At 37.4% G+C, this 135,387-nt stretch overlaps 4 protein-coding genes and 1 pseudogene across 7 annotated transcripts; all 5 read left to right on the forward strand.

The window, feature by feature from the left end:
• Nucleotides 1–4,100: 4,100 nt before the first annotated feature.
• Nucleotides 4,101–13,931, forward strand: LOC132108040 (alpha-2-macroglobulin-like). Its single transcript, XM_059514497.1, has 34 exons — nt 4,101–4,290; nt 4,578–4,758; nt 4,836–4,992; nt 5,597–5,649; nt 5,756–5,776; nt 5,974–6,139; nt 6,225–6,309; nt 6,404–6,518; nt 6,639–6,759; nt 6,862–6,971; nt 7,057–7,227; nt 7,311–7,544; nt 7,648–7,860; nt 7,961–8,110; nt 8,249–8,374; nt 8,549–8,642; nt 8,940–9,039; nt 10,154–10,379; nt 10,450–10,576; nt 10,654–10,775; nt 10,874–10,925; nt 11,004–11,087; nt 11,200–11,376; nt 11,487–11,562; nt 11,742–11,898; nt 11,998–12,072; nt 12,150–12,312; nt 12,416–12,609; nt 12,691–12,903; nt 13,017–13,138; nt 13,237–13,318; nt 13,471–13,554; nt 13,656–13,761; nt 13,856–13,931. Exons 1-34 carry the CDS (start codon nt 4,205–4,207, stop codon nt 13,894–13,896), a joined length of 4,284 nt encoding a protein of 1,427 aa, XP_059370480.1. The 5' UTR covers nt 4,101–4,204; the 3' UTR covers nt 13,897–13,931.
• A 26,023-nt stretch (nt 13,932–39,954) lies between these two features.
• Nucleotides 39,955–41,759, forward strand: LOC132107549 (insulin-like growth factor-binding protein complex acid labile subunit). The gene is made up of 2 exons (XM_059513664.1): nt 39,955–41,638; nt 41,743–41,759. Exons 1-2 carry the CDS (start codon nt 39,955–39,957, stop codon nt 41,757–41,759), a joined length of 1,701 nt encoding a protein of 566 aa, XP_059369647.1.
• Nucleotides 41,760–59,182: 17,423 nt separating this feature from the next.
• On the forward strand, nt 59,183–75,409 carry LOC132108043 (alpha-2-macroglobulin-like). Its single transcript, XM_059514501.1, has 34 exons — nt 59,183–59,289; nt 59,805–59,985; nt 60,094–60,250; nt 65,207–65,259; nt 65,350–65,370; nt 65,554–65,719; nt 65,837–65,921; nt 66,098–66,212; nt 66,320–66,440; nt 66,549–66,658; nt 66,765–66,935; nt 67,022–67,255; nt 67,365–67,577; nt 67,664–67,813; nt 67,988–68,113; nt 68,242–68,329; nt 68,770–68,917; nt 69,129–69,354; nt 69,425–69,551; nt 69,629–69,750; nt 69,850–69,901; nt 69,987–70,070; nt 70,157–70,333; nt 70,489–70,564; nt 70,733–70,889; nt 71,042–71,116; nt 71,194–71,356; nt 71,436–71,629; nt 71,711–71,923; nt 72,046–72,164; nt 72,615–72,696; nt 72,774–72,845; nt 74,949–75,054; nt 75,178–75,409. The coding sequence occupies exons 1-34, from the start codon at nt 59,204–59,206 to the stop codon at nt 75,216–75,218; spliced, it is 4,311 nt and encodes a 1,436-aa protein (XP_059370484.1). The 5' UTR covers nt 59,183–59,203; the 3' UTR covers nt 75,219–75,409.
• Nucleotides 75,410–89,212: 13,803 nt separating this feature from the next.
• Nucleotides 89,213–111,859, forward strand: LOC132108039 (alpha-2-macroglobulin-like). 4 transcript variants are annotated; one of them, XM_059514494.1, is made up of 35 exons: nt 89,213–89,363; nt 89,545–89,725; nt 95,133–95,289; nt 95,945–95,997; nt 96,120–96,140; nt 96,310–96,475; nt 96,564–96,648; nt 98,583–98,700; nt 98,805–98,925; nt 99,013–99,122; nt 99,211–99,378; nt 99,474–99,707; nt 99,817–100,029; nt 100,126–100,275; nt 101,331–101,456; nt 101,618–101,705; nt 101,891–102,014; nt 102,342–102,567; nt 102,638–102,764; nt 102,843–102,964; nt 103,063–103,114; nt 103,193–103,276; nt 103,357–103,533; nt 103,643–103,718; nt 105,701–105,857; nt 105,948–106,022; nt 106,102–106,264; nt 106,351–106,544; nt 106,626–106,838; nt 106,962–107,080; nt 107,325–107,406; nt 108,043–108,135; nt 108,226–108,331; nt 111,524–111,600; nt 111,738–111,859. In XM_059514494.1, the coding sequence occupies exons 1-34, from the start codon at nt 89,278–89,280 to the stop codon at nt 111,562–111,564; spliced, it is 4,308 nt and encodes a 1,435-aa protein (XP_059370477.1). In that variant the 5' UTR covers nt 89,213–89,277; the 3' UTR covers nt 111,565–111,600; nt 111,738–111,859. The 4 variants fall into 4 exon arrangements, with proteins under 4 accessions (XP_059370477.1, XP_059370478.1, XP_059370479.1 ...); XM_059514495.1 differs by having other exon boundaries at nt 111,788–111,858; XM_059514496.1 differs by having other exon boundaries at nt 111,524–111,596; nt 111,714–111,855.
• A 1,352-nt stretch (nt 111,860–113,211) lies between these two features.
• Nucleotides 113,212–117,039, forward strand: LOC132107610 (murinoglobulin-2-like; annotated as a pseudogene).
• Nucleotides 117,040–135,387: the final 18,348 nt, after the last annotated feature.

The raw sequence follows: 135,387 nt of genomic DNA on the forward strand, positions 1-135,387 counted from the left end.
CTAAAGTGTTACCGCAAATAATAGCCTTTGCAGATTTCCTTTCAATTCAGTGCAGTTCCAGCCACGTTTTCAACGCTACTGATGTTCTTAAACGTTACAACTCTGAGTGAACCGCTTCAGACGCTCAGCGCGTGCGGCAGGGAACTGAACGAATCATTCAAACTGATTCATGAACCAATTCACTCGTTTTCCAATTGGTTTGATCAAGCCTTTGAACAGAATTGACTCAAAAGAATGAATCATTCACGAATGGGCATCGCCCATTGCTCAGAGAAAAGTAGACGGCGCGTTTGGAATAAACTGAAGCATTTATAACATTTATTGCATTAAGATAAATTAACGAGAGGAGCGTCGCCCACAGTAACGAAGTAAAAGTAAAGATTTTTCCCAAAAAATTTACTCAAGTAAGAGTATAAATTACCCATCTTTAAATATACTTCGAAAAGTATTAGTTACCCCAAAAAATTACTCAAGTAAATGTAACTCGTTACTACCCACCTCTGCATGACAGATTAAGTAATGCTACTTAATGTAAAGATGATACATTCAAATATCATAAGACACGCATTTGCAATATCAAGCAGCAAAACAAGCTGTTTTGTACAGCTAAAAATACTTGGATGCAGTTGAGACCAAAAGCCAGACCCATTAAATGAAATTTTATTAATAAGATTTGGGAGGAGCGTGTCAGATACTTAGCCTAATCAACACAGGTGGACCATAATCAAGTAATCAATCCCATAGTAGCCTATAAATATCGCTGACTTCCCTCTATCCAATGACGGTTTATCAGCATGCTGGTTTAGGGCTGTGACGGTGGCTGATTTTTACCCCCGCGATAGTCATGGACCAACAACCGCCGGTGGCGCGGTGTTGATAAAAAAAAATAAAAAATTATAATAATAATAATATTATATATATATATATATATATATATATATATATATATATGTATATGTTTGAGTGTCAAAAGTTGTTCGTTAACGAAGGCGATAATTTTTTTCAGTTTAACGTATTCAAAATATTTAACATATAGGGGCGGAGATGGCCACCCACTCACAACTGCTGCTTCTGTCACTTTTTCTCATGACAAGAAGTGAATTTATTCAGTCGCAGAATGACTGAACAGGAGACGTTTCAGACACGCGCTCCACTCACTTTATTATCAGGTGCAAGTTAAGCAAGCGCGGACGGTCCTGTGCTCAAAGTCGCCGGTGCGTGCTTCCTTTGTGCATATCCTTTCATATCAAACTGCGAAATAAACTATGTGCAAGCAGTGTCGTGGTCAGTTAATTCATGGAATTACCAAAAAAAGGTGATTAAAGCTGACTTAAACTCTGCATGCATGTAATATTTTTTATATATATTATATACCGGATATATTTATATGTATGCACATGTCTATGAAATCAGCACTCATCAGTCTCACTCATCTAACACATCATATTTAACTCGTCAGTTCGTGTATATTTGAGCACTTCTGTCAGTAAATGCCGCCTGTAAAACACTAAAATAAATATCAAAGAAATAATGCAGTTAAACAAGAAAGTAGCCTAAATAAGAAAGTTAAATACACCCTGTCTAACGGACGCGAGCGACGAAGCGCGAGAAAATACTCATCATAATCAGTGATGCTATACTGGATGCAGCACAACACGACATGATAAATCCCCCGTCCGGTCTGTGAGGTACTGACACAGAGTTCAAATGTCCTGTATAGACACTAAACCTGTCGCAACGCGGTTGTGTTGCGTCCGGTTTACTTTTCCGCCACCAAGCGAGCTCATTAACTCCTCATCTGCACGCGCTCTCTTTGAAATAGGAATCGTTCATCTTTCATGTATCGCTGTCTCGTTTGTATTTGTCCAGTTTGGAGAAAGCCTCACCGTACCTGACCAGCCAGCGTTTGCGATCACGAGAACTTGTGCAAACACTGATGGGTGACATGAATGCAGATGACTCCAGATCGGCGATGTGGTATTTGCTTTCCTAACAAGATCCATCGCCCAACACTAAATTAATTTGCTGAATGCATAAACTGTATTTTCCAATCTAAAGGAAACTCTGTGTTTGAGGTAATTTGTTAATTACCTATTACAACTATTACAGTTATTACACTTATATACAAAACTTTGTATTATGCTTGCTATAGAGTTTGTGACGTCACGTGCACTACCGCCGGTGGCAGTAGACAACCGCGGTAGCAACCGACCACCGCGGTGATGCGGTTGTCACGGCAACCGTCACAGCCCTATGCTGGTTTGCTTCGTCTGTCACCTTACCACAGACCCAATTTTCGTACCAACGAAGAGAGCTACACAGGGGATTTATAAGACCTGCTGCTTTTGCCGGACCCGAGATCATTTCTACCCAGCCAAACAGGGCCGTTGAGCAGCATTAAGCGTCATAGTGACAGCTGCTCTCCTCGCCAAGCCACACGTCGTGGCCAATAGCCGTGCAAGCTCCGAGCTCGCCTTGCTCGACACAACGATCGTGCCGCCCGAGACCGAGCTCTCCCCGAGCGCTGGATTGCACCAGAAAGAATCCAACCAGCCTGGGCCGAACCCCAGTTCTCACCGCGGCTCAGCCTTTCACCCCGGCGTTCCGGCGAGTGGCAGTTTGAGGCCGCTTCCTCTAGCGGCGCAGACCGCGCGACGTTAACCAATACATTTTCAGGCGAAGACGCTAAAAACAGGTTCTTCTTTTACTTCATTGGATTTTTACGGCAGTTGGCATCCAAATTGTTACATCTAAAAGCAGGTTCGCGGCTAACGTTTGTTTAACGATGTCATGACGCAGTTCCGTCTTCTTCTGCTAGTGTTTTATGGCGGTTTTGGCAAACCAGCGTAAAGGTGCATTACCGCCACCTGCTGATCTGGAGTGTGGATTGCGCATAGATTTGGACTACAGATACAAACGTTCCGTCAAATGATGATGCCACTTTTAACCACGAAGCAAAGGCATTACATTCGCCTTACCGTGAACGTTTAAACCTCATGGAAATGATACAGACATAAGTTCCATGAAAACAAAATAAAAAAATGCTTGTAAGTCTCTGGATAAAAGCGTCTCTGCTAAGTCTCTGCTAAATGCTTAATTTAATTTTAAATTTTAATTTCCATGCAAGTTTTCTGGTAGGACCAAATCATTTAGGGACCTATTTCACCATTCACCGGTGTGATCACTCAAAATTCATCTAAAACGCATCTGCTCTAGTGTTTCGACGCAGGATAGCATGTGTGAGTAAAATTACTGTCGCCTTTTAATTTACAGGGATTTTTTTGTTTATTTTATTGGCTAAACAGGTCAATAAGAGTTTACTGCTACTACTTTTTTATTACACAAATGTCCCAACCCTAACAATGACTCACTTTGCCATGATATTGCAATGGTAATAGCTTTTTGGTGAACAAATTTCAGATATTAGGATGTGTACTATAGTTCCAAGTTTGTTTATTTACTGTCAAAAATGCAGGAATCTGATCTTAAATGCAGGGATGTGATCTTAACATGGCAGCATCCATGAGAGGGCAAGATCTTTAGGTTTAAAATGTGTTTACTGGAAAAGAATGCACGTTTGTATTTATTACTTGATATTGATGATGCTTTATTTTAAAAATGGTAAAAAAAAAGCTGCTCTGATTGATTTCTTACACAAACTGACCAGTAGCCCCTCTTTTACACATATGTGTGTGTACGGACTGTGTAAACAGGGACAGCAGGTCAGGGACCATGGTTTTTCACTGATTGCAACATGCATGATGATGAAACAATATTAAAAACTAAATATGAAGGTAATCTTATGTTTTTTCAAATGTTTCTATTATATTGTTTATATTTCACAGTGTAAACAAATATATATGTATTTTCCTTGGATGATGTCTGGTACTAATTACTTGTTGTTGTTTTTTTTTATTTCACAGAATTGAAATGATTCAAACTGTGCATGATGTTAGAAGGAGAGGTTATGCAATATCTTGAGACCTTTGCACAGTGGCCCAAAGCACTGACTGGGAAGACACGTTTAGTAATGATCTGATATTAGATTAATAGGATTAACAAATGGAGGTTATTCCAGAAATTAATTATTAATTTGATGATGAATGCAACTAATTTCTCAATAGCTTGTTTGGACAAGTTTCCTTTAAAATAAAGACACGACACAGTTTTGTTCATAGTGTGTTCTGCACGATCAGCCTTCATCATGGCTTTCAATGCGCTGTGTATTTGGAAAGGGCTAATTTTAGTTTCTTTCCTCTTCCTTTCTGTCCATGGACAAGCCTCAGGGCCGTAAGTACCTTTAAAAGATAAATGTTTAGTTATATCTACATATAAATATTTCGTTAAACTAAAGCGATATTTTTTGTAAATGTTGCACTTGAATAGGATCCTTAAAATGCTGAAAGTTTTCTCAACTATACAATGCAATAATTTAATTTTAAAATAAAAATACTATATAAGCAAACATGGGAACTGCTTAAACTGAAGTGCAGAAAGTTCTAGAATATGTATTGGAATACAAAAGTGGTATAACTGTGGACAAGCAAATCTCTTTATGCTATGATATCTCTCATCAGGTCTTTCATGGTGACGTTTCCTGCAGTCATCGAGTCGGGATCTGAAGCTAAATTGTGTGCAAGTCTTCTCAAACCCAATGAAAGCCTTTCCATTAACATTTATCTGGTTGATGGTGATCAGACCACTTTAATGCTGCAGGAGAAAGCTGAGGAAGAGTTTCACCGCTGCTTTAACATTCAGGTTAGCCAGAAGGAAATGTGCATTCACACATCATTGAACATTTTAGTCAAGATTTAAAATAACCTATCACCCAACAGACACCTCTGGTAGAAGCAGAATCAGTGCAGGCAGTGAAAGTGGAACTTCAGGGGAAGAACTTCAAGATGACTGAAGTGAGGAAAGTCGTGTTCAGACGTTATAACCATTTGACTTTAATCCAGACTGATAAACCCATCTATATTCCAGGACAGACAGGTGAGCTGTTCATTTTTAAGATTTAAAGTTCAGTGAATAGTGAGGCTGTTTAGTTTGTTTCACACTGCTGATGGTGTTTTAATGGGATGTCATTAGTGAAAGAGCATTAGCACTGTGCGGCACAATAGATATAGCCCACAGTAGCCACACCCCAAACCACTGGGCTGTTCCATTCTGCTTGGTTTTATTTGCATCTGATAGTACTAAGTATATAAAGCTTATTAACCAAAACTATCTTTAATTGTCAAATATATCACAAAAACTGTTTTATAAATTTACTCCTTAAATGAACAACTACTCTATATCGAAACTTTAAAATGTGTGGTCTGCTCACATGTTTACTTGTACTACATATGAGTTATTTTGGAAATGACATTGTTTTCTAGTTATACTATGTAATCTATCTGGTATTTATGGAGCAAGTACATTTAATTTAGTCAGTGTTTCTTTAGTCAAATTGAATTCATTCATTTTCAAATTTTTTAGATTGAAATTCAATTTTTTTTCCCACATTTCTTAGTTCCTCTAATTTTGCACTGCATCTCAGAAATGAAAAGTTGAGAAGTTTGTAATCTTATGTTATAACATATCACTCATTTCACAGTGAATTTCAGAGTTGTCACCATGGATAGAAATTTCGTACCCTTTGATCAGAAGGTATGTATCTACCCATATAAAAAAAAAAAAAAAAAAAAAAATATATATATATATATATATATATATATATAATAATGATTTTTTTTGTTTGTTTGTATGTTTTTAGTACAGTACAGTCGTGCTGGAGGTAAGCACATGGTACCCATCTTTTACAGCCATTGGTGTCATGCACAACAAAAATTTGATGGAATTTGCATTTCACATGTTTGTTGTACTTGCAGTTATTAAATATTCAGTAATTACAGATTATTAATAATGGTCAGGCTCTACAGTAGATGACTAAAGCTGAGCTATATCGGCACTGTGTTCTTTGGGATCAAACAGGACAATCAGAATAACAGGATTGGTCAGTGGAAAGATGTTTCCTCAACAAGGTGGATAATGCAGCTTTCTCATGAGTTGAACCCAGAGGCCCGCCAAGGCATTTATAAACTAAAGGCTTATATTGGTGAACGGGCGATCACACATTATTTTGAGGTGAAGAAGTATGGTAAGTGACAATATCACAGAACGTTTTTGCATCGTTAAATCTTACCCATAACCTTTTTAATTGATTCCATGGTATTGCTTTCCAGTTTTACCCAAGTTTGAAATGACCATGAAAGCTCCAAAAGAAATAACGTTTGGTGATAGTGAGATGAATATGGAGGTTTGTGGAAAGTAAGTGAAGGTTTTTTTCTGTTTTACTGCATTAAAATTCTAAAATACTATTAAAAAACATTTTATTTTTTATTATATATTATGTACTTTATAGATACACATTTGGTAAACCAGTGGCTGGTAAAGCAAGAGTGGAAGTTTGTCGGGAGCATTTGAGATACATTTCTCAAACAGACTTGATTTCACCATGTTTGGTTGAAACTACTGAGGTGTTTGACTGCATTATTTTATATTATACTGCATTATTTTGTTTTAAATATATGAAAACATTTTCATCATAGTTTTTGTATTGGATGTTTTTAATGGATATGTTTGTGCTCTATCTGCAGATGAATGCAATGGGTTGTGCCCCCTTTACTTTGGACACATCAATCTTTTTTAACTCTAAAAATGAGAGATTTCTAAAAGAACAACTTACTTTAAAAGTGAATGTAACAGAAGAAGGAACAGGTAAAAGATCCAAGCAGAACTTCGAAAAACTATATTTATGTTAATATTAATTTTAACAGTAATTTTAAACAATTACATTGAATTGTTTGTTTGTTTTCTCAGAAAACACCATGGACAAATCTGAAACTATAAGTCTGACATATGAATTTGGTAAAGCTATGTTTAGTGAGCTACCCAAAAGTTATGAGCATGGGTCAGTTATACAGGGAAAGGTATGTTTTATTTCTTTTTACATTAAAAGTGAGCTGTATTGAAATATAGTCTGATTTAAAAAAAAAATGTTTTCCTGTTGAACAGATCAAAATTGTGAATTTAAATGGAGCACCTCTTCAAAACAAAGATGTTTATCTTTTGGAGGGTAAACTGTGGTCCTCAAAATTGCTCTTAAATCTCACTACAGACAGTGATGGACTGGCCAGTTTCTCTCTTAATACATCTAGTCTTTCTGAAAGTGATATTAAACTAATGGTATGATAATATTCGTGCACCCAGTGTTTGATCAACTGATGTCTTTGGTAATTGAAAATAACTCAACATTCTTTGTTATTCAGGCAAGTGCATATCCAAAGTTCCAATATCAAAGCTTTAAAAAGCCTTACTTCTCTACAGAAGAAAAAACAATTCAGCTTCTCCGACCCGACACTCTATACACCCCAACATTAAGTGAACTGATTATAGAAGATATTGAGCAACCATTAAAGTGTGATGCTGAGTTTACAGTGACCATCAAGTATTATTTTGTTGGAGAGACTGTTCAAGACTTCAAAACTGACATCGTCTATATAGTGAGTACAATTGCTGCATGTCCACCGGCTATCTACAGTATTACAATGATGCTTTCCTCTGAGATTTTCAGTTTGTCATTGGAGTGTCATCTGTCTGTTTCAGGTCTTGTCCAGAGGAGTGATTGTTCATCATGGATATGAGAAGGTTGAAGTCAAGTCTTCTAATGGAGCAGCAAGTGGCACAATGTCATTCAAACTGTCTGTTGGTGCAGATCTAGCTCCTGCAGTGCAGATTCTGGCCTACTGTGTTCTGCCCAGTGAAAATGTTGTTGCTGGTAGCAGAGATTTCATGACTGAGAATTGTTTAAAAAACGAGGTACACAAAGGTTTCTTTAAACCTCATTTTAACACAACAAAATGGCTCAATTTTCATCACAGCAACACTAAAACGACTGGCTCTACTGTTGTCTTCACAGGTTTCTCTGCAGTTTTCTCCTGCTAAAGCAGTTCCTGGTGAGAAAAACACTCTCCAGCTCTCAGCTCAGCCTGGTTCACTGTGCGGCCTCAGTGCTGTAGATCAGAGCATCCTGATCCTGAAGCCAGGAAAACGTTTAGATGCTGACAAGGTTTAATTGTATACCTCACATGGCTAAAATGAAAATCTAATGTTAAAAAGCTGTCTACATTACAAAAGATTAATATTTCCAATAACAAGTTTTTAGTAATTTAATAATTGGTAAATGTTTTTTTTAATCTCATCACAGATCTTTAAACTGCTGCCAGTGCGGTCAGTTTCTGGTTATCCTTACAATGCCGTGGATACACCGGAGTGCCTGGAAGTTAGACCTCGTCGTGCTGTGTCACTAGACCGTGTTTATGACAGCTTGTTGGTAACAAACTGCTCATTAAATTGTTGACGTTACTTATAAAGAGAAGAAAGTAGGATATAATGCAAAAAAGATAAACATAGTATTACACCATTCTCAAGAAATATACATTTTAATTTACTTTGTTTTTCAATTTCCATTCAGTTTCATTTCATGTCATTTATTGCTGTTTGACAGAACGTGGGATTGAAAATGGCAACAAATTTGCATGTGAGACAACCCCATTGTCTGACACTCTATGGTGTAACTTATCGAAGAGGTTTTAACTTGGGTACGTCTACTTGAAATTTGTAATATGATTAATGTTTTGTTGTTCCATATAGACCTAAATTGGAGAAAATGTTTAAGGAATCCCGAAATCATGTCACCGGAATATCACTTTGCTGTTGTTGAAATAGCAGTTTTTTAGTGTTAGCAGCTGATGTCTAAAATGGATTCAGATGGATAAACAAACAAAAGGTTTTGTAGATGAGTAAATGCATAAATAGGGAATGATGGGGGAATTTACTAGAATCAGTTCAAACCTGTTTTTTGCACACGTGCATTAGTAATTTATTTGAATTTTCAGAGAGGACGTATTCTGTAAAGGAAAGTTCTGCTCAACCACCTGTGGAGACAGTTCGTACCTTTTTCCCAGAAACATGGATTTGGCAGCTCACTGAAGTGGGGTATGTAAATGCCATAAAGACCATATATTCAAGGATATACTTAACAGACTTTGTAAGAGGCACATTACGAGGAAAGACAGGATAAGAGAAGACTTTATTTTATACCCAAGGGAAATGTACATTACAGTAGCATAGACAATAAAACACACACACACACACACAAAATAAAATGAAGAAAAATCTAACTTAAGCATACTAAAATACATATATAAAAAACACTTAAGAAAAGTACATCAATAACGACTGAATATACAAAACAAACATCATGAATACTGCTATTCACCGAAAAGTACTGTACTTCTATATAAAAAAAAAAAAAAAAAAAAAAAAAAAACATTTTCTGAACATGGATAAATAACTGGGTAAAACGGGTCTTATTAGAGTGCCAGAACCCAGGCTCAGTGCTAAGATATGCTGAAATCATCTCTGGTAGCGCTGAGTTATCAGTTTGATACACCTTTTCTGTGATTCCACCAGTCCAGGAGACGTCAGCAAAGAAAGTTGCTGATGCAACTACATCAGCAGAATTTCACAAAAATTCCATAGTACATTACATGCCACCAAAGTTAATCAATCTCATGAACAGTTGAAGGTGACTTTGGCCCTTCCTGTAAAAAAACACTAATGTTAAATGACCAGTCCAATTTATTGTTTTTGTTAACACCCAGATACTTGTACACGTCTACCATCTCAATGTCCAGCCCCTGGAAGTTTAAGAAGTGAAGTGAGGAAGTGAAGTGACATTCAGCCAAGTATGGTGACCCATACTCAGAATTTGTGCTCTGCATTTAACCCATCAGAAATGCACACACACAGAGCAGTGAACACACACACACACTGTGAGCACACACCCGGAGCAGTGGGCAGCCATATTATGCTGCGGCGCCCGGGGAGCAGTTGGGGGTTCGATGCCTTGCTCAAGGGCACCTAAGTCGAGGTATTGAAGGTGGAGAGAGAACTGTACATGCACTCCCCCCACCCACAATTCCTGCCGGCCCGGGACTCGAACTCACAACCTTTCGATTGGGAGTCCGACTTGAATAACCATTAGGCCATGACTCCCCTTAAGTTTTCCAGTTTACTCTGCATTTTACTATACTGTGCTGCACAACAGGGACTCTGGATCAGCTCAGGTTCCTGTGACAGTTCCTGACACCATCACCTCTTGGGAGACGGAGGCCTTCTGTCTGTCCTCCAAAGGTCTGGGTCTGGCTCCTCCTGCTCAGCTGACAGTTTTCCAGCCCTTCTTCCTGGAGCTCTCTCTGCCTTACTCCATCATCCGTGGGGAGATCTTTGAGCTGAAGGCTACTGTCTTTAACTATCTGTCCAAGTGCATCATGGTGAGACTTCAGACTCAGTCTTATCCAATCATATCAAATATGCCACTAATCATGTGTGTTTGATTGACAGGTTAAAGTGACTCCAGCTCCTTCCTCAGACTACACTCTCAAAGCCTTCTCTGAGGAACAGTATTCATCCTGTCTGTGTGCTAATGGAAGAAAAACCTTTACATGGATCCTCACTCCTTCTGTTCTTGGTGAGTTTTCCAGTCTGAATCATTGTTTCTCGGTGTTTGTGTATGTTTGTATCTTCACAACATGTCTTGTGTTGTAGGAGTCTTGAATATTACAGTCAGTGCAGAGGCTGAGTCGTCCCAGACTGTGTGTGACAATGAGATTGTGAGCGTGCCAGAGAGAGGACGCATTGACACAGTCACACGAAGTCTGCTTGTACAGGTCAGCGCACGTCAAACGGCTCTCAGACGTCATTTCTTCATGATCCTAATGCTGCTCATGTCAGTATGATGTGTCGATGTTACTGTTTTATGCTGCAGGCTGAAGGAACTGAGAAGACAGAGACCTACAGCTGGTTACTGTGTCCAAAGGGTTTGTCTGCAGACAATATTTAGCATTATAGTGTTTCTCTGCTGATCACTGATGTGTTTCTGTCTCTCTGGTTCATAGGTGACAGTCTCACAGAGGAAGTGGATCTGAATCTTCCTAAAGATGTGATAGAGGGATCAGCCAGATCCTCTGTTTCAGTCATTGGTAACATTTTCATACACAGGCAGAAATTAGTAAATTGGTAAGGAAATTAGAACATATGCAAGCAGAAACTGGATTTCTAAAATGTAGTGTTACTTTTGTGTTTGGTTTTTAGGGGACATATTGGGTCGTGCACTGACAAATCTTCACGGATTACTACGAATGCCGTACGGCTGTGGAGAACAAAATATGGCTATTCTTTCTCCCAATATTTACATTCTGCAGTATCTGGAAAACACAGAGCAGCTCACTTCAGCCATCAGAGAGAGAGCCACCGGCTTCCTTAAGAGTGGTGAGAGAAATCAATCATCTCAAGAAAATACTGAGAAATGAACTCACAATACATTAGATTTCAGAAAAACTTGATGAACCCAAACATTTAATCGCTGTCAAACTCAACAGGATATCAGAGACAACTGAACTACAGACATTACAGTGGTGCATACAGCACATTTGGAAACGGAGATGAAAATACATGGTAATAAGGGTTTGCTCTTATTTTTATCAAAGCAAATAAGTTCATTTAAATTAATAAACCCAGGCATCCTGTATAAAATATTATATAGTCTGTCTTCCATATTTTTTAAATTGAGTTGATTTTGAGTTATCATTTGAGTTACATTATAGGAACTAATTATTAAATTAATACACCACCAGGTTGACTGCTTTTGTCCTGAGGTCTTTTGGCAAAGCACAGAAATACATATTTATTGATCCACAAATTATTCAGAGTGCAAAGAAATGGTTAATAAGCAGATGGGATTCAGACGGCTGTTTTATCCAACAGGGAAGACTGTTCAACAACAGAATGAAGGTGTGCTATTTGTTTCTCAATGTTTGCTGTGATCAGTACACACCAGGTCTGGTAATAAATGTAAAATTTGTCTTTATTTCTATTTAACCTCTGTTCCAGGGTGGAGTGAATGATAATGTGACCATGACGGCCTACATTACTGCATCACTTCTTGAACTAGAAACTCCAGTCACAGTAAGTTCATCTACAGGAAACACAGTATAATCTCATAGTAAAATTACTCACAGCGGCTGTTTCTCTGTTTCTTTCAGGATCCTGTCATCACTAGAGGTTTGTCATGTTGTAAGTCCGTCATTGAAGATGTCAAAAACACTTACACCACTGCTCTGCTCGCCTATGCCTTCAGTCTGGCTAATGACACACACACTCAACAGCAGCTTTTCAAGAAACTAAACGAAACTGCTATTTCAGATGGTAAGAGATTTGTTTTCAATGAATTTCTGTTGTTTTCAACAACTATACTTGTTTTTTTTTTTCATTCTCATTGGGTCCATGTCCTTTTCCATGTGTCCTAAAGGGTCTCATCTCCACTGGTCTCAGTCTGCATCTGCTGATGACTCTGATTCCCTGGCAGTGGAGATCAGCTCATATGTGCTGCTAGCTGTTCTCTCTGCTGATTCACTCACTTCAGCTGATCTGGGCTTTGCTAACAGGATTGTCAGCTGGCTTGTGAAGCAGCAGAATGCCTATGGAGGATTCTCCTCCACACAGGTGACTCAAGCTACTCAAATCAAACACTTGATTGCTGAATAATGGGTAAAAGACACATTACTGAACACATTTATTTCTCAGGACACAGTGGTGGCTCTTCAGGCTCTGTCTTTGTACGCTACCAAAGTGTTCAGCTCTGACGGCTCCAGCACAGTGACTGTACAGTCAGCAGCAGACACTCACCACTTTGATGTCAATCAGGACAATAAGTTACTGTACCAGGAGAAGCAGCTGCAGGACGTCCCAGCCAAATACAGCATTGAAGTGAATGGCTCAGCCTGTGTGTCTGTGCAGGTCTGTAGAGCGTTCAGCTTCGCTCCCTTTTTCTCTTTCCTCTCTTAGCTTTTGTGGTTATTGTAATGTGAAATGGTTTAAAATGTTTTTTTTGTTTGTGTTAAATCTATCAGGTGGCTCAGTTCTACAACATTCCCACTCATACTGAAGCTAAAACACTGAGCATTGATGCTAAGATTGAGGAAGATTGCAAGAAAACCTTTGGACAATACCTACTGTTAAATTTAACTGTGAAGTAAGATCAGTAACTTTATGCTGTAAAAAAATTATTATGGTTATGGCTATATTTTATTCAACAAACTCTGGCTATGGTTCATATTTTCCCTTTTCCAGATATAATGGTCAACAGGCAAAATCTAACATGGTCATTGTGGATATTAAACTCTTATCAGGATTCACAGCTGATACATCAATGGTGCGTTTGACTGTAAAATGATTAATTATTAGATTTGCTGTACTGATTCACTGTACCACAAATCTAATAATGGAATATATTGTCTGGTTCAGTTCTGGGTATGTGACAAATAATACATTTCTTATTTTTTTAAAATCACTTTTCCCACCAAGCTTGAACTTCAACGCCTTCCACCAACATCACTTGTGGAGCGGCTCGATTCTAAGGATGATCATGTCATTGTGTATCTTAAAGAGGTGAGAATAGAGACACATTCATATGATAATTTCAGTGATTCATTCACATTTGATCTAATGTTAAATCTTAAATATCCATGATCCTGTTTAACATCCTGCAGGTTCAACAAAATATTCCAGTAAATCTCCAGATACAATTGAAACAGATTCTTTCAGTGAGGAATCTCAAACCAGCTGTGATTAAAATCTATGATTACTACCAAACAAGTAAGATTTGATGTGCCATTTTCTCTGTTATTATTATGCAATTCAAAAGTATACATTGCTATTAAGATAATTTCTGTATCAATATTTCCCTCAGGTGATCAGTCACAGATCGAGTACTCGTCCCAGTGTGAATGAAGTGTCATGCTTCACTTCTGCAGTTGGATGACGTTTAATTCTCACTCATCTCACTCACTCTCACTCACTCATTTTTTTTTCTTATACTTTTTTTTTCTTATTGTAAAAAATACATGCAAATACTAGTACTCTCTTGTCAGCAGAATAACTGGTGTACTTTTCTTTAACATCACTGACAAAAAGACCCAGAAATAAAGATTAAAAAATATATTGATGATCTTATATTTATGTGAACATTTCTCTCATTTTATTTGCACAGATTAAGAGACAAATTAAATTTTCCTTACTCAATCAGTTAAAATAATATGATTGCTCATATCACTTTTCTTTCTTGCATGCAATACGTTTACAACACAATGAACTATACAGACTTGGGTAACCCAGTATTTCTACACTGCAACTAGCACTAGGTAAAGTAAAATGTATACTTTAATGCTTTATGAACATATTTATTTGTGTCTTCATCATACTTCACATGAACATTCAGCAGCCATAGTTATGCCAAATGTAATTGTTGTCATAAATAAGAGTTAGAAAATTAAGTATTAGGCTAGCAATGATATTGAAATAGCACATTTAATAAGTAATGGCATTTAAAAACGGGGGGGGGGGGGTAAATCAAAATAATTATAATAAAAATTATTCAAAATGTATTAATACTATTTAGAATAATAATTAAAAAAAGAGGATACATACAGTGGAATCAGTCATAGCACAGTGCTCATTCATTAAATGCATAGCTATATGCACAGATGTGTTGTGAGTCTGGATCTGAATGATCTCTTCTGGAAGCTGGATCCAGCTATGTGTGGCATAATCACTAAAAGCAAACTCCCCTTGTTTTTAGTGAACCCTTGGTATTTCTAAATGACCTGTTCCTAATGATCTAAAAATCCAAGATGGCGGCATGTATGGTCTGATGTGTGTTTGTCCTCTTATCTATACTCATTTGTTTGCTTTTATGCTCATATATGGAGTAAAAATTTTAGCAGATTCTATGATTGAGCTCTTTGGTTTTTAGATAAAATAATTTTTATTGAATTATGGACTACTTTGCTGCAGAAAAGCTTCCATCTCCAGGCTCTTCTTGGATCCTGAGGCCCTGTTAGCCTCTCTAGGCCTTAGCAGCCCAGCTACCATTTCTAGGCTCCAGGCCCTAGCAGCCTAGCTACCATCTTCCTTCTCTAGCCCAGCTCCAGCCCAGCTATCATCTCTAGGCTCCAGGCCCTAGCAGCCCAGTTTCCATCTTCAGGCTTTATTTGGATCCTGAGGCTTCGTTAGCCTCTCCAGGCCCTATAGCCCAGCTACCGTCTCTAGGCTCTGTTTGGATCCTGAGGCCCTGCTAGCCTTTCCAGGCTTTACTTGGATCTTGAGGTTCTGCTAGCTTCTCTAGGCCCTAGCAGCCCAGCTAACATCTCCAGGCTCTGCGTGGATCCTGAGGCCCTGTCAGCTCCTCCTGGTTTTGCTAACATCTTCTGCTAACATGGCTTTTCTCTTAATGCTGCTTTGTTCATTGTTTGTGCAGAATCTAAGATCAAGTGATTTATACTGGGTGAGTACATCTTACAACATTTGTGGCTCTTTGGACATAGCCTATGGATTTAACTGTTCAGCCTTCATTCCCCTCAAATGCCAAAAGAGTTGGCAGAGGACTTAAATGCAGCCTGGTTGCTACCCAGGGATATTCTTCAGCTTCAAAATCTTTTGATCTTAAATGACTATTTTGCATTTGATGGCATACATTACTGGGACTCTCATTTTAAAAACTCTACAGATTCTTCATATACTGATGGTAAACAGAGATGGTTAATATTTTTATTGCTGCTTTTATCTGGCAATGTGCAGCCAAATCCAGGCCCTGAGTTGCAGTGTATTCCATTGCCATCTGATGTGAAATCCATGTCTGGTTTGAGTGTAATTCACCTTAATGTTCGCAGTTTGTTACCCAAAATGGATCTGCTTAGAATTTGGGTGAATTTAACAGATGCAGATATTGTTGTGTCTGAAACCTGGCTGACAAAATCAATCACTGATATGGATATTGGAATGGGTGGTTATAACGTGTTTCGTGCTGACAGACCAAGGAAGGGTGGTGGGGTTGCTATTTATGTCAAATCTAAATTTAATGTGAAGTTAGTCTATTCAGAATCAATCGTTAAGCAGCTGGAATTTTTGGCAGTGAAGGTGGAGTTGGCCAAGGGCCCTTATGTTACTGTTGTTTGGTGTTATAGGCCTCCTTCTGCCCTGAGTCCTGCATTGCAGACTCTTATTCAACTCTTATCCAGATCGGACTACTCCGAAATTATTTTAGCAGGTGATCTAAACTGGGACTGGCTGAAACCTTGTTCAGATGAATTTAAGTCATTTTGGGATTCTGTCAATTTTACACAGTTAATCAATTCTCCCACTCGTTTAAATCTTAAGTGCCATGAGAAATCCACCTTAATTGATTTAATTTTGACTAATGTCCCACACAAATTTTCTGCTGTTGGTGTTTTTTGCAATGACCTAAATGACCACTGTGTTGTTGCTGCTGTAAGGAATACTAAGATGCCTAAATGTAAACCTTGCGTAATATGTAAGAGGAATCTCAAAAATTTTTATGAACAGGGCTTTTGCCATGATTTGTTTAATTGTGATTGGAGTAGAATAGAGCTGATTCCCAATGTGGAGTCAGTCTGGATCTTTTTCCGGGATAGTTTTTTGCAAGTAATAAATAGACACGCCCCACTAAAGAGATTCAGAGTTAAGGGGCGGGACAATCCCTGGTATTCCTCTGAGCTTGGAGATATTCTTCATGACCGCAATTTAGCTTGGGCCAAAGCAAGAAAAACGGGCTCTTCGTCTGATTGGCTTGTTTTTAGGCAGTTAAGAAATAAATGTTCTTCTTTTATTAAGAAAGCAAAATCTGACTTTTATCTGTCAGCCACTACTAATACCTTAAATGATCCCAGAAAATTTTGGAAGGCTATAAAATTACTTTCTTTAAACAAAGATAGTATTAATGTTCCTTCTTTTACTATGAAAGAATCTGTAGTAGTTCATGACAAGCTTGAGATATTGAACCATTTTAATGAGCATTTTATTCAGTCTGGTTCTTTGTTTGACACTGCTTGTCCTTACACTGTGACATCTTGTAGAGATGTACCAGTCTCTACAAGTGTCTTCAATCTCACTCCATTCTTAGTGGCTGACGTTCAAAAAGCCCTAAAAGGGCTGGCTCCTGAAAAACCTCCAGGACCTGATCTTATAGAGCCCTACTTCTTAAAAATAGCTGCTGATTGTGTAGCACAGCCTCTAACGTATCTTTTTAATCTTACTTTAGAGAGCAATACTATTCCCAAAATATGGAAATCTGCATTTGTTTGTCCATTATTGAAAGGGGGTGACCCGTCAAATTTAAATAATTAGAGGCCAATTTCTAATTTGTCTGTTTTGGCCAAAACGCTTGAATCCCTGGTGAGTGATCAGATGAAAGATTCCTTGCATGTACAGGACATTTTATCCCCAGTTCAGTCAGGTTTTAGAAAAAAACATAGTACTATCACAGCTGCAATGAAGGTGATAAATGACATCTCTGTTGCTCGTGACAAGAAGCAACACTGTGCATCACTTTTTATTGATTTGTCAAAAGCTTTTGACACGGTTGATCATGATGTTTTAAAGATTAGGCTTCTTAATTCGGGGTTTTCAGGGAATACTGTCTCTTGGTTCTCAAACTATCTTAGTGACAGAACCCAGTGCATTAAGTATGATGGTGTTCAATCTGGTATCTTACCAATCCTTAAAGGGGTTCCACAAGGCTCTGTGTTAGGCCCTCTTTTATTTACTATTTATATAAATAACCTTAGTCAGCATGTGTCTGATGCAAACTTTCATTTTTATGCAGATGACACAGTTATTTACTGTTGTGCACCCTCTCTTAAACAAGCCATTGCACATTTACAGAATGCCTTCACTGTGGTCCAAAACACGTTGCTACAGCTGAAACTTGTGCTCAATGCAGAAAAACCAAATGTATGCTCTTCACGGGCCCTCGGAATAGACCACTGAATGTTCCCTCAGTGATTACTCTTGACGGACGTGAAATACAGACTGTTACAACTTATAAGTATCTTGGTATTGTTATTGATGATTGCCTATCATTTAAGCCTCATGTTCACTGTCTAGTGAGAAAGTTGAGGCTAAAATTGGGTTTTTACTTTCGAAATAAGCTGTGTTTTTCTTTTAATGTTAAAAAACGGTTAGTGGCATCCACTTTTTATCTGTGCTGGACTATGGTGATATATTATATATGCATTCATCTGCTCAATGCCTTCAAATGATTGACGCAGCCTATCATGCATCGCTGAGATTTATCACTAATTGTAAAGCTCGCAGCCACCACTGTGAGCTGTACTCTCGTGTAGGGTGGTCTGCTCTGGCCACACGGAGGCTTTGTCATTGGTACACATTTATATATAAGGCTATTCTTGGTGTGCTTCCATCCTATTTATGTTCACTTCTTATGAAAAAAAGTGATGGTCATTACTCTCTCCGTTCTCAGGCTGTTGTCTTGCTTTCTGTCCCACATGTCAGTACTGAGCTGGGTAAAAAGGCCTTTGTTTATTCTGCTCCCTTTACATGGAATTTGCTGCAGAACAACTTAAAACTTAGTAAATTGATTCCTTTGAGTGTTTTTAAGTTAAGAATGAGATCTTTTGAGTTGGACTCCCTCACATGTCAATGTTTTTAATTGAGATTTCATTGTAAGTGCATAATTGGCTTTCAAACTGTTTCTATTAATTTATTTGTCTTTATTTTCATGTTTTTTGTGTGTCTTTGTACGTATGTAATGATGTGATGTAATTCAGCTGCCTATCTTGGCCAGGTCTCCCTTGCAAAAGAGATTTTTAATCTCAATGGGCTTCTCCTGGTTAAATAAAGGATAAAAAAAATAAAAATAAAAATAAAATGATCTGTCTATTGATTTATATTCAGTAACCACAACTGCAATGCAAGCCATTGAGTGATCTATAAACAAATAATACTACTTTATAATCAATCTTAAATGTAACTGGAAGCCAATGTAGAGACCTGAGGACTGGTGTGATATTCTCCAATTTTCTAATTCTAGTCAGAATGAATCTTTAGCATGTAAATATATATTAATTTCATAAGACAGTTCTACAGAACACAATTTTTTTTATTTTTGCTGTTATAGGCTAGTGCAATTCCATAGATTTGACAGAGGTTTTAAAGGGGTCATATGATGCATTTTGAAAGATCATTATTTTGTGTATTTGGTGTAACAGAATATGCTGACATGCTTTAATGTTCAAAAAACACATTATTTTTCAAATGCTCTATGCCTTGCCTCTCTCAAACACGTAGTTTTCTACAAAGTCCCTCTTTCCGACAAGTGCAATTAATAAAGTTGTCCTTGACGCTTTAATTAATTAATTTCCACATGGAATTGATGTTGATGGTGTTGAAATTATTCAGCCAAGTGATGATATCTCAGATCATTATTTAGTTCTGTGCAAAATTCATATAGCCAAAATTGTAAATTCTACTTCTTGTTACAAGTATGGAAGAACCATCACTTCTAACACAAAAGACTGCTTTTTAAGTTATCTTCCTGATGTAACCAAATTCCTTAGCATATCCAAAACCTCAGAACAACTTGATGATGTAACAGAAACTATGGACTCTCTCTTTTCTAGCACTTTAAATAAAGTTGCTCCTTTACGCTTAAGGAAGGTTAAGGAAAACAGTTTGACACCATGGTATAATGAGCATACTCGCACCCTAAAGAGAGCAGCCCGAAAAATGGAGCGCAGCTGGAGGAAAACAAAACTAGAGGTATTTCGTATTGCTTGGCGGGAAAGTAACATAACCTACAGAAAAGCATTAAAAACTGCTAGATCCGATTACTTTTCTTCTCTTTTAGAAGAAAACAAACATAACCCCAGGTATTTATTCAATACAGTGGCTAAATTAACGAAAAATAAAGCCTCAACAAGTGTTGACATTTCCCAACACCACAGCAGTAATGACTTTATGAACTACTTTACTTCTAAAATCGATACTATTAGAGATAAAATTGCAACCATTCAGCCGTCAGCTACAGTATCACATCAGACAGTGCACTATAGACCCCCTGAGGAACAGTTCCACTCATTCTCTACCAAAGGAGAGGAAGAATTGTATAAACTTGTTAAATCATCTAAACCAACAACATGTATGTTAGACCCTATACCATCTAAGCTCTAAGCTCCTAAAAGAGGTGCTTCCAGAAGTCATAGATCCTCTTCTGACTATTATTAATTCCTCATTGTCATTAGGATATGTCCCCAAAACCTTCAAACTGGCTGTTATTAAGCCTCTCATCAAAAAACCACAACTTGACCCCAAAGAACTAGTTAATTATAGACCAATCTCGAATCTCCCTTTTCTGTCCAAGATACTAGAAAAGGTGGTATCCTCTCAATTATATTCCTTCTTAGAGAAAAATGGTATATGTGAGGATTTCCAGTCAGGATTTAGACCGTATCTTAGTACTGAGACTGCTCTCCTTAGAGTTACAAATGATCTGCTCTTATCATCTGATCGTGGGTGTATCTCTCTATTAGTTTTATTGGATCTTAGTGCTGCGTTTGACACAATTGACCACAACATTCTTTTGCATAGACTTGAACACTTTGTTGGCATCAGTGGAAGTGCATTAGCATGGTTTAAATCGTACTTATATGACCGCCATCAGTTCGTAGCAGTGAATGAAGATGTATCCTATTGATCACAAGTGCAGTATGGAGTACCTCAAGGCTCAGTACTAGGGCCGCTACTCTTCACGCTTTATATGTTACCCTTGGGAGATATCATCAGGAAACATGGTGTTAGCTTTCAATGTTATGCTGATGATACTCAGCTCTATATTTCTTCGCAGCCCGGTGAAACACACCAATTTGAAAAACGAATGGATTGCATAGTCGATATAAAAAACTGGATGACGAGTAATTTTTTACTGCTAAATTCTGAAAAAACAGAGGTGTTAATTATAGGACCTAAAAACTCAGCTTGTAATAACCTAGAACACTGTCTAAGACTTGATGGTTGCTCTGTCAATTCTTCGTCATCAGTTAGGAACCTAGGTGTGCTATTTGATCGCAAATCTTTCCTTAGAAAGCCACGTTTCTAGCATTTGTAAAACTGCATTTTTCCATCTCAAAAATATATCTAAATTACGGCCTATGCTCTCAATGTCAAATGCAGAAATGTTAATCCATGCATTTATGACCTCAAGGTTAGATTATTGTAATGCTTTATTGGGTGGTTGTTCTGCATGCTTAGTAAACAAACTACAGCTAGTCCAAAATGCAGCAGCAAGAGTTCTTATTAGAACCAGGAAGTATGACCATATTAGCCCGGTCCTGTCAACACTGCACTGGCTCCCTATCAAGCATCGCATAGATTTTAAAATATTGCTTATTACTTATAAAGCCCTGAATGGTTTAGCACCTCAGTATTTGAATGAGCTCCTTTTACATTATAATCCTCTACGTCCGCTACGTTCTCAAAACTCAGGCAATTTGATAATACCTAGAATATCAAAATCAACTGCAGGCGGTAGATCCTTTTCCTATTTGGCGCCCAAACTCTGGAATAACCTACCTAACATTGTTCGGGAGGCAGACACACTCTTGCAGTTTAAATCTAGATTAAAGACCCATCTCTTTAACCTGGCATACACATAACATACTAATATGCTTTTATTATCCAAATCCGTTAAAGGATTTTTAGGCTGCATTAATTAGGTAAACCGGAACCGGAAACACTTCCCATAACACCCTATGTACTTGCTACATCATTAGAAGAATGGCATCTACGCTAATATTTGTCTGTTTCTCTCTTGTTCCGAGGTCACCGTGGCCACCAGATCCAGTCTGTGTCCAGATCAGAGGGTCACTGCAGTCACCCGGATCCAGTACGTATCCATACCAGATGCTGGATCATCACCTAGAAAGGACCTATACATCCCTGAAAGACAGCGGAGACCAGGACAACTAGAGCCCCAGATACAGATCCCCTGTAAAGACCTTGTCTCAGAGGAGCACCAGGACAAGACCACAGGAAACAGATGATTCTTCTGCACAATCTGACTTTGCTGCAGCCTGGAATTGAACTACTGGTTTCGTCTGGTCAGAGGAGAACTGGCCCCCCAACTGAGCCTGGTTTCTCCCAAGGTTTTTTTCTCCATTCTGTCACCGATGGAGTTTCGGTTCCTTGCCGCTGTCGCCTCTGGCTTGCTTAGTTGGGGACACTTCATCTACAGCGATATCGTTGACTTGATTGCAAATAAATGCACAGACACTATTTAACTGAACAGAGATGACATAACTGAATCCAATGATGAACTGCCTTTAACTATCATTTTTGCATTATTGACACTGTTTTCCTAATGAATGTTGTTCAGTTGCTTTGACGCAATGTATTTTGTTTAAAGCGCTATATAAATAAAGTTGACTTTGACTTGAAAATGTCCTTATTTTTACCATTAGTTCAAGAGTTCATGCTTACATATAATTGGCTGAGACATGGTATGCGTATTTGGCGTGCTGTCCAGAGAAGGGTGCTCCGAGCTTGGGAATGGCCCGAACCTAGAGTATCCCCCCTTCCCTGTCTATTTATAAAGTGAACTCGAAGTGAGGAGATTGGGTGGAGGAGGGATGCTGATAAACCGTCAATGGATAGAGGTAAGTCAGCGATATTTATAGTATGGTATTGATTACTTGATTGTGGTACACCTGTGTTGATTAGGCTAAGTATCTGACGCGCTTCTCCCAAATCTTGTTAATAAAACATCATTTCAAGCATGAAAGGGGAACAGAGTGGTGTGACTGACACAGCAAAGAAGCTCTTATGTGTTTGCAGTACACAAGACATGGACGGTTAAGACAGCTGACTCGATTGTGTGAACCTGTCTCTCTCTCTCGCTCTCTCTCTCTCTCTCTCTCACACACACACACACACACACACACATGACACACAAAACCCCGCATTTGAACATTCAATAGCAAATACTTAACCTAATAACAAAACATACTTGCATACACTCACCTAAAGGATTATTAGGAACAAGTTTAATTTCTCGTTTGACGTTCATTAAACGTTTACAAAGAATGCTGTGAAAAGGGAAAAACATCCAGTATGCGGCAGTCTTGTGGGCGAAAATACCTTGTTGAAGAATTTGGCGTAAACAGAATGAGAACATGGATCCATCATGCCTTGTTACCATTGTGCAGGCTGTTGGTGGTGGTGTAATGGTGTGGGGGATGTTTTCTTGGCACATTTTAGGCCCCTTAGTGCGCCGATTGGGCATCGTTTAAATGCCACGGCCTACCTGAGCATTGTGAAAGTGATGTGACATTCAGCCAAGTATGGTGACCCATACTCACAATTCGTGCTCTGCATTTAACCCATCCAAAGTGCACACACACAGCAGTGAACAGCCACCCACCCAGAGCAGTAGGTAGCCATCTATGCTGCGGCGCCCGGAGAGCAGTTGGGGGTTCAGTGCCTTGCTCAAGTGCACCAAGTCATGGTATTACCGGTCTGGGACTCGAACCCACAACAATTGCAGGTAGTTCATAAATAAGGTGTGGTATTTTGCACTCAAATTGCAAAACTGCGTATTGGATTTAAACCTTTTTGATTTAGATTTTGTCTTTGATCCTGTTTGGAATTTTTGCAAACCTCCATATACTGGTTAAATATTGATACTTTTCAATTGATCTTTCATGGTGACATTTCGTGCAGTGATCGAGTCAGGATCTGGGTCAAAACTGTGTGCAAGTCTTCTCAAGGCCTATCTATATTCCAGGACAGACAGGAGAGCTGTGAATGTTTAAAAGGTAAACCTCAAGTAAATAACGCTGGTGTCATTGACATCTAAATCCTGATGACAACTGATGTACCACATACATTAAAGGAGACCTATTATGCCACTTTTCACAATATGTAAAGTCTCTGATGTCCCCAGAGTGTGCATGTGAAGTTTTAACTCAAAATACCTTACTGATCATGTTTTTTATAGCTGCTTAAAATTGCTACTTTTAGGGAATGAAGCAAAACGTACCATTTTCATGTCTTTCCCTTTAAATGAAAAAGAGCTGCTTCTCCGGGCAAGAGGGCAGGAGCTTCAAGAGCTCAAGCTCTGGCAATATGGTGCTAGCCTTTGCAAATAAACACTTCACTATTAGTACAAGCCTGTTATCTTTACATAAAAAGCACTAGGTTTAAAAGTCAATACTGTATCTGATTGTACTGTGCATAAAAAATTCATTTTATGACTTAGACGAGAGCACGGCGTGATAAAAATCAGCATGATTAAAAAAAAAGAAAACATTGCATGCTATTACAAACTTTATAAGCCCCACTTATGATTATGAACTCGACTAATTGCAGCGGTTGACTTCATATTGCTTTTATATGCAATTTTAACTCTGACATGATCATTGTGGTAGCATGTGAAGTCACAAAGCAGTCCGGTATAATAGATTTGAGTAGACATAAACATATTTAGGTAGAGTTGATGGACCATTTTCTTCAAAAACAAAATGTATCCATCTCATCTTTAGTGGCTCAGATTTCTGGAGTAAATGGAGAGAGCTACGTGGATTCATACATCTAGCTACAGAACACCTAAAGGGTTTGGGAGACATTCTCATCAGTGCTGCAATGGCAGACTGTATACAACTCACTATGAACTCACTCAGGGTGGTTCTATGTTATAACGGCAGTGTCTGTCAACTTTTGTGGCCGGGGCTTGTGGCTAATCTGATGTCACATTAACACAACGCTGAAAAACAGGTCGATGGGAGACACTGCTTATTACTTATGGGCATTAAAAAAAGGAGTGGGTGGATTTTTAGCATTATAGGGTGTTTGTGTACAGTACACACACTGCCAACACAAATTTATGTCCAAACAACATGTGAAAGTGAATTTTGCATAATAGGTCCCCTTTAAGTATGCTAAAGCATGTTATCATTGTGCAATGAACTGATGTAGAAGCATAGGTCAATGATGACCAATGTGCAAAAACTAGCAGATGTAATTAAGTAAACAGTTCAATGGATTTGTAAACAGAAAAGAGGAGCAGACGTCAGAAAGCAGGTAGGATTTTCAGCCTAAATACTGCAATTTCAAAAAACATGATATAAATCAGTAACAATATTAGGCCTAATTATTTTAATACAATATCTAGAGGTATTGTGGATCTGTGATAAATCCTTCATGGCTGTCAGGAATTCCTGATTCTAACAGGACAATTGGGGCAAAGTGGTAAAATGACGCTCAAAGGCACGTTCACACTGAAGCAGAATACAGCTCTACTGTATATTTGAGTAATATGGTACATTCACACAGCCTACATTCAGTTATTTACGAGAGTGAGAACTGCATTCTGGCTATATTCAAGCAGCAGCAGAAAACGGTTGTCAGTCCTGTATTTGAGACCTTATACAGTTACATTCACGCACAATTTTGTTATTTATGGGCATGACAACCACATTCTGTAACCACACCCGTAATTTTTCAGGATTCACAAACGCATTCTCGGAAAGCTCATGCTGTGTAAATGGAACAGGACTGGACAGCTGGTCTGTTACATCATACAGTGCAAAAGAGCTGCTCTGCTCCACAAACGTGCATTTACATTGTGTTGTGTCTTTTTATGTTTGGTTTCAGCAACTTATAGTGAAGGAGAAATGAGCGGTGTCATCTGAAAGTTTTATATGTAGTCTACGGAGCCACAACCGTCATTTTTGAGTTCTGCACTACATACAATTAACAATATGAGGTTAAAAGATACACACAACAGTACAGGCAGTAAAGAACTAACCAAACAATATAAAGCCAATAAAATATAACAGAAAGTAAACGCATAAAATAACATAAAAGCTACCCTAAAAAAAGTACGTTTTAAGTGACAATTTAAAAACACTAAGGGATTCTGCATACCTAATCTTAGAGGGCAGGGCATTCCACTATTTAGGAGCCAGAAAAGAGAAAGCCTGATCACCCATAGTTTTTAGCCAAGTTGTTTGAACAGTTAAAAGACCAGCTTCAGAAGAGCGTAGAGCATGTATAGGGATGTAGGGGGTTAAAAGCTTGCACAAATATCGAGGAGCCAAATTATTCAAGGTCTTATAAGTAAGCATGAGAATTTTAAAATTAATACGAAAACTAACAGGAAGCCAGTGCAATTTTTCCAGGAAAGGTGTGATGTGCTCCCTTGCACACTGGTCTTAGTCAGAATTCTAGCTGCTGAATTCCAGCAAAATTATTACAATAATCAATATGAGAAAAAAACTAAAGTATTGATTAACTTTTCAGCTACAGAAAAAGTCACTCCCAGATATTTTAGTTTAGTTTGAAACCGTAAAGCAGAGCCATCCACAATTAAGGTTATGGACTCTGATTTGTGCAACTAGTGAGGTGAACCAATAAACATCACTTAAGTCTTGTCACCGTTTAGACAGAATTTTTTTTCAAACATCCATTTTTAATCTCAGTAAAACATTGAGAAAGAAAAGACAGGCATACCGACATCAGGTTTTAAATGTATGTAGATCTGAGTGTCATCAGCTTAAAAAATTAAGACCAAGAGTGCTTAAAAGTTGGCCAAATGGAAAAATGTAAATACTAAAAAGTAAAGGGCCAAAAACTGATCCCTGGGGAACACCAAAGTGCACCACACCGACCTCAGACCTTCAACCACCCATCGCAACAAACTGCTTATGATCAGAGGGGCAGGACTTAAACCACTTCAATGCAGAATCTGAAGCTCCAAAGATAGTCTCTAAACGGGTGAAAAAATAGATTGATCTATAGTGTCAAAAGCGGCACTAAGATCAAGAAGAATCAGTATAGATAGACAGCCAGAATCGCAAGCCATTAACAAGTCATGACGGCTACGTGAGAAAGGAAACCACAAGCCGTTTTTTTTTTCTTTAATGAACATCAAGGAGTTTATGGTTCACTCTGCTGAATAAACAACTTTTTAGAGGAAACAGCTTATCATTTAATGAAGCAACAGCCTATCTGCTAATCTTCAACATGTTTTACATTAAACAATAGTTTTGGATTCAACTATTTTTAGAGTTTACCATGAAAAAAATGCTGTTTTGTAAGAGTCACTGACTTTTTGCAATAGGTGGGATTCAGCTTACGGCATATCTTATTCATTCCTATGGTATCCGTAAATCATGATTGAGTGTCGCACAACTCTGACTGAAATTCACTGACATCAAGGATGCAATGGGGCTGTATAAATTAAAGATTATTCTTTATTAAAGTTAAAAAAGCTTAACAATCAAGAGCAGTGTGTGATTTCTTTGTTGTTGCTGTTTGATTAATATAAAGACTGTCACATTAAAGGGTTAGTTCACCCAGATAGCAAAATTATGTCATTAATAACTTACCCTCATGTTGTTCCAAACCCGTAAGACCTCCGTTTATCTTTGGAACACAGTTTAAGATATTTTAGATTTAGTCCGAGAGCTCTCAGTCCTCTCCATTGAAACTGTGTGTACGGTATACTGTCCATGCCCAGAAAGGTAAGAAAAACATAATCAAAGTAGTTCATGTGACATCAGAGGGTCAGCTAGAATTTTTTGAAGCATCGAAAATACATTTTGGTCCAAAAATAGCAAAAACTACGACTATTCATCATTGTCTTCTCTTCCGTGTCTGTTGTGTGAGAGAGTTCAAAACAAAGCAGTTTGTGATATCCGGTTCGCGAACGAATCATTCGATGTAACCGGATCTTTTTGAACCAGTTCACCAAATCGAACTGAATCGTTTTAAACGGTTCGCATCTCCAATACGCATTAATCCACAAATTACTTAAGCTGTTAACTTTTTTAATGTGGGTGACACTCCCTCTAAGGTTCAAACAAACCAATATCCCGGAGTTATTCATGTACTCAAACAGTACACTGACTGAACTGACTGTACAAAGGTCTTGTGCAATCTGGTTTGTCTTTCACAAAACCCCTCACTTATTTGAGAAAAGAATTGCAATGCAATAATACCCCCCCAAAAAACCTCTCTTAAATAGACCACTACTATATTCAACATGACAAACAACTAGAATTCATTCAAATATGTATATTAACAAATATCAAAACAGTTTCAAGTGTCTCAAAAAGGACTTTTTGGTTTGAGTAGGAAAAAGAAAAAGAAAAATAAGTTTACAAATTGTCTCACCACAAAGGCTACAAAAAAGAAACAAAATTAGTCCAAGTCACAAGACCAACAGTAATTCCAACAGTTTAATACATATAGTTCCCATAGTCAATAAGGGAAAAAATATATAAATACATTTCCCCGATCAAAAAACAGTCAACAAAGTATTGATAGTTGTGTAAATACTGTCATAAAAACAGTTGTCTGTAGTTTTGGTTGATTGTAATGCATTAAATGCATTCCTATCAAAGTTATGACATTATTAAGACAAATTTGTTCTGACACTGTTTAACTAAGTTCTTGTCATATTTAAAATCCATTTTAGAAACAATAGCAAATAAAACTGTAATAATGTGAGAAATGTTGAAGGTGTCTGTGGCGAGTGGGGCGGGGCCGAGGGACGTGGGAACAAGGAGTGAGGCCGGCAGTGATTGGGAAATCAGCAACACCTGCGACCCACCGCCGGTCTCGAGTCCCACGTAGGAGATGGAAGGATATAAAACTGGAGCGACGACAGTGAAGGACGAGAGAGGACCAGGCCTGGGTTTTTAGTTGTGTTTTGGTTTTATTTTGTGCGCATCAGTCGTCCGTGAGGGGCTGGTGCGCTGTTTTGTGTTTATTTTGTCATTAAAGTCTTCGTTTGATTGACCGCCGGTTCCCGCCTCTTTCTTCCCGATGATTAGCAAGGTTTAATTCATTACAGTGGTGCCGAAGCCCGGGAGAAGGAGGGACCCGCTGCTGAAGATCCCTCGCCGCTGTGGTGAATCCGCGGTGCCATAGAGCTGGCGAGGAGTGTGCCGCCATGGACGTTCGAGGCGGTGGACTGGAGCGAGTTGCCGGGGACGGGCGAGCTCGCTGCCGACCACCCGCGATCTGGAGGGACGGCTGCCGTCCGTGAGGGAGCGGAGGAGTCGGCGCCGTTCGCCAGAGAGCCGGAGCCTGCTGCCGTCCGCCTGAACGGGGAGGAGCAGGGAACGGGGGACTCCTGCCGGCTGCCCAAAAGCGGAGGAGCCGTCGCCGTCCACCGGGCGGCGGAGGAGTGTCGTGCCGTCTGCGAGGGCCGTCCAGTGCCACCGCCAGGCACCGCGGAGGAGATCACCCAGTTGGTGGAGGGCCGAGCAGCAGTGCGTCTGGGAACCGGATTTTTTTTTTTTTCCCTCTCTCCCCTCTCTCGTCTCTGTCGCTCCTCCTTCCATCTCCTTTTCTCTCGCCTCATCTGTCCTACCCCCAGGTTCCTGCAGGTCCCCGTGAGTGGTCCCCCCCAGAGGAAGGGGGGGGAGGGGGGAGTAGAGCGCAGTCTCGAGGGTACCCCCCGGCCTGCGAGGGGCGATGGGGGTATATGGCAAGTGGGGCGGGGCCGAGGGACGTGGGAACAAGGAGTGAGGCCGGCAGTGATTGGGAAATCAGCAACACCTGCGACCAACCGCCGGTCTCGAGTCCCACGTAGGAGATGGAAGGATATAAAACTGGAGCGACGACAGTGAAGGACGAGAGAGGACCAGGCCTGGGCTTTTAGTTGTGTTTTGGTTTTATTTTGTGCGCATCAGTCGTCCGTGAGGGGCTGGTGCGCTGTTTTGTGTTTATTTTGTCATTAAAGTCTTCGTTTGATTGACCACCGGTTCCCGCCTCCTTCTTCCCGATGATTAGCAAGGTTTAATTCATTACAGTGTCTGAATAAGTTTTGGTTTGATTGTATATTTCATTTTACATTGAAGACTACCCAGTGCTATTATACATTTAATTATTCGGTTTCTGTACCTGTGCCCGGTTGCATGAAACTCCTTAAGTGAGGGTTTCCCTGAGGGAGAAAAAATCCCTGAGGTAAGGGATTTCATTAAGAGCGTTGCAAGAAACCTCTTAACTGTCACCCTTACCTAAGTGTTTATACTAAGCGTTTCACAGTAGTTTCTGACAACATACGGCAAAGATCGCCGTGGTTGCTATAGTTACCACCTCTAACAGTAAACGGAACATAACGAACCACAAAGCCAAACCCTTGCTAATATCACACTTGTATTAATATTTCAAGAGTTTTATTTGTCACATACCAAATTATATATAGCATATATAATATATTTTTGCTATGGAGAGTACAAACATAACAGAAAACAAAAAAACGTAAACCAAACTGGACAGAGGAGGAAAAGGCAATTATTGTTTTCGTAAGTGGTTATAATAATAATAATAATAATAATAATAATAATAATACTTTTCAGCCTTTCATCAACCATTCATCATCTCCAAGGGATTATTACGATCATTAAAAGCACGGCTTGGTATTTCCTCCTCTTCAATTAACACTAAATCAACCATCGTATTTTGAGTTTAAGTTGACTTAAGGGAGCTGTTTTGGTCCCTTAAATTTATTAAGGTGAAATGGCCACTAAGGACTTTGTAGCAACGCTTAAGGGAACACTTAGATAATTAAGGGGAAAAACTTAATAACAGCCTTAAGCTCCTTAAGGAAACCCTTAGGGTTTTTTCTTGCAACCCAAGTTTCACTAAGGGTACCCTTAACCTTATATCTAAGGGATTTCTTAGCTTAAGGAGTTTCATGCAACCGGGCACTGGACACTTGACCAAACTTGAAAAAAACTTAAACATTGTTTAAATAGCACAAATAAATAAAAATGAACGAACATACAAATTAAACTATTTCAAACAGGGCCCACTGGTACAACCTTCACCGGGGCCCCGCAAACCCCAGCTACGGCCCTGAGTGTACTCACGACACTAAAATTGATAGTTTTTCATATGTATCATTACATTACTCAAATAAGCTACAAGCCAGTACTTGCATTTAAAGTTGTAATCGGACAAAGGATGCAGCAAACCAGTGTAACCTGGCCTCAGTCTTGGCTATGCCTGAGGTACATCACGTCCCCTCCATTATGACGTAAAACAAAAACAAAAGTGAGCAATTCTGGCTCTACCTATAGACCAATTCAGAGTAGATTCCACAGTTACGTCACTTGCAGACAAACACTGCAAGTGGACGCCATTTGAAGCCAAACACTGATGTTTAAATGGACATATTTTGGATGAAAACTGCTATGATTACTCTACTTTTAAAGCATACATTTGATTTAAATAATAGGTCTACATAATATTCACATTTGCTGTTCAATTTAAGTATTGTATTAGCCCTACAAACCTTACTATTAACATTTTTACATAAAATTTATTTTATCTAACAATTCTGACTTTTTCCTCGCAAATGCAAGTTTATATCTCCAAATTCATACTTTATAACTCGACTTAACTCAAAAATAGTGAGTTTGTCAATTCTGAGAAAAAAAAAACACTGAAGAGACGAGGGGAAGAGAGAATGACGAGTTGTTTTTACTTATTAGAATTGTGAGATATAATCTCAGAACTGCGAGAATCAAGTCAGTATTTTTTAATATAAAATCAAATTTACTTTTTTTATTTTATTCCAGTTGAAAACCGTCATTTTCTGCCACTAGATATTCTCCGCACACAAAAAAACAGCATCCCTGTTTCGGATCTGTAAGACTATCCCACTATCTAACGTCAATTTCATTGAATAACAGTGCTTAACGCTGAGTGACAAGCTCTTGAAATATGCAGAGAACATTTTGAAAATGACATCTAATCAATATAATCTGCAATCTTTTTAAACCTAACAATTTTATACTGTATCCATGTAATTCTCTATCCGTAAAGGCTATTCGCTCCTGGGTTTTCTGCAACCATTATGCGCGCACATCCTGACAGTTTACAAACCTATAATTGGTCTATACTGGCAGGATTGTCCTCTCATCAGCACTCCTCTCTCACCGCTAATCGGAAACACTTGGTGGCAGAATTAGGAATTCATGTGAAGGTGGAGCATTTCACACACTTCGGAGGCCTTGTCTTCGAAAGTCTGTGGCCTTCGAAGTGTGTACACTCAACTTTGTGACACAGCTAAGGAGTCAAGGAGCCAGGACTGAGGAGACGAGGAATTTACAAAATTAGAGTCTTTAAAGAACCAAATAAAGACATCCAAGAACCGACAAACATAAACGGAAAGGACCAGGGGCCTCATTTATAAAGCGTGCGTACGCACAAAACGGGGCTGGAAACGTACGTACGCCAGTTCCCACGCAAAGGTTGTGATCTATAAAAAACAAACTTGACGGGAGAATGTGCGCACCTTTAAGCAAACTTTGAGCCGTGCGTACGCACATTCTGGAGACAAAGGGAATTGGCGACACCGATGGTGAGGTCGTGAACTGAAGTTAGATTGTAGAAAATAAATGTGAGAAGAACGATTATAAGAATGAATGACATTTAATTTTCACTCCATTTCATACGTTATATCCACATTATCATGAAGATTAAATCCAACAGTGTTATTTGTGCCGATTGTTTTAGGCTATATACATCTAGTAAAATCCAAACGTAATTCAAAATGTATTAAAAGTAAAATAAAATAATAATCAGCGCTGCCTTACAGTCACATTGTCCACAACGGGAGCACAGGAGGACATGGCGCGATACATGTGATAGCCTACAGAATAGCATGAAATACCCTTTTATTAGAGAACTGCAGAACACAGTGTAAAAAGGAAATATTTTCCTTAATGTACATAGCCTATATCATAAAATGTCAAAGTCTGCAAATACAGTCATGAAGCACAATCGCTACTCATCATCGGTCCTAACTATTACGGTGTTCATTACAAAACCGTCAAGAAGCATGTGTTCACTATAACATTTTCGTCTTAAATTTTCGCCCACAAATTAATTAAGTGATTTTGTCAAGGTGTTAACGATCAGTCTATTTGCTAGAAACATATAAATTCTCCGGTGACCCGGGTATGTAATGCTTCATGATGGCACTCCTGGCACTGTTGGAGGATTACGCTAATGGCAGAATAAGGAGAGAACGAGTTTTCAGGGACCATGATGATTTCCTGGCCCATGATGATGACTGGCTAATAAGCCGATTTAGATTCCCTAGAGCTGTGCTCTTGGATCTATGTGCTGAATTGGGTCCAGTATTCGAGAGGGCAACACGCCGGAACCATGCCATCCCAGTCCAAATACAAGTCCTCACCACTCTGGGGTTCTTGGCAACCGGCTGTTTCCAGCGGGAATTGGCAGACAGGTAAATTAATAATATAAAAAAAACTATAAGTAATCCTCAAATTTGTCTCTAAGACCTTTTTGTATATGAAATAATTCTATTGGAATCTATCATCTCACCCTATAGGTCTGGTATATCACAGCCGTCCCTGAGTGCCATAATATCTGTCGTTTTAAATGGTATACTTAATATGGTTAGTCGATACATCAGGTTCCCCTACACTGTGCGAGAACAGGCCGAAATTAAAACGCAATTTGCAGCAATGTCTGGTTTCCCAAATGTAATCGGCGCAATTGACTGCACTCATGTTGCTATAAGGGCACCATCTGAAAATGAATTTGCTTATGTTAATAGAAAGCATGTGCATTCTATTAATGTGCAAATCATATGTGACTCCAACATGACCCTCACAAACATTGTGGCACGCTGGCCTGGTTCAACACATGATTCCTTTATCTTGACACATAGCAGTGTAGGGAACAGACTAAATGCAGGCGCAGTACGTGATGGCTGGCTTCTTGGTGAGTTTAACAATATTAAAAAGTAGAAACTGTAACAATTTTGTTTTTAATATAATTATAACCTGCAGGCGACAGTGGCTACCCCCTGAGACGCTGGCTCCTCACCCCATTTTTAAACCCGCAGAGCGCAGAGGAAACTCATTATAACGAGGTCCACTCTCGTGCCCGCGCAGTTGTGGAGCGTGCCGTCGGCATCCTGAAATGCAGATGGCGTGCTCTGGATGCCTCGGGTGGCAGACTTTTATACCATCCAGCAAAAGTGTGCAAGATTGTCAGGGCGTGTGGTGTTTTGCACAATATAGCACTGAGAAACGGTATTCCTCTCCCTCCTGATCTCCCTCTACCCCAGCATTACGACCCCGAGCCACAGCCCCCTGGCCGACAAGAGGGATATCAACGAGGTGCAAGAATCCGTGAGGATGTCATGCGGCGTTTGTAAAGAAAGACAAAACTCAAGGTTCATGTTTTAACTGCATCTTTTAATGATTGTGCAATTTCTTGCATCACTTCTCTCATCTGCCGTAGCTCATCTGCAACCCTGTTGACAGCGTTTATTGTCTCTCGCTGTAACTGCAGGACTGCGTCAGTGAGTACCCGACCACTTTTGGACGTGCCAGACGCAGAAGGGGCACTGCTTTGAGCCGGACGCTGTGCATCTGCATCTGAGAACCCCTCACCCTGAACCTCCTGTTCATTTACAGCTTCAGACTCCGGAAGGACTGGAGGACAAACAATTGGCAACATTTATCCATTTATCACCCCACACACTCAAATGTACAGCGTTAATGATTAAAAATCGGTTTAACCTTGCTCCTCTGTGGTTTCAGTCACGTCAGTGTCTCCCTCCTTTTCCGACACAATACCACACACGCTGACCTCCCCAATTATAGCCGCGATTTTGCTGTCCACTGATGTGAGATCAGCTGTACATGGGCCCCCACCAGTTGCAGCCACGCTCTGGCGGTGGGAGGACAGTTTTCTCTTTGCCTCCACCTTGAATGAATGAGAATCTTTATTTCACATATTTTGCATACTGTAAGCACATGTAAATAAAACTTTTTGAAAATCAATATTGCTATTTATATAGGTATATAGCCTAATAAAACACAAATGTAATATGTTGGTAAAAAAAAAATTTGTATACCTTCAGGTCGGACCATTTTTTCTTTAATTCTGCAACTGTCCGTTCTGTCCCACTGACACAATTGACGGCAGAAGCAATACTTTGCCACTCGCACTGCTTCTTTTTATTAGTGACCCCACTGCTGTGGCCACCAAATAACACAGTTTTCCGAGCCTCCACCTCCCCTACAAGTGTTTCAATCTCAGTATCTGAGAAATTACGTTTTTTTCCTCTTTTCTCACCTGTCGCCATTATTAAAATTAGGCTAACAGAAATGCACGTTTTCACTTTCTTGGATTAATTAATTGGCGGGTCGCATGCCAGTTTTCCAGGTATATATGGGATTCCACTCTCATTTACATGCTGATCAGCAATCATGAGGTGATTTGCATTGACTATTTATGGTTAAAAATGGGCGTGTACAGGGCGGGATATGAGGCTGGTTCACGTACGCACATCTGCGGGTGATCTGTGATTTATAAAGGGAACATTGCTTACAGGTGTGCGTACGCACGGTTTTATAAATCGGAATATTTTTTGGCGTACGCCATTTTTGGCTTTTGGGCGCACGTAAACTTTTAGTAAAGATCCTACGCATAGTTTTATAAATGAGACCCCTGGGCTTATAAAGACAGGATAATTGGGGAAACACAGGTGCATAGAATAAATAATTAACAGGGACATGGAACACATGTGGAGTGAAAACACAATATAATGAGTCCAGGGGCATTACAATTATATGCTAAATATGCTGTTAATATTCTTATATTGAATCAAAGTCAAAGTTTATTTATAAAGCCCTTTTTTAAAAACAGCAAGTGTTTATCAAAGATAAAAAAAAACAATGCTACAAATGGTCAACAATGTATAGGAAGACAATAAGACACCATAAGGACAGTAAAAGGAAGCAGCTCTCATGTAGCATAAAATGCCAGACTATAGAAATAAGTCTTTAGGCTAGATTTAAAAACAGCAAGTGTTTGAGCCTGTCTAATGTAGAGGGTCAAACTATTCCAGATTTTCAGGGCCTCCACTGCAAATGCTCGGTCACCCCTGCTCTTCAACTTTACCTGTGGGACAACTAAAAGCAAATGGTCAGCAGACCTAAGTGCTCTTAGCGTAGGGTGACCATATGAGCCATTTTCCCAGGACGTGTCCTTGCCAGGATTTCTATATTGCCTAAAACATCCAAAGTAGTTTGACCAATAACATGCAGGTTACATAATCAACCAATTGTGACTTGTAAGAATGTGAGATCTACAGAAAATGATCAAAGCAATGCAAATAAATGTACATGTTAGGTGTTTGTTTGTTCATTCAACTTGAAGCGTCGCTGTGCATCGATCATTGTATGACACCAAAGTACCAAGAGAGTGATTTGAATGCATAAGGAGCTGTCTGCTCTGCTCTCTATAGCTCTTATGAATGTCATACAATGATCGATCTGCACAGCACAAACAGCCAAAATCTTGATATTTTAGGCAATATAAAAATCCTGGCAAGGACGCGTCCCTGGAAAATGGCTCATATGGTCACCCTATCTTAGCGGATCATAGAGCTTAAACAAGTCGGAGAGATATTTAGGTGCTAAACCATTAAGAGATTTAAAAACAAATACCAATATCTTAAACTGAATCCTAAAATGGACAGGTAACCAGTGAAGAGACGCAAGAATGGGGGTGAAAAGCAGTACCCTTAATACCAACACATTGTTCTAAGCGTAAAATCAAGGTCTTATGGTCTACAGTATCAAATACAGCCGTGAGGTCTAGTAGAATTCAAATCACACAGTCCCCTGAGTCAGTAGCAAGTAACAAGTCATTAAAAACTTTCAACAGTGCAGTTTCTGTACTATGCAAAGATCTAAAACCAGATTGAAACACTTTGTGTATACAGTGTAGATCTAGAAATGAATTCAATTGTCCAAATACAACCTTCTCCAGTAGTTTGGAAAGAAACTAACGTTTTGAGATAGGTCTAAAATGAGCAAGATCTGATGAATCCAAATTAGATTTCTTAATTACTGGTTCCACAACTGCATGTTTGAAAGACTGCGGTACAACTCCCGAGGCCAGGCAACTATTAATAATTGAAAGAATGTTTGGACTAATAGTTTCAAAGGACAATATCCTTGCAACATGAAGATGATTTCATTTTAACAATGATCTCTCTCAAGAGACACCGGCTCAAAAACAGTAGAGCACTCAGTAGAAATGGATAAAAAAGTATATGGTAGAGAAATATTAGCTCTATCAACCTGAATCTCATTAGTAAAAATGTGTAAACATTTCTCACACATTTCAGCAGAAGGCTCTAAACAAGTAGCTTGGGGAGTGTTCAAAGCAGCATTAATAGTACTGAACAGCACAGTTGGCTTATGAGAGTTATTACAGATAACATTAGAAGGATACTTTGATTTCTCAGATCTAACAGTTTTTTTATATTTAGACAAGTTTTCCTTTAAAATAACGAAAGAAATCTGTAATTTATCCTTCTTCCAGTGGCGTTCTTCCCCTCTTCACTCAAGCCTTACAGTAGTAGCATTCAGCCACGGTTGAACTCTAGGTCTTTATCGAACCATCCTAAATGGGGCCACTGTATCCAAAATACTTTGGCAGGTTGAAATGAACAGAGAGGTTAAGTCATCTGTTTTGAGGCTATATGAGGAAATTGAATAATCATCACCAATGCCATTGAAAGCCCCAGAAAACAATTGAGCAGTTGTAGGATTAATTGTTTTTTAAAAATAGTTGTTATTCCACCTCCACTTCTCAATCCACATCAAGACCTGCTAAAATCCAGCCAGGATCATCATTTGGGAACACAGCCATTAGCGTTTTCACTTTCCGCAAAAGACCACCTCATTTACCGAGGTGTCTGGATCGCTTCTTTTTCCCGGGGGAGCATAGGGTCCGGCAGAGATAGGCAGGTTATTCACGCAGGTGCAGAGGAGGGGGCGAATAGTTTTTTCCACCCCGATTAACATTATAGATCGCCGTATTTTCCGTAACTGATCTAATGCCAAGAAATGTTTGGGGATCATACACCAGAAGAGAGTCTGCAGTATTTAAAACAGTCAATAAAAACAAGACAAACATCCATGCAACCATGAACAAAAGACGGCTGGCCACACACACTGGCGCCATCTTCTCGAGTCAGTTCATCAATGAATGCAATGCAAAGTCTGAATGCAAAATTCTTCATTCATAAGCAAAAATGGCTTAAATCTCCGTCTTTCCCCTTTTCCTTGTTGAATTGGACTCTCTTGTTTCATCTCTTATACTTAAAAATAACAAAAAGAGTGCTACATTTTTTATGTATTATAACAACTTTTCTAAAAGGATGGATTTTTATTTTTGCACTTTTAAATAAAGATAATATCATTATTTGAAATATGCAAATCCAGAATATTTGTTTTCTGTTTTTATTTTTATGATCGCTTTTTGTTGGAATATATTCATGTCTCACTTCCCTGTTTCTGTATGTTTCCACAAGTTTTGCAAAAAAAAAAAAAAAAATGAAAAAGGAAGATGAAAATAGCTAACATTGTCTTTAGTTATGTGCAACTTAAAACACCTCTGCAAAAATCTCAGATCCTTTATGTTTTGGTTAATTTATAATTTTTTTCAAGAATGCGTCGCATGTGACATCGCACATAGGGCTTTTTAAGCTCAGTTGTTCTGCTGACAGGTCTTTTTTTATTGCGATACAGAACATTTGACTTTCACAAGCACTCTGTTTTGCAGGCTGGATCTTTGTGCAGGTAAGACTGTCTACACACTTTAACAGTTATTTCAAAGAGATATCAAAGTATCTGATTCATAAATTGTGTGTATATAAAAACATAGGCACATTAAATGATTTTTATTCACTCAAAAAATAACTTGTTCTTCTAACTTAATAGAAATATCCCACATATTTCAACACAGTTGAACTGATTTATTTAAAAATAAATTAGATTATTTGTCCCGAAGAGTAAAATTCATGCTAATTTGATCACACCAATTGAATTTGATATATTCTGTGAATGTTCCCTTAACATAATTATCTTTTGCTGATCCAACCAGTGCTGTTGATGTCCAGGCTGGTGCCCTTGTGAAGAGCTCTGTGAGTTTTCTGCACTTTCATGAGAATGGAATGACCTATTAGAGTTCAAGTGTGTAATGTTTAGTCATTGTTGTCAGTAGCTGTCATGCCTACAATAATGTTCCATGATTGTTTGATTGTGAAGGGTAGTAATGATGACCATATAGAATTGATATAAATCATGTGCTTGCCCTCAAGCTGATTAATTTGATTTATTCTTATAAGAACTAAGCCAATATAACACTTGCTCAGATACAAAGTATAACTTTTGTAGAATGCAAGTAATGATCAAGTAAAATTGTTCTCATCACAGGAATTACCACAGTTACAGCTTATCAAAAGCAACATCATTTTAGTTCATTTAGCCATAGCCGAACCACCAGGTTTTCACTTCAGCTTTATGGTAACCTCAAAAATCAACATAATATAAACTCTTTATAAAGTAAAATATAACGGAACAACACTTCAATAAAAATACATTAAACAGCACTTGATTTCAACATTAACTCACAACTTAGTAAAAAAAAAAAAAAAAAAAAAAAAAAAAGATTTGTGTTGCGTTAGCTCATTTTAATTAAACTAAACAAACTTCTCAAATATATATTTTTTGAGTGTATGTGAAATGATTAATAATTTCTAATACTAATGAAAAATTAGAAAATTGGTGGCTGAGAATGGATTTACTGCTAAAATATACTGCCACTGTCTCGTAACTCACAGTCAGTTGTTTAAAATGAAAGTGTGAACATTTGAATATATACATATGCCCGGTTTCACATTGTGTCAAAATCTAACTTCTAGGTTTTCTAGATTCCCTGAGGATCACATCATTAAAATGTTGTGGCTTTTGTCAATGGTTTTGGCTCTCATCGCAGTCGTCGATGCCTGTCCAATACCCTGCAAATGTGAAGATCATGACATTGTAAATTGTTTCGGACCAGAGACTTCTGGAGCTCCCTTATCTGCCTCAGAATACCAAGCAATTATATGCTACACACAATATGATTCAAGCTCTCCCAGATGAAGGTTTGGAAGGATTGTTGATTCTCGATCTCACCAAGAATGTCTTTAAATTGTCACTCAATACCACCTGGCAGAACATTAGCAATCTTGTGAAGCTATTTCTGAGTGGAAATGGACTGAGCACATTAAAACCAAGACAGTTTCAGGGGCTGCTGAACCTCAAAATGTTAGATCTTAGTGACAACTACATTGAAACACTTCCTCCGAAGTTCCTTTATGGTCTGACCAAGCTTCAGATCCTTAATCTGAATATGAACAAGATATTAAGTTTATCCTATGGCATCCTGGAAGGAGCTCCTGCCCTTAAGGACCTCCAACTTAGAAATAACATGATCGAGATGGTCGAGGTAGGTGTGTTTGAGAACTGCACACAACTACAACAAATTTATCTGACAATTAACAACCTAAAAAGTGTAGGTGATGGGAGTTTCAAGGGTGCCATAGGGCTAAATCATCTTGATCTTAGTCAAAATGGAATAGTTGCTGTACCTACCGGTGTCTTTAAGGACACTCAGCATCTCACTAGCCTCTATCTTCAAAAAAATAACATAACTTCAATCCCTGAGGACATTTTCTCTGAGATTCCCATGCTGAAGCATTTGGATTTGAGTCATAATGCTCTTGTTTCCATGTCCAACGGTTCGCTCAGAGGTCTTTCCCAGCTGGGCGCACTGGACCTGAGTTTCAATAAGTTGTGGATGCTAACTTCAAATGTGTTTCAGGACTTGGGAAAGCTTGAGAGCCTTAATTTGTTTCACAACAATCTGATGTTGCTTCCCAATGGCTTGTTCAATTACTTAAGCAGGGTAACAGAAATTCAGCTGGACAACAATAATATTTCTGTAATTCCACCGGACCTCTTTCACCCACTTTCATCTTTGCAAGATCTACAACTGGACAACAATCACATTTCGGAGCTCCATTCACAGACATTTATGAAGCTGAGGAATCTTAAGCATCTTGATCTTTCCAACAATGACCTTGTGAAGATTCCCATGCACCTCTTCAAAAGGACACGCCATCTGAGGGATCTTAGCCTGGAGAACAATCATATCCGTTACATTCCAAAACTGTCCTTGAAACACTTAGTCAAGCTACAGACTCTGAAACTCAGCAACAACAAACTGTCAAGACCCTTTGCAGATCTACTGACTGGTCTTAGTCATTTACGGGAGTTATTACTCAGTGAAAACCAGATAGAAACCATCCCTATTGGATTTTTCACAGGTCTTACAAAACTGAAGTTTTTGGATTTGTCCAACAATAAACTGCATTCTATCTCTTCTGATGCCTTCGAAGATCTGTCGGCATTGAAAAAGCTGGATCTGAGATTCAATGCTCTCGATAAACTTCCAGAGGACATCTTCACATCTTTGAGAAATCTCAAAAGGCTCTATCTGGAAAACAACCAGCTCACACACTTGCCCACCAAAGTGTTTTCTGCTCTATCCAGATTGGAAGAGCTCCATTTGGACAGAAACCAGATCCAGCACATTCATCCAACACAGTTTGAAGGCTTAGTGATGTTACGCGAACTTGATGTTACATTTAATCAACTGCGCTATATGGACAATGGGACTCTGATGCCTTTAGCAAATCTAAGGGTTATCCATCTTAATGAGAATCCATGGGATTGCTCTTGTGTGTTCATTCTCTATATAAGTCAGTGGTTTAACAATAATACTCACTTAGTAAAAACTACACCCATGTGCTCTTCTGGTCAACATCTTTCCTATCCAGCTCTTTCCCCATATTTGTTATCACAGCATTGTACAAATTCTGAAAGATCTCTTTTAACACAGAGAAATTAATGGTTCTCATTGCTTTCACTATGGGTTTTCTTTTATTTTGAGATCTAGCTATCTGTGCTGTGCTAAATTTTAAGATCTGTGTGGTTATAGTGTTGAGACATGAAACAATCACTTGTGTGAAAATGATTTATGCTTTTGACCTCTGAAATGCATGCAGCTGTTGGCATCAGATGAGCCATATACATGATGATATTCTATAAAAAACTGAAATTTGATTTATCTGAGATTTAATGTTTTCCATAAACAAATAAATAAAAAACCTCTATGCCAAATACTCGCAGCCTCTTTACTTCCCTGAGAATGTGTGACTGGATTATGAAATTTTGTCCACATGCTGACACTGCAAGGGGGAATTTCCACTTACTCATTTCAGAATTCAGATATGATTCACTTGCATTCACTCATTTGAGTTTTTCTAAGAATTTTATACAGTTCTCTAGACAAGGATGTATGACCGTGGTTAATGGATGCAACGACGCAAATCGTGGTTAATTTTCTGCAAAACTAGGTTTGAAAAGATTTTCTGTGTCCTTCATTTTATTAGCCTAGCTTGTCAAAAATGACTAGAAACTGATGAAAAGGATATTAATTCAAATATATACAGTACAGACCAAAGGTTTGGAAACATTACAATTTTAAATGTTTTCGAAAGAAGTTTCTTCTGCTCATCAAGCCTGCATTTATTTGATCAAAAATACAGAAAAAAATGTAATATTGTGATATATTATTACAATTTAAAATAATTGTTTTTAAATTTATTATACTTTAAATTATCATTTATTTCTGTGATGCAAAGCTGAATTTTTAGGATCATTATCACATGATCCTTTAGAAATTATTTTAATATGATGATTCATTATCAAAGTTGGAAACAGTTCTGCTGCTTAATATTTTTTCAGAACATGTGATACTTTTTTAGGATACTTTGATGAATAAAAAGAAAAAAAAAGAAGCTATGTTTTTAAAATATAAATATTTTGTAATAACAATATACACTACTGGTCAGTAATTTTGGGTCAGTAATTTTTTTTCTTTTTTCTTTTTAAATAAAATCAATACTTTTATTCAGCAAGGATGTGTTAAATTGATAAAAAGTGATAGTAAAGAAAATATATTATTAGAATGTATATTATTAGAATTTTTTTTTTATTTAGAATAAATGCAGTTCTTTTTAACCTTTTCTTCATCAAATATATTAGACAGCAGAACTGTGTCCAACACTCATAATAAATCAGAATATTAGAATGATTTCTAAATGATCATGTGATAGACTGGATGTTACATGTGACACTAAAGGCTGGAGTAATGATGCTGAAAATTCAGCTTTGCATCACAGGAATACATTTTTTTTTTAAGTACATTCAAATAGAAAACTATTATTTTAAGTTGTAATAATATTTCACAATATTACAGTTTTTTTTCTGTATTTTTGATCAAATAAATGCAGGCTTGATGAGCAGAAGAAACTTCTTTCAAAAACATTAAAAATAGTAATGTTTCCAAACTTTTGGTCTGTACTGTATATAGCCTACATCAGATCCGCCCAAACCTTTTCAACTTTTAAATTTGCCCTGAAAACTTACCATTGCTTTCAATATCCCGTGACTCATATTGGCTCCTCTATTTTATTTTTTTAGGATTTTATTTATTTTTATCTTTTATTGTTTCTCTAGTACTTAAATTCTGTCATTATTGTTGACTTCTTTTAACTTTGTACAGCACTTTGGTCAAGGCCAGTTGTTTTTAAATGTGCTATATAAATAAACTTGTATTGTATTATGTAGAGGCTGACTTTACTGGAAGATGAATAGTCTAATCAGTGGAAGAAGTTATATTTTATATTTTACTAGTCTCTGTTGTCTCGTTAAATTTAGTAAGTAACGAATATTCTTCTGGGAAATGTATTGGAGTAAAAGTGTAGGTGACGTGGCAGGAAAAATGGGTTCTTACTCGTCACAAAAGTCAAAAAAGTCAGTAACAAATGTGAGTTTAATCAAAACACAAAATTACAAAATCCAGTTGGTTCTTATATCCTATGACATTGCATTTTGAAATTCCTTTAACTTAAATGTTTAAACACAAGTTTTATCCACAAATGACAGCAAGACGGTAAAAAAAAACTGTTTCTCCCTTATTTCCCTGATCGCACCTATTCAACCTCGTCTAACAGCAAGTGCGTGGCCGTTAAAGAAACAGAACTGAAACTATTCATCAAAAACATAAGAAAATAATATTGAAACATATACATAGAAAATACTAAAATTGCCTCTCAAAGAAAGTTACAGAAGTTATACTTTACGTCATTACTTGCAAATCAACACTTTAAGCAAACTGTTATAAAAATTACTGACGTTAAATTCACTCTTACAAAAAGCATAGATTTTAATTAGGAAATGTAGTATAGAGTAAAAGTAAAAGTTTGGTGAAGTATATAAAACTCAAGTAACGTACAGATACATACTCCCAAAAAAAAAAAAAATATATATATATATATATATATACTTAAGTATTATTTCTTCATCGCGTTACACCTCTTGGTCTTTGTAGTGCCTTTGTTGTATGCCTTAAAATGCAAATTCTGTAAAAGAAAATATTTTCCTTTTCATTGAGCTTTGCGGATGCTGTACTCGGTCAACACAGTCCTCGATGCACTACCTGAAAAGTGAGCAGATGCGCTCTCTTCATAAAAGCACTGAGAGATGGCGACATCAACAGGAAATACACCAAAATAACAAAAAACTTTAAAGACAGACACCCAGTTCAAATGAAAGTGAAGTGAAAGTGAAGTGACATTCAGCCAAGTACGGTGACCCATACTCAGAATTTGTGCTCTGCATTTAACCCATCCGAAATGCACACACACAGAGCAGTGAACACACACACACACTGTGAGCACACACCCGGAGCAGTGGGCAGCCATTTATGCTGCGGCGCCCGGGGAGCAGTTGGGGGTTCGATGCCTTGCTCAAGGGCACCTAAGTCGTGGTATTGAAGGTGGAGAGAGAACTGTACATGCACTCCCCCCACCCACAATTCCTGCCGGCCCGGGACTCGAACTCACAACCTTTCGATTGGGAGTCCGACTCTCTAACCATTAGGCCACGACTTCCCATGAAATGAAATGAAAGAGTTCAAGCAGGTAAGTTTCATTTTGTTTCCCATACATTTATTTATTTGTGGTGGCCTGCAACAATATCAAAACTGACTGCCACAAACAGATTTTCCAAAAGGCTTTGACTTTGTTGAATAGACATACTTTTTTAAAAACAGTATATAAAGGATTATGATGATTGAATTTACTGCGGTGAATATGACATTTTGGAAGAAAAAATAATAGGTTCATAATAAAATATTCATTAATTTTGTCTTTTTGAATATTAAAGAAGCCAAACAGTACATCCTCAAAAAGCAGAGAGAAACCCTGGAGTACACTGCGATGGAGAGAGAATTCAATCCAAAATAGCTGTGTATGAGGATGTAGCAGAAATGACTCGAACCAGACAAATTAAAGAGTCGATCAGGGCTGTGGCTGAAACACGAGCCGAGTTCCTCAGTAAGGCAACAGGAAGTCATAAAACATTCTGTGCCACAAGTCCCAAGCAAGATAACCAACCAACCAATGCTTTCACAGAACAGCTTTCAACATTAACACCACTAGAACAATATTTGACAATTTTAATTCGCAGAAGAGATTGTCAAATTTGTTGTTCGTAAGTGAGATGCAACGTCGGACATCACATGTAAACCCATGAGAGTTAAACACTTCCCCCACCTAGCAGAACCAGACTGAAATTCCTAAGGAAAGGGGTGGGGGGGGGGGGGGCTTTGAACCTCTGGTCTCCACAGAAATCTTTGTCAGATAATGACAAAGTCTTTTGTACATATATATGGACCAAAATGAACTCCAAAATGACTTCTAAATGAATATCAGTCCATCACTTAACTCCATATTCATTTATATGTAACCCACACATTTGACTATCATGTTATAATCACTTATTGTGTATGTCTTTTAATAACTATGGGATAGCTTAAGGATACATATTCAAGTCTAGTATCTATGTAATCGAATCTGCTTGCTTGAAATAGTCCTGACTATCAATTATTTGTCATATGTATCATACTCTTGTTATAGGAATCATGTCCAAAATTAGACCCTGCAAAGAGCGGGAAAATTCGGACCACATGCTTGGTAAGATAACATATAATTTATGATATGTCCGAGCCAAGACAATATCTGATCAAGACAACATTTGTGGTGTGGCCAACAGGCCAGTTTAAATACTCAGGACACCATAAAATTCTGCTTTTAGCTTTTAGCTTCTAGCTTTGATTCTGCTATTAGTCATGTCTGCTTTTAGTTGTTAGCTTTGCTTCTGCTACTAGTCATGCCTGCTTTTAGTTTTAGCTCTGCTTTTGCTATCAGTCATGCCTGCTTTTAGCTTTGCTTCTTAGCTTTAGCTTTTAGCCATGCTGTTTGTCATCATTGTTCTTTGAGCGCGGTTCCAGCATGCTTCAGCCTGCACGCCTGCTGCTACTTAGACACGATGAGAAGAAACACTAGCTAGTCTCGCCAAACTTTATTTCTTTTCTTTTCCGTTTGAGAGTTTCGTGTTCTGAGTTAAGATTTGTAACGTCGAGTTCAACTTCAACCAGCTACACACAACTCTGCATCTTTAGCCAACGCCCAACACACCACGGGCCTTCTCAAGACATCACTTCAAGGACTACTGAACTTCCAGCCAATCAGCGACAACAAAGGGACACCTTTACTCAGTCAATGTACCTTCAGACATTTGTACTGGTGTATCTAATATAATTTTAACCTCATTGAGGAACTCAATGCGGGGGTTAATTAAGTGATTGATGGTTGTTCATGTCTATGAAATTTAACGTATTGCTGTAAACTTGGGATTCCACATTTCCATTCTCTTAAACTCATCTTTCCCTAACTTTCGATCTTCCTGCAACTTGTGTGAATGTGTGCGTGCGTGCGTTTATGTGTTAGATTAGTTTATATGTCTTAGATTTATCTAATAAAGCCTTATTCATATTGAAAAGAGAAGTATCTTGTGTTTTGTGCTTACAAGTTAATGTCTTAAACTGGCGATCTTGTTACTGTGCTAATTGATAGTGTTTTCACTATAGTTTGGATATTAATATCCAGCGCAGATTTGATGTTAAACGGCTCGTTCAGTGAATCGCAGGGCATCTCAGTGATCAGCTGTGAAACAGTGATTCTGTTCAAATTCCCTTTAAAATCTTAAAAGATTCCCTTTGAGCTAAATTGACCTGTTTCCCTTACAAGGACAATCCCAAAAGATATGTATATCAGTCTCATTAGGGTCACCATAAAAATAACAGCTTGTATTTATGTCTGATTTAAACCTTTTCAAAAACACTTTAGCTGGTTAAAATCTGGGTAAAATTTTTAATGAGATTCCTCTAACCTTGTTAGTTGTTATTGTCAGGACTCTGGTTTGATCATCAGCCTTTCTGTTGTGTTTATATCTTAGGTTGTCAGTTCCACTCCCTCTGCCATCACAGATGCACCTTATTCTAATTAGTGCTCCAGCTCTCCTCACACAAACACCTGTCTCTCATTTTTGTACTGATTTTCTCCACTACTTATGCTTCTCTCTTTCTTGGCTTTTCTGTCAGTGTCTTGGTTACCGTCTGTTTCACTACTGCCTTTAAGACTTTCTTGGTTGTGCCTAGTTTACATGCCCTGTTTGTTTATTTAATCTTGTTTTTCTTCTTTGATTTACCCATTTCCTGTATGCAGTTCTGTTTTGGTTCCCTTACCTGGTTTCTGATTTTCTGCATTTGTTTTGGACTATTGCCTTTGCTCTTGGTCAAAAAAATTAGCAAACTGATAATCTGCTCTTGGGTTCCTTTTTCATCCCAGCAACAGTAACAATTATGTATTCTGAAGACCGAGTCCAAACTTTTTTTCCAGTCAATATGATTAACCACATTAATCCAATAAGACACCACATATGGAGTTGTTACGAGCTCCTTTTGAAAAAGCAATATAATCTAATAGTTATGTGATGGAGGATGTGACAAAGAGCATAGTTTTCCTACTTGGGATTTCAAATGGGTCTAAAATAATAGATAAAGTGCTGGATGATCTAGCAGGGTCCCTTAAAAGCATAACAGCTCCTTTGGGAAAACTATCCATGGGACAATGGAGAATTCTTTGTAACTTAAATTAAGACCTTCTGAGTTAAATAACTGGGAAACAATCAAAATGTTTTTCTTAAACCAGTTATTAAAAAACAAAGATTTTCTCTTATATAAAATGTCTTGTTTCAAATGAATTACCAGTGTGGAGAGCGATTGTGTTTAAAAATGAATGACCATGCAAGTAATTCCTGTTTATGAAATTTATATAAATTGTAAGGGATTCTAGCAATATTGTAATTACAGATCAATAGGAAAGGGAGACAACCTTATTTGATAAAGTAGCCTATTAATTGGGGATACAATTACAGATTGAGTTTGGATTACACAAACTGTCTAATCCAATTAATTTTGTTGTCCAAAGAAGTAAAATCAGGTAAATTCAACCCACCATACTCATTTAAGACTAGAAACGCAGAAACTGTATGAGTAAATTGTTATTATAATAATGATGATAATGATGATGATAATAATAATAGGTGCGTTCGACTTCATGTAGCATTGCGCAAACCGATCGCAATCTGACTGGAAGCAGTGCATGCTGGTTAGCTGGTTTTGTCCAACTTGAGATGGCGCTGATGCCACATGACTGTCACGTGGTGGCATCTGACTCAGCCGCCGCCAGGGGCGCTACACAAGGTCCTGGGCCCTATGCATAGGCAGTCCTAATGGACCCCCCTCCCCTTGAAAATATATATTCCAGACTTTTCAAGGGCCCTCTCTTCCTTTGGGACCCTGGTAATCAGTACTGGTTTTACTCCCAGTCCGGCGCCCCTGGCCGCCGCAGTCTCTCCAGGGGGGTATTCCAGAAAGCAGGTTATGTGACATACCCGGGTATGTTTAAGAGTAAGTAAGTGGATAACCTCAACTTTCGGTTCCAAAAACGGAGGTAACTTTCAGGGTATGTTAGTTGTCATAGCAACTCACTCTCTGAACATAACCTGCTCCGGAGCAGATTATGTTCCAGGGTTAGTTCACTTCAGCGAGCCTTCATAATATATATTTATTTATTTATTTTATTTATTACATTTTATATTATCTCACACATGGATCGGCATTTTCTATAATGTCTAAATTTAAATCAAAATACATATCTGATATGACTTAAGATAAATTAGCATAAAACAAACAATATAATTCACATTCTCAAGGACTAAAAATTAAATGGAAATAAATAAAAATTGTACAGCTATCAATTAGGTGGCAACATGCACCAGGCATGTAAACAACTAATGAACAAAAGAAGAAGAAAGAAACAGCTTGGTGCGCTTTTTCGTAGCGTCCGTTTCTATCAGGGGGGAAGGGTTTCATATTTTATTGAAGCACCCCTGGGCGCCGCCATTGGCTAGCGGACCCCCACCTGCTGTTAGCATTCCATTGACTCCCATTCATTTTGGCGTCACTTTGACAGCGAATAACTTTACATCTGAGGCGTTTAAAGACTCCATTTGTCTATTAATTATTTCTAATGAAACACGAAAATGTATAAAAGGGTCCATTACCTTGTGTCTTACGCTATGGTCCCGTAGAAGCAGTTTTTGTGAAAAAAAGGCTAACGATTGCGTCATAACCAGCGACTCTCTGTCGCACAGTATAGAAATTACCATATAGACAGGAGAAGAAGCTCGCAGGCAATCTTATACTGTCTATGAGGCAACCGGGAGGACGTGGAGGCATAAAGTTCAAGGGAGATAATTAATCAGAATACTTACCAAAATTTGCTCCTGTTCACGCTCTCTGGAAGATTCGGTGGGTGATTCAGATTTCTCTTGGTGCAGCGATTAGAAGACTTACAGGTTGCTCACGTGACATCTACGTCATCAAGCTCAGTTTGAGTCTGCGCAGTACACCCGACCCCTAGGAAGTGCGTGCTTATAATTGACTTCACTTGTCTCCGTTGAATCCAATGGGGTCACTGTGTCCATTTCTTTTACTGTCTATGGTTTCTATAGTTACTCGTCGATTCGTCGCTCTGTTGAGAATGTCTTGAGTCTTAACCAGGAACATACTCTGAGTTGAATGAACTTACTCCCGGATGTGTTTTGGGAACCACATACGTCGAGTCAGAAAGGTTTGGGATTAATCTATAGAAAGTTCAGGGTTTAGTTCACGGTAAATTAACCCTGCTTTCTGGAATACACCCCAGAGCAACTGCAGGAGTGCTGATGACTACACAGCTGTTTCACAACAGATCAACGATCAACGATCATTAACAACAACGTTGACATAAGCATATACTATTTAAATACTAATAAAGTGGGGGTATATATGCTTTTATCAATGTTATGTGATAAACATGTGTTATGTGATAAGCGACTACACTAAAAAAGTTTTTACCATTCTAAAAACACAGAATTGTGGCCATTATTGGAATTGTAAAGGTTTGAATAACCCAAAACACATGGTCCCCTGGTGGGCTCCTGTCTCGACCGCACGGCTGTGGTGGTCTTCTGCGCCGCCCTGGTGGGTTCCTGTCTCGATCGCACGGCGGTGGTCTTCTGCGCCGCCCTGGTGGGCTTCTGTCTCGACAGCACGGTGGTGGTGGTCTTCTGCGCCGCCCTGGTGGGCTTCTGTCTCGACCGCACAGAGGTGGTGGTCTTCTGCGCCGCCCTTGTGGGCTTCTGTCTCGACCGCACGGATGTGGTGGTCTTCTGCGCCGCCCTGGTGGGCTTTTGACTCAACCGCATGGCTCCAATTCCACCTTGCTCCACCCTGGATTCCTGCCCTGTCGGTTCGGCCCTGGGCCACTGAACTTTCTGTTCTCCCCTGGACTTGTGTTTTGTTGTTGTTGTTGTTTTTTTTTTTTTTTTTTTTTGGCACTTCCTGTCTCTGTTACCCTTTATTACCTGGCCCTCTGCCAGTCCACCTCCCTCCGGGGTTCCTTGTTTTTGTTAATTGCACTTGTCTCTGTTTCCCCATTTTACCTGGCCCTCCGTCCCTCCCCCTGGTCCTCCGCAGCTCCACCTCCCTCCTGGTCTCTGTATTCCTTGGTCTCTTCTTGGGTTCGGGTGGAGCATCTGGTAGCTGCTCCGTGGAGGAGGGGGTCAGAGGCGTCGTGCCCATTCAAAGTGAGGGGGCACGTGCCCCCTCAGATTTCTGAGCCAAGTGGATTTTAAATGCAGCTTCCAAACGAAAAAAAAAAATTGCAGAATAATATTTATTTATTATTATTATTTATATATTTGATACAATCACAGCGGTGTGATTAGATCGTTCAGTGCACAGCATCAGCTGCTAAATTCAAATCTGCGTTCGCTGGCTGGCGCTGAGCCAGAGACAGACGCGTTCGTACAACGCTTCATGATAACCAATCAGAAACTATTCTGTTGCGCTTATGGATGCAATGGCCAATGAGAGACGTCCAGAAGAGTCATCACTGAAACGCGGTGTTTTGTTCACTTGCTCGCTGACTGAATTATTTAGCGAATTCTCTCATCAGAAACAACAAAAAGTGCAGATGTGCGTACGAATGTAAGTAAGATATTCGTTTCATAATGTAAAGTGCTTCAGTGATTTTAATGGGAGTTTTTGAGAGTGCCTGAACTCTGGCTAGACTGAATGAAAATGTTTTTTGATAATGTAAATGTTCTTTACTCTCTGTAAAATGAAAGTGTTAAAATAAGTATCTTACAATATTGTTATTAAAATTTACATTAAATGCAAATTCAGTCGTATTAAAAATATTTTATGGCATGATATGGCACTTAAGTAAAAAGTCAGGTTTTTATGTGTAGTTAATAGATTACACTACATTTCCATATATTGATCAAATAACAATCTATAAAGGTGCAAAACGCGTTTACCTACACATATTTGAGAAACGAGATATTTCCTGATATATTAAGCATGTTTGGAATTGTTTTGAATAAAAAGGAAAAAAATAAATAAAAAAAATAAGCCTATATCAGTTATACAGTGCTTTCCCCCCCCCCAAATGTGCCCCCTCAAAAATCATGAATGCATGACGCCCCTGGAGGGGGTAATGTCACGCTGTCTGGTCTCTGTTTCCCTGGGTGTCCACTAGTGGTCTCACTTCCCCATAGGCACCTCACCGTAGGCACTACAATTCCCACTAGCCTTGTCCCTTCATCACAGTAAATTCACTCCTGTTAATTGCACTCAGGTGTCTTCACTTGTTAGTCATTATCCTCCCTATATTAACCAGTCCTTTTCTGTTTGTCTGCATCGAGTCCTTACTTTCCGTCACCTAGTTCCCTCGCTTTCCTAGTCTTCGAGTTCCTGTTCCTGTTCTTGTTCCTGTTTGTTTGTTTTTTGTTTGTTTCTGTTTGGATTGATGTTTGGTTACGACCCGGCTTGTTTTTGACTCTGATTTGGATTACCCAATAAAACCCACACGTCACTTGGATCTTCCGTCTCCTGTGTTCCCGTACGTGACAGAGTGCCGATTCAACATATATAGCAATAATTGAGTATTGTGATTTATAGAACTATTGCAATTGGTGACATCCAAATTGTCTATAAAATTATTTGTTTAATGTATTTTTATTTATGTTTGTGTAGATTTGAGGGAAAGATAAAAAATAAGGAAGTCTGGGAATAACTGAAGAAGGCAGCAATGAGGGAAGGAAGTAATCACCAGAATGTAAGTTCTTTGAGAGTGTGTGTAAGTTGTGTTTTCATTTAAATGTAGCAATCTACACTGCTGGTCAAAAGTTTGAAATATATTTTTAAGTATAATTTATTGCTGTATTTTCAGCATAATTACTCCAGTCTTCAGTGTCACATGATCTTCAGAAATCATTCTAATATACTGATTTGCTGATCAATACATTTTTCTGATTATTATCTGCGTTGAAACGGTTGTGCTGCACAATATTTTTGTCTATACTACAGTTCAAAGGGGGGTGTGTGTGTTTTTTTTTCTGAGTAGAAAAGACTTTTGTAATTTTACAAAAGATTAGTTTTTTTGGTATGGTTTTTAACTTTGTATTTATAAAATAATCATGAAGAAAAAATTAATGAATTACACAGAAATATTAGGTAGCACAACTGTACCATGTGCACGAATAATGTGATTATTTCCAATAGTCAGAATAAAGAATTAATCCCATTATTATGTTTACATGTCAAGAGCAAATATCCTCACTCCCGTTTACATGCAATTTCCATTATTCATATTGTTTGAATTGTGGTTTTCTTCCCCATTATTTCTAATATGGGGTGCATTTCCCAAAACCAACTATCACAAGTTCCATCGTTACCAAAAGAGTTCAGTCGAACTAATGAAGCTAACAATGCTTTTGGGAAATGCCCCCCTGCAGGTGCGATTCACATCATTCATGAGCAGGTACACACTTTGGTCAGAGCGGCCATAATGCGATTAGGTGCATGTACAGTAAATGCACTGATTGTTAATAATCAGCAATGTCCCCTTGAACAGCAAATCAGTATATGAAAGGGATCATGATGTGACACTGAAGACTGGGGAGTAAAGTTACTGAAAAATTCAGCTATGCCTCATAATTTTTTTCAATAAATACATATGAAAACTGTTACTTTTTTTGTGTGTGTGTGGGTAATTTGATACAATTGAGCAGAAGAGACTTCTCTTGAAAACCATAAATAAAATATTCCAGATTTTTGACTGGTTGTGTACATAAGCAACATTAACGAGATGATCCTCCCTTTCAGCTACCAGAGAAGGATGTTGACAGTGCAGGCTCAGGATGAAGAAGAGGAGGAAGAACACGTTTAACCATTTTCTCATAACTTTACCATGTGTTATAATAAACAATAAACCTGACTACAATAATATGCTAAATGTTATTAATAGATTCCAGTTTTGCAAGAAAACTGAGTTTCTGACTCTGCACTAGAGGAACTCTTTCCTGAAGAAGATCAGGTTCTGAGGAGGAGCCTTGTTCTACAGCAAAACACTGCATCAAGCCTCCTGTCCTTCCCTCAAAAGAGCCTGTCTTCTGCTGCTGGGGTAAGAAAGACACTCTTCCTCTTCTCTATGGACTGTCCAGCACCTAACTCTGCCTCCTCAACACTGTCTGAAAGAGTCTTCTCCACAGTCAGTTATCAGAGATCACAGATTCTCCTGAGAAAGTCAATATGCTCATTTTCTTAAAAATGGTTTATGTTTTTTGGGGTGGGACAGATAATAGAGCAGAGATGCTAGAAATCACTATATTGTTCATTTTTCATATCTTTGCTCTTTATGAATACTCTTTTTACTCTTCTGACAAGCTCAAGAATTATGGTTCTTTGGTAATTGCAATATTGTTTAGGTTATATGGGAATCACAAAGTTACGTCGATGGAAAGTTATATGGTAAGTCGCTGCAACGAATATGGTATGGTCCAGTTACATCGCCACGCCAGTTGAGAGTAACTGACACCGACTAGAACTTTAATGTTTCACCAAATTCAGCTCAGATCTTCAGACTCGTCCGACTCATTGCTGTATAACTGGTCAGACTTACCTGCCCCAAAAATCCTAGTGACTTTTATTATCTGAGCAATGAAGTCCGTAACACTTAATGTCCACTAGAGGGGGTGACAGGATTTCTGTTTACATCAGTTTAAATGACAAATAAATACATGAATATGCCATATCTGTGTACAAGAATAAACTTCACACTTCAAGCTGTACAACTACTTAAAACTTCCCATCTGGCTTTTTCAACCTACCTCCAGGTTTATTTTAAGATATTGTTTATTCACACTGGTTTATTCATTTAATGTTTGTCCATCTGGAACTTTTATTTTTCATGAGCTGTATATTTTAAGATGTACTAGGTGTTGATGAATCACATGCACTGAATGTAAAGAGCTGATGTCAGGACTCTCAGTCCTGCTCCTGGAGGGCCAGTGTCCTGCCAAGTTTAGCAACCCCAAATAAGATGCAGATGTGTACGTCAGTAAGTACAATCGGAAAATGTAATCTGTAAAAACTTAATTTAATCTTCACAAAACATGCAAACAATACTGCAGTGTTTTAGAAAACTATGTTTACTGACTGAACAAATTTTACTGCTTGAAGTGGAAAAAAAGCAAACTCGCTCTACGCAGAATTACACAAAACTCTTAGTTGCTTCAAGAACATTAGAACATAAGATGTTACTGCAGGAAGTGGGAAAATGCACTGTTACACAAAACTCTTAGTGACTTCAAGAACCTTGGATAGGCTTGCAACAAAACAATCTTCAGATCTGCATTTAGGGCATTGCCTTGAGGTCTCCATCCATTGGTCAATACAGACTTTGCACCCCACCACACTCCAGCAGCTTTAGGTGAACATAGGTTCATCAATGATAGCTGGGCGGGGGATATACCTTAGCTCAATGATAGCTGTATAATATAAAACAACATTAACTACTGCAGCTGGTGCCAAATAAAAATCACTTGCACAGAATGTAGCACTGAATAGACTGAACATGAACAATACCCATATATATATTAATATAACATTTAAAAATAAATACATTTCTGTCTTCTACATTTTATGGCATAAATAATATTATGTGTGTGTGTGTGTGTGTGAGTGTGTAAAAGGAGGTGGATTTATTATGCAAAATCTGATTTTACATGGTTTTGAAAATAAATTTTGTTTTGGCAGTGTGTATACAACCAGCCTATAATGATAAAAATCCACCCAATGTTTTTTAATCCCCATAAATCATAAGCAGTGTCTCAAAACTGAATAATAAAAAAAAAAGGATTTAAAAGGAAAAAAAGGGGAATTGCTCTTAAAGTTTGAAAACCACTGAATTAAGTGTTAAGATGCGAGGTGCATATTTCTGAAATATCAACCTAATATTTGCCATAGAGAATCTATGTCTACACAGAAGTAAGCCCTGTCTATGCACTGCCCCAGTTCAGTTTGTGTCAAGCTATTTGTTATGCCGCGTTTCCACCGAAATTACCCGTAACAATTGTACCAGGAACTTTTTCCCCAGGAACTATTTTCCCAACAGACCTGTTGCTTTCTGTGTTTCCACCATGGTCTAAATTATCGTGAAGATAAGGCAAATACTCTGGTGACGTAGGTCTGCGTGCGTTTCTCAATACAAAAGTATGCAAATTTCAGACTTTGCATCCTCTGTAGATCGGACTTTTCGCATTTGTCTTGGGAGTGTGATGTCCGCAACGACGCAAATCTGATAATTCTGCAAAAGAAATTGGATATCAAATAACACAGACACCTTTCATTTTCATTTAAACATAATAATAGCCACAGAAAATTACTTAGTTAATAGAAATGTGTATATATACAGCCATTACAATGAAACGAAATATTGCCTCTTTTTATTTTCATTTTAACATATAGATAAATTTAATACAGACCAAAGTTTGCCTGATAGATGTACCCCAAACCAAAAGAGACATCAGAGCCAGTGGTGAATGTCAGAAGGACTAGCCGAGTTGAGACTGCTCTATGCAGATACATTAGCACTGAGCTCCCGCTGATTGCGTGGAGCTGACTGTCTCCGAAATTGGCGAAAGACATTTTTAAATAGGCGCTGTCTCTATAAATAAACTGCAGATTTGAGTTTTAAACAACTATATTATCACCTGAAATACTTTTAAAATTACATTTCATGACACAATAACTGTAATATTTTGAAAATGATCCGACTATATGGTGGTTGAGATCACAATGCTGTGTGAACTCAACCAATGAGCATGTTTAGCATCCAAGCCCGCCCCCGAAAAGTCCAGAGCTTTAAAAAGTACTACCTCGCCAGCAGGGACTTTCTGAGGGGCATTTTTTAACCTGTAACTTTATTTAGATCCTGGTTCCTGCGGTGGAAACACACCAAGTACGAGCCCGAAGTCCCTAGTTCCTTGGTAAAGTTCCTGCGGTGGAAACGTGGCATTAGTCTGGTTGATGAGAGAAAGATGAAATGTAGCTGTAATAAACAATGTTTTATTAAAAAAGTTCTGAAAGAGCACATTCGAATGTTTAACCTTATTAACACAAGAGGAGCACATTCAGTAATCAACTCAATTAACAAGATAAGAAGTATACACAAGGAAACTTGCCTCTGTTCCTTGACAGTTTTCCAGCATCCTTCCACCACCCCATCTCCTCTTTTCTATCTATTGCTATCCTGACGTGTGAAGGGGTACTCCAAAATCTTGAGCTCAGAGCCCTACCCTCAGACTGCACTCCAAATACGCATAACCCTTACTCCATTTACTCTATTTATTAGATGTATGTGTGATCTCGTGAAATTCTTTAACTGTAGCAGTGGAGGACTATAATTCTGTTGCCGGAACTTAAAAAAAAAGATGTGATTATGCACCAATGCTTGACCAATCAGTGGAAAGGGGCATTTCATTACGACCCACATAAGGAGATTGAATATTCAAGCTGTTTATCCATTTTCTACCCCTGACCATAAAAAAAAAGTTAAGGTGAAATCTTGTTTGAATTTATATTTTTAATCTTTTTAAAAAGGTGTATTTTTTTATGTTTCTGTTTTAATGAGTGTAACATTCACAGAACAGTAACTTACTCTCCCACTCAGTTTGAGTGGGTGTATGTACCTCTAGATGGTAATTATCAGTTGTTACAGCCCACTATTTGTCTACACAGTTAAAGGTCAGTGGCTGTGCAAGTAGATCAGGGTCTCCGAACCCGAACTATACTTTCTGAGTTGCTAAGTCTGCATAATACCCGACTTTGCACTTCTTCTTTGAATTTGTTAAATTTTTTGTTAAAGGGGTCATATGATGTTGCTAAAAAGAACATTATTTTGTGTATTTGGTGTAATGAAATGTTTATTTGGTTTAAGTTTCAAAAAACAAATTTTCCACATAATGTACATTTTTATTTCTCCTCTATGCCCTACCTTTCTGACGTGTCGTTTTTTACAAAGCTCATCGGTCTGAAAAGTGAGGTGTGCTCTAATTGGCCAGCTATCCAATGCATTTTGATTGGCTGAATGTTTCAAGCATGGGACGGAAATGTTACGGCCCTTAACATATACTGTTATGGTGTGTCTTGGTCAGAACACTGGCATGACAGGACGAAAACAATAAAAACCCATAACAAACGAGGCAGTTGTTGCATTCAGTAGGGACATAATTACTGATTATAGTGACTTATACAGTCTTTTTACGTGTTTTGTTGCATATCACGCCACGTAAATATTAAACCATGTCTGCATTTGTGATCGGAGTAACTACAAACAACAAGTGCTTCTCTACACTGCAAAAAATCTGCATTTGAATCATCAGTGGCAAATCAGTGACTTGAGTGAGAAACGGGCCGCAGCTTGAGTGAGTGGCAGCCAGCGGCTATAGAGTGAGGAACAGGTAGGGGCTTGAGTGAGGAATGGCCCGCGGCAGCCAGTGGCACAATATTGTGCTGCTTTGGAATGTAAAACAAAGTTCTTTCGCTTTCACAATGAAACACATGTCTCCACAACATGGCGCTGATGGCAACAGCAAGAAATTTATTTAAAGAGAAATTTATAAGGAATATCTTTTTGGATTTGAGACTTTAGTATTTGCAACTTTACAGATCTTCTTTTATCGCCAAGAGCTTCTAAGTCCAAAGAGAAAGGAAAATGTTTAATTGCATTATATGACCCACTTAACTTTTGCATGTTAGGTTTTTCAAACTTCAGTTTTTGCTTTTCAAATAAAAGAGTAGTTTCAGTTTAATATGTTTCAGGCTCATTTATTTAAATATTGATAATAACACTGATTACAATAAACAATCAAATAATTTTGTTCTTGTTTGGGGCTGTTTCTGAAGCCTGCAGTTGCTCATTTTTGACATCGTACTTTGTACTTTAAAGATTTCAGTTGAGTGCCTTCATATTATTTACTAAGATTTTAACTGTTTAACTTCTCTTTGACTGTAAATCGAATTACTATTTAGATTGTTTACATGCTTGCACTTTCCAATATGCAACATTTAAGTTTTTATGTTGTCAACTCAGAATTACATTGTTAGGAAGTTACATAATGAATTTAATCTTTATTTTATGTCTATTTTGTGCATGAGTCAAATTTTATTATATCTTCACCTGAATTTAACCTGCTCGTAATATTTTGATGTTTGATCTTGATCAAACTCATCATTACAAAATAACCAACCAACGCACATTGGCACAAGTTTTTCAAACTGTATTGCCTACATGGTTGAATCATTAATCAGATGATCAATATAACTGTTTTTTAAGGACCTCCTTTAGCATGAGACTCTCTTTATAAAGACATTCCAGTTAATGTCATGATCACTCGTCATCATGGATCTGAACATTAGCTGCTGTTGGAAGGGGCTATTTATGTTCTCTTTCCTTCTTGTCTGTGTCAATGGACAAATATCAGGGCCGTAAGTTTTTTTTTTTAACGATTTCTGCTAAAGATAGGAAATTATTCTGTTTTAATAGCAAAATCTTCAGAGTTTTGTAATCAAAGTTACCAAAACTTTCACAATGATACATCTATTTTGCTTCTTTTCTTTTTCATTGTGTGAAGGGAAGTAGAAAGGACATGAGTATTTGATGACCCTTTTACTTGAATGAAAACAGAATATTTAAATAATAATAATAATTTACCTTTAAATTGTTTTATTTTTTTTACAACAAAAACTTTCACTTTAAATGAAATACTGACATTTTTCATGCGGCTGTACTTTTCTGGGACAACCAGAAATGTTTTGTTTTCTAAATGTAAAAAATTATTAGTATAACATTAATCATTGTACTTTGATTTCTCCTGTATTTATTTAACTGGTTTGTGTTGCAAGAAAAATGTTTGCTGTTTAAAAGACAACTTATAATATAAGAAACATGCATATCTAAGGACTTGGGCACTATTGTATGATTATAATCTTTTTTTTAATAGATATTTCATGGTGACGTTTCCTGCAGTGATCGAGTCAGGATCTGAGGCCAAACTGTGTGCAAGTCTTCTCAAACCCAATGAAAGCCTTGTCATGAACATTTATCTGGTTGATGGTGATCAAAGCACTTTACTGCTACAGGAGAAAGCTGAGGAAGAGTTTCACTGCTGCTTTAACTTCAAAGTTTGTCATACGCACATTATAATAAATATGTTTGTATAATCAAATGCTTCTAGTTTTTTTGAGATTACATGTTTGTAGAGGTTGTGAATATATGATATTTTTCTTCAGGCTCCTCTGGTAGAAGCAGATTCAGTGCAGAAAATGATGGTAGAACTTCAAGGCGAGTCTTTTAAGATGACTGAAGACAGAAAAGTCATGTTCAGATCTTACCATCCTCTGACCTTTATCCAGACTGATAAACCCATCTATATTCCAGGACAGACAGGTGAGCTGTGAATGTTTCAAGTAAAGAATGTTATCATCATACAATGAACTGATGTAGAAACATAGATCAATAATGACTACTGTTGCAAAATCCAGCATATGGTAATTGAGTAAACAGTTGATGAGAAGAGCACAGAAAAGTCGGAAAGCAGATAAAGATGACAGGTTGTTAAAAAAAAGATATGATATAAATCAGTAACTTCATGGCTATTTTTATACGTTATCTATAATGTATTACTACACTGGGAAGTCATGGTCTAATGGTTAGGGAGTAGTACTCTTAACCCAAAGGTTATGGGTTCGAGTCTCGTACTGGCAGGGGTTGTAGGAGGGGGGAGTGAATGTATAGTGCTCTCTCCCAGTTTCAATACCATGACTGAGGTGCCATTGATCAAGACACCAAGCCCCCAACTGCTACCCGGTTGTGCTCCAGGGTCACATATGATTATGCTCACACATAGAGAGCAAGAACGGCTTGGGTTACTAAATGTTAACCTGGTCCCCTGAAGGGAAGGAACAAGACAGAAAACTTAGCGGAAACAAGAATTTAGCAGAAACCCCTTTCTCAGAACGTTCCTGAACTTTCCACCACAATAACCAATAGCATTTTAACACTTGCCTGTTTGGCAAGAGTTATGTTAAGTAACCTTAGCCGTTCCCTATCAGGTTGCAAGTGCTCCACTCCCATTTGGTCTGGCATTGGACCTAGTTGAAACACCCAGAGTAGCACCTGGTAAACTGCCAAGATGGCATTGGTGGCTATACACAATCAAGCAGTGAATAACTAAAGCATATGCAGTATGGGGTATTAAAAATGAAGCAGCAAGAAAATTGGTACATACAATATTCAACCACCTCAGATTAGTGGGTTATACAAACATTGTCAAATAGTGTAACGTATGACAGAGACAGGATGTAAACGCAAGGCGTATTTATTGACAAACAGCACAAGAGTCAGATAAATGAGCAAGATCACAGGAGACACTGGCGGGCGGACACAAGGCTGATGGAAAGGTAACGCGGGGACTTCGGTGGACAACAGGTGGTGGTGCTCAGTCCAGTGATGATCCCTTGAATCCCGGTGAGTGAGTGATCCTCGTGACGGTGCTTGGTATTTCCAGTGCTAGGCAGGAACTAAGGACACAGGAACAGGCACGGGAGCACACCGGGGAGAAACAACGATCTGACAACATGAAACACAAGTTACTGAACTTATATAGGGAACAAACAATTGAAACCAGCTGGCGCTGCTGATCATCGCTGATCAGTGACTACGCCCACAGACACGCACACAACAGCACGGTAGACGAAAGAGAGAGAGTGAATTCATGAACCGTGACAAATAGAATGCAGCCTTTCAAAATTTGATTTGCCCAGCCCTCTTGCCAGGTACACATGCATCACACATCCATAGTAACGTCATGAGGTGGGGTACAAACACTAGTTATATTGGTAGAGTAGCTAGCCACATGAAAATCATTGGATGTAACTCGAAAACAGTAATTGTGCGCTGGGTGACACACATACACAGTCACTGCTAATGCGAACCACAGCATGGCATACCAACCTAAACAACCTAGGTGAAGCACTTGCCGGAGAGTCGTCCAACGGCTGTTCAGCCACTTACCCTTGCACAGACAGAACAATGCGTGCAAAAGAGGGAATCTCTTGTTATAAAACCTATCAAATGTGATTTGTAATGACTATCATGCCGCCAAACAAATATCCTGTATTGACATTCCTTTAGAACAGGGCCATGACAATGCTAAACTCCTCGTGGAGTGGGCTCAAACACCTATTGGGCAGGCAACTCTTCTGGAGGCTTAAAACAGACGAATAGCTTCCACTATTTAGTGCAACAGTCAGTCTCTGCATCGGGACCGGCATTTTTTAGCACCCTCAAAGCAGACAAACAGCTCGTTCATGCAAAACTGGTTGGTGGTGTTCATAGTGCCATAGTGTCCATAGTGCCCGAACAAGTACCAATGACAGGTCCCACTATTTGACAATATTGCTCTGCACAAGCTGGCCATGTAGCGGGATGAGAGGAGAACAGCCTCTTTGTGTCATTTGAAATTCTTATTGCCTGGACCTTTGGCCAGGATATTCAGAAAATTATGGCAACAAGCCATTAATAGTGACTGACATAAGCCAACGCCTATGAAGTAGACATATTTGAGGTTCACCCACACAGTCCAGTCCCTTGGCCACCAATGAGTGTGACCACAGCCAAATCACTTCGTGCAAAAAAGGCGTTTTGTACCATGCATGAGAGATCACAGTTCTGGGGTGGGGAGCGTGCTATGAGGGTTAGCGGGCACCCATAGGAAATTGTTCTATATATAAGGCAGACCGCCACTCTGAGAAGGGGAGTGACTGCTACGCATAGCAGTTCACCACTGAAGTGGGGCTATACACATAGCAGGTCGCAGCTGAAGTGGGGCTCTATATATGTTGAATGAATGAGCAAGCGGCCAGAGCTCATTGTGTTTGCACATGATAGACCTGCTCCAATGCAGGGGCTGCTTATCGCCTGAATGAGAGAGCAACTGGAACTTCTTTTCTATGCCCTGTACATGTTTGGCCACTGCTCCAAGCAGGTGCTGCTTAAAGCATGTGAACAAATGAGCAACTGGGACTCCTCTGAGACAGGGGACTGTTTGCATCGCATGAATGATTGAGGGACTGGGACTTCTCTATGCTTTGCTCATGGCTGGTCACAACTCAAATGCAGGGGGCTGTGTACATCACGTAAATAAGTGTGCGACTGGACTGTCTCTGCTCTGTTCATGGCTGGCAGTAAATGGAAATTCTTCATGCACATGGCAGACCGCTGCTCTGAGGCAAATCAGGAACTGTGAGCCACTGTAAAACTCCTGGCAAGGCCATTTTTTCCGTCAATTTGAGATCCTGACTTGGGTGCAGGGGTGAGGAGGACGCGGGTGTCCTTAAGGCCTTGTTCACTGGAGGATCGACAAACTCATATAGCACTGCAACTGGATGGGATAGCCCAGTTAGAGAGGCAGCAAATATCCTTTCCAAAGGTTAGACATGGGAGGTTTAGGTGAACAGGGGATTGACTCGTCACAGGCTCCACACCTAAACTCTTAATCTCACTGTGCTGCCGCTGCTGTTTGGCGGCAGAGTGGAAAAGAAGAGAATGACAGCTTACATGTCATAGTATAAAAGATGTCATACTCACTGGAATGCTGCAAGGAACAGCAATCCAGGCACCATCCACTGGAGAGCATGCCTTCAACAGAGAATGTTAGGAAGATTCATAGCTATGTGAAGGAGAAATAGTCTGAGGTAAGATGCTGTTGTGGGTTGCCTTTATATCAGTCGAGCCTGCTAACCAGGCAAGCAGTCAAACAGCATTAGCTATTGAGGTACAATCGCAGGATTCAATGAGGCTTCAGAACATTTCAGAGAAAGGGGTTTCCTCTAGCAATTATTCAATATCGAGAGACTTAATAGGGAACTGCATTTTTGTTGAAGTCCTGCAGTGTGAATGCAACTAACTTGAAAGGTTGGTTGTTAAATCATACAGTGCTGGTTTCTCTTACCAAAAGTAGTATTCTTCAAGTTTATTTTATTAAGTATACTTAAGTAAAGTTCAAGTATATTTTTAAGTATACTTTGTGTAGCAAGTATACAAATATCAGTGTTCTAGTAGTATACATAAAAAGTGTACTGTTTCAATACTCTTTGGGACTAAATTGGCCCACTTTCTAGTATATAAAAGTATAATTTTGAGTACACAACTAGTTTACCTCTATGTTTGTAGTTTGTACTGCAATTATTCTTAAAGTGATTTACTAATTAAATACTTTGTACGCTTTGAAGTATATTCTCAGTAAACTACTAGTTTAGTCGTTTGATAATGCAAGTATACTCATAAGTTTTTTTAAGTGAACTTTACATCATACTTTAAGTATACTACTATGTCCCTATTTAGGTTTAATTTGTATATATTTTGTTATACGAATATCTGAACATACAAAACATCCAAAGAAAGAACAGGTTACCTGCTTGTAAACAAAAACATTTTATTCTAACTTCATGCATTCTTTTTTTAAACACTTTAATGTGGTTAAGTTTAGAAAAATAAAAATAAAGAAATGTTTTAACAAAAAGCTGAAAATAGACTAAGAATTGGATTCAGAATGATAATCAAAACGTAGATGGAGTCGATCAACACCCCAAATTATTACCTCTTCATCGGTTGCCATTTTATTCCATAATATTACAGTTTTGATGCTGTTTCATGTCTGATGACCATTAGTTTATGTGTTAGTATCTGTTGTTTGTTTTTTCTTTTTCACTTGTGTTTTTTTGGAAATTCTGTGCAGAAGATGTGTACTAGTGCCCTCTACTGTATAATAATGAAAACATGGATTCTAGGAGATTCTAGACTTTTTTTAAGTTTAAGTCAAGTGTACTTAAATGTCACTTTAAGTATATTTCTGAGAAGAACATAAAAAGTAAACTAAAAGCATACTTTCCTATTTTTAGTTTAAAAGAAGTATACTAATAGCACACTGAAATTAACTTCTTTTTCATAAGGGTTGTGCTGCACATATGCGTGTGTAATATGTTTCTGGTTTTTATATGTTGATTTATTTACTTACAGAGCAGCAGATGTAAACTGACTATCATCTGCAGGAGTAAGATCCAGTCACTGTTAGTTATTTAAATCTAATTTATTAATTTGCTCCTCCTCTGAATTCGTCATTAAAAATGTGATAAATCTTTGCAGTTTTATTCACATCGTTGTCTTCGATATTACATTAGTTTAGGCACATGCACTCTTAAGTTTAAGTCTTCTCAGTAAGTACCGGTAGGCTTTTTTTTGTTAAAAAGTTCTGACTCATTTTGTAATCTATTGAATGTCAGCCTATAAAAGAGATATAGACATTAAAAGCAGAGGTTATAATACACATTTTTGTTTTCACAGTGAACTTTAGAGTTGTTACCATGGATACAAACTTGGCACCGCTTGATCAGCAGGTCTGATGTGTTTTGTCTTTTTTTTTATCTCATTTTTTTTATTAATCATTTTAATATCCTAAATAATTGAATCATTATTTACTTTTGCAGTATGGTTCTGTCGTGCTCGAGGTAAGAACACAAAACCTCCTTCTGTACAGTCATAACAAACACACATTTTAAATATTAACACTGTAGAAATTCTGTTTTTTTTATATCATATTATATTTGCAGTTATTGTATTTTCAGTAATTCTTTAATGGTCAGGACATGTAGCACTGACTGTAACTACATATCTGAACTGTGTCTAAATAGGACAATCAGGGTAACAGAATTGGTCAATGGACAAATGTTTCTTCAACAAGGTGGATTTTGCAGCGTTCTTATGAATTAAACCCAGAGACACGTCAAGGTGTGTACAGACTGAAGACTTATATTGGTGAAAGGATGATCTCACATGATTTTGAGGTGAAAAAATATGGTAAGTCATAAAAAGAAATAATTTTCATTATTTCATGGGATGAATTTCAGTAAAATCTTTGTATATTAATTTCTAATTTGACTACTAAAAGTTTTATTTTTGCCTTTTGATTTCTAGTTTTGCCAAAGTATGAAGTTACTATAAAAAGACCCAATAAAGTGAGTGTTGATGAAGAAGAACTGGTTATTGAGGTTTGCGGAAAGTGAGTGGTTTATTTTATTTTCTGCATTAAGAGAGAGTAGTATTTTCTTCTATTTTTAGTATTTAAATTATTTTTTTAACTCTCTGATCAACTAACCATCAAATTAACCATCCTAATTTATTATGTTGTTAACTCAACCCTGGGCTGTATATCTGTTGCTTGTACCTTTTTCACAGATACACTTATGGGCAGCCTGTACCTGGTAAATCGTGGGTAAAAGTGTGCCGTAATATTATGCCCTACCATTATGCCTCTGATAGTAATCCATTATGTATAGAGGAGACCACTGAGGTATTCCAGTTGAAATTCAATACAAGTTATGGTACATAATATATTTCTTCCATTTATCCAAGTGAATCACTCTTTAGTTAATGTTTTTGTTCATTTACTATAATTAGATAAAAAAGACAGGCTGTGCCATCCATACCATAGATGTATCAGTCTTTTTGAACTCCACACTAAAGGAATATCTGCAGAATTATCTTCATGTTGAAACAACAGTCACAGAAGAAGGAACAGGTGAGATGTTGGATTTGGTCAGATCCTTGTTACACACATTGCTTGTGTTTTTTTTTTTCCTTTTTTTTCTTTTAAGAAATAAAAAATATATATTTTTACCATTTACAGAGATCACCATGACAAAATCTGAAACTATATCTCTCACTTATGAAATTGGAAAAGTCACACTTACTGACCTGCCCAAAACATATGAACATGGATCAGTTATACAAGGAAAAGTAAGTCTAAAATGTGTTTGTCTCAGTTTAACAACATTAACACACAGAATTATGTTTTCTTCTTCTTCTTATATCATTTATTCCTTAAAAATCTTATTTTCAACAGATCCAATTCTCAAATTCCAAAGATGCACCAATTCAAAACAAAGAGGTTTATCTTTTTGAGGGTTTAACCTGGTCCTCAAAACTGCTCCTAAATCTCACTACAGACAGTGATGGACTGGCCAGCTTCTCTCTTAATACATCTAGTCTTTCTGAAAAAGATATGACTCTGATAGTATGATCACTTTATTTACCTAGTTTTCTTTTGTGTTCGCTGAAGGGTTCAGTTGCTTGAGCAATTTTAGTATCTTTGTTTTTCAGGCAAGTGTGTATCCAGAGTTTCTTTATCATGATTACAAAACACCATACTTCTCTAATGATAGAAAAACAATTCAGCTTCTCCGGCCTGTCACTCCATATACCCCATCATTAAGTGAACTGATTATAGAGAATATTGAGCAACCATTAAAGTGTGATGCTGAGTTTACAGTGACCATCAAGTATTATTTTATTGGAGAGACTGCTAAAGACTTCAAAACTGACATTGTCTATATGGTGAGAATGTGCAGTATGTTCATTGATACACTGTTGAAATCATTGTTTGTTAACAGTATTAACTGGCTGCACTGGTCAGTTTGTCATTGGAGTGTCATCTATCTGTCAGGTCTTGTCCAGAGGAGTGATCGTTCATCATGGATATGAGAAGGTTGAAGTCAAGTCTTCTAATGGAGCAGCAAGTGGCACAATGTCATTCAAACTGTCTGTTGGTGCAGATCTAGCTCCTGCAGTGCAGATTCTGGCCTACTGTGTTCTGCCCAGTGAAAATGTTGTTGCTCATAGCACAAAATTTGATGTGGAAAAATGTTTCAGTAACAAGGTATGTATTGTATCTTGAGAAATAAGCTTCTTGAAACTCTATTTCTGGCTCAGTCCTAAAATAAATAATATTTACTGTCTTCACAGGTTTTTCTGCAGTTTTCTCCTGCTAGAGCAGTTCCTGGTGAGAAAAACACTCTCCAGCTCTCAGCTCAGCCTGGTTCACTGTGCGGCCTCAGTGCTGTAGATCAGAGCGTCCTGATCCTGAAGCCAGGAAAACGTCTGGATACAGACAAGGTGTAAATAATTAAAAATTCATATTGACTACCTGTGTCTTTAGTCTGGGAATCTACAGGATGAATCAATGAGAACAGACTATCCTTAAATATTTCTACTATGATCTATCTATATTTAAGATGGCATCCTGATCTTACGAGAATAAACATTAATGTGAATGTGGTCTCATGACAGATTTTCAAGCTGCTGCCAGTGCAATCAGTGTCAGGTTATACTCAAACTGTCGAAGATGAGCAGGAGTGTCTGCATGTGAGACCCCGACGAGATCTGTCAACAGACAACGCCTATGAATCCTTAAAGGTTGGTGGATTATATGAATGACAGTGCAGTAGATAATGATTGGGTCAGTTCTGTACATTCATAAGTAATAGCAAAAGAAAGCCAAATTGATTGTTCTGACAATTAAAAGTGCCATTTTTCTTTCACAGAGAGTGGGATTGAAGATGGCAACAAATTTGGCTGTGCGACTCCCTCAGTGTTTGTCATACAGAGGCCTGACTTATCACAGATACAGAGGTATAGGTGCATGAAGTATTTTTATAATTCCCTTTGTCTTTTTTAATATGCAGGTGTTTGAAATATATTTCAAACATAAAATATGTTCAGTTTCTTCAGTAAAGTTGTGAAATTCATATCCACATCTAGAGTGATGCAGTGGAAAAAGGCTAACATTTTTCTGGGGTTATTAGTCATGAAATAACTTTTAAATCTAAATAAAAAAAATAAAAAAAAATTAAGTTAATGCATTAACTTTGACAGCTCTAAAATATAAAACTACAGTTAGTAAACTAAAATAATTGAAATTGAAAAAACTCCACAACATGATCTGTTTTCCTTCCTTAGTTTTACTTACAGCAGTATATTAACTTTTTGAATGTTTTTCGATATACTGTTCAGACATAAACTGTACATAGTTAGTGTACACATTGACCTCTATAAATATATATTTTTTTCAGTGATGTATCGACAACATGCTCCAGTGACCGGGTTATTGATGTCTTCATCGCCAGATGATAATTTTGGTACATCTAACAGAGATTCTCCATCAGTGACGATTCGAACAGTTTTTCCAGAAACATGGATCTGGGAGCTTGCTGAAGTGGGGTCTGTGAAACATAATACTTTTGATATCATATTGAAACATATCTTTAATAAATCATGTTGCCTCAAGTCCAGATTAAAAAAAAAATCATACTTTCTTTGCAGATTCTCAGTCAATTTTTTTCTGTGCTGAATATTAAATATAACAGGGAAAATGGATGCTTAATGCCGGAGTCTGAATCAAATAGACCTGTTGTTGTAATTCCACAAACAGGGACTCTGGATCAGCTCAGGTTCCTGTGACAGTTCCTGACACCATCACGTCTTGGGAGACGGAGGCCTTCTGTCTGTCCTCCGAAGGTCTGGGTCTGGCTCCTCCTGCTCAGCTGACAGTTTTCCAGCCCTTCTTCCTGGAGCTCTCTCTGCCTTACTCCATCATCCGTGGGGAGATCTTTGAGCTGAAGGCTACTGTCTTTAACTATCTGTCCAAGTGCATCATGGTGAGACTTCAGACTCAGTCTTATCCAATCATATCAAATATGCCACTAATCATGTGTGTTTGATTGACAGGTTAAAGTGACTCCAGCTCCTTCCTCAGACTACACTCTCAAAGCCTCCTCTGAGGAACAGTATTCATCCTGTCTGTGTGCTAATGGAAGAAAAACCTTTAAATGGATCCTCACTCCTTCTGTTCTTGGTGAGTTTTCCTGTCTGAATCATTGTTTCTCAGTGTTTGTGTATGTTTGTATCTTCACAACATGTCTTGTGTTGTAGGAGTCTTGAATATTACAGTCAGTGCAGAGGCTGAGTCGTCCCAGACTGTGTGTGACAATGAGATTGTGAGCGTGCCAGAGAGAGGACGCATTGACACAGTCACACGAAGTCTGCTTGTACAGGTCATTTATTCATGATTTGTCCATGACGTCATTTATCCATTACCCTAATGCTGGGAATGCTGCAGTATGGTGTGTTGATTTTATTGTTTTATGTTGTAGGCTGAAGGAACTGAGAAGACAGAGACCTACAGCTGGTTACTGTGTCCAAAGGGTTTGTATACAATTATTTTGAGGCTTAATTTTGTAGTGTTACTCTGCTAATCAATGATATGTGTTTCTGTCTCTCATGTTCATAGGCGACAGTCTCACAGAGGAAGTGGATCTGAATCTTCCTAAAGATGTTATAGATGGATCAGCCAGATCTTCTGTTTCAGTCATTGGTAACATTTACATACACAAGCAGAAATGAGGAGTTTGTGTTTGGATTTTTAAAATGTAATCAGTTTCATTGGTGTTTGGTTTGTAGGGGACATATTGGGTCGTGCACTGACAAATCTTCACGGATTACTACGGATGCCGTACGGCTGTGGAGAACAAAACATGGCTGTTCTTTCTCCCAATATTTACATTCTGCAGTATCTGGAAAACACAGAGCAGCTCACTTCAGCCATCAGAGAGAGAGCCACCGGCTTCCTTAAGAGTGGTGAGAGAAAATAATCATGTCAAGAAAGTACTGAGACTGATATTAAATTATTCATTTTTCAACATGCATGAATGTCATTAAATTAAGCTGAATAGTCAGACACATTGGATCACCCCAAACAAACTGTTAAAGTAAATTAGTATCACAATAAACAGGATACCAGAGACAGCTGAACTACAAGCATTTTGATGGTGCATACAGCACATTTGGTCATGGTGATGGAAATACATGGTAAATATTTTTTTCAATCTTTTGTTAAGGGAGTTTTGTTAGTATTCTACAATAACAGTTAAAAAAGGAAGAAATTTCTATGTTTAAATAATTTGGTTTGAGAAATTTTGTGTTTGTTGTTTATACAATGATGACATCTTCTTTTTAAATAAAACTTTAAAACACCAGGTTGACTGCCTTTGTCCTGAGGTCTTTTGGCAAGGCACAGAAATACATATTTATTGATCCACAAATTATTCAGAGTGCAAAGAAATGGTTAATAAGCAGACGGGATTCAGACGGCTGTTTTATCCAACAGGGAAGACTGTTCAACAACAGAATGAAGGTCTATCTGTCTGTCTGTCAGTCACCTGTAAAAGTGTAAATGTAACTTAAATATATTTTGGCTTTAATTTTAACATCAACCTTGTGTAGATGAACTTTCCTCTAATAGTTTTGAGTGTTACTTTATTTACCTCTATTTCTCCTCTATTTCAGGGTGGAGTGAATGATAATGTGACCATGACGGCCTACATTACTGCCTCACTACTTGAACTAGAAACTCCAGTCACAGTAAGTTCATCTACAGGAAACACAGTATAATCTCATAGTAAAATTACTCACAGCGGCTGTTTCTCTGTTTCTTTCAGGACCCTGTCGTCAGTAAAGGTTTGTCCTGCTTGAGGTCTGTCATTGAGGATGTCAAAAACACTTACACCACTGCTCTGATCGCCTACACTTTCAGTCTGGCTAATGACACAGACACTAGACAGCAGCTTTTCAAGAAACTGGAGGATATTGCTATTTCAGAAGGTAAGAGATTTGTTTCTGATTAATTTCTATTGTCTTTTTATACTCATTGAGTTAATGCTTTTGTCCATGTGTCCTAAAGGGTCTCGTCTCCACTGGTCTCAGTCTGCATCTGCTGATGACTCTGATTCTCTGGCAGTGGAGATCAGCTCATATGTGCTGCTAGCTGTTCTCTCTGCTGATTCACTCACTTCAGCTGATCTGGGCTTTTCTAACAGGATTGTCAGCTGGCTTGTGAAGCAGCAGAATGCCTATGGAGGATTCTCCTCCACACAGGTGACTCAAGCTACTCAAATCAAACACTTGATTGCTGAATAATGGGTAAAAGACACATTGCTGAACACATTTATTTCTCAGGACACAGTGGTGGCTCTTCAGGCTCTGTCTTTGTACGCTACCAAAGTGTTCAGCTCTGACGGCTCCAGCACAGTGACTGTACAGTCAGCAGCAGACACTCACCACTTTGATGTCAATCAGGACAATAAGTTACTGTACCAGGAGAAGCAGCTGCAGGATGTCCAGGCCAATTACAGCATTGAAGTGAATGGCTCGGCCTGTGTGTCTGTGCAGGTCTGTAGAGTATTCGGCTTCACTCTCTTTCTGTATTTCCTCTCTTAGCATTTTGCATCTGTTCTGCTATGATATGGTTCATTCATTTATTTATTTACTTTTGTTCATGTTGACTCTCTCAGATCGCTCAGTTCTACAACATCCCGACTCCTTCTGAAGCTAAAACATTGAGCATTGATGCTAAGATTGAGGGAGATTGCAAAACATTGGGGCAAAATTTTATATTGGAATTCACTGTCAAGTAAGAACACACAAATACACATTATATTTCACTTGTTGTGAAAGGCCAGAATAGCAAATGTTCAGTGATATAACGCATATCTCTGGAATAACTCATGGAATATTGTTACGTTTGTACAATAGTGTGATGGCTTAAATGTATGGCTTAAAATTTTATTGTACCTCTCTCATTCAGCAGGAATCCAAATGTTCCATAGTTGATATGTAATAACTAATTGTTAAACTATAATTTATTTTGCAAACAAAACTTTCTCCTAAACTTGTGTAAAATAGCATTCACATACAAAAATGGTATAACCATAAGTGGTTCTTGGTCAAGGGTGGTTGTCAAATTGACTAATGATTAGGGGACAGCACTAATATATAAACCAAATTTTCACTAATTTATAATTTTGTTAGAGTATGAGGCATTTAAAACCTTTTTTTTTTATCCATTTGTTTTTTTTTCCAGATATGATGGTCTACAGGAAAGGACTAACATGGTCATCGTGGATATTAAACTCTTATCTGGATTCACAGCTGATACATCAATGGTGCAGTGTTTCATCCCAAACGTGTTCAATTTCTAGAGTTCAATAATTTGAGAATAACCATCACTTTTTCCACACAGCTTGGAATGTACTCATCACTTGTGGAGCGGGTCGATGCTAAAGATGATCATGTCATTGTGTATTTGAAGGAGGTGAGAGAAAAGTAACATTCATATAATTTTATGTCATCACTGATTTTTGAGAAGTGGGAGAAAACAGGGTGCAATACTGAAAAAAGTAAAAACTTGTACTCTTTGATTCAGCCTCTCAATTTTTCTCTTTTTTTATCAAAATGTTCTTTTTACCTTGCCATTACTTATTTTGAAATCAAGTAATCAGTATGTTTTTAACATTTCAAAACACATTCTCATGTTAAAAGACAGAATACATTTTTATATGTGACAACGATTCCAAATCTTAATATATGGTACAATATTCTTCTTTTTCTTACCTCCCTTCTTAAGAATAGTCTGACTTGCTGCTAACAGTATGTGACCCTGGAGTACAAAACCAGTCTTAAGTCGCTGGGGTATCATTTAAGCAATAGCCAAAAAAAAAATATATATACATATCTTTTTTTATTTTATGCCAAAAATCATTAGGATATTAAGTAAAGATCATGTTACATAAAGATATTTAGTAAATTTCCTACCAAAAATATATCAAACTTAATTTTTGATTAGTAATATGCAGTGCTAAGAATTAATTTGGACAACTTCAAAGGCGATTTTCTCAGTATTTTTATTTTTTGCACATTCGGATTCCAGATTTTCAAATATTTGTATCTTGGCCTAATATTGTCCTATCCTAAGAAACCATACATCAATAAAAGCTTATTTATTCAGCTTTCAAATGATGCAATCTCTCATTTGAAAAATGTGTACTAAGACTGGTTTTGTGGTCCTGGGTCAAATATAGCATTACAAATATCATTTTTAATATTATCAACATCATCTTCTACTTCTACATTCACTAATTCTCCTAAATGCTTCCCAATCTGCATTTTCAAAAACATTTTTCTACTCCTCCTGTATTACACTCTTCTGTGCTTAAATTTACTTCAGTCACTATAGGATAATGATCACTCCCTATAGCCGTTGCTTTAAACACCTCCCATAAGCATATACCCGCCAGTGAATTTTAATAAGTGTAAGATCAATAGCTGCTTCTGTTCCAGTTCTTACATTAATTCTTGTTCCTCTTCCATCATGTAAACATACTAAATCCATAACCTCCATTAATTCTTCAATCACTATTTCATTCCCATCATTACAATTGTCCCATAACGTACTATGAACATTAAAATCTCCGCAACATATGATTTTCTCTTTTAAAATGTACAATCAATTCATCCAATACCTTTAGTGATAGTCTTTTACATGGATTATAAAAATAAACAATTTTAACATTTCCTTTATACCCAAAACTTCTATCATTATAAATTCCAACTCCTTTCCTTTCCCTAAAACTTTATATTGTATTTCTTGTTTTACAAATATTATACACCCTCCCCCAATATCTTTCTCTCTATCTCTGCGTATACTATCTTAACCTTTAATACTAAAACCTAGAACTGCTTTAAACCAGGTTTCCTGAATGCATATGATTTTCGGTTTCTTTTTAAACCCTTCAATAAAACATGTAAACTCTTGACTATTTGCTAAAAAGCTTCTTGCATTCCACCGTAAAATATTCAGGTTGTCTTATCACCTGCATCTCCCGACTTGCCATCATCTTCCAGCCTTTTATTGACATGCTAATACCCCCAAAATGTTCAGCTCACTTCAAAACTATTTTAATTTACTCTGTTTTGTGTCTGACTTGGTCTGTACAATTAATTACATAAAATGAACAAAATCAGCCTATCCTCTGTCAGTTTTGTGCAGCTTTCCACTTCTTGACCAACTTGTCTCAATATATCTTTATCTTTGTCCGTTTCATCACTTTTCCTTTGCTCTTGGACCTTCTTCAATGCCTCTACATAACTTATGTTCTTTACCACTTTCACTTGATCAAATTCTACAGCTCTCTTCCTTAAATTACATACACTGTATGTTACCCTATGTTGCCCCCCGCAATTACAGCACAAAAATACACACACACACACACACATATATATATATATATATACCTAATAGCAGTTACAATTGCTGAACATGCTTTGTCCCATGTTTCAAGAATCACTGTCCTATAAACTGATTCATAAACATTTTATTATTAATGTCCATGACTGATGAGTTTATTTCCTCCCGCAGATCCCAAAAAATATTCCAAAGAATTATCTGATAGAAATGAAACAGGTTCTTCCAGTAAAGAATCTCAAGCCAGCTGTTGTCAAAGTGTATGATTACTACCAAACAAGTAAGATTTTATATGTCAGTGCTGAAAGTTGTTGTCATGTGAGATATTAATTGTTTATTCAGATCGATTCCATGTACATTTTCCCATCGTTGTATGCATGTTAACATCTTCATTTTTCTTCAGGTGATCAATCAGAGACTGAATACTCCTTCCACTGTCAATGATGCTGCAGAACTGTTTATGTCACCTTGTTATTCATCTTGGATGATGTTTGAAATTTATCATTTTAATCTTGTATAATAGGCATATATTTTTTTCCAATTCATAAGCCTAAATTTAAATAAACCCCTAAAAAAGTTGTTTTAGCCATGTCCCAACAACCTGAGAATATGATGCATAAAACAGTTGAAAACAAGTTATAGTGATCTGGTTTTGATTTTTCTATGTGTAGAAGCTATATGCTAAGACAGCATTTCAGAATCAGATGAGGTTTGATACTGAAGGATGATTCCTGTCACAAGCTCAACATTTAATGTCTTCCTGCCTGTCAGAAGATCAGTCACCTCTGTGCACTAAATTTCCCAGAATCCTCCATGGCACACACCTGCTTACTGTACCCAATCACTGCACCTGTCTACCATCAGCGTCATCAGTGGGTTTTTATAATCCAGCACTCTCACGCTATTTGGTTTCAAGTTTGCTACTCTTCACTCTTATCTGACTCCATTTACCTACTTGTGTTCTCCTACAATCCCTTTGCGCCCTCACCATCTGAAAGACAAAGAAAGGACTCTTGTGACTCACTCAGTTAAGTTTGATTACTGAACTGTTGATGCTTACCTTGCTCATCTGTTGAATATCCTGCCGTCCTTATCCTCTGCCCCTCTATTGAGCTGTAGTCAAGTCCAGCTTTGTCGAGTCCAAGTCAAGTTCAAGTCCAGGACTAGTCGAGACTGAGTCAAGACCGAGTCCAAAGAGGTTCGAGTCCAAGTCAAGACCGAGTCCAAATGAGAGAAAAAAGGGTCCTCTTCAAGACCACAAACTTAATTACTGATAATGTTTGTGATGCGAGAGACAGCATATCTCCTAAGAAAATAATTTTACATTATTATTTGTAATGATCAAAAAGCATGTTCAAAGTAACAACTCTGTAGGACAGGGGTCTCCAAACTACATCCTGGATGGCCAATGTCCTGAAAAGTTTAGCTCCAACTGGCCTTAACACACCTGGAAGATTAGTGTGTCTAAGAGCTTGACTAGCTGGTTCAAGTGTAATTAGGGTTAAAGCTAACAGGGGCGTTACACAAGATCCCGGGCCCTATGCATAGGCGGTGCTGATGGGCCCCCATGCCCCCCACCCATGAAAATATCCAGATAAAATAAAATATATTTCAGATTCATACTTTTCAAGGGCCCTCTCTTCCTTTGGGGCCCTGGTAATCAGTACTGGTTTTACCCCCAGTCCGATCCTGGGAGCTAAACTATAAAGGACACTGGCCCTCTAGAGCAGAGTTTGGAGCTGTAAGGTCAAATTATTTTTATGTACTTTATTTTCATTTTATTTACTTAATAATGCTGCTTTTGCTGACATTATGTCTGTGGTCAAAAATTAAAATGACTGATGCCTTGGCACAGTGCACAGACACACGTAAAGCTCAGGATATGACAAATGCGCGCAGCGAGGCTAGAAGGGATACGTTTGGCTCTACTGGGCATGCGCGCATAAATACAGCGAAATTTTTGTCATACTGTACCAGTAGTGTAGCCAGAAAAGAGACTCTGGGTGTGCATATGAAAATCTGGGTGTGCCAAATTTATTGTCAGATTACTGTGCAAAATTATGGGATAGTATTTTTGTCGCACTGCTTCCGTCCAACCATACTCCTAGTGGTAATTTGCAGGTCATGTCAAAATGTAGTTAATTGTTAAATGTAATAATTTTCTTCCAAATACGATCATTTTGAACTTCTGGTACGATACTTGGACATTTCCAATCTGGCAACACTGTCTGATGATGTTGGGCCCGAGGAGGGAGAAACATCCTCATCAGGTGTAACGTTAGGCCTTGTGTCCGGCTGTCCATCAAGCTGAGGTTTTTGGCAAAAAAAAATTAAGAAAGGAGCTCTGCGACATATTGCTAGCTAGCAATGTGCGATCAAAAATTATCTGTTTATATCATAGACTGCTGGGGTCACAGTCAGCTGCTGTTTGCTGATTGGTTGGCAGACTGAATGTCGGCAGATATATTTTAACAAAAATAATTTAAAATGTAAATTACATTTTTAGCATTATTGCACCATATATTGGATTCTTATTTCTGTGCCCCTGAGAGTATGATTTAGAATGTTCAGTGGCGTCACAGAACTGCCAGATTCAAACAGCTTTCGCGCGTTGGCTGGCACTGAGCCAGAGACGGACGCGCTCAGCGCTTGTCATATATCACAATTAATATGCAGTGTTTTCAACCACATAATGTTTATATTAGGTTTCATACATTTAAATATACATAATCACTAGTAAAACAATACATTGGTAGTTTGTAAAATACACACTGATGTCTATGGAAGCAGCAAAAACTAAGTTAATCAAATGTAATTTGCAGACATGTTTTATTCATATATCAGACAGACATATCAGAACAATAAAGTTTACTCTATTCTTCGTCCAGTTCAACCGCCACTTACTTTCATGTATTTCGGGAGAAACTGGGGAATTCTCTTGGTCGGCGTTACGTCACAAATCATGTGACCTGCATAGCAACAAGCCGCCGCCGTGTTTGAAGGGTAAAACAAACCGAAGGCAATCAAGGCAAAGCCCGAGGAAAATCAAAAAGGTATCTATTCACAGAAGTTTTGTCGTGGATTATGTCAGTTATGGATACTAACGGACTACTTTGTATTAATGATGAATGATATCTGTGTATGCGAATGTATGTCGGTGGTGAGAAGTGAAGTGAATGTAATAAAACACTCATGTAAAGCGCTTTGTGACTAACGTTAGATGTATGTGAAAGGCGCTAGCAGCTATACAAATACAGATCTTCTTTCTTCTATTACAGAATGTCTTATCGATATATAGAAAGTCTACTTGCGCCTGCATTGACCAGGTACCACAGAAAGCTGTCGCTTGTAGGTTTAACGTTACAATCTTGTCCCTATCGACATCCAGCTGAGTCCTGGGAGAACAACCCAAAGGCATGGCCCAGGCTCGAGTATCCAGACATATACAATTATCTCATCAAATCCCCTGGTATGAACACCATGTGTACATACCATGTGTCCTACACTTGCAGTCATGTTTAAATAGGAGGAGCAAACGTAATGGTAATCGGATGTAGGCCGCCATAGTTTTGTGCTGTGTGGTGTAACACCTCGTCCAATCGCCTGGAGCCATTTCTCTCTCCTTTCTGGCTCAGTTGCCTTGCTAGGTATCATATAAAATGAGAGGTCACTCCTCTTTACGCTGTTGTTTGTGCAACTAACAACACAACAGTTTTTAGGCATGATTCTCGGCAGTTTTGCGCTTGTTTGTCTTCCGCTTGGTGTTGCTTAATGGCGAGCGCTTGTTTGTTTTACCCTTCGCCGCGGTTGCTATGCGCGCGCAGTGCATTATGGGAGTAAAAGTCCCGGATGTCCGACCTCGAGAATTCAAGTGCTTTACGTTAAATCCGGCTGACAGGACTCTGAACTGCAGCGCTGATCTCGTTATAGATCAAGATAATTTATAAAGATTTTTAAACGAAGAATCGGAGTATCAGATAGTTGACATGGTAAGCAAGTTTGTGTATATATTTTAATAAAAAATGAAAAACGAAATAAAACGAATACGGATACATCTGTTAGTGGCTGCGGTGTGTCACGTGACAATCATGACGTGTCGCCATGGAAACAAGGGGTCAGTTAAAATATTTCTTACTTACGCGTGAAAGGGTTGATTTAATATATATATATATTTTATAAGTAAGCAAACATTAGCCCAAGTTTAGTAACAAAAAAAAAAAATATTGAGACTATAAAAAATAATTCTGCATCTATTTTTAGGTGTGCCAGCTGCAACTGTGGGTGGCACAAGCACACCCTGGCACACCCGTGGCTACGCCACTGTTTGAAATATATATCAGTCTGTGTGTAATGAATGAATATAATATACAAGTTTCACTTTTTTTATGGAATTAGTGAAATATATCAACTTTTTGATGATATTCTAATTATATGACCAGCACCTGTAGGTTTTATGTTGTAGAATTTTTATATTCTCCTTCATTGTTAATTGAACAGCATCAGCAAACAACTAAATGACATTTTAAAAATAGGAGGAAAAAATATAAATGACTAACAATTTACCCCAAATTATCAGCCTGTCTTAACCCATCAGTAAAGAAAATAATGAATGCTATTATTCAGAAAAGTTAGAACAACTATATAAATATAATATGAGAGAGAGAGATAAAGAGAAAAAAGAATAACAAAAATAAATGATATCACCCCTTTAAACAGAAAAAGTATGTATTAATCCTGTGCAACCAGGATTACCAAATTTATTCCAGAGTTTAGGAGTCATGCGGAAAGGCTATACCCACCTCACATGGACTTTGTTATTCTCTGTGCATTATACAAAACAAAAATATATTATTGGAACAGCAGCTTCACAAGTCTCTACGTTGAAGGGCAAATTATGGTACTGAATCTCAAGTAAGTATTTTTAAACTGAGTTTCATGACAATGTTTTTCGAGCTTTCCGAAGTCATTTTAGAAGTGGTCAAATGTTTCAGAATGAGTGGGTGTAGGTGATGTTTGACCCTCAGATTCAGTGTCATTGTTTGTTTAATCAAGAAAGACATCAGCAGCCTTACATTTTGTTTGCTTTACAGTTTGTTCAGATGAAACACTGTATATATTGTTTTCTACAGGTCGTTTGAACTGCTGATATAACATATAGCACAAATTTTGGAATGTAGCTTGCAATGCTAATTCAGCACTCATGTTTTCGTAACAAAATACCTGCATGGTTGAATCATTAATCAGATTTTGTAAGACCTCCTTTAGAATGAAAGTCCACTTATTAGAGACATTTATCTCTTGACCTGGATGATCACTCGTCATCAAGACAATAAATGTTAGCTGCTGTTGGAAATGTCTCCTCTTTTTCTTTCTCATCTATGTCAATGGACTAACATCAGGCAAGGCACCTCCATCTGCAAGGACCCTTAATAATTTTTGAAGCATTATATAAAAGTTTAACTGGACCGTGATCAGAAATCACAATAGACCCATAGGAGATCAAGATCAAAAATCTGATAGAATAATTCATTTAAAATCAAAAAGTGGTCTATTTGTGAATATGATTTTAGTGATGAACTATAACATGAATATTCAGTTTTGTTTGGATATTTTCTCCTCCATGGATCACATAAATCAAGTTTCTTTATAAAACTATGATGTTTTTTCCTGGTTTGCTTGTGAACCATGTCTTTACTATTGTGCCAAACTAAATGCGGGTTTTATGTTACATTAAAATCTCCTCCTGTAATTAAATAGCCAGGTTGGGAGGCCAAGATTAGGAACAAATCGTCAGAGTTGGACACATTCACATCTACAAGCAGGGGTTTGCGGGGCCCCGGTGCAGGTTGTACCGGTGGGCCCTGTTTGAAATTGTTTAATTTATATGTTCTATATATTTATTTGTGCTAATTGCACAATGTTTAAGTTGTTTCATGTTTGTAGGTGTACAGGTACAGAAAACAAATAATTAAATATAAAATAGCACTGCATAGTCTTCACTGTAAAAATTAAATCAACTGTCAAACCAAAATGTATTCAGACAACATTTCTTACATTATCACAGTTTATTTGCTCTAGTTTATAAAATGGTAATAAAATATGATAAGAAATCACAGTTGAACTGTCAGAACAAATTCATCTTGATAATATCAGATAACTTTGATAGAAAGATATTTAATGGATAACAATCAAACCAAACTTCAGACAACTGTTAGTATGGCAATATTACACAACTATCAATACTTTGTTGAACAATTACCAAGCAATGCTTAATTCTGTTCAGTCTGTGGTGTGAAAAGGTTGCATTAGCAATTAAAGAAAAAAACAAACATATAAGCAAAACATGAGGTCAAAGTGTCTGAATAATTTTTGGTCCCATTTTTTTCTATCAATTTCACTAGTTGACCACTGTATGAGATTTTTTTGGGGGGTATAATATGTAACAGTTCGCTTTATTTTGCTATACTCATTTACCTAAATTAATTATAGAGTCCTGCACCTACTATTATTTTTTTATTTTTTTAAATAATATATGGTGTCTGAATAATTTTTGGTTTGACTGTGCACTCATTCTTGTTTAAACTAAGAAGTAATTCAGTCAAGAGTAGTGAGTAATTTTCTCTCTTTCAATTTCTTGGATTAACATTACAGCAGCTAGTACCTAAATTAGGCGCAGTCACTTTAAGAGACAATGAATGCATCCAATATAGTACACATCCAATTTTTTCCTCAACTGTTTACCTTCACTTAAGACATAACCAACAGTTTTTTCGAACATACTTTCCAAGACGGGTATTTTGACATATTTTGTATGTATTTGTCGGCACAAGAGCAAAAAGAGGCAAATTCTGTGTTCAAGTGTTTTGAGACGCCTTTCTCTGCTTGAGCCCTAAACGCCAGAACACCGCGATGCTGAATTGGGCTTTTCTGTTTGTTTAAACTGTGATTTGTATTTGTTCGTTCAGGTGCAGGAGGAAGTTCAAGGAGAACTTTCGCAAAGGAGAGGTCGGTTTAGAGTCGCTGTCTGTGAAACACAGCTCTGAGACTGTGAGATGCGTGCGCACCGAACACAGCGCGCGAGTAACCAGTTCAGCTTTTCCGCGTCTTGTGTTTGAATTATTTAAACTCTTTTGAATGTTTAAATTGGAAAGTGGCCAGGCTTAAAAACATATGAAAATGATAAGATTTCGTGACGACACGCAGCAGTGGCCTGTCAACTGTCCTGATCGTCTTTTTAGGCTAGCCTCAGCCAGACTCATCCGTGGGCCCCTATAATCGTCCACCTTTCACCCCACTTGCGACCGCCCTGTCTACAAGTGTAATGGCGTTATCAGAAAAAAAAGCCTTGAACAATTAGATATCTGCCTGACTTGTACGAAACCTTTGATATATTAAATTGAATGGCTTTATGAATCAGAATCTTTACTCCCCTTGAGTTGGATGTATATGAAGCAGAGATCACTTAAACCTGTTAACTGTCACTGGCCCACCGGTGGGCCCATTTTTCATTGCATGTTTAAAACAATTATATACTATACTTAACCTGATCTAATATTGACAAACAATATATCGTTGGAAAGCTCTAAGTGCGTACTTTTCATATTTGACCACTGTTTTGCAGGAAATATTATGTAGTGTCAAACATTGATCAATTTGTGACAAGAGAAAGTAACGAAAAAATCTAAACTATACCAGGAGTTGTGACCTTTATGAAAAACCCATAAACACACTTACAGTGACTTAAACTTCAGTTTTTATGCTAATAATCCAAACTAAATATATTTTCTAGTATTTGTCCAAAAATATTGAGAATACAATCGAAAATTTATATATTTTTAATGGTTGATGTAATGTGTCAAGTGGTAACAAGTGTCCTTTAGGAATCATCAACTGGGCATGAATGTCATGCCTTTGTTGGTATAACAGCTCATAAAAATCTCATTTCTTAAGATATTAGTCTCAAATTTGGAAGACAACTTCTTTAGAACTATGGCTTTTATTTCATATAATTTTAGGGTGAACCAAATTTTTATTTATATATTATTTTAATAAAATATAAAAGTTTTATTGCATTACTTTTTTATTACAATAAACTTAAACAGCTATAACTTTTTTATTATTTAATTTTTTTTAACTACGGACACCTGTGCAATAAACCTCAAAGTCTCTTCTTTAAAACAAGACCAGAATGAGGATTATATTCAAAAGCGTTCCAGAATTACATTCATTTGAATTTCAACATCAACTTTGCAGGCCTACACTCAAAAATGGGCGTGACAGTTAACTACCAGGCCATCTTCATGTACTGTACTTTTAGTAGTTCGCTAGACAAAAGGTGGGTTTCTTGAAGCACAATAGATGCTTTAAATTGTTTGTTTATTTTAACTTGGAAAGTTTACCTAGCCCCCTAACATTCCAGGATGTAAATGTTATCTGAGGTTCACTTGACATTTTTACCAACATTATCTGTCCATTTATCTATAGCAAATATATATATATATATATATATATATATATATATATATATATATATATATATATATATATATATCAAATAATAATAATAATAATAATAAAGAAAATACTTATTTTTAGAAGTATAAAAAAGTATAAAAAAGGCAGCCATTTATTCAGATTCTTCTTTGTGACCACGGTTGAACTCTGAGGCTGCTTAGTCAGTTGAATATCTTAAAGAGTCTTTTAAAAAAAACTAGAAATCTGGTTGTCTGTGACAAAAAAAAAGTATACCAAATATACTTGCAGCCAGACTAATTGTCAGTGTACTTCAAGTGTGTTAATGATTAGTTAACTTGAAGTGTGCTATTTTGGAACAACTTTTTGAATCAACTTTTTTTGTAGTAAGTGTATTTAAGTTGTAATTAAATTATCCTAAAGTACAACTTGTGTATTTAGTGTACTTTTTGTGCTAAATTTGAACAACTTCAAGTATACTTAGTACACTTTAAGTATATACCTATTTACATGCTTGATTAGTGATATTAAAATGTACTTTTTTGTATAACGAGTACATTAATTATTAGTGTCTATAAAACACACAAGCAATATACTAAATATACTAATAAATGTATTATTTTGAGTAAAATATGCTAATTTTCCCTCAATGCTGAATGCACTTTTCAAGGTCATAACAAATACATAACTTCAATGACAGACAGAGACAAATTATTAATAATTCAAACAGTGTTTATTTAAACCTCAAATGGTTTAAGCATTGCAAAACATAAAATGCATGTTCCTAAATAAAAAGAAAGTTGAAAGAAACAAACAACCTTTTGTAACAGCAGCAACACAAAAACTTTTTTTGAGACGTCATTTCAAACATGTAAAATAAATACAATGAAACGAAGCAAAAACAATATAACACAATGCAAAACTATTTTAAATTATACACGTTGCATTTCTATAAAGTTAAAAAAATATTGCAGTTCTATAAAGATTTGGCCACTCACACATCAGATGTACTTGTTGGTGTAAACAAGGGTTGTAACGATATACAATTTAATAATTTAACTTTATTTAGCATTTAGTAGAAAAAAAACGACTTACAGTACGGAGCTCTGCACATGGCATGCAGGAAAAAATAGCAGGCTAAATAGTGTGCACGATTTACTAATTAATTCTCTCAGTGTACTAAGACGTGCACACTATTACTATTGCCTTCCCTCGATTTACTATTTCGTTCACTCGATTTATAAATTGTGCGCACGATTTACTAATTCGTTCCCTCGATTTCGTGTTCGTGTGCACGATTTAGCAAATCAAGGGGAACACAATAGTAATCGTAATGTGCAAAATTTATAAATTAAATGATGATCTTAATTAAATCTAAATAGTTTCTGGACATTGCTCTATGTGTTAGGGATAGAATACTGCCATCTAAAGGTTAGTCAAAAAACTTTATTTCTTATGGGTTAGGAATTAAAGTGCAATGGCCACATGTATCCACTAGAGTGCTATAGAGACTCATTCATTTTCACTTCATTTTTCTTGATGCTTCAACTTCTCCTCACAACTTTATGATATATATTTTGTGAATATTTATTTAAACATTTTGAAATACATAAAAAATCTGTAGTTTTGTCAGAGTTAGAATTTGTTGTTGTTTTCTAATATATTTTGAATTATCTGCTTTTGCAAATTATTATACATACATTTGAAAAAAACATTACAAGTCACCACTATGACATGATTGTAATCACACACTATTTATTTCAGAAAATTATTTATCAACAACTATTTATTTTTTTAGAACAAGAGATTTTAGAACAAGATGAATTTTAAAAGTAAATAAACCAATATAATACAAAACAACAGCACCAATAAACTGTAATGAACAGGAGTGAAGGGTACACAGAACAACTTTTTTTATAAATCACATGGCTAATAAACATGTGAAAGAACAAGCAGAATATTATAGAATATATATTACAAGCTTGTTCCATGTTGCATATGTGACATTTTTCAGATTTGTGCCAGTTTAGTTGATTTTATTTGCCAATTTCTATAAAAATGCTCTCTGTTGCAGTGGCATACGTATGTTTGTGTGTGTGTGCGTGTGTGTGTGTGTGTGTGTGTGTGTGTGTGTGTGTGTGTGTGTGTGTGTGAGATAGAAAGTTTGTTCCACTTTGGGTTTATGCTCTAGGACCAGACCTTGAATTAAATGTAAAAAATTTTAGATTTATGCCAGTTTAGTTAATTTTATTTGCCAATTTCTATAAAAATGCTCTCTGTTGCAGTGGCATACGTATGTTTGTGTGTGTGTGTGTGTGTGTGTGTGTGTGTGTGTGTGTGTGTGTGTGTGTGTGTGTGTGTGTGTGTGTGTGTGAGATAGAAAGTTTGTTCCACTTTGGGTTTATGCTCTAGGACCAGACCTTGAATTAAATGTAAAAATTTTTAGATTTATGCCAGTTTAGTTAATTTTATTTGCCAATTTCTATAAAAATGCTCTCTGTTGCAGTGGCATACGTATGTTTGTGTGTGTGTGTGTGTGTGTGTGTATGAGATAGAAAGTTTGTTCCACTTTGGGTTTATGCTCTAGGACCAGACCTTGAATTAAATGTAAAAATTTTTAGATTTATGCCAGTTTAGTTAATTTTATTTGCCAATTTCTGTAAAAATGCTCTCTGTTGCAGTCACATACATGTGTGTGTTTGTGTGTGTGTGTGTGTGTGTGTGTGTGTGTGTGTGTGTGTGTGTGTATGAGATACAAAGTTCGTTCTACTTTTTATTTATGCTCTAGGACCAGATCTTGGTTTATTTGTAGAAATTTTCAGATTTATAATGGATTTAGTTTTATTTTTTTGACAAACAAAATTTTAAAAAGTCATTTTTTGCATTTTCCCATTCATTTTCAATGTGGGGTCATTTTGACCCCAAAGACCTTAAAAGGTAAATTTTTTTTTACACACCTTTAGAACAACCAAATCAAGCCCATGTGCATGTTTAGATAGATTATTTAGGAAAATGTCACCGAGTTTCATGCCCCTGCGATGAAGGTAACACTTTTAAAAAATGAAGGAAAAATCCATTGGGGTCATTTTGACCCCAAAGAGTGATTAAAGGTTTTAAAGGTACAGGTTGTAGGACCTGCCACTAGCGAGCACACTACCAAAACAATAACAATCGCGTGGTTTGATGGGATGGGAATGATGGGATTTGTTGTCTTCTACCCAACCGCTAATGGCCATCAATCAGACGTAAAGATAAATCATGAATTTAACGTGAGTTCAACGATTTGCACGAGTAGATTACATACAAAGTTAATGCAACATAATCCACCATAAAACGTGCAAGAAGTAAATAAGCAACTGCTTGAAGCAAGTTTGTGGTGTGTTGGATGCTAGACACTAATACATTTGTCCACGACACTGTTGTCATGTGGTTTCTACATCAGTAAAGGCGGTAACAAAGGGTAACTAACGTCATTGACAGGCGACTGCACTGCCCCCTGTCACTGTTTAGAATGGGGAATTTTCTCATGATTTACAAGTAGTTGAAAACATTAGAGATATTGTTAGTAATCAGGTGGACAAAATATATAACACTAGCATAGTGGTTTATGGATATTTTACTGCAAATATCTTACAAATAGTACCTTTAACGATGCATTGATGCATCTTAATGTTGTCATACATCCTGTACATCTTTTAGGGATGGGAATCTTCAGGCACTTTACGATCATATTTTAATTAACATTTTATCCAAAAACTTTATTAAAAAAAAAGTAAGAAAATTGTTGTTCAACATGATGCAATCTGAACTGGAAAACTGATATAATGCTGAATCAAAAGGAAGTGAACAGCATTAATATATACATATATATATATATATATTAGTTAAGTGATGGAACTTTTTGTGAAGTTATGATTCAGGTGTCTTTCAAGAGTGAGGATGGGGCATCTTCTGCATCCACCACAAACAGATACTGTGTTTTAGCTAAAGAGCTTGCATGGAGGATTTTTTTTTAGATGTTTTCTAAATACAGTATATCCTCAACATTTATATAGTGTCTCATGTATTTGCTGTTCCATCCTCAATCACTCAAATGGAAATGTGTAATTAAATAATGTACTTTGAAAGTACACTTTCAATGCATTGTCACAATGATAATTTTAAGCACACAGTTAAAAAAAAAAAAAAATATATATATATATATATATATATATAAATTTCAAATAAATATACTTATAAAAAATAAACAGAACTTTCAAGAATATTTTTGTAAAATATATTTTTAGAAAATATACTAAATTACAATTGTTTTAAAGTGTGTTAAAATTTGTATTGTGAAAATAGGCAAAGCCGTAATAATAATATACTTTTTATATATATAAAGATGATACATTTTTTGTTAGTATATTTACTACTAGGGAATATATTACAAATACAATAAAGTATACTTTTTTTCCACTAGGGAGGAGCGTTGAGTCTTGCGTCTGTCAAGTTTGCCGCCATGTTAGAACCCCCTAGCAGCTCTTTACTTTGTGATTGTTCTGAGGTTACATACAGATTTGAAATTGTAACAAGATACAGTTTAATAGCTATGATATTGTTTTTTTAAATCAAATCTTTGCATAGTTATGACATGAAAAACTAGTATACAACAATGCCTTGGAAAGAAAAACAATTAATTAAAAAAATAAAGCATATACATAAGCCCAAATAGGAACTTAAAGAGTCATGTGTCCTGTGTCTCATATTTTAGAGCAGTTTAGATGCAATTTTGGAAAGAAATCAATCCAATCTGTATGTGTGTGAAAATATTAAGATGTAACCCCCTTTGTAATCATTAACATTTTCATAAGTAGCTGTAATTTAAATAGACATTTTCTCCCAGTAACTGTAACTGATAATGGTTACGTTTATTTTGTAATTAAATTATGTAACTCTGTTACATGTAACTAGATACTCCCCAAAAGTGAAAATATTATGTCAGAATCAGATGTTTTCTGATGATAGTGTAAGAAAAAATGATGACATGTTTATTGCAGCATAGCAAAGTCAGAATGATCCCCTAACATCCTAAACTCAAACATTATTTTATACAAGTTGGTTCACTACCCTTAATGTAAATGAAGTTGCCAATCTTGTAACAGCTGTGGTCTGTATGTTAATGAAGTTCTGACACCCCATTGTCTGAGACAGTTCTCGGTGTCCCACGCTTATTCTGCAATTGGTTGCATGTGAGAGAAAATTCACAATTATCTTATTGTTTTTTATTCATTAGTGGAACCGGACTTCCATTGAAACTTCTCATCCCCTCACTCCCAAGTAAAAAGGCGAATACTATTATTCCTAAAAAAAAAACAGAAGGATTCACAATATTAAACTAGAAATTGTCAAACTTTTCCAATCTGCATATTCATCTCAATATTACAAAAAGGATCCTAGACAGAAAACAAACAAACAATATGAAGATATGAAGAAACATTTACTCTGAGTGGGTGTAGGGGATTCTTGACCCTTGATTTCAGTATTGTTTGTTGACACTGGAAGGAGCCCTAGGGGTATTTTGTGTGTGTGTGTGTGTGTGTGTGTGTGTGTGGTTTGTTCAGATGATGATGTGTATATTTAACCATTTTCTACAGGCTGTGTAAATGACTAAAAACATTTATAAAATATAAAAATAAATATACATTTCCTCGTAAAATGGCAGCATAAATTCACTGTAAAGTTTGAGTTGTTAAACTGTAAAATATGTTTTGAAAATATAAGTATAAAATATAAGTCTGTAAGTATTTGTTACAAAATCATCTATATTGTATTGCATAAATAATCATTTTAATATTTACTGTAGCACAGATGTATTTTTCAGGTTTTAGTAGTGCTTATATTGCACAGGTTTTCAAACGTTATTGCCTACATGGTTGAATCATTAATCAAATAATCAATACAAATGTTTTTGAAGGACCACCTTTAGCATGAGACTCCTTGTATAAGAGACGGCTCAGTTTATGTCAAGACCTGGATATCACTCGTCATCATGGATCTGAACATTAGCCCCTGTTGGAAACAGCTCCTTCTGTTCTCTCTCCTTCTTGTCTGTGTCAATGGACAAATGTCAGGGCCGTAAGTAGTGCTTCTATAAAAATTAAAAAATTAATATATAAATCATCTTGACGCTTTTTCTCATTTAAAAAATGGGCAACTAAATCAACTCATTAACTTTGATGTTTTGCAATAAAATCCATTTCAGAATAAAAAAAACGTACTACTCAAAATGATTGAATGCCTTATCATATCTTTACAGATCTTTCACAGTGACGTTTCCTGCAGTGATCGAGTCAGGATCTGAGGCCAGACTGTGTGCAAGTCTTCTCAAGCCCAATGAAAGCCTTGTCATGAACATTTATCTGGTTGATGGTGATCAGAGCACTTTACTGCTGCAGGAGAAAGCTGAGGAAGAGTTTCACCGCTGCTTTAACTTCAAGGTCTGCCATCAGCATATTATAATAAATACAGGTGCTTCTCAATGAATTAGAATGTCATGAAAAAGTTCATATATTTCCGTAATTCAACTTAAATTGTGAAACTCGGGTATTAAATAAATTCATTGCACACAGACTGAAGTAGTTTAAGTCTTTGGTTCTTTTCATTGTGATGATTTAGGCTCACATTTTACAAAAACCCACCAATTCACTATCTCAACAAATTAGAATACTTCATAAGACCAATACATTTTTTGTAACACTTTCTATGAAGCCTGTATTTATAATACATTATAAGGGTATTCTTAAGGCATTATAATGAATGCATAATGGATTATAAAAAAATTTAAAAAGTCTAATATGTTATATCAACTCATAAATAATCATAACAATTATAATGCATCATAATACTTACGTATATGTGGTTATAAGTTTAACAGTATGATTATTTATAACACACAATGAGCACCATATTAAATCTACTTCATGGACTGTATCATACCTTGACATTGTTTATTTAAGATCTGCACAGTATCTTACTATAGCTTGTGAGTGCAGATGTTTAGTGTTATTTGAGTGTTTTCTGTGGAGCCAATGTTTATTATTTGATGTGAGCTTAATACTCCTACTGAAAAAAATTCTATCTTTTATATGGTTACATTTTATTTTGCTGGTCCCCTTAATCAATTGACTATAAAAAACTTTGCAACTACATGCCAACTAACTCTCATTAGAGTAGTGTGCTCAAGAATGGTAGAATCTGGTATGGTAGAATAAGCTGACATACTTCAAAAGACACAGTTTATCTGTTTGTTGACCATCAAAATAAAGTCTTAGCATACATTTACAGTAGCAGACATGCTAATACTCCAATGATCACTAGTTGATATGTAGTTGCAGAGTTACTTATCAGCAGCTGTCTAAATATCAGAATAATCAAACTGATATTACAATAAAAATAGTTCAAAGCAAATGTGTCATATTACACAGTCATCTGATCTGTTATGTGATCTTATGGCTGTTTGAGAGAGAATTGTTTTATTTATTGTTTTAAATTGTTGGCCTTCTGGAAAATATTTTTATTTACTGTATATGTATTCAATACCTGGAATACTTTTGCTTTAATTACTGCCTCAATTCAGCATGGCATGGAGGTGATCAGTTTGTGGCACTGCCAATATGGTATGGAAGGCCAGGTTTTTTTGACAGTGGCCTTCAACTCATCTGCATTGTTTGGTCTCTTGTTTCTCATTTTCCTCTTGACAATACCCCATAGATTCTCTATGGGGTTCAGGTTAAGGGAGTGAAAGTGTGAACACACTGTGAACACACACCCGGAGCAGTGGGCAGACATTTATGCTGCAGTGCCCGGGGAGCAGTTGGGGGTTCAGTGCCTTGCTCAAGGGCACCTAAGTCATGGTATTGCCGGCCAGAGATTCAAACCCACAACCCTAGGGTTAGGAGTCAAACTCTCTAACCACTAGGCCATGACTTCCCCAAGGTTTGGTGAGTTTGCAGGTCAGTCAAGCACACCAACACCATGGTCATTTAACCAACTTTTGGTGCTTTTGGCATTGTGGGCAGGTGCCAAATCCTGCTGGAAAATGAAATCAGCATCTACAAATGCTGGTCAGCAGAAGGCAGCATGAAGTGCTCTAAAAGATTTTGGTAAATGAGTGCAATTTCTTTGGTTTCCAAAAAACACAATGGACCAATACCAGCAGATTACATTGCACCCCAAATCATCACAGACTGTGGAAACTTAACACTGGACTTCAAGCAACCTGGGCTATGAGCTTCTCCACCCTTCCTCTAGACTTTAGGACCTTGGTTTCCAAATGAAATACAAAACTTGCTCTCATCTGAAAAGAGGACCTTGGACCACTGGGCAACAGTCCAGTTCTTCTTCTCCTTAGCCCAGGTAAGACGCCTCAGGAGTAGCTAAACAAAAGGAACAGGACAACTGTATCCAAATTCCTTGACACGTCTTTGTGTGGTGGCTCTTGATGATCCAGCATTAGTCCATTCCTTGTAAAGTTCACTCAAATTTTTGAATCGATTTTGCTTGACAATCCTCATATTGCTGCGGTTCTCTCGGTTGGTTGTGCATCTTTTTTGTCTCCACACATTTTCCTTCCACTCAACCCTCTGTTAACATGCTTGGATACAGCACTCTGTGAACAGCCAGCTTCTTTGGCAATGAATGTTTGTGGCTCCTTGTGAAGGGTGTCAATGATTGTCTTCCCCATGATTGTGTAGGCTAGTGAGAGACCATTTTGAAGGCTCCGGAAATATTGCAGATGTTTTGAATTGATTAGTTGATAGACTGTTGTGAATTGGTGGGTTTTTGTTAAATGTGAGCCAAATCATCACAATTAAAAGAACCAAAGACTTAAACTACTTCAGTCTGTGTGCATTGAATTTATTTAATACACGAGTTTCACAATTTGAGTTGAATTACTGAAATAAACTTTTTCACGACATTCCAATTTAATGAGAAGCACCTGTATTTTCAAATATATTTCAATCCAATTCAAGTTTATTTGTATAGCGTTTTTACAATACAAATCATTGCAAAGCAACTTTACAGAAAATTTAGTTTCTACATTATTAAGTAGTAGCTTATCAGTGGTGACTGTCAGTTTATGTGCATATGGCAGAAAGTTTCTGAGAAATTAATACAAGATGTAGTCAACCAGACAATGAACACTTTTAACAGCAATTATTATATGATCACACTTGTAGCAATATTTTGTAGTTCTGTATGTTGTTTCAGGGTTAGCATCATCTGAGGTCCTCTGAGGGGTTGGCATCATCTTTTCTCTGGTGTTCTTGATCCAGACTGAAGCTTGTGTAAATCATATTGGCAAAACAGATAAACAAATAGAGCCATAATTAGCGTAGCTGCTGTTCCAACCAAGTAAAATCAATTAATTTATCCCAAGCTAAAGAATAATAATGCACATTTGATCAGATACAACTGCAGTCACAAATTATGAGATGCATTGTTTGAATGCTTGACGAAAGAGATGTGTTTTTAATCTACTGTAGATTTAAACAGAGAGAGTGTGTCTGAACCCCAAACATTATCAGGAAGGCTATTCCAGAGTTTGGCAGTCAAATGCGAAAGAGCTCTACCTCCTATAGTGGACTTTGCTATCCTAGGAACTACCAAAAAGTAGAGCGTTTTGTGACCTTAGGGAGCATGATGGATTGTAGCGTGGTATAAGGGTAGTTAGGTATGCAGGAGCTAATCCATTTAGGTCCTTATAGGTAAGTAATAATATTTTGTAACTGATAACTGAACTTAATAAGTAGCTAGTGCAGCGACTGTAAAATTGGCATAATATGATCATATTTTCTTTACCTGGTAAGGTCTCTAGCCGCTGCATTTTGGACTATCTGTAGCTTCTTTATTGAAGATGCAGGATAAGCACCTAGAAGTGCATTACAATAGTCCAGTCTAGAGGTCATGAATGCTAGCTGAACTAGCTTCAGAAACGGATAACATGTTTCGTAGCTTGGCAATGTTTCTAAGATGGAAGAATGCTGTTTATGTAACATGGAAAATTTCAAAAGACAAGTTGCTGTCTAATATAAGACCTAGATTTTTGACTGTAGAGGAAGTAACAGTACATCCGTCTAGTTGCAAACTGTAATCTACGAGATTGTGTGTACTGTTTTTTGGTCTAATAAATATCTCTGTCTCATCCAAATTTAATAGGAGAAAATTATTGGTCATCCAATCTTTTACATTTTTAACACACTCTGTTCGCTTAGATAATTTAGAAGTTTCATTTGATCTCGTTGAGATATATAGTTGAGTATCATCAGCATAACAGTGGAAACTAATCCCGTATTTTCTAATAATATTACCAAAGGGCAACATGTGTATATTGAAAATAGCACAGGACCTAGGACAGATCCTTGTGGCACTTCATATTTTACTGGTGATAAATGAGATCCTCCCTATTTAAATAAACAAGAATCTAAACCATCTTAGAGCCTGCCCTTGAATACCTGTATAGTTTTGTAATCAATCTATGTGTATCTCATGATATATGGTGTCAGTTTCTGTGCTATGGTGTGGCCTGAAACCTGACTGAAATTGTTCAAACAGATCTTTTTTTTTGTTTTTTGCATGAAGAAGCAAAATTGAGCAGACACAACTTTTTCAAAATTTTTAGACATAAATGGAAGATTTGAATTGGGCCTATAATTTGCCAGTTCACTAGGATAGTTGTGTTTTTTTAATAAGAGGTTTAATAACTGCCAGCTTGAATGGTTTTTGGATGTGAACTAAAGATAACGAGTGAATAATATTGAGAAGCGGTTCTTCAGCTTCAGGCAAGAACCACTCTTTCAGTAATGTAGTGGGTACAGGATCTAATAAACATGTTGTTGGTTTAGATGCAGTGATAAGTTTTATTAGCTCTTCCTGTCCTATAGTTGTAAAGCACTGCAGTTTATCTTTGGGTGTGATGGATGAAACAGAAGTATGCTGTAGAATCTACATTTGTTATTGTATTTCTGATGTTATCTATTTTATCAGTGAAAAAAGTCATAAAGTCATGACTATTAAATGTTGATGGAATATTTGAATTGGGTAGTGTCTGGTTATTTGTTAATCTAGCCACTGTGCTGAATAAAAACCTTGGTTTGTTTTGTTTATTTTCAATGAGTTTGTGGATATGCTTGGTCCTGGCAGTTTTAAGAGCCTGTCTGTACTGTAGCTGGTCATACTGTTTTTCCACGCTATTCTAAAAACTTCCATATTAGTTTTTCTCCATTTGCACTCAAGACTACGAGTTTTTTTCTTGTGAGTGTGGGTATTACTATTATACCATGTACGTTTTTCTTTAACTTTTTTTTTTATTTGTTGGAGCCAACAGCTTCTAAAGTATTAGAGAAAATAGTGCCCATGTTGCCAGTCATTTAATCTAGTTCATGTGTATTTTTGGGTACACATAGCAGATGAGATAAATTAGGCAGGTTATTTTCAAATCTGTCTTTGGTGAAACAATAGTTCTGCCCAGACAGTAACACTGAGCCATATAGTTAATATCAGTGATATGCAGCATGCACGATACAAGGAAATGGTCAGTTACATCATCACTTTGAGGTACGATATCAGTAAGATCGTTTTCATGCGATATAATTAAATCTAGTGTAAGATTAAAGTGATGAGCGGGCCCGGTGACATTTTACTTGACTCCAAAAGAGTTTATTAGGTCAGTTAACGCAAGTCCTAATGTGTCGTTTGTATTATCAACATGAATATTAAAATCTCAGACAAATAGTGTTTTATCAACTGTAACCAAAAGGTCATCATAATTCATAATTCATCATAAAGGTTTTTGAGATGGTCTGTTTGTAGAGGTTGTGAATACAGGATATTATTTCTCATCAGGCTCCTCTGATAGAAACAGAATCTGTGCAGAGAATGAAGGTGGAACTTAAAGGAGAGTCTTTCAAGATGACTGAAGAGAGAAAAGTCCTGTTCAGATCTTACCATCCTCTGACCTTTATCCAGACTGATAAACCCATCTATATTCCAGGACAGACAGGTAAGCTGTGAATGTTTAAATATCATCAAATATAGGCCTATACCCCCTCCTTGACAAAACCTAATATTAGTAAACAATATATTTACAATATATTTACAATATATATACAGTAAATTGAGCATCACAGTTTGATATTAACCCGGCTTTGTGATGTCAAACATGTACAGTGTAAAACGCTGCAGTGTAAAAATACCAGTGTCATAGAAAAAACATAATGGAAATACTGTATGCTGTATAAACAGTCTTTTAGCTTTTGAGATTAAAAATGTCAAATGTTGATGGAAAACATGTGAGAGAGTGTTTTATTCTTATCTTTTAGTCCACCTAAAAGTCCATTCAGGAAAAACCTGAAAGTACAGTTTGCAATAAAACAAGGATGTGCAGTGCTGGAGCCTTCATGTAAACAGGTCGCCATGCTAGTGTATTCATGCAGTCAATGACACTGACTCCGTGAACATTAACATTAGAACATTAAACCCAGGAAATATACAGAGTAAAATGTAAGATAAAGAATATCTATAATTTACAGTGAATGAGCATTGTAAAATGGTAGAGTCAGGAATTGCTACAGCTTATGGTCCATTAGATCTGAAATACTCGTTCTCAAAATACAGACATGGATTATAATTGTATTTAACATACCTTTTTTTCACAGTGAATTTTAGAATTGTTACCATGGATAAAAAGTTTTCGCCGCTTGATCAGCAGGTCTGGCATGTTTTTTTTTTCTCCTTTATTTTTAAATATGTTCAACAAGCAAACATATTGTTGGCTTTTAATCATATCAGTTTTACAACTTATTTAATTACTATTTGTTTGTTTTTTTACAGTATAGTTCAGTGGTACTTGAGGTAAGAACACAAAACCTCTTTCTGTACAGTCATTCATGACAAGCACAACATTGGCACTGACTGATTTTTGCATTGTGTTTTCAATAATTATTCTGTATGTCTTCATTATTGATCAAAACATTTGAAAGCTGGCTGTAACTAACTTCACTTTGTGTTTGGTATTAAATAGGACAGTAAAGGTAACAGAATTGGTCAATGGGCAAATGTGTCTTCAACAAGGTGGATTTTGCAGCATTCTTATGAATTAAACCCGGAAGGGCATCAAGGCATGTACAAACTGAAGGCTTATATTGGTGACAGGATGATCTCCCATGATTTTGAGGTGAAAAAATATGGTAAGTAATGAATAATTTGCAATGTTTGCATGGGACAAATTTCATACAAAATTAAAATGTGATTTACAATAACTTTCTTCTTTTGTAGTTTTGCCTAAGTTTGAAGTTACTGTTAGAACACCAAAGACAGTGAGTATAGATGATGAGTCAATGGCAGTTGAGGTTTGTGGAAAGTGAGTAGCATCTTCACTTAAATGTATTAGAGGGGTCATATGATGCTGCTAAAAAATAGATTATGTTCTGTATTTGGTGTAATGCAATGTGCTTATGCGGTGTAAGTTAAAAAAAAAAACGATTATTTTCCACATAATGTACATTATTGGTTCCCCTATGCCCCGCCTTTTTGAAATGCGTTGATTCTTTACAAAGCTCATCATTCTGAAAAGTGAGGTGTGCTCTGATTGGCCAGAAATCCAGTGCATTGTGATTGGCTGAATTCTTCAAGTGTGTTACGCCCCTTACCATACTGCAATGCCATCTCCCGGCACGACGAGACAAAACCAATAAAACCCATTACAAACTAGGCATTTGTTGCATCCAGTGGAGACTTAATTACTAATTATAATTAGTATTACTTATACTGTAAGTACGTATTACTTATACTGTAAATTGCGTATTGCACTGCGTAAACATAAAACCATGTTTGCATTTGTAATTGGAGAAATGACAAACAGCAAGTGCTACTCTACACTGCTCATAACTTGCACTTGAAACGTTATTGACAAATCAGAAACAGCCTTTGTGTGTAGACGGTATTGTAGGCTACTTTTCAGGAAACAGTCCTCAATAAAATGCGCTGCATACATTTCTGAATATTTGGATTGAACTGTTCTGGAAAAGTACTGTAAATACAGCTTAATAATAATAATTCATTACATTTATATAGCGCTTTTCTAGGCACTCAAAGCGCTTACATTGGCAGGGGGTATCTCCTCATCCACCACCAGTGTGCAGCATCCACCTGCATGATGCGACGGCAGCCATAGTGCGCCAGAACGCCCACCACACACCACACACCAGCTCACTGGTGGAGAGGAGACAGAGTGATGAAGCCAATCAGCGGATATGGGGATTGTTAGGAGGCCATGATGGTCAGAGGCCAATGGGCGAATTTAGCCAGGATGCCGAGGTCACACCTCTACTCTTTTCGAAAGACTTCCTGGGATTTTTAATGACCACAGAGAGTCAGGACCTCGGTTTAACGTCTCATCCGAAGGACGGTGCTTGTTGACAGTATAGTGTCCCCATCACTACACTGGGGCGCTAGGACCCACACAGACCACAGGGTGAGCACCCCCTACTGGCCACACTAACACCTCTTCCAGCAGCAACCTAGTTTTCTCAGGAGGTCTCCCATCCAGGTACTGACCAGGCTCAACCCTGCTTAGCTTCAGTGGGAAACCGGTCTTGGGCTCCAGGGTGATATGGCTGCCGGCCAATCACTGATTTCTAGTTGTGTCCCCTTTTGGAAGGCCAAACAAAGTAATTTTGCTTTCACAATGAAACACATAGCATCACACATGGCAGGCTTGAGTGAGGACCGGCCGACGGGCTTGAAAACGGTGCAGCCGGTGAATTCAACGAAGGAGCAGCCAGTGGGTTTGCAGCAACCGATCCGGTAATCCACAGCGAAGTTGACATATTTCCTCAGCAACCAGCACGGATCAGATCTAGGCATGATGAAGCAAATATCGTCCTTTTTTGGAAGACCAAACAAAGTAGTTTCACTTTCACAACAAAACACAGTGTCTCCACGATATGCAGCAGCAACAACAATACTACAGTGAGAATAAAAGTTATACCTTATTTCTTTGCATGAACATTTAGGCGGTGGTAAGCAAATATTCCCACACAGTGATGTAGACGTAGGAGCGTGTTTAAATGAGGCATTTTATGAGGGAGTGGACAAGTCTTAACTTTTATAAAGAAAATCTCTTTGAGTTTGAGACTTTAGTCTTTGCAAATTTAGGGAATTTATCTATTCACAAACAGCTTGTAACACTCCAAAGAGAAAGGGAAATTTAAAATTGCATCATATGACCCCTTTAAAAACATAAAGAAAGTATTGTTTTCTTCCATCCATCTTTGACTTGTACATGTTTTACAGATACACATACGGGCAGCCTTTATCTGGTAAATCATGGGTGAAAGTGTGTCGTGATATTCAACGCTACTCTTACTGGGGTGATATACACAGTCCAATATGTGTGAATGAAACCACTGAGGTTTGTCAGTGCAGTACCAAAAGTGGCATGTGGCATTTATTTCCTAAATCCAGATTATTAAGTCACTCTAAAGTATTGTGTTTGTGTTCATTCATTTCCATTAGATGAAAAGGACAGGCTGTGCCATCCATACCTTAGATCTATCTGCCTTTTTAAACTCCACATATGAGAATCAGCTGGAAAATTCTCTTCATGTTGAAGCAACAGTGACAGAAGAAGGAACAGGTGAACTATTAAGTCTTGAAAGGAGAGCTTTAAAATATGATTTCATTAAAATGCAAGTTTCACACTCCAAATATATGTATTTCACAGAGATTAACATGACAAAATCTGAAACTGTATCTCTTACTTTTGAAATTGGAAAATGCACACTTACTGACCTGCCCAAAACATATGAACATGGATCAGTTATAGAAGGAAAAGTAAGTGTAAAATCAGGTTGTCTCAGTTTAACAGCATTAATTGATATGTACATAATCATTTATCCCTTCAAAATCTTATCTTAAACAGATCAAACTCTCAAATTTCAAAGGTGCACCAATACAAAACAAAGTGGTTTATCTTTTGGAGGGAACCTGGCCCTCAAAACTGCTCCTAAATCTCACTACAGACAGTGATGGACTGGCCAGCTTCTCTCTTAATACATCTAGTCTTCCTAAAAAAGACATTAATCTGATGGTATGACAGTTGCTGCTCATCCAACAAGTGTTTGATCAGTTAATGTTTTGATTACATGAAAATATTGGCACATTCTTTTTCTTTTTTTTTTTCAGGCAAGTGTGTATCCAACGTTTCATTATCATGGTTACAAATCACCTTACTTCTCTACGGATAGAAAAATAGTTCAGCTTTTCCGGCCTGCCACTCCATACACCCCATCATTAAGTGAACTGATTATAGAAAATATTGAGCAACCATTAAAGTGTGATGCTGAGTTTACAGTGACCATCAAGTATTATTTTATTGGAGAGACTGCTAAAGACTTCAAAACTGACATTGTCTATATGGTGAGAATGTGCAGTATGTTCATTGATACACTGTTGAAATCATTGTTTGTTAACAGTATTAACTGGCTGCACTGGTCAGTTTGTCATTGGAGTGTCATCTATCTGTCAGGTCTTGTCCAGAGGAGTGATCGTTCATCATGGATATGAGAAGGTTGAAGTCAAGTCTTCTAATGGAGCAGCAAGTGGCACAATGTCATTCAAACTGTCTGTTGGTGCAGATCTAGCTCCTGCAGTGCAGATTCTGGCCTACTGTGTTCTGCCCAGTGAAAATGTTGTTGGTCGTAGCAAAACATTTGACATTGAAAAGTGTTTCAAAAACAAGGCATGTCAAAAAAAAAAAAAAACATTTTCCCATTTACACAATAACGGTCATTCTGATTTAATACTGAAATGACTCACCCTACTGTTGTCTTCACAGGTTTCTCTGCAGTTTTCTCCTTCTAGAGCAGTTCCTGGTGAGAAAAACACTCTCCAGCTCTCAGCTCAGCCTGGTTCACTGTGCGGCCTCAGTGCTGTCGATCAGAGCGTCCTGATCCTGAAGCCAGGAAAACGTCTGGATATTGAAAAGGTGTAAATGCAGAGATTCAGTGTTGTTTACCTATGTCTTCATAGTTGGAATATATGAGTCTAGTATCTTCTATAATAATCATTATTGTTTATGGTGACATAAAGGGAAGGGAAAGTTCACCCAAAAATGAAAATTAGTCCATGATTTACTCACCCTCAAGCAATCCTATGTGTAAATTACTATCTTATTTCAGACATATATAAACAAAGTTATATTTAAAAATATCATGTCTCTTTTTTTCCAAGTTTTATAATGTTAGTAGCAGTCTAGATTTTGAAGTAAAATAAAGTGCATCCTTTAAATCATAAAAGTACTCCACATGATTCAGGGTGGTTAATAAAAGCCTTCTGAAGTGAATTGATGCGTTTGTATAAGAAAAATATCCATATTTACAACTTTATATACCTCTCCATCTCTGTCTTCTGTTAATTGTTGTGCATGTGTCAAACAAAACACTGGTCGTTAATTATTTCAAAAAGAGTTAATTAAATATAAAATGAGGATTTATAATGAAAAATGTTGGAGGATTTCAAAATAAGCCAAGAGGAGTCTGGTTTTCTTGTGTTGTAAACAAAACGTTTACAACACAAAAAAAGTCCTTGAGAGACTGCATATTCTCACCGGAGCTTATGCTACACCTACATCATCCATTGGAATGTCACTCTTGTGAATGTGCATACTTAGTGGAAGCTAGAGATTACGGTTGATAAAATTTTACATATGGTTATTTTTCTTACTCAAATGCATCTTTATTAACCCCATGGAGCATTGTGGTGTACTTTTTTCATGATAGATGGATGTTCTTTATTTTGCTTCAAAATCTTGTCAACTATTTACTGCCATTATAAAGGTTGGAAGAGCCAGGACATTTTTTAATATAACTCCAACTGTATTCATCTAAGAGAAGAAAGTCAAATTGGCTTGAGGGTGAGTAAATCATGGGGTAATTTTTGGGTGAACTATCCCTTTAAACCTAATTTTCTTTCCCACCGCAACATAAAGATTAAGAGGTACCCTGACATGACTTGTTTAGTGTGAATGTGCTCTCATCTCAGATCTTCAACCTGCTGCCAGTGCAATCAGTATCAGATTACCCTTACAGCGTTGAAGATAAGCAGGAGTGTCTCCATGTGAGACCCCGTCGGGCTGTACTGACAGACAATGCCTATGAATCCTTAAAGGTAACAAGTGGATTACTATGTGAAACAATACAGTAGATTAGTTGAGTATCTACATGCATAAATATATCAATGCATGTGCTTACAATTCCTCTTATTCTGACAGCATTTGTTTTTTTTGTATTTATGTTACATTTAATGTGGTTCATTTTGCTGTTGGACAGAGTGTGGGGCTGAAAATGGCTACAAATTTGGCTTTGCGAGTCCCTGAGTGTCTGTCATACAAGGGCTTGACTTATTACAAAAATGAAGGTATAGGTTATATCTTATGTATGTATGAGTTCATTAATGCATGCATTTGCTATCAATGATTTAAAATATATATAATATATATAGTATATAATGTGACTGAGATACAAGACAGTATTTCTGTACTAAATTGCTATAGTACATGTTCTGATATGGGTATCACATCATATTGTGTGCTTTTTTCATAGTGATGTATAATTATATCAGTCGATCTGGTATAATGCTTAAGTCGGATGCTAGAGACTCTACAGTTGAAGTGACAGTTCGTACTGTCTTTCCTGAAACATGGATTTGGCAACTTGCTGCAGTTGGGTTAGTGACAATATTGTCAACTGTCAACATCATTTAATATCATATTAAAACTACAATATCTGTAATGCTTCTCTTGACACTGTGCATGCAATGAGATTGTGTTTGGAATACAAAAAATACACATCTAAATGAATATGTGAATTGGATTGCAAAGTTTAGGGTTCATATAAACACAACTTTCATTGGATTCATTCAGAGTGATAAAAATTAGACAAACTAGAGACCTACTGTGAATCAGATTATTAGTGTTTTATGTATGTGCTGAATGTTGTAAAAACAAAACAGCATCTAAAAGTCCAATGAAATTCTCTTGTAATATCAACACAGAGACTCTGGATCAGCTCAGGTTCCTGTGACAGTTCCTGACACCATCACCTCTTGGGACACGGAGGCCTTCTGTCTGTCCTCCGAAGGTCTGGGTCTTGCTCCTCCTGCTCAGCTGACAGTTTTCCAGCCCTTCTTCCTGGAGCTCTCTCTGCCTTACTCCATCATCCGTGGGGAGATCTTTGAGCTGAAGGCCACTGTCTTCAACTATCTGTCCAAGTGCATCATGGTGAGACTTCAGACTCAGTCTTATCCAATCATATCAAATATGCCACTAATCATGTGTGTTTGATTGACAGGTTAAAGTGACTCCAGCTCCTTCCTCAGACTACACTCTCAAAGCTTCCTCTGAGGAACAGTATTCATCCTGTCTGTGTGCTAATGGAAGAAAAACCTTTAAATGGATCCTCACTCCTTCTGTTCTTGGTGAGTTTTCCTGTCTGAATCATTGTTTCTCTGTGTTTGTGTATGTTTTTTATATTCACAACATGTCTTGTGTTGTAGGAGTCTTGAATATTACAGTCAGTGCAGAGGCTGAGTCGTCCCAGACTGTGTGTGACAATGAGATTGTGAGCGTGCCAGAGAGAGGACGCATTGACATAGTCACACGAAGTCTGCTTGTACAGGTCAGTACACGTCAAACAGCTCTCAGACGTCATTTCTTCATGATCCTAATGCTGCTCATGTCAGTATAATGTGTTGATGTAACTGTTTTATGCTGCAGGCTGAAGGAACTGAGAAGACAGAGACCTACAGCTGGTTACTGTGTCCAAAGGGTTTGTCTGCAGAAAATATTTAGCATTATAGTGTTTCTCTGCTGATCACTGATGTGTTTCTGTCTCTCTGGTTCATAGGCGACAGTCTCACAGAGGAAGTGGATCTGAATCTTCCTAAAGATGTGATAAAGGGATCAGCCAGATCCTCTGTTTCAGTCATTGGTAACATTGACATACACAAGCAGAAATGAGGAGTTTGTGTTTCTAAAATGTAATGAGTTTCATTGGTGTTTGGTTTGAAGGAGACATATTGGGTCGTGCATTGAGCAATCTTCACGGATTACTACGGATGCCGTACGGCTGTGGAGAACAAAATATGGCTATTCTTTCTCCCAATATTTACATTCTGCAGTATCTGAAAAACACAGAGCAGCTCACTTCAGCCATCAGAGACAGAGCCACCGGCTTCCTTAAGAGTGGTGAGAGAAAACAATCATGTCAAGAGAATACTGAAATACTGAAAAATTAAGTCACAAAACATTTGACTTCAGAAACACTTGATCAACCCAGAATGTTTAAACTCAACAGGATACCAGAGACAGCTGAACTATAGACATACTAGTGGTGGATACAGCACATTTGGACACGGAGATGAGAATACTTGGTAAATATTTGTAACTTTTTACTCTACATAGTTACAAAGTTAAAATTAGTATTTTTATTTTACATCAATGGTATTTAGTTCAATAACGTAGACTGTCAAATAATTGGTCAGGAATAATCACCAACTTTTATTTTCCGAAATAAAAGTTTGTGTTTACATAATGTGTATACTGTGTATATTTATTACGTGTATATATGAATGAACCTGAATGTATGAATGTAAATTGTGAATACGTATATTGTTATGTCTGATTATATATATGTAAATCTGCATTTATAGTTATAAGTCTGAATATATTGAAGTAAATCTGAATGTATAGTTAAAAGCCTGAATATATAAATGTAAATTGTGAATATATAGAAGTGATTCTAAATATATACTGTAGTTATAAGTCTGAATATATTCATGTAAATCATTGATATACAGTAAATGCATATCATGAAATCCGAAAATATGTATAAATCCTGAATATACTGTATAGATGCAAATATGGATATATACTGTATTATCTTAATATAACTATCTTTACTATAAGGCTAATCAATATACTTTTTATTATACCTGTGCATACTGTATATAGTTATTAATATAAATATTTACTATATTAATTATTGTAAGTGCATCTCACTAATCTAAACCAAAAGGAGTATTTTTCATATACTTTAAAAAAGGCTGGCTGTGGTGCCAAAATGTCATCACAGTCAATGACAATGCTAATACCCATCTTTTCTAGACAGTTCAGTATGGCTGAGAGGGCTAGGACATTGCCAAAAACAACATATATACATATATATATACATATACTGTATATATATATATATATAAAGAGTGACTGAAGTGAAAAGAGACAATTGCAGCAGCATGTGATAGACAGTAAAAGTTAAAATAACTAATATAGTACAATATCTGCATTGATACAAGTACAGGATACATAGGCATAGCGTTTACATAAAAAAGAAAAAAGCAAGAACATCTAACTATTGACATAACTAATAATAAAGATATTATATTTATGCTGAAATGTAGACTGTATACTGTATATTCAGATATGCATTTATATATTAAAGATTTATGAACATACATTGTGATTTACTATTACACAATTAGAATAATAAATATAAATTCACAATTTACATTGATGTATTCAAAATTCATATTTACCCCATTCATTCAGACTTTAACTATATATTCAGATTTATAGCATATTTTTCTTAAAACTGCTGTTATGTGGGGAAGCTGGATGAAACAGGCTGAGGCTTAAATCTAGGTGCAAGTAGTTTAATAAGATGACTAAGTGAACAAAAACAGGAAACACAGGGAACTAAGAAACCAAAGCACAGGTAGAAACGACACCAATAACATTCAGCAACTGACAAAACACAAGTGAGACACAAGGGTTATTTATACACAGTGGAACACAAGGAACCAATGAATTACTATGGAGACTAACAAGGAGTGGGTGTGGGGGTTTAATGAGTGTCTATGCCAACTAATGAGGATAGCTATGGACAAGGCACACAGCAGGCAGGGGCAAAACAGCAAAACACACAAGGAAGATGTGACAGCTGCAGTATGTAAAAAATTTTGTGCTCAAAATGTACAATATAATAAATGATCATGAATCAATTTTCCAAACTGTGTTTCTGTCTTATCCTGAATCAATACAGTAAACATATAATAAGTTTTTATATTCAGACTATTTTAGACTGGTTTCTGTTAGTAACTACTGCAGGGTAGCCCAATATCTGCTAGTATCCTGCTACAATGTTCTTCTGCAAGATGCATTCGGTTCTCTTTATTTCTGCTAGAAAAAAGTTACAAACTGCAGCTTTAAATACATACATGCATGCATAACAAATATAGACAGTACATACACGTAAACACAGTGTTTTATTTTGGATGTTATTAATCGCAATTAAATGTTTGACTAATCAACTGAAAAAAATAATGACATTATTTAAATGAAAACTTTCAAAAACCAGGTTGACCGCCTTTGTCCTGAGGTCTTTTGGCAAGGCACAGAAATACATATTTATTGATCCACAAATTACTCAGAGTGCAAAGAAATGGTTAATAAGCAGACGGGATTCAGACGGCTGTTTTATCCAACAGGGAAGACTGTTCCACAACAGAATGAAGGTGTGCTATTGGTCACTAAACATTATCACAGAAACAATCTATATGTAACAAAAATGTTTTACTCAATGTTCCTCTAATATAAAATTGCAGGGTGGAGTGAATGATAATGTGACCATGACGGCCTACATTACTGCATCACTTCTTGAACTAGAAACTCCAGTCACAGTAAGTTCATCTACAGGAAACACAGTATAATCTCATAGTAAAATTACTCACAGCTGCTGTTTCTCTGTTTTTGTCTCAGGATCCTGTCATCACTAGAGGTTTGTCATGTTGTAAGTCTGTCATTGAGGATGTCAAAAACACTTACACCACTGCTCTACTCGCCTACACCTTCAGTCTGGCTAAAGACACAGACACTCGACAACAGCTTTTCAAGAAACTGGAGGATGTTGCTATTTCAGAAGGTAAGAGATTTTTTTTCTGATTAATTTCTGTTGTCTTTTCATACTCGTTGAGTTACTGGTGTCTCTTTTGTCCATGTGTCCTAAAGGGTCTCGTCTCCACTGGTCTCAGTCTGCATCTGCTGATGACTTTGATTCTCTGGCAGTGGAGATCAGCTCATATGTGCTGCTAGCTGTTCTCTCTGCTGATTCACTCACTACAGCTGATCTGGGCTTTGCTAACAGGATTGTCAGCTGGCTTGTGAAGCAGCAGAATGCCTATGGAGGATTCTCCTCCACACAGGTGACTCAAGCTACTCAAATCAAACACTTGATTGCTGAATAATGGGTAAAAGACACATTACTGAACACATTTATTTCTCAGGACACAGTGGTGGCTCTTCAGGCTCTGTCTTTGTACGCTACCAAAGTGTTCAGCTCTGACGGCTCCAGCACAGTGACTGTACAGTCAGCAGCAGACACTCACCACTTTGATGTCAATCAGGACAATAAGTTACTGTACCAGGAGAAGCAGCTGCAGGACGTCCCAGCCAATTACAGCATTGAAGTGAAGGGTTCAGCCTGTGTGTCTGTGCAGGTCTGTAGTGCATTCAGCTTCATTGACTCACACTCAATCTCTCTCTTTCCTTTCTTAGAATTGTGTGGTTAATTTGCTGTGAGGTGGATTGTAAATGTTTTTTGTTTGTGTTGAATCTATCAGATCGCTCAGTTCTACAACATCCCCACTCCTACTGAAGCTAAAACACTGAGCATTGATGCTAAGATTGAAGGAGATTGCAAAACATTGGAACAAAATTTCTTTTTGAACTTCACTGTCAAGTAAAAACTGATTTAGATTATTATTATGGCTACTGTTTTGTTTTAAGATGTATAAACACCTCTTTAGTGAATGCCTAAAATTACTGACAATGTGAAAAGTTATTTCACTGTAGTATCAGTTGTAAAATGCTGTAATTACTTAGAAAAATTTTTTTTATGCATCTGCTTGTTTAAATGCATATGTTTTGTTCCTGTTTGTTTGTGTTTTTAGCATTAAATAAGGCCTGTTAATTTTCTTTTTAAGGTATGGTGGTCCCCAGGAAACAACTAACATGCTCATTGTGGATATTAAAATCTTATCAGGATTCACAGCTGATACATCAATGGTGTGTTTGGATGTATACAGTAATGTGTATTAAAGTGCCCCCATTATGGGTAATGAAAGGTTAATATTTTGATTTTTGGAGACCCCAACAACAGGTTGACATGCAGCTCAAAAAAACAATTTCATTGTCTTACAATAGGCATTTAGTCACTTGCTCAATGACTCCAAACGATTCGCTCAACAATTCATTTTTCCACACTTGGATTACGAGTCCGAATCTCTAACCATTAGGCTATTTTTACTGCTCCTAAAGCACACCTAGTGGCAAAGAATGAATTTGCATTTTCATTCAGACCAACGCGAAAAGACAAACAATTGGGCAGGCAATACAGCTTGGGATTCATTTAAAAAACTACTAATTTCATCGAAACAGAATCAACTTTATTTAAAGAGATAATTATACTTTCAGATTTAAAACTTTGCAGGATGTTTTCATTTACTTTGAGATGTGTTGCACACTGCATAAAAAGTCATTTTCAAAAATCCATAATAAGGGCACTTTAAACAATAAAAATGTTTACACATTTTTACTTCTGTTTCCTTGAATGTTTGGTTTACTTTGCAAAGACTGAAAGAAAAAACACCTAATCATCATCATAATCCTATTTTCATATTAGTAATTCTATTTTCCCTATAGCTTACAACGTCAATTAGTTCAGCAGTCCTTGCTCAGAACTATGTGGAGCGGGTTGACACAAAAGAAGACCATGTCATAGTTTATTTAGCAGAGGTAAATAAACAATAATTATAAAATTAGCTTGTATTTAATCATTTCCATGACTTGTACTGTATATATGTATTTTTGTTTATCCTCCTGCAGATTCCAAAACATATTTCTATGAATTACAAGATGCAAATGAAACAAGTTCTTCCAGTGAAGAATCTCAAGCCAGCAGTGGTCAAAGTGTATGATTACTACCAAACAAGTAAGATTTTATATTAACATTCAGAAAAAATTTAAAGGTATACAGTTTAATGCCATTTAGATTAAATAAATAAATTACAAAGCATGTAATTCATAAACTCTTTACTTTTAATATTGTATCTTGTCTTTTGTGTTTTTGACACAAAGCCACGCTGAATTAATTTAACATCAGCTGGCATGCTCATTTATTAATCATATTACTTCACTGCGTGTGTGTGCATGCGTGCATGCGTGTGTGTAAAAACTTGCTTTACTACAGTGAGGGATAAACTTTTTCAGTAACACCTTATGATAATTTTCATTAATAAATTTAAAAAAAAAAATGAATCATTAGTTAATATATATTCACATATCTAATGTGCTTGTTAATGTTAACTAATGAACATTACCAAATGAGTAACAGATCATTATTTATTGTAAATTGAAATGCTTACAAATGTCATTAAACTTTCAATTGATATGATCATGCATGTTTTAAAAATCTTCAAATGATTTTGAATGATAGTTTACAATGATTAAAAGCTTCATTAATAAACCATTTACAAACGTTATATAATGCTTAACTGATCATTAGTTAATATTCACAAATGTCATTTAACTTTCAATGCGTTAAACTTTAAGTTTAAAAAACGTAAGTATAAAATGCTAATTACATTGGTCTTTATTTTAGATGGTAGTTTAAGCAAGATTATGCAAGTTTTATTTGAAAAAGTTAGATAGTAAATAAGACACAATTAGACAATATTTGAATAAAATAATAATAATGAGAAGAAATATATATTTGCAACAACTGGTAGAGTGCTGAATGCTGCACGCATGCGCACAGTTGTCAAGGTAACATTTGGTCAGTCATTCCCTTGGCCAAGAGAGTTCCAAATGATTATATGAGACAGTAATGCCCTACATCCTTCCAAAAAACACACTTTAAGGGCTCTCCCCATCTATGGGAGTAGGGCATAGGGATGCTCACTTCTGTTTGGAATTTGCCCATTATAAAAACAGATAGTTCCGGTCCTTGATTCTGATTGGTTGACCCATCTTCGAAGCTGTTGTAAATTACACTACAAACTGTAATGTATTCAAGTGTGATACGTGATGATGTAAGTGCATAACGTAAAAAAAAGCATGTGACGTAAGAACAAGGAGGTAGATAAAGCATGAGAGTTCTAGAGTCATAGCGTGTCATCTCATTTAATGATTCAAAAACAACAATACACAAACATACAACTTTGTTTACTTCTGTGTGATGCTCAGCAACCACTTTGTTAGAACCCCAACTGTTTATGAGAAACTACATAGCTGCGCCCCAAATGGCGCACTATACACTATTCATTCATACACTATGTAGGCCTACTTATGCATTATGTACTCAACCATGTGGTGTATGAATTATATAAAGTTATTTTGTCATTCATAATCAGAGACTGATAGCCGTACCCCATTCGCTACGTAATTAAAGCTGTGACAGATGAGTGCATGAAGTGTCCAACATTCCACACTTTTTCTCGGTTAGTTAAGTGCATCACCCGGGGATTTAAAATGCACTTTGTCTTTTTGGAATTTTCAGTGTTAACTGAACACTGCACTACTTGTACTATTTATACTTCAAAAGGTCATAGAATATTGTATAAGTATGGGATTTATGTATTGCATAAGTGGATGCACCTTATGTTTAAAAAAGTTTGCTAAGATGGTCTACTACTTCTGGTTAGTGCAGATGGATACACACTCTAATATTGCCTACAACACATTTCGTGGGGGTGAAAGTGAAAGTGACGTGACATTCAGCCAAGTATGGTGACCCATACTACGAATTCGTGCTCTGCAGTTAACCCATCCAAAATGCACACACACAGCAGTGAATATACACACACACTGTGAACACACACCCGGAGCAGAGGGCAGCCTTTTATGCTGCAGCGCCCGGGGAGCAGTTGGGGGTTCGGTGCCTTGCTCAAATGCACCTTAGTCATGGTAATGCCGGCCCGGGACTAGAACCCACAACCCTAGGAGTCATACTCTCTAACCACTAGGCCATGACTTCCCAAAACAAACAAGCATAAAAAGTGTTAAATGAAAACTAGGAATATGGCAGGTAGAGAGAGCAATTTGAGTGATAAATAATCAATGTCTAACCTGATGAAAAATATTAATTCAATGTTATACATGTTATATTTCAGCTGCAGCAACACTGTAAACTTTTTTAATGATACATTAAGTCATTAACTTTTAAATGCATCATGCAAACACATGAGCAGAGTTCTCAACATGATAGACCCACGACTAGCAGATCAACGTGCAACATGTTAACTGAAAAAAGATGACTGAGAGTGCAGTTTAAACAGTAACGGAATGCACGTAACTAAGCAACAGGGCATCCGTTAAAGAAGCAGCTACGACAAAGTAGTACTGTATGTCCCAAAGCTTGCGAACTATTCTTCTACATGCTCAAAAGTATAAATTCACTTTTTTAAATTCACTGTAAATCAAAGCTTCTTGGGGCTTATTGCTTTAATCATAGTCTGTAAAGGTCATATATCTGGTCTGTTTGATGTATAGACTTCTATTATTTGCACATCTTAAATCATTTATTAATTATTTGTTAATGTTTTTGCAGTATCCAATCTAAAGTGGAAACTATTCATCAATTGTAAATTTTTAAAAACATTTACTGATCATAAACACCATTATGAGCAGTCATTTCGATGGCAAAAAGTGTCCCCAAATTACCAGAGCTTACCAAATTTCACATCTTCAAATTGATCCCTGTACACTGCTGACCAGTTCCCCAACCTTAAACCTTCCTGTACGACCAAACCTGTCCCTAACTATTACTGTATCACACCTCAACAGCAGCAGTTGTGCGTAAAAAAAAGCTTTTAATCATTGTATAAGATCTGATAAAATTATTTGTAGATTTTCAAGATGTCCATTATATGAATTAGAAGTTTAATGACATTTGTAAGCATTTAAATTTACATGAAATGTTAATTATTAGGTAATGTTTAATACATGTATTAATAAACATTAAAAAGGCATATTATTTCACATTTCTATGAGAATATATATAACTAATGATTCATTAAGCATTACATTATGTTTGTTAATGTTTTATTAATGAAAGTTATTATAAAGTGTTACCACTTCTTTTTCTTCTACTAATTTGTGTATTGATGTAATCTTCTTCCTTCAGGTGATCAGTCAGAGACAGAGTACTCCTTCCACTGTCAATGAGGTCATGACCTTCAATTCTGCAGCTCATAATACTATATGAGCAGTTATTCTCAGTGCCATTGGTTTATTAAACTTCTCATTTTCCATGTGCATTTTCAAATGTGTACTCAGCGGCACTCACAATTTTGTTTGTAATTTGTTCTTTTAACAGAACATGTTTGATCTTATTATAGAAAATTATGAAACCACCAAAATATTGTACAATAAACTGTAACGTCTTCAGAACATCCCAGGAAAAAGCTGCTCTATAAATCTATGCTGCCTTCAAAAATCGATCAGGTGAAGGAGACAGGAGTGAGGAATCATCCAGGAGAGCTATGAGTGAGAATGCAGAGGTGTATGCTTATGCGGAAGTCTTGTTTTATTTTGGAAAACCTGATGCATGTAAAACTTCTCCTCCCCTGCCATCATTTTATGTTTAACCTTTGCAGTTGAAATAAATCGTACATCTCATAAATTTTAACAGGGCATATTGCTTTATCGATATTTAATATGAATGTCTTAAAACTATGGCAGATCCCATAAGCATGGCTGATGATGCTTTGAAGTGACGCTTGAGTGATTAAAAAATAGTCCAGTGTACAAATAAATATTCCTATGATTCCGTCATCCTCCATGCCAGCCCCTCTTTAATGGAATGCTTATGTTTTGAAGTTCAGTGAAGTTGAAAAAATTATAAAAGTGATGCAAAAGCAACTAAATAGTATAACCAAGGAGCAATTAAAAGCAATTTATCTGCAAACTAAATGTTTTGATAAAACCAGCAGGAGAGCATTGATTTGTACACTGAATATGGTGACAGTAAAGTGTGTTACAGCAAAGTTATTGAATGTATTACAATATTTTTTTCATAAAAGAATATCATAAAACAGTAATAAAAGCAATTTTGGTGAAGTATTGTCGTATATCAGCAGTAGAGAATTGATGTGTGCACTTAATTTGATGGCATTACACTGAACAATAGTGAAGTTATTTATTTATTTTTATTATTATTTATTTAATATATATATTATTTATTATTAGTTACTGATTTTTTATGTATATAAAATATAAACATTTTGCTAAAGCACATTTGTTCAAACTAAGTGTTGTAGGATAAACTGAGACCATTGATGTGCAAATTGAATTTAGTGACACTACAGTTTGTAACATTGAAGTTGTTGACAATTTTTGTAGTAATTATTTTCAGCTTTTGCACTTTGCATCGGATCCCTTTGGACTTCTCTCTGCCACCTGCACGTACTGTAGAGATTATTGTGTTTTGTCCAGTTCCTGTTCCTCGTTTCAAGGAAAATTTGTTTGTAGCTCAATGTATTACTTTGATTGAAAAGAAGTGTTGTTTAACTCACGAGTTATTCATCCAGGAAATTCGAATCTGTGAATATCCATCTTTTTCTTCCTTTAAAAGCAGGTGTTGACATTTGTACATTTTATGGGTCTAGCTTCTGCTCTCATCTGCATCCAGCTATTTTTAGCTGTACAAAACAGCTCGTTTCATTGCTTGATATCGAAAACTGCTGTATCTTACCATATTATTTTAATGTATTAACAATTATGAACACTGGTTTTTAGTGCAAACAGTTTTACTGTTTACAGCATGTTGTTATTCGGTTAAGGCCAAAAGGCTTTTTATCAAAATTATTGCTAGGAACAATTTGGTAGATGCTGGATATTGGTAGGGACCTATCAGCTCAGGTTCCTGTCATGGTTCCTGACATCATCACTTCTTGGGACACAGAGGCCTTCTGTCTGTCCTCCAAAGGTCTGGGTCTGGCTCCTCCTGCTCAGCTGACAGTTTTCCAGCCCTTCTTCCTGGAGCTCTCTCTACCTTACTCCATCATCCGTGGGGAGATCTTTGAGCTGAAGGCCACTGTCTTCAACTATCTGTCCAAGTGCATCATGGTGAGACTTCAGACTCAGTCTTATCCAATCATATCAAATATGCCACTAATCATGTGTGTTTGATTGACAGGTTAAAGATGTGCGGCAGTGGGCGGCAGTGGCTCAGTGGTTCATGTAGGTTGTCTACAAACCGGAAGGTTGGTGGTTCAATCCCCGGCTCCACCTGACCAAGTGTCGAGGTGTCCTTGAGCAAGACACCTAACCCCAGCTGCTCCCGACGAGCTGGATGGTGCCTTGAATGGCTGACACTGCAGTTGGTGTATGAATGAGTGTGTGAATGGGTGAATGTGAGGCAACTTGTAAAGCGCTTTGGATGGCCATGTGGTCTGTTGAAAGCGCTATATAAATGCATTTACCATTTAAAGTGACTCCAGCTCCTTCCTCAGACTACACTCTCAAAGCCTCCTCTGATGAACAGTATTCATCCTGTCTGTGTGCTAATGGAAGAAAAACCTTTAAATGGATCCTCACTCCTTCTGTTCTTGGGGAGTTTTCCAGTCTGAATCATTGTTTCTCGGTGTTTGTGTATGTTTGTATCTTCACAACATGTCTTGTGTTGTAGGAGTCTTGAATATTACAGTCAGTGCAGAGGCTGAGTCGTCCCAGACTGTGTGTGACAATGAGATTGTGAGCGTGCCAGAGAGAGGACGCATTGACACAGTCACACGAAGTCTGCTTGTACAGGTCAGTGCACGTCAAACAGCTCTCAGACGTCATTTCTCCATGATCCTAATGCTGCTTATGTCAGTATGATGTGTTGATGTTACTGTTTTATGCGGAAGACAGAGACCTACAGCTGGTTACAAAGGGTTTGTCTTCAGATATTTAGCATCATAGTTTCTCTGCTGATCACTTGTGTTTCCGTCTCTCTGGTTCATAGCTGACAGTCTCACAGAGGTAGTGGATCTGACTTTTCCTAAAGATGTGATAAAGGGATCAGCCAGATCCTCTGTCTCAGTGAATAGAAACATTTACATACAAAAGCAGAAATGAGAAGTTTGTGTTTGTTTGTTCCAACAGGAAAGACTGTTCAACAACCGAATAAATGTGTGCTATTTTTCACTAAACATTATCACAGAAACAATGCCTATTTATCTTTAACAACTATTTTACTTTTCTTCCTCTGATATCAGGGAGCAGAATGCCTATGGAGGATTCTCCTCCACACAGGTGACTCAAACTACTCAAATCAAACACATGATTGCTGAATAATGGGTAAAAGACACATTACTGAACACATTTATTTCTCAGGACACAGTGGTGGCTCTTCAGGCTCTGTCTTTGTACGCTGCCAAAGTGTTCAGCTCTGACGGCTCCAGCACAGTGACTGTACAGTCAGCAGCAGACACTCACCACTTTGATGTCAATCAGGACAATAAGTTACTGTACCAGGAGAAGCAGCTGCAGGACGTCCCAGCCAATTACAGCATTGAAGTGAAGGGCTCAGCTTGTGTATCTGTGCTTCATTGATTCACACTCACTTTCTCTCTATCCTCTCTTAGCATTTTATGGCTGGCCCTCTATGATATGATCAATTCATTTTTTTGTTCATGTTGACTCTCTCAGATCGCTCAGTTCTACAAGATTCCCACTCCTACTGAAGCTAAAACACTGAGCATTGATGCAAAGATTGGGGAAGATTGCAGAACACTGGGACAAAAATGAACTTTGAACTTTACTGTGAAGTAATTAAGAACAAACTTGAAGTCAATAGACTAGAAAATGATTATGACTTAAAGGGGTCATGGACTGAGAAAACTAAAGGACAATACTGTGCCAGCTATTTTGGATCCAACATTACAGTGTGATGGACCATTTTTATTATGTGATTTCTATTGCTTTGTCTGTTGAACAGTTTATTTGATATAAGTATGCATGTTAAAACTTAAATCACAGCAGCAACCATCTGTGAAGACTGTCAAATGTTAGCCAGTCATGGCAGTGGGAAATTAGTTCCAAGTTTGCAATCCACCACGCCTATTCAAAAGAGTGTTCTGATGAGGAGGGTTAAAACATGACAGAAAATATCCTAGTACTTCAAAATTGTTTTTGATGCAAAAGTCTTGATAACATCATAAGTGGACCTCAAAGATCAGTACAAAATAAAAACAGAAGCAGTTCATGATACACTTTAAGATTTACTAATAAATACATATTTCCTGATTTTTTTTTTACATCAGAATAAATATAAAAGCAATATGAATTGAAAAACAACAACACTAAACTAAACTAAGAAACACATTGGTTATTAACACATTGTAATATACACTCACCCTTGCCACTTTATTAGGTACCACTGTTTAATTGCTTTGTAACACAAATTTCCAATCACGTGGCAGCAACTCAAAGCATTTAAGCATCTAAATGTGGTGAAGATAACTTGTTGAATTTCAAACCGAGCATCAGAATGGGGAAGAAAGGGGATGTAAGTGACTTTAAATGAATGAATGTTGAGTCAGCTAAGAACAGGAAAGAGAGGCTACATTTTGCACAGGCTCACCAAAATTGGACAATAGAAAATTGGAAAAATGTTGCCTGGTCTGATGGGTCTAAATGGTTCAGGCTGGTGGTGGTGGTGGTGATGTTGTAATGGTGTGGGGGATATTTTCTTGGTACACTTTGGGCCCCTTAGTATCAATTGAGCATCGTTTAAATGCCACAGCCTACATGAGTATTGTTGCTGACCATATCCATCCCTTTATGACTACAGTGTACCCATTATCTGATGATTCCCTGCAAGACAATGCACCATGTCACAAAGTTCAAATCATCTCAGACTGGTTTCTTTAACATGACAATGAGTTCGCTTTACTCAAATGGCCTCCACAGTCACCAGAACTCAATCAAATAGACCAGCTTTGGGATGTGGTGGAACAGGAGAATCTCATCATGGATGTGCAGCCAACAAAATCGGCACCAACTGTGTGACGCTAGCATGTCAATATGGACCAAAATCTCTAAGGAATGTTTCCAATCCCTTGTTGAATCTATGCCACGAAGAATTAAGACAGTTCTGAAGGCAAAAGGGGGTCCAACCCAATACTAGCAAGGTGTAACTAATAAAGTGCACAGTGAGTGTAAACTGCATGTGTTTTGTGAATTGTCCTGGCTTTTTCTCTAATTTATTTCTATTTATTTTGTTACTTTCTGAGGCATTTACAAAACTTCTCCTTTCTATTTGGTCTTTTCCAGATATGAAAGGATTAACATAGTTGTTGTGGATATTAAACTCTTATCTGTATTTACAGCTGATACAGCAATGGTGCATTGGTTTCATCACAAACATTTTGTGATGAGTTTGTGTCTTCTTGCAGATCGCCAAAAATATCCCAATGAATTATAAGATACAAATGAAATAGGTTCTTCCAGTGACAAATCTCAGGCCAGCTGTGGTCAAAGTGTACGATTACTACCAAACAAGTAAGATTTTATACAGCAATTTTTATTACCTGATGCAGAATTTTAATTCAAATTTATTCCATGTACTTATTTCCACTTTAGTATGAATGTTAACATTCTCCGTTTCCTTCAGATGATCAGTCAGAGAACAAAAACTACTTCCACTGTCATTGAAGCTGCAGAACTGATGCTCAGCTCTTAGTTTATTTTGGATAGAGATGTTTAAAGACTTAAATGTTGAATATTGTAATGATTATTCTTTATCCTGGGCAAAATTATTTCCAATCTATAAACCCAAATTTGAACAACACCCTAAATCAGATTTTCTTGCCATGTCTCTTGAAAACACAACACATGATTACACACACAACACATGATGACACCGGCAAGAGATATAAGTATTGTTTTGATTCAAACCTTTTTCCTACTACTTGTTTCATTACTGTTTCAGTTTTTAGAACCAATTTATACTATGTGTTTCCAGATCCCTACTATCTCTACCACTCGCAAGCCACACATCCAGGGCCATAGCTAGTGGGGTGAAAGGTGGTGACGATTATAGGGGGGGCAACGATCTCGACCGCCTGGCTGAGGCCAGCCTAAAAAGATGCTCAGGACAGTTGACGGGCCACTGCTGCGCATCGTCACGAAAGCGTATCTTTTTCACGTGTTTTTAAGCCTTACCGCTTGTCGATTTAAACACGAAAGCATCCAAACAAAAGACACGGAAAAGCTTAACAGAGTAGCTGGTTACTCGCGCGCTGTGTTCGGTGCGCACACAGAGAGAGAGAGAGCCGCGTATCACGGACAGCGACACTGAACCGAGCTCTCTTCTGCGAAGTTCTCCTCGAAGTCCCTCCTGCACCTGAACGAACAAATACAAATCGCAGTTTGAACAAACAAAAAGATGTGAAAGAGCCCAATTCAGTACTCGCGGTGTTCTGGTGTTCAGGGCTCACGGACAGAAAGGCATCTCAAAACGCTTGAACACCGAATTTGCTTCTTTTTGCTCTTGTGTCGACAAAATATGTCAAAATTCCCAACTTGAAAAGTATGCTCGAAAAAACTGTTTGGATGCGTTCATCGTCGTTAAAGTGACCGCGCCTAATTTAGCTACTAGCTGCTGTATGTTGGGTGCTAATCCAAGAAAATGAAAGAAAATCAATCACTGCTCTTGACTGAATTACTTTGTAGTTTTAAGAAGAATTTATGGACAGTCAAACCAAAAATTATTCAGACACCAGATATAATTTATATAAAAGTTTGGAAACATTACTATTTTTAATGTTTTTGAAAGAAGTTTCTTCTGCTCATCAAGCCTGCATTTATTTGATCAAAAATACAGAAAAAACTGTAATATTGTGAAATATTATTACAACTTAAAATAATAGTTTTCTATTTGAATGTTCTTTAAAAAAAATAATGTATTCCTGTGATGCAAAGCTGAATTTTCAGCATCATTACTCCAGCCTTCAGTGTCACATGTAACATTCAGTCATATCATTCTCATATTCTGATTTATTATGAGTGTTGGAAACAGTTCTGCTGTCTAATATATTTGATGAATAAAAGGTTAAAAAGAACTGCATTTATTCAAAAAAAAGAAAAATTCTAATAATATATATTCTAATAATACATTTTCTTTACCATCACTTTTTATCAATTTAACACATCCTTGCTGAATAAAAGTATTGATTTTATTTTAAAAAAAGAAAGAAAAAAAATTACTGACCCCAAATTACTGACCAGTAGTGTATATTGTTATTACAAAATATTTATATTAAAAAAAGAAATTTTTTTTTTTACTTTTTATTCATCAAAGTATCCTAAAAAAGTATCACATGTTCTGAAAAAATATTAAGCAGCAGAACTGTTCCCAACTTTGATAATGAATCATCATATTAGAATGATTTCTAAAGGATCATGTGATAATGATCCTAAAAATTCAGCTTTGCATCACAGAAATAAATGATAATTTAAAGTATAATAAATTTAAAAACAATGATTTTAAATTGTAATAATATATCACAATATGTTTTTTTCTGTATTTTTGATCAAATAAATGCAGGCTTGATGAGCAGAAGAAACTTCTTTCAAAAACATTAAAAATAGTAATGTTTCCAAACTTTTGGTCTGTACTGTATATATATAAATTTTACTAGTAGGTACAGGACACTATAATTCAATTATGTAAGTGAGTAGACTATAGCAAAATTAAGTGAACTGTTACTTATTATACCCAAAGAATCTTCATACAGTGTATTCTGTCCTAGATGCGTGTTCCATCTACGCAACATTGACAGATAGCTAACAGGAGTCAGAAAAGGGCAGAAGCAGTAGTAAAGTTGAAAGTTTTACTGTTTTGTTCTTTCCTCTTCTTTCTCTTTTTTGTAAAACTGAAATATACAAAGATTACATATGTCTTGTTACAAAATATTCTCAAAATAAATACTAATGAATTTCCGCTGTTTACAAATATTCTCTGAGCACATATTAAAAGGCTACAATCAGTTCTTCTTAGTGTAATTATAAACAAATTGCCATCACTGTTATATAGTTCGTTTTAAACTCAAACTAATGAATTACAAATATTTATATACACGTTCATGCAAACACTGAAAAAAGATAACAAACTTACAGGCAAAGCCTTTCCGAGGCACAAAAACATAAAGAAAACAGAGAGATGACTTGTTGGCCCACCGCATGGAAAGAAAACTGGAACACAGCGGCTATTTCCTGGTTAAAGGGGTGGTTCGGGATTTTTGACATCGGACTTCATTTTTAAGTCAGCCTGGTTGTTATTCATTAGTGGAGACATTTTTTTTTTTTAATTATCCAGTCTTTATATTTGGATAGATAGCCGATGCTAGGCTAGCGCGAGTCAATGGGTATATGTTAGCCAGCCATTAAAAACCGTTTTACCCGCTCCACAGTGCACCAAACGCAAATCAATTATAACACTAGACTATCGATGCAAATGTCCGTTGATAGAATAATGTTAGAAATCAAACTTACCTTTCATCACATTCAAGGCCGGACTTACCATTGGGCTTGACTGGGCTCAAGCACATGGGCCCCGCCCAATAGGGGGCCCCGCCAGTTTACGTTAGATTTTTTCAATAATATGTCAGTCATTTAATTTTTCATTTAAAGTTTGTTGATTGGTCTAGCATTGTTACCTGGTCCTGCCCTGCAATGAAAAATGTTATTTTATTAGTTAAATTAAATGTCAGTCATCTTGAGGTTTGCTGACAACTGGTTATTGTCAGTTACGCAGTGCCTCGTTTACTGCCGTTGAAAAAACCTGTTTGCATTAGACAGTGATGTAATGGCGGACAAAGTGGCGCGCTTAAAAGAAAATTAAAGAATGAAAGCAGCAACGCAAAAAGGAAGTTATCAGTAAAATGAAAAGGATTACTGGATTTTTTACACCCATGACACCACAGCTTAATGTGCAAGCGGAGAATCCAAAGGACAACAATCCAAACCCGCTGGAAGAAACGGTTGGAGACGATTTGAATTCATGAGCAGGGGAGCCCATCAATGAATCATCATCTCTTCAGTCAGAAACAGAGACCAAACAATGTCCAACTACAGATTCTTTATCCACTGATCTTGCTCGCTGGGGTAAAATTGATGAAAGCGTGCGTGCTTATTGGGCGCGAAAAGGTCAGGAGTCTGTTCAAAATAAGGTTGCTAATGTCAAGGCTTCTGAACGCCACTACAAACATCAGAAGAGACTGTTTTCTTAAACTAATTTCAAATGCAAGCATTTGAATGGTGAGTACTTGCCCAGAGAATTGTTGCTCTACTCACCATCCACCGGTAGTGTGTTTTATACACACACACACAATTTATCTTGCACTTTGTTAAATGAGTTATTTTGCTATGTTCTTGCAATTAAAGGCACTTCCTATATTATAATTGCTATCTTATATTAGCCTACCACTAAATTTGAACAAAGTTAGGCATGGTCTATGAAGTTCTGTATTTTTGCTAGAGTACTAAATTATTGGTAATGCCATGGTAATGAGAAAATGCTTATTTAATTTTTCTATATATTATTCTCTAAGATTGTAATTTATGTGATGTAGTAGACATACTGTAGGTCAAAGTCAGCCTAACACTGCCTATATGTATACTGGAGATGTATATAATCTATACAATATGTCATCACTTACCAAGAACAGTTTTATTTAAAGATTTACACACTCATAGATTTAGCTATTTATATGCAATACAAATGATTAGCTATGATTGCAACCTTACAAGGTATTTGTTTGTTTTTCAATATGTTTTCCAGGTAAATAAGTGTTTTATTCTCATTCTGACCAAGACATTTGTGCATTGCAATAAACACATGATCACTTTGAACTTTTTTAATCAATATTTATTTATTTAAAAAAACTTTCTCAAGCTTCAATCAGTGGTCAAATAAATAAATTATAACGTTTTTTTTAACATGTAACACTGTATACTGTACTAGTCACCTTTTGAAAGTAGCTTTGCACTTCAAATAACGATTGGATCGATTATATTGTTACGCCACCAGATGGCGACAAATGACTTAAAAAAAAAAAACATTTGTCATTGAATCGTTCATTCAGGAAATTCGTTCAAAAATGCTGATTCATCTATGAAACAAGTGTATTTGATTGAGGAATTGAATCATTCATTCAAACCCAAGTTTTTTTTAAATAAATGATTCAGATTAATTAAACATTTTTATAGACTTCAGCAATTAACATAAATTGTTATTTTGTTTAGTTGTTTGTTCAGAATCATGATCTCTATTTCTATTCTCAGTTTATCCAGAATTGTGTAGCTCTAATACATAGCTTGTGAATGTATCATTTTGTTCTATTTAAAGTAATGTATAGAAGGTAGGGCCCGAAGGTGACTCAAGCCCAGGGGCCCCCACCACCCTAAGTCCTGCCCTGATCACATTGCATTAGTTATAATTTGTTCCCTGTAATCATAAGCCTTGTCGACAGCAGCAGCGGAGTAATATTGATTACCTAGGCAACCGAGTGAGCTGGTCCACACATGACGCAAGTGTATTTACCTGCCGCTGGCACACTGATTATCACTAACATCACATAAGCAGAGCAAAGTAGAGCCGGAGCAAAGTAAAATTCCGCAGCGGCTGAGAAACTAGTTCCTTTAGGATCATTGAGATGAAAGGTAAGTTTGATTTCTTACATTATTCTCTCAACGGACATTTGCATCGATAGTCTAGTGTTATAATTGATTTGCGTTTGGTGCACTGTGGAGTGGGTAAAACGGGTTTTAATGGCTGGCTAACATATACGCATTGACTCGCGCTAGCCTAGCATCGGCCAACTATCCAAATATAAGGACTGGATAATTTATTTTAAAAAATGTCTCCACTGATAAATAACAACCAGGCTGACCTAAAAATGAGGTTCGATGTCAAAAATCCCGAACCACCCCTTTAACCTCTAACCCAAGAGTCACATGACCTAAACCAACCACTAAGAAAATGGTTTACAATAATTAGTTTCTTTGTTATAACACCAAACTGCCACAAGATGGTGCTAGCAAATAAAAACAAATGTGTGTCATGACACTCCCCGCCTGGTATTGTTTAGATACCACCATATAACCTGAGAATGTTCACATAAGACCTCACAAATATCAGTCCTCCGTTGGCATGAGCAGAACTGTTTCCGATATAGGTCTGAGGAATGTCTTGATTGTCCCATTCCTTGCAACTCTTAGTTCAACCGTTCTGACTCTTTTGTCACTGCTAGGAAAAATCTTGGTCACAAGAGCCATAGGCCATTCATTGCGCTTACTTTGAGCATCCTTAAGAAGGACAATATCGCCCTCTCTTAGATTTCGACGTTCCTTTTGCCATTTGCTTCGGCTTTGAAGCGTTGAGAGGTATTCACACCTCCATCTATTCCAGAAAGTATTAGCAAGATGTTGCACCCTTCTCCATTGCTGTCTATGGAGATTGGTTTCCTTGAAGTCACCTGGAGGTGGGAGGAGTGTAAGACCCTTTTGAGTTAGGAGCATGGCTGGCGTTAACAAGAAAGGTGAATCTGGGTCTGTTGAAATAGGAACAAGGGGTCTTGAATTGACAATTCCTGTAACCTCTGCCATCAGGGTAGACAACACTTCATGTGTCAAGCGGGAAGGACTGATCTGTTGGAGCATGGAATCTAGTATGCGCCTGGAGACTCCTATCATCCGCTCCCAGGCTCCTCCCATGTGGGATGCGTGAGGTGGATTGAAGACCCATGAACAACCCTCTCCACCCAGGTACTTCCTCACACTAGGCTCTTGAGGATCATTTACCACAATTTCCAGCTCTTTACAGGCTCCTACAAAATTGGTCCCGCAATCAGACCGGATTTGTTTGGCAGGACCTCGTAAAGCAAAAAACCTTCTCAAGGCGTTTATAAAGGTGGATGAATCCATACTGTCAATCAGCTCAATATGTATGGCACGAATACTCATACAAGTGAAAAGAACAGCCCATCTTTTGCTCTGAGCTTGTCCTCCTCGCGTGCGCCTTGCGACAACTGTCCAAGGTCCAAAAACATCAAGACCGACGTGCGTGAAGGGAGGTTCAGTGCTCAAGCGATCGATGGGCAAGTCCGCCATCTTCTGTTCAGTTACCTTCCCATGAAGCTTGTTGCATACGATGCACTTGTGTAAAATGCTGTTGATAAGCTTCCTAACACCAACAATCCAATACCCTGCATTGCGGATAGCTGATTCAGTAAACACACGACCCTGATGCTTGACTTGATCATGGTAATACTCCACAAGTAGCTTTGCAGCATGACTGCGTCCTGGAGCAATCAAAGGAAACTTCTCTTGGTGATCCAAAGTTGCATTTTTAAGCCGACCTCCTATCCTGAGAAGACCTCTACTATCTACGTAAGGGTTCAGTTTTTTCAGAGCGCTGTGCCTCGGGATGTCATCTCCTTTGGCGATGCAGGTGAGCTCTTCTTGGTAAGCTTCCCTCTGAACGCTCTTGATTACAACTTCCTCTGCTTGTAACAACTCTTTCACTGTACGAGGCTTAGCACAGTAGTGCCATGAGCTGCAGGCTCTTTCTCTATCATCAGACGACTTGTAAGTCTGGGCGACATGTATGAGAAAAGCTATGGCTCTGACTAATGACCTCCAAGAAGAGAATCGCTCGAATCGTTGAAGTTCAAGATGAAAATCATCGGATACAGAAGTAGCAAGAGGACGAACTTCTGTGTCCAACTCTGGCCCGAGGAGGTCAAATTCTCTCTCCTCCAGAGACCGATTCTGATCCATTTGCGACAGGAAGGCAGGTCCTGTAAGCCAGGTGGTGGTGCCCAACAGAGCTGCAGGAACGGAGCGGGTGGCATGATTTGCAGGGTTATGCTTAGTAGACACATAGTGCCATTGCATTGGGTTTGACACTCTGCGGATACTCTGCACTCTGTTGGCTACGTATACATAGAACCATCTTGTCTGGTTATAGATGTACCCCAGGACGACTCTACTATCCGTGTAAAACTCCACAGCATCTAAAGTGAAGTCCAGCTCGTTTGTGATTATCTCTGCTATCTCTGCAGCTAAAACCGCAGCTCCTAGTTCCAGCCTGGGAATGGTATGAGCAGCTTGTGGAGCTAATTTGGCCTTCCCCAATACGAACCCAGTGTGGCATGCTCCTTCGCCATTGATGACACGAAGATATGCCACTGCTGCAATCGCTTTGACAGAAGCATCAGAGAAAATGTGGAGTTCCTTCCTCAGAGCTGTAGAGAGATTAGTATAAACATATGTTCTAGGAATCTCCAGCTGTTTGAGATCTTGTAGGGATCTCCTCCATGCATTCCATGCTTCTTCCTTGTCTTCAGGGAGGGGAGAATCCCAGTCACAAGTCTCACCTGAGAGTTCTCGTAGCAGGAATTTCCCTTCAATGATGACAGGGGCAACAAGCCCAAGTGGGTCGAAGAGACTGTTGACATGGGTGAATGTGTCCCCCTTCACATCCCAGCTAAGTCCAAGACTACGTTGGATGGGAGTAGGGTCAACTTCCAAGTTGAGATCTTTGAGTCCCTTCGCATGATCTTCGGTCGGAAATGCATTCATTACTTCCTTGCTATTAGAAGCAAACTTGTGCAGTTTTAAATTTGAAGTGGCCAGCATTTTCTTTGTTCGTGTCAACAGATCGATTGTTCCCGCAGCTGTGGGTGTTGACAAAAGTCCATCATCGACGTAGAATTCTCTCTCTACAAAGTGTCTGGCGTCTGAACCATATTCCTCCTCACCATAAGCCGCTGCTCGTCGAAGACCATAAATGGCTACAGCAGGAGATGGACTATTACCGAACACGTGCACCCTCATGCGGTATTCAATAATCCCTTTGCTGGTGTCATTATCTTTGAACCAGAGAAAACGAATAAAGTCTCTATCTTCCTCTTTCACAATGAAGCTGTGAAACATCTGTTCGATGTCTGCAGTTACAGCTACCAGCTCCCTTCTAAAACGTAGTAAGACTCCCAAGAGGCTATTATTTAAGCCAGGACCAGAGAGAAGAACATCGTTCAAGGAGATGCCCTGTTTTTGCGCGCTGGAGTCGAAGACAACTCTGATCTTACCGGGCTTCTGTGGGTGGTACACCCCAAAGGTAGGTAAATACCAACATTCCTGGCCTTCTCGAAGAGGAGGGGCTACTTCGGCATGGTCACGATCAAAGATGTTCTGCATGAAGGTAACAAAATGAGACTTCATCTCAGGCTTCTTTTCCAATGAAAGTGAAAGTGAAAAAGTGAAAGTGAAGTGACATTCAGCCAAGTATGGTGACCCATACTCAGAATTTGTGCTCTGCATTTAACCCATCCGAAATGCACACAGACAGAGCAGTGAACACACACACACACACACTGTGAGCACACACCCAGAGCAGTGGGCAGCCATTTTATGCTGCGGCGCCCGGGGAGCAGTTGGGGGTTCGATGCCTTGCTCAAGGGCACCTAAGTCGTGGTATTGAAGGTGGAGAGAGAACTGTACATGCACTCCCCCCACCCACAATTCCTGCCGGCCCGGGATTCGAACTCACAACCTTTCGATTGGGAGTCCGACTCTCTAACCATTAGGCCACGACTCCCTTTTAGACCCACGACTCCCCTTTAACTCCCCCCAATGTGCGCAAAAGGTAGGTTAGGCGTGTAAATACCTGTTCTCTATTATTAGGGAGTCGTTGGCGAGGTGTTCTGAATGGGAGTGGTGCGACCCAACTATTGCTCTCGTCCATGAACATCTCTTTATCCATGATGTCCAAAAAACGCCTGTCTTCAATAGACAATCCAACTTTATTATCCTCCTTTGTCCTCTCAAAGATGGTATCTCCTATGGCATAGTCATCAAAGATGAAGGTGCCGTGCGCCAGAGATATCTCAGGCGGAGGCTTGATGTCAAATTTCTCCCTAATGCTGAGTTTGTTGGGACATGGAGGAAGTAGAGAAGGACGTCCATTATCAAGTACATGTGTACGGTAAGCACTAAGTGCTGCAGACCTGTGGACAGATCCTAAGCAGACATCTCCGACTACGACCCATCCTAGGTCTAGTCTTTGCGCGTAGGGTGCGTTATTAGGACCATTACGTTGCTCCCGTACTTTATGAACCTGAAGGATGTCACGACCCAAAAGGAGAAGAATTTGGGCTTCTGGATCCAAAGGAGGAATGCAATGAGCGATAGTCTTTAGGTGAGTGTGCCAACGTGTTGCATCAGGTGTTGGTATCTCGGCCCTGTCATCCGGCATATTGTTGCATTCGATTAACGTTGGCAATTTCACCTTCATTACTCCATCTAAAGACTCTATAATGAAACCAGTAGCTCTTCTTCCCACAGTCTCTGTCACACCTGCACAGGTACGTAGAGTATATGTTGACTTCTCTCCTTTGACATGCAGCAAGTCGAAGAACTTGGTTCTAGCGAGCGATCTATTGCTCTGGTCATCCAGGATCACATAAAGCTTGATTGCTCCTTCTGGGTGGCCTTCTGGGTAAACCTTAGCCAGGCAAATCTTAGAGCATGACCGTGAACATTCATTGTAACCACAGACTTCTGTACACTTGGAAGTTATAGCAGGTTGAGGCGTGTCTATCTCTCCCTCCCCGCCATGATCAAATAAGTTTGAAGGCGGTGGTCCTGGATGAAGCGCTGCGATTTGAGCATCACTGCCACATTCCTTACATTTAAAAGCTGCCTTACAGTCCCTGGCCAGATGAGTGGTTGTTGCACAGCACCTGTAGCAAACACCTTTCTCCTTTAGAAAAGTCTTGCGCTCATCCAGAGGTTTGATCCTAAAACCTGTGCAACGATTGAGAGGGTGGGGCTTCTTATGAATCGGGCAGATCTTATCCACATCATCCAACTCATAATTTGAGCTGCGTGTCTGACTCACAGTCGCTGCTGAAACTTCCGTCTTGTGAGTATAGACTGAGCTTTTCATTTGTCGCTTGAATTGCTGCTCTGGTTTCAACACACTATGGATTCCTGAAGACAGAGCAAAACTTGGATCGTTGCGTGTGCGAGCCTCTCTGCAGATGAAATCACAGAAGAATGAGAATGGAGGAAAGGCGACTTGATGTGCTGATTTGTACTGAGAACCTTGAGCCATCCACCTCTCCTGAAGACTGTAAGGTAACTTATCTACGATGGGAGCAACACCACGTGCGGTGTCAAGATAAGTAAGTCCGGGTAGGTAGCCTTCATGTTTCGCAGACTCCACTTCCTGTAGAAGATCTCCAAGTTCTCTAAGCTTTTTCACATCTTTGTTGCTGATTTTTGGAAAGCTATCAATCCTGTCAAAGAGGGATTTCTCAATAATCTCTGGAGAGCCATAGCAATTTTCCAAGTGCTCCCATGCTTTTCCCAAGCCTGTGTTTGGATTACCTGTGTGCACAGCTCTGATCCTTCGCACATGTTGTGAAGACTGTTCTCCCAACCATTTAGACAGAAGGTCTAACTGCTCAGCAGCTGACAGGTGCACACCTTCAATTGCGTTGATGAAAGAGGACTTCCACGCCCAATAATTCTCCGGACGATCGTCAAACTTGAAGAGACCTGAATTAACAAGCTCTCGGCGTGCTAAGTACCTGGCGACCTCACTCACATTAGTTTCGTTGTTGAACAATGGTTGTGGTGTTTTCTTATATGGAGAAGAAGTGAACGGTGGAATTTGGTATTTTTGACTAGTTGTTTGCACTGACTTCTGAGGATGCTGCGTTATACTCTCAGTATCAGGTTTATTGTTGGAATCTCTGACATCCCAAGATGCTAAGCGATGATGCCTTGGAGGTGTCTCAGGCCTCAACACATGCACAATGGGCTTTAGAGGTAGTTGACATGGCTCATCTCCAGCTGTAGACAATAACCTCAGTTGAGACTGATTCATGACGTAATCACGAGTGCGATCAGAAACTTCTCTCACATCAGAAATCCTTTCTCCAAGTTCACTATCTGCTGCTGCCTCCAAAACCTTTGTCTCAGCAATGGCTGCTGCCACCTCACTTTCATGCTTTATAGCTGCCAGAGACGCTTCCATGCATGCCTCTGTAACTTTCAGTTGAGCTTTCTCAATCAAGATTTCTGATTCTTTTTTAAGGAATTCAGTCCTGGCCCGTGCAGCTTCCAGTTTAGCGCGAGCCTTGGCAGCAGCTGCGCTAGCCAATGATTTTTCTTGTTTCAAATGCTTGACTTCGCTCTGTAGCTTCCCCAGCCTCCATAGCTTTCTCAGCTTCCATAGATTTCTCAGCCTCCGTAGATTTCTCCGGCATCATGAATTGCTAATACTGTCTAGGAGTACAGGGCGTGATGATGAACGAGGAATGATGGAGTTGAAGCTTGCTTTCCTTGAACTTCAGTACCTACTGAGCGGGTGCCTTTTTACTATTCTGTCCTAGATGCGTGTTTCATCTACGCAACATTGACAGATAGCTAACAGGAGTCAGAAAAGGGCAGAAGCAGTAGTAAAGTTGAAAGTTTTACTGTTTTGTTCTTTCCTCTTCTTTCTCTTTTTTGTAAAACTGAAATATACAAAGATTACAAATGTCTTGTTACAAAATATTCTCAAAATAAACACAAATGAATTTCCGCTGTTTACAAATATTCTCTGAGCACATATTAAAAGGCTACAATCAGTTCTTCTTAGTGTAATTATAAACAAATTGCCATCACTGTTATATAGTTCGTTTTAAACTCAAACTAATGAATTACAAATATTTAAATACACGTTCATGCAAACACTGAAAAAAGATAACAAACTTACAGGCAAAGCCTTTCCGAGGCACAAAAACATAAAGAAAACAGAGAGATGACTTGTTGGCCCACCGCATGGAAAGAAAACTGGAACACAGCGGCTATTTCCTGGTTAACCTCTAACCCAAGAGTCACATGACCTAAACCAACCACTAAGAAAATGGTTTACAATAATCAGTTTCTTTGTTATAACACCAAACTGCCACAAGATGGTGCTAGCAAATAAAAAACAAATGTGTGTCATGACACAGTGAACTACTAGTGAAATTGATAAAAATGTTATAAATATATATAAAGTTGGGACCAAAAATTATACCTTAAAAACAGCACCTTATAAAGCACCATGTATTGCTTATGTGTATTTTTTTCTGAATTGCTAATGCAAACTCACACCACAGTCTGAACAAAATGAAGCATTGCTTGGTAATTGGCCAACAAAGTATTGATAGTTGTGTAAATATTGTCATAAAAACAGTTGTCTGTAGTTTTGGTTGACTGTAATGCATTAAATGCATTCCTATCAAAGTTATGACATTATCAAGACAAATTCTCACAAGACAAATTCTTGTCATAACCATTTTAGAAGCAATAGCAAATAAAACTGTAATAATGTGAGAAATGTTGAATGTATCTGAATAAATTTTGGTTTGATTGTATATTTCATTTTACATTGAAGACTATCCAGTTCTATTTTACATTTAATTATTCGATTTCCGACCTGGACACCTACTTGACCAAACTTGAGGAAAAAAAAACGTAAACATTGTTTAAATAGCAAAACTAAATAAAAATGAATGAACATACAAATTAAACAATTTCACACAGGGCCCACTGGTACAACCTTCACCAGGGCCCCGCAAACCCCAGCTATGGCCCTGCACACATCACACACTGTAGGCAGTGCAATCATAACAACTTGCACTTTGCTTATGTAAGGATAAAAGAAATCTCCTGAGAAACAGACAATACAAACATACACGGGCATCTTTGAGGAAACGCCTCTCTCACACTCCTCCTCACAGATCTGTAATGGAAGTGCCCTTTTCATTTAGTCTCTTTTCAAGGGTCTTCCATGTAAATTACCTTCTGTTCCCTTTGAGGTGTTAACTACCCCAGTCTGGGACCTGGGTTAATACAAATTCCAGTTGTTTGTTCATGCCTGCATGTACGATGTTTTATCTTGGTTTTGTATTTAAAGTTCAAAATCACTCTCACTGACCTTTTCCTGGACTGTGCCAAGCTGGTGGAATGACCTCTCAATCTCAAGAGTCTTTACTCATTTTCAAGAAACATCTAAAGACTCATCTTTTTTGCCTGCACTTAACCAACTAACACTAGCACTTTTCCCTTTCTTGTCTTTTCATTTAAAAAAAAAAAAAAGCCTGCCTATGCGTTCTATACTAGACTAACTGAGAATTGTCATGGCACTTGTATACTGTTGTTGTTCCCTTGTTGACCTGACTGCTTCTATTGTTCTCATTTGTAAGTCGCTTTGGATAAAAGTGTCTGCTAAATGATTAAATGTAAATGTGAATGTAAAGGATTGCAGCAAAAGGATCAGGGCGATTCAGAAAGCCCATAGTGTGGTGTGTGTCTCTTCATGTATTTTCTAAGGTCAGGTATGCATATTATACTTTTAGATTCATCTTTGAGAATTTGATGTTTTGTATTGATATGATTTTATATGTTTGAATTTGATATGTAATTGGCAGAATACATATTTAACTGAATGATAAGTTGTTACATTTGATTTTATTCTGTTTTACTCTGTAATTATTGACTCTAGTAGATTATGTTGTATCCTTGTTAGCGACATGAGCAACCGAATGAATGAGTATAAAATAAAGACTTTAACTGGAATAATCAAATGTCAGAAGAATACTAATTAGAAACAGATACAACCAATTTGCATTCCAACCTAAATTCTAGGTCATAATAAAATGTAGTCAGATTAAATAATAAAATGTAGTCAGATTTGAGTTCAACTTAAACTGAATAACTCTACGTGCTGAAAAGACTGAACACGCAGGAAACATTCAGCCAGCACCTGATACCTTCCTTGGACCGAGTGCGTGGACCTGACACTTATGTCTCCTATATGCTGTTTTCTTTTTCTATTGGTCTCTGAAATTGCCAGTCCACTGTAAACAAAGATGATTTAATTACTTCTATTATTAGTCATTCAAAGCTGAATAAAACCAGAGGACACTGCTACACCTGCAGCACTCTTCAATAATTTCTCATTTTCCCACTCCCCCCATCTGACTATTGCAATGTGGCAGCAAGAATGATTTTTAATGAGCCGAAATATAAAGCATGTCACACCTCTGTTTATCAATTTGCACTGGCTATAGCTGCTCGCATTAAATTCAAAGCATTAATATTTGCCTACAAAACCAACACTGGCTCTGTATCCCTTTACCTAATTCATTACTTCAGACTTATTTGCCCTCTAGAAGCTTGCATTCTGCAAGTGAACATCGCTTGATTGTGCCATGCCAAAGAAACACAGTCACTTTTACTGACTTTTAAATTAAAATGTACCCTCTTGGTGGAATGACCTGCCCAACTCAATCCGAGCAGCTGAGTCCTTAGCCGTCTTCAAGAATCGGCTAAAAATACATCTCTTCCACACCCGATTCGAACGTTATCACTCGATTGAATGGGCGTTATCAGCGGTTATCAGCCCATAGATATGGGCCAGGAGGGGCCTCCTGCGCCTACTAGTAGGCTCAGAAGACCGTGATCATCCATCCACATGGTTGATCACCCACAAAAAATATACAAGAGAAGACTCCAGATCCAATCCCAGAATCACCGGTAATCGTAAGTCTACTGGACGAACGCGGCAACGTTGCGATACTTCCTGCTTAATATTTTCAGGTAAGACTATTAAAATGATAAAACTGAGCATCTAAACTGTAATGGAAAACAATACATACACTCGTATTGCGTGTCATGATTGTTGACATGAGATAACCGTATTGCGATGTGTCTGCAAACGTTATCGCTAGACCATATTACGTTATTAGCCTGTCATTACGTTAACGTTGCGTGCTTTATGTGAGCATTAACCTTGCTGTATTTACGTCTGAAGCTAATGGGGGAATTAAGTTTCTAGTTAAACTGTAAAAATGTAAAAACTTTTTACACTCTTACAGGCTTATTGCATATTGTGTATGCTCGATAGCGCCTCACTGAAGCCATATCATAGGCTTAATGTAACCCATATTGACTTGAGAGAAATATTAAACACAAGACGTATTTTACGGCTGTTCTATCTATCTATTTCACCAAATATCCCTTGACACTGAACTTGAAACATAAAACCCAAAGGTCTGCCTGTCTGTCTGTCTGCCTTCCTGTGTTACATTAATGTCTCTTTATCTAACTTTTTTGTCTCCCTTTACAGCATACATTTCCAGCTGGTTGCAAGGACTTCTGTGGCAAGGACTTCTCTTCCATCTTTATTTGACCCTCTAACTCTAGCACTCTCTATTATAATTCTATTCTTAAAAAAAGACTTGCACTCTATTCATTTACTGCTTGTTTTCTTAAAAACTTGTTTTCTTGCCTTCTAATCTTTTTTATTCTGTACTTTTATAATTTTGTATTATATCTGTTTTCTTTTCATTATACAATTAACAAAATAAAAAAACCTCTAACACTATTTGCTCTATTCTTTTTCTATTATATTGTATCTCTTTTCTTTTCTTTTTATTTATTATAATATTGTAAAACCCCTTGCTATGTGTACTGCGTTAAGCTAAATAAGACTTATAGCACTTGTATATCATTGATCTTTTGTTGATATTGATTGCTTCCATTGTCCTCATTTGTAATTAGCTTTGGATAATAGCATCTGCTAAATGACTAAATGTAAATGTAATGTAAATGTATGATTAAAATAAGCATTGAAAACAATGGTGAAATTTTATGTGTAGAAGCTCCTATGGCAACAACATTACATTTCAGAATCAGATGTTTTATGGTGATGCTGTAAGAAAATAAAGATGAGCTTGATGAAGATGTTTATTGCAACATATAGCAGTTTCAAAGTACATTTAGTACCTTGGATTCAATGGAGTCAGAATAACCCCTAACATCCTAAACTCAAACCATTGTTTTATACAGTTACAGTTTACCTCCCTTAATGTAAATTAAGTTGCTAATTTTATTACATCTGTGGTGTTAATGAGTTTTGAAACCTCATTATCTGAGATGGTTCTCATTGTTTCACACCTATTCCCTTCTACAATTGGTCACCATTTGCTCAGGATGTGATCATCCCAAATGATCTAGAAACAACATAACTGACTTTCTTCTTTTCTATAACAATTAAGCCATGTTGGGAAATAATCATGATTGAACATCTATTATTACAGGTCAGGAGATATGGGTTGGGGCAGCCTATGGGGGGCCATACAAGCCATAATTCATTCTGGCACTCTCACACACATATATTCTCCTTTCACATACATACATTTCTACTCTCACACACATATATTCTCCTTTCACATGCATACATTTCTACTCTCACACACATATATTCTCCTTTCACATACATACATTTCTACTCTCGCACACATATATTCTCCTTTCACATACATACATTTTACTCTCACACACATACACTCTCCTTACACATACATACATTTCTACTCTCACACACTTACATTCTCCTTTCAAATACATATATTCTTGCTTTACACACATAAATTCTCCTTACACATACATAATTTTTTTTTTTGCTTTCACACACATGCATTCTCCTTTTACATATATATATATTTCTACCTTTTTTGGTATCCATTACTTCCTGTATAAGCAGGAAGTCACTCTCAGAGCAGGAAATACATGAGCAAGACCTGCTCAGCTCTTCCTCACAATTTTACAGTTATGCTATTTTCTTTTAAAGTCATCCTGTTTTCTTTTCAAGTACATATTTTAAGTTTTTATTTTTAACAAATCATTATGTAACCTACGTGTTCTACAGATCTGTGTACAAGTTCTAAGACACTGATTTTGATCGTATTAACACTCAGGGCTTAACGCTAAAGACATTTTCTACTGGTCCGGTTCGGCCAGTGGTTTAATTTTTTCTTTACTTGCCCTGGCAAAATTTTTACAGGACTTGCCACAATCAATCAATCAATCAATAAGACTAATTGTTTTCATTGTTGACTGTAACATTGTATTGTAATAAATAATAACCACTTTGCACAAATAGGTACAATAGTTCAAAGATAAAACTGAAATAAACCATGCTTTTTCAGGTCTTTCAGGTAGTCATAACTATTCCAGTTAAGGATGCACTGATCAGGATTTTATTTATTTTACAATCAAATGAGCCGATTCCCATTCTCGTTGCCAATTTATTTAGTTCTTTTTTTTTTTTTTTTTTTTTTTTACATTTATTAAATGTTTATTTTGCTCTGTTACTGGCCAAACTTACCTTGAGCAAACAAACAAACAAACAAACAAAAAAATGTATGCAACATGAAGCAAGTGCACAAAACAAAAACATCAGATTGGCTGAATTAATTTTTATTTATTATTAATTATTATTATTAGTTTTATTTCCTTAACTATATGTGTGTCTGCACTATGTTTGTAATTTCTGTACTGAAAGCTCCTGACGAAATTTCTTCTGTGTGTAAACACTTGGCAATAAAGCTCTTTCTGATTCGGATGAAAATGTTAATTCAATCTCTGACAACAGGTGGCGCTTATAGATCACTATTCTAGCACTGAGTTATTGCTGAGTCATTCTACGAAACGGGTGCTGTTTGGGTCCGCAACATTTGATGAGATGCATAAGGCACAAACATGTCCCAAAATGTGTTTACAAAGCTTAAATGTATTCATGCAAGTGTTCTTGTTAACATGATATATGATAAAAGTATATTTTTTAAAGAATAACATACTATTTTAATCATTTTGTTTTAGTTCATAGCCAAGTTCACATGTCCGTGTTGACCAACATGACATTTTCATCTAAAATATCACCAAATAAGCTATGTATTTTTTTTAAACATTTATTATTTTCAGGATTTTGTGCATGTCCCTTTTCACATAAGATATATTTTATTCAAAATGAAACTTATTTTTTGTAAATATTTTGTTATTTGTGTGCGTCCCTCAGTTTGACTTACCACCCCGTCACACTAACTTGTTTTATCTATAAATAATGTACTGTTGCTTTAAATGACACCAGAGAGTGGAAGTGACATCATTGTA

The sequence above is a fragment of the Carassius carassius genome, chromosome 28 (genome assembly GCF_963082965.1).
Source record: "Carassius carassius chromosome 28, fCarCar2.1, whole genome shotgun sequence".
Classification (NCBI taxonomy): domain Eukaryota; kingdom Metazoa; phylum Chordata; class Actinopteri; order Cypriniformes; family Cyprinidae; genus Carassius; species Carassius carassius.

Excerpts from the sequence above, each read along its gene's own strand:
- LOC132108039 (XM_059514494.1), top strand. The coding sequence starts at position 89,278 with ATGGATCTGAACATTAGCCCCTGTTGGAAACAGCTCCTTCTGTTCTCT. Across the intron at positions 98,926-99,012 it reads AGTGACAGAAGAAGGAACAG|AGATTAACATGACAAAATCT; the intron begins GTGAACTATTAA and ends TGTATTTCACAG. Across the intron at positions 99,123-99,210 it reads GATCAGTTATAGAAGGAAAA|ATCAAACTCTCAAATTTCAA; the intron begins GTAAGTGTAAAA and ends TATCTTAAACAG.
- LOC132108043 (XM_059514501.1), top strand. The coding sequence starts at position 59,204 with ATGGATCTGAACATTAGCTGCTGTTGGAAGGGGCTATTTATGTTCTCT. Across the intron at positions 66,936-67,021 it reads AAAAAGATATGACTCTGATA|GCAAGTGTGTATCCAGAGTT; the intron begins GTATGATCACTT and ends TTTGTTTTTCAG. Across the intron at positions 67,814-67,987 it reads AACGTCTGGATACAGACAAG|ATTTTCAAGCTGCTGCCAGT; the intron begins GTGTAAATAATT and ends GTCTCATGACAG.
- LOC132108040 (XM_059514497.1), top strand. The coding sequence starts at position 4,205 with ATGGCTTTCAATGCGCTGTGTATTTGGAAAGGGCTAATTTTAGTTTCT. Across the intron at positions 6,519-6,638 it reads GTTTGGTTGAAACTACTGAG|ATGAATGCAATGGGTTGTGC; the intron begins GTGTTTGACTGC and ends CTCTATCTGCAG. Across the intron at positions 6,760-6,861 it reads TGTAACAGAAGAAGGAACAG|AAAACACCATGGACAAATCT; the intron begins GTAAAAGATCCA and ends TTGTTTTCTCAG.
- LOC132107549 (XM_059513664.1), top strand. The coding sequence starts at position 39,955 with ATGATTCAAGCTCTCCCAGATGAAGGTTTGGAAGGATTGTTGATTCTC.